Source organism: Ceratotherium simum, chromosome 3, assembly GCF_057802395.1.
Source record: "Ceratotherium simum simum isolate JZ-2026a chromosome 3, ASM5780239v1, whole genome shotgun sequence".
NCBI classification, from domain to species: domain Eukaryota; kingdom Metazoa; phylum Chordata; class Mammalia; order Perissodactyla; family Rhinocerotidae; genus Ceratotherium; species Ceratotherium simum.
In genome coordinates this window covers 1627022-1759745 of record NC_141902.1, presented here as the reverse complement: position 1 = coordinate 1759745, position 132724 = coordinate 1627022, and the positions used below count along the sequence as shown (strand labels likewise).

The window sequence follows — 132724 nt, the reverse complement described above, 5'->3', positions numbered from 1 at the left end:
TTCTTCTTGAGTGAGCTGTGGTAGTTTGTGTCTTTCAAGGAATTTGTCTATTTCATCTAGATATTTCAATTTATGGGCATAAAGTTGTTTATGTATAATAATATTACATTATTATCCTTTTAATGTCTATAGGATACATGGTGGTATTCCTTATGTCATTCTTGATTATTAGTAATTTGGGTTGTTTTTCCTTCTTTTTTCTGATCAGTTTGGCTAAGGCTTACAAATTTTATTAGTCTTTTAAAAGAAACAGCTTTAACTTAATTGATTTCCTCTCTGGTTTTTCTGTTTTTCAATTTCATTGATTTCACCTCTTTATTGTTTTCTTCCTTCTGCTTGCTTACTTTTAGCTGCTTTTTCTAGTTTTTTTAAGATGGAAGCTCAGACCATTAATTTTAGATCTTTCTTCTTTTCTAATATGTCTTTAATGCCATAGATTTTCCTCTAAGAACCACTTTAAATGCATCCCAGAAATCTTAATCTGTTGTATTTTCATCATCATTCAGCTCAGAATGTTTTCTAATTTCCCTTGTGACTTCCTATATGAGCCATGGGGTATTCTGAAGTGTGTTGTTTAATTTCCAACTATTTGGGGATTTTCCAGATATCTTTCTGTTATTGATTTCCAGTTTAAATCTGTTGTTTTCAGAGAAATCCCTTTGTTTGATTTAAATTCTTTGAAATGTGTTGAGATTTGTTTTATGGCCCAGAATATGGTCTACGTTGGTGAATGTTTCTTTTTGAAAATTAAAAAAAAATTATTTTAAAATGAAGTGGGAAAGTCAACATGAATTTGTCCAGAGCTTCCTTGTCTGAAGTTCATGCGAGGCTCAAGTTAGTCTGGAAAACTAACTTTATGGACTCCACAAGGGTCAGTACCCAAGGAGCCTGGCGCTGGGCCAGGCGCAGTGGTGGTTGAAGCAGGGGCCGGTGCCCCGTTGTGTGCATCTGAGGAGGCAGTGACCCAGAAAGCCAGCGTGACTTGCCGCTGCACCAGTTGTTTTGTTTGGAGGAAGTTGGAGCAAAATATTTGAGAACAACTTTGAAAGAGAGGCAAACAGTTGATGTCACCATTTAGCACCAAACAGAGAAGATGCTGTGGCCTCTGTCCTGTCAAATCACAGGCATTCCTTTCAGAGGCAGGACTGACATTGGTTTTGAATCAAAGAAGTGTAACTCCTGGAAAGTTCTTGGGAAGCTGAGCCATGGTCTGATATGTGGGCTCTTGTTCTCAAGCCAGTGCAAAGAGCAGGGAAACAACATGAGGATTCTCCAGGTGTGGTGCTCCTTTGTCTTCAGCTCTGCATCATGAGGGAGAACGCTTCAGTGTCCTTGGATAACACAAGCAGTACTGTGGTATGTTAATCGCTGAAGGAAGCAATAAGCATTCAGTAGAGGAACACGTGGTAGGAGAAAGAGCCTGGGATTTGGATCAGAAGACCAGGATTTCTACCTTCTTACTGGTGTTTGATCTTCTGCAAGAGAACTACTATTGCCTAAACAACAATAACTATGCCACTAGTGCCTACATTGTGGCAAGCAGTATGCTAAGGATATTTTATACGTGAGCCTCACAACAGCCTAGGAGATGGGTGTCAGTACTATCCCGAGGTTTCAGATGAGGACAGTGAGGTTCAGACTGGCTCGGTGACTTGTCCGGGGACACAAAGCTGGGGAGTCCTGAGGCGGCAAGCGGGGTGTGGGTGGTCTGCCTCCAGCACCTTTGCTGCTGACCGTTTTGCTAATACTCCCTAACGCACAGGCTGCTTGTCAGGATTTTGAGTTAACGTATAGGACATTGGGAGTTGACCCGAAGTACTTATAATGCACAACGTAGCATCCTTCTTCTTTTTTCAAGCTGCCAGGAAGATGAGCCTTGTCATTATGCGTCCTTCTCACGGTAGCTCAGCAACTTCTGCGTGAACAAACCTCCACGAGGTTGGGCAGGATACGAACACTTCACCTGAGTGCTGAGCCAGGGGGAATGCTTTAGGCTCCCCCCTTGATCCCCCCAATTATGTTTCCTGTAGGGAAAAGGGAGTTGAGTCACTGTGACCTTAAAATGACCCTATACAGCCGCTTGAGGAAATATTTGAATTGACTGTCCCTACTTTAAGTGCGTTTGGAAAGGAAATTGTTTCCAGGGCACACACAGAACATAGTCAATCACGGCCGTGTAGGGGCACTTATGTTTCAGGCTCAATAACCACATTATCTCTAGTCTTTGTAACAGTCCTGCATGGTGGGATGTGTTAGGTGGTTGGAATTATTCACTGCCCCATTTTGTAAAGCAGCTGAGGCTTTGAGAGCGTCCTCTGGTCAGCGTAGACAAGGCCATCCAGCTCTCCAGAGCTGAAGGCAGGTTTCAAACCCAATGCCACCTGTTTCCAAAGCCCGTGCTCTGGCAGTGGTGACGGAGTTACGACAACTAGGAGCACCTTGTGAACAACCCAGAGAAGCGGGTGTCAGCCAAGTGCATCCTGAGCAGTCACTGCCAAAGGCTACAAACCAGGCATGTAAATAGCTTCTCCCTTTATCTGGAGACTGGCGAATCAATGTAAATATTGGAAAATAAAGTGAAATAAAATAAGAGCTTATTGTCTTTGAGTTTATATGTGGGCCCAGCCAACAATAAAGTGTTTTCATCCCTAACTAACATAACCATAGTTATTATGTGTTTCCCTTTAAATTCCTGTTGCATTCTATATATGGCAAGCCATTTTTTTAAAGCACCTCTTCTTCTAAAGCTTTTTTTGTTTCTGAGTCTTCTTTTAATAACCTCAACACTTCTTTGCATTTTCAGATTTATAACAACCAACGAAGACTTTCACCAGGATCCCAAAAGCCACGAGAGCTCAGCAGTGTTAACACTAAGACCCTGGAGGGTTCTGTGGCTGGCCCCGGGGTTCCCGAGGGTGAGTCAGTGTGTACGCGATCCTTCTCCAGGAAGTGTCTCAGCTCCTTGAGGCACATCTCTTTGCCACTGTGGCAGCTGATTGGTCACCATACTTATCATAAGGCAGTCTGTGTACGTTGCTCTGCTTTGTGATCTTTGAATCATTATATTCCAGGAAAAAGGTAAATTTGAAAAGGTAAATTTATGAGACTGAATAAATTGGAAAAAACATTAATTACTTTCTGAACTTCAGCTTACAGCCGTGGCACAGAAACAGCTGTTTGGAAAGCAGACTTGCTGAGCGCTGACACGCGTGGGACACCAGGCTGGGCCTGGAGCCTCAGCGCTGACTTTCCCAGGGTCGGACGCATGGGATCCCCACGCAGGGCCAATTCTGCGTCTCTCACCCAGCGGCCCGGGTGCTGTTTCCACTGTACTTTTTGCTTTCCGAAAGGCTTCACAAGGGTTGTGAAGGGGAGAGGCCACATCTGGCATTTGAGGAAACACATACAGAAAATTTAAATGACTTGTTCAGAGTCAAAAACCAAATTTGTTCCAGGCAACAAACAGGCCTAGAACCTGGCTCTCAATTCTGACTTGTATTCTTCCCACTGGCTGTCCGTGCTGCGGCTTCAGATTAGCTCTAGTTATGGGGTTAAAGAAAGAGAAAGTGGGGCCAGCTCAGTGGCGTAGTGGTTAAGTGTGTGTGCTCCACTTCAGTAGCCTGGGGTTTGCAGGTTCGGATCCCGGGCGTGGACCTACACACCACTCATCAAGCCACGCTGTGGCAGCATCCCATATAAAGTAGAGGAAGATAGGCACGGATGTTAGCCCTGGGCCAATCTTCCTCAGCAAAAAGATACAAAATAGAGGAAGATGGGCACAGATGTTAGCTCAGGGGCAATCTTCCTCCAACCAAAAAAAAAGAGAAACCAACCTTAATAAAACTCGATATCAAAACAAATATTTATGTGTGTGTCAAGGTGGGGGAGGAGGAGAGGAGGGGACAGGGAGTATGAATTATTTGCATTTAAAAAATATTCTTCTCTTTACATAAAGTGGGATTTCTTTTCATACAGATTGTTTTAGAAATGCATCCATTTCTTGAGCAGAGTTAATACGGAGTCCTCTCAACTTCCCCTCCCTTACAGAAACTGTGATGCTTATTCTTGGTGTCTGAGTAACTCTTTGTACAAACAGAAACCACTGGCACCCTAGATACATTTCCCATGTCAACCATTGAAGTTTTAGGCGTCTGTTGATCCAAAAGATCTAAGTAGTTTCATAAGATCATCTTTAAGCTGCATGCTTGCCAAGCACTGAGTGAAGGGCCTGGTAACCACCACATGCGGAAATCCTGTTACTGTAACTAGCTTTTGAAGACGGGTCAGCATCAGATATTAGTGGTAAGATATTCCTGTGAGGCATCTAAATGAATCCACGTGTAGGTCCTTGTAAAAAATATGCATTTAAACAATATTCCCCCCAAGCAATAAGAAATCCTTCACCTTAGACAGCAACATATTTGTTTTCTACACTGTCATCACTGGACCTGATTTTCCAGAAGGGGCGTGAACTCTGGAGGCAGACTGCCTGGGATCAGATCCAGCTGTGCTACGAACCATCTGCAAGGAGGAAGACAAGTCACTTGCCTCCTTGTGCCTCCTTTGTGTCATCTGCAACCTCTTAGAGTTGTCGTGAGGATTAAATGATGAGGGCCATATCCACGTTAGCTTTTATTGTTACTATCGTCATGAGATTAGTAATCTCTGTATGCTATTTTCTGTTAGGTGGGAATTTCATTTACTACTAAAATGTATTCCATACTGTACTGGAAACATATGTCAATTTATAGATTCACTTAAGGCCTACCAATCAAGGAAAAAAATCTTTTTAGTCACTCAGAGTCCTAAGCGACCCTCCGAGGGTTCCCTCCAGGAAGGCAACGCTTCCAGCTGTCTGAGAGGCATTCTTTCCACCACATCATCTGCTCACAGGCAATCCCTGAGGGAGGACACAGCCCGGGACACCAGACCCAGGTTCACGTCTGCATTGCACCCTTTTCTGGCCGTGTGAATCCAGGAAAATCACTTCGTGTGCTGGCCTGGGATTTCGTAGATTCACGTGCACTTGTAGGAAGTAACACACAGAGGCCCCATAGAGTCTGCCGTTTTCCCCAATGATGACATCTGGTAAAACTATCGCGAAGTGTCACAACTGGACATTCACACTGATGCAGGCTGCAGAACGGTCCTGTCACCACAGGTTTTCCTCACGTTACCCTCCCCACCCCCTACCCCTGGTTGTGAATAAGTTTTTCCCTGGGCTTCTGTGTTTGTTTCTCTTGGGTAAATACCTGGAAGCAGAGTGGCTGGACTGTGTGGTAAATGTATGTTTAACTTTCTAAGGTACTGCTGTATGGTTTTTCACAGCGGCTGTACCATTTCGCATTCCCATCACCAATATAGGAGCCTTCCAGTTGCTCCAAAGCTTGCAAACACTTGGGACTGTCAATCTTTTCTTGGTTTTTAAATTGTGTAAAATACACATAACAGAAAATTTACTATCTGAACCATTTTTAAGTGGACAGTTCAGTGGTATTAAGTGCTTTCACATTGTTGTGCAACCATCACCACCATCTATCTCAGAATTCTTTTCATCTTGCAAAACAGAAACTGTGTCCCCATTAAAGACTAACTTCCACTTCCCACCTCCCCCAGCCTCTGGCAACCAGCATTCTAGTTTCTGTCTCTATGGCTTTGACTACTCTAGGGACCTTTCATATTTTAGCTATTGAGAGTAATGCTACTATGAATATAGGTGTGCAGATATGTCTTCAAGACCCTGCTTTCAATCTTTTGGGTATATACCCAGAAGTGGGTTTGCTGGATGATATGGTAATTCTATTTTTAAGTTTTTGAGGAACCACCATAATTTTTTCCACAGCAGCTGCACCATTTTACCTTCCCACCAACAGTGCACAAGGGTTCCAATTTTTCCACATCCTTGCAAACACTTGTATTTTCTTTCTCTCTCTCTCTTTTTTTTTTTTTTTTGGTGAGGAAGATTAGCCCTGAGCTTACATCTGTTACCAGTCCTCCTCTTTTTGCTGAGGAAGACTGGTCCTGGGCTAACACTGTGCCCATGTTCCTTTGCTTTATATGTGGGAGGCCTGCCACAGCATGGCTTGACCAGCGGTGTGTAGGTCTGTGCCCAGGATCTGAATCTGCGAACCCTGGGCCGCCAAAGTGGAGTGTGCGAACTTAACCACTATGCCACCAGGCTGGTCCCTTTTTTCTCTTATTGACAGTAGTCATCCTAACGGGTGTGAGGTGGTGTCTCATTGTGGTTTTGATTTGTGAACTGGGATCTTAGTTGCCAACCACAGAAGCCACTGCAGCTAGTTTAAGCGGAAAGGGATTTATTAAGGGATATTAAATAGTTTGTGGAATTCCCAGGAGAGTCAGAGAGTCAGATCTGGAGGCTACATAGCCAGAAGCAATACCAAAACCACTCTGCAGGACTGCCTCAGCCAGACCTCGGGGCTGCTGCTGCTGGCGCTGCAGATGGCTGGACGCTACACACGCCTCTCCATTGTTCCAGCTGCTGAAGAGCAGATTCCTCTCCACCGTCCAAGGCAGAAAAACGGATTCAGGACAGCACGTGCTTCCACCTGTGCTCTCTGTCCGACTGAGACTGGTGTGAGTAAGTCTGGGGGCCGGCAGCCTGCACCCTGGCTGCGAAGGTGCTGGCGGAGGCACTGTGGGCTTCTGCCCTGGAGAGTCCAGATTCATAATGTGGGAAATGACTGTAATGTAGGAAAAGTTTTCAAAGACAGCCACAAAGCATGAGAAATACCTACCGTACTCTTCCGCCCTGTTTACAAATAGAGATATTAATAGCTACCTCCCTCAGGGACTTGTCTGCAAGATGCAATGACATCCCTCACGTAGGATGTGTCACAGCGTCTGGCACATTGCAGGTGCCAGTTGCATATCCTTCTCCTTTCTCCCCATAAAATGTAAGCTGTGAGTTACTTCCTGTGTGACATAAGGCTGTTATGCAGGCAGCTATGTGAAACAATTTTAGGAACCTTAGAAGAGCTCTATGACCCTCCTAATATCCTATCTAACATAAAGTTCCATCTTATTTTACTTAAGTTCTGATCTTGAGAAAATGCAAATATCTGAAAAAGGAGTGCTCTTTTAGGCTATAAATGACATATTAATACAAGGCCACGTCATCTGTTAGAAAGAACACTCACTTGGACATTAAGGGATCTGAGATGCTCCATCTCCTTATATGAGCAATTAATTACCCTCTCTTGGCCTCTCACCTACTAAGAGGAGGTGAGGAGCTGACCCCCATCCAGCTCTGTAGTGTCGCTCTATCAACGGAGGCTCTGGAGAGCAGGTTTTGGTGTGGAGGAGAAAGGAGAAGGCAGGAATGCCCTGAGCCCTTGAGGGACTCTTGAATTCTTGGGGAAGAACAGGACACCACAGTGATGGTGGGGGGTGCTCTTTCCAGTACCACAGGGGCTGTGAGAAGATGGGACTCCGTAAAAACATTAGCACGATAAGTGGCAGAAAAGTTAAGATTTTGTGGATTACTTAAATATCTTGAAATTCTCTCCTCATATGGACAGGACAGACCTAGGTGCACTGCTCACTGAAGTGTAGCTTCCTGTCATGTTCCATTCCTCAGGTGTGTAATCCACATTACCCTCATCTTTGATCTACCCAGGGCCGTAGCTTCATATTGCCTAAGTGTGACAGAAATAGTCTAAAAATACACTGTCTGGTACAGAGCAGGTACCTAATTAAAATCTGTTGAATAAAGATGCCACTCTCTGGGCCGGCCCCGTGGCTTAGCAGTTAAGTGTGCACGCTCCGCTGCTGGCGGCCCGGGTTCGATCCCGGGCGCGCACCGACGCACCGCTTCTCCGGCCATGCTGAGGCCACGTCCCACATACAGCAACTAGAAGGATGTGCAGCTACGACATACAACTATCTACTGGGGCTTTGGGGGAAAAAATAAATAAATAAAATTAAAAAAAAAAAAAGATGCCACTCTCGTGCTAGAAGAGGGGTTTAGTGGGTGGTTTCCTCATTGCTATTTGTTTCCCTTAGTCCAAAGAAGAATGTTCAGAAACTATAAGAATAGGTGCTTTACATGATACCTATTGGGACTTTGGTCTCTCAAACAGAAATCCCACAAGTCAGGTATAAATTGATGGGGAAAAAGAGTCTTTGTCCCTGTTTGTGCTCAATGATAATGATAGTAATGGAAATTAATCATTTGTGGAGTAACCATTTCCTGTAACATTCTGTAGATATGAAGTTGAATAACATTCAGTCCTTGTTCCCAGGATTAATTCCTGAGGAGAAGAAAGGAATATAAATAATTTGAACACAATGTGGCAAGTCCTAATAGAAGCAAGGACAAAGTGTGGTATTATATTATTTTAAATTATTTGCAATTTGGAGAGTTATGTATGGAAAGCCCAACACCTAAAAAAAACTTTCTTTAGCTTTTCTGTATTCTGATGGTTCCCACCATTACTATCTCATGATCAAGTAGAGACGCTTTGAACAAGGAGAGTGCATGTCTGTCAGCCTAAGACACACATTGTTTCAAGTTGGGAAGACAAGATTTAGCTTTTAATATAATGTGAACTATAGTATGCATGATAAATATTAAGACAGTTCAGATGACATTGACAAAGCATTCTTCAACTTGTCTCACAAAGAAAAGCGGGACCATCCTCAAGACCCAGGTCAAATGCCACATTGTAGAAAAAGCCTCACCAGGTCCTCCAGCAGAATCCGTCTGCATCATGTGCCAGTCTGCCTGGTCGTAGAGGTGTTTTGCCTACGTCTGTCTCAGATTCGACTTTGTGCTCACTGAGAGCACTCACTGTGTCTTACTTAGTTTGTGTCTCTCCGAGTCTGTAGGACGTTGCCGCACCCCTCGTAGGTGACTGATAGGAATATGTTGAATAAGCTCAATGTCAGAAGGCTCCCTCGAAGAAGGATATGCTGTATGCTGGAAATTAGAATCCATGTGCGTTTCCAAATCTGAGAACAGTTGAAGCTTATCATTTGAATTTATGGAACCACGATGAACAAGTAGACTGAGTTACTGTATTTTGGCTAATCAATTGATTAGATGATATTTTGTTAATTTTAAGATATTTGTCAAGAACGTTAATTTATTGTTGCTTTACCAGATACTGAAAATTTCTGTTCTAAGTTGCTCTTACTGAAAGTTGGTGGTAAAGAAGTACAGAGAATCATGTGGAAATACACAGAAAAAGTAATCCACAGAGAATTTATTCAGACATTAGTTGCCAATAAATCTCACGAGTCTTCCCTTAGTAAATCTTCCTAAAAAGCACTGTTTAGATAAAGGGCCACAGTTAAATGGATGTAAAGCAATTATACCTCCATTTGGTGCCTTGAAAATTCCAACTTTACAGATATTAGAAAATAAGTTGTTCAGGGAGAGTGACACAGATATAATTTAATAGGTGACATTCTTGACATTTGCATTGTTTTAGATGGCACGTTAGCCCCTCTTTGGGGAATTGTATTTAAAGTGGTCCCTACATAGCAATCTAGGTCTTTCAGCTCCAAATTAACCTTTCTCTATCCTGTTCTGTTATGCTGGGGCTGCAACTCTGCACACTATATTTCCAGAGTCCACTCAAGTTAGGTTGGACCAACTGAAGATACTAGGAGGAGAATGGATAGTAGAAAAAGGAGAAAAAATTTCCTTGCCATTTTTTGTTATTCCTTAACTGTAGAAGTTCTCCCTAGCTCCAGCTGCTGTTCACCCTGCCAGAACCAGCCTTCTCACACACCTTCAGAGGCAGCGGGCAGCCAGGCAGCTCCTCTTCGTAAGGGGTGAGCCCCAACTTCACAGGACCCTCCTGCGGCAGCAGGCAGCAGCCCTGCCAACATTGCGGGTCTTCTCCTCTGAGCCCCCAGGTGCTACTCCCACACTTTTCCCTTTGGTGCCTCCAGCCCTAGTGGTGGTAACTGCTTCCTGCACCTGTTATCTTTGAGTTTTCTTAATGTCCTACTTTTGCCTTTTTCAGTTCTCCAGCATCTGTGTAACAATGCCTGTATTAAGTCTCCTCTACTAAAATACCTAGTGTGGTTCCTTGTTTTGTTACCCAGACTCTGACTGATATGCCTAGGCTCAATATTTTTAAATAATTTACTCACACTACTGTCCTCATTTTCAGAAAACTGGCAGGTATTTGTGATGTATCTGCATTTTACAGGAGCTAGACTTTTAAGAGTCAAAAAAATTTTTTCCCAGAGTTATACCCATGAATGAGTTACCCTGTTACTGACTCAAAACATTCATTCTATTGTAGTCAGATGCAATCAACATTTACTAACCACTGACTATGTGTCAGGAACTGTTAGGTGCTGGGGATGCAGACATGGTGTCATTGCTCCTTATCCTTAAGAGAGAAAAGAAATATTTACCTCTTGTGTAGTAAAAAGAGCTTTATTAAAGGATGCACAAGGGTTGTGGGATCCTGGAGAAGACTTTGGAACTGGGCTTGAAGGAATTTAAGTGGACGTTGGTATCCACTGTGGGTTTTCAGGATCCATAAACTGAGAAATAATTATACACTTGAAGGCTTGATACACAGTCAGTGCTTTAGTGGAGCATTTATGCATCAAATGGCCTGGTGCTCTGGCAGGTGCTTGGTGACCAACACAGACCACTGGATTCTCTGTGTCTTCTAGCCATCACAAGATAATCACAGTGAAGTAACTATTCCAGGAAGATTTAGATTTGAGAAACATGACCAGGATGAAGTCATATACCCAAAATTAAACGTCATATTCACAGTGCTAAATCTTACACTTACCAAAATTACTGAGGAAAGAACTTGAGGTTGAAGATCATAACGATTTAATGAACTATTTCACTCACATGTGGTGAGTGGTTGTTTTTGTAAGCTTCACCAAGTGATGATTTATAACTATACAGGACATCTGTTGCTTCTACCAGCCCAGCATCCATTTCTCCTTGTTAAAAGCCCTACCTCCATTCATTCTTCTGCTTGGGGTTTCTGTCTCGGTGGGACTATCGTTCAACGTACCTCACCCTCCATGGCCAAGAGACAACCAAACCTAGGCCACGCAGATTCTCTTCCCTAGGAACCTGAGTCTTGCATGAAAGGCACAGCGCAGAAGGCTTTGGAGTGGATTCCTCCCAAGGGTCCAAAGGGACCATCCGCTGGCTCTTGCTCCTAGGTCTTCTCTGAGCCCAGTTCTTCAGCTTTTTCTTTAATCCAAACAACCAAAGAACAGCCAAAGAGCCCTAATACAGAAGCTTAACTCTCAATGAGGTTTATTTCGGAGACATTTCCTCTGCCTGGAATGCCCTTTACTCCCATCTTTATGTTTCCAAATACTATGTATTTCCTTTAGAGATATGGACTAGTTTAATAGTTTTCTTAGATATTTGAGCTACACTTGATAGGTCTCCATTTAAGCAGTCATAAAAGGACTGTCTGGATTCAGAAAGACAGATGGACCTAGGATTCATCCCAACTTTCCAACTAACTTAATGTGTGTGTGGCAGCTATAGACGTGCGTGCATCAGAACTCCCTTCAGGAAGGACCTGCTACAGGAAATGCGTTACCTTTCAGCACTCACCTTAGCAATGGCCTGGCTCTTCCCAGCCTGCTCCCCGCTGATGACCGAGCTCTGGATGGTTTGAGAGCTGAGCCATTGCTTTCCAATGCGGGACTCCTCTCGTGGGCAGTCCCTGCTCTGGGGATCCCCACTGACCGGCCAGGAGGTTCTGAGAGCTGCAGCGCAGTGTGAGGCTCCATCAGGTCCTTCTCCTTCTCATTTCACAGGTGTCACAACTGCGTGTCCCTACTCACTCCCGCTCACTCCCTCTCTTCTTCTTCACACAGCTGTTTCCCCAAATGAATCTCCTGCACTTCCACTGCCATCTGATGTTTGCTTCGAGAACCCAGTCTGTGCCAGTGACTAACCTCTAGTCTTCTCATTTATAAAACAGGAGCCCCGCTGTCTACATCACAGGGTTAAGGTGAAAATTAGAGACTATTTCTCCCAGTGCAGGTCTTGGTCACAGAAACTCATGAGTGTCTTTTATTGACATATAAGTACACACAGAAAAAACGCATCAGGCCTGAGAGTACAGCTCGCTGAGAAGTGAAAAACGGAACGTTTCCAGCCCCTCACAAGCCTCATGCCCCATCTCAGTCATTATTTCCTCACTCCTCCTCAGAGGCCACCACTGTCCTGATATCTAACACTAAAGATCAGTTTGCCTGATTTTGAACTCCCTGTAAGTGAAATGATACAGTATACTTACAATGTCTGCATTATTCCATAGAACCTTATATTTGGGGGACTGAAATCCCTGTCGTCAATAGGAGTTCATTTTTCTTGATTGTTCTGCTATATTTTGAGTTGTGAATATACCACGACTTATTGATTCTTTCTACTGTAGATGGACATTTGGGTTGTTTCCAGTTTATGGCAACGATGAACAACGCTGCTATGAATAGCAGTGAACATGTCTTTTAGGTGTAGACCTAGGTTGGGAAATGCTGGGTTACAAGTATGTGTATGTATGTTCAGCTTTAGTTTTTCAAAGTGATTGTACCAATTTACGCTCCTGCCAACAAAGTATGCGAGCTCCCTGTGCTCTGTATCCTCATCAACACTGCATGTTGTCCCTTTTCATTTTAGTCATTCTGGTGGGTGTGTAATAGCATTGTACTGTGGTTTCATTTTGTAACGGCTTTATTGCTTAATTTGTATTTCCCTGGTAATTGATGAATACCTTTTCAAGTGTTTATTGACCCCTTGGCTGTTCTTTCTCTCTGTTCAGCTTTATTTAGGTATATTTTACATACCATAAAATGCAGTCATTTAAAGTGTGCAAATAAATGATTTTTAGTAAGTTTACAGAGTTGTGCAACTATCATCACAATCTAATTTTAGAACATTTCCATCATCTCAAAAGGAAACCTCATGCCCATTCACAATCACTCTCCATTCTCAAGCCCTCTCCCCTGCAACCACTTGTCTACCTTCTGTCTCTATAGATTTACTTTTTCTGGACAACTCATATAAAAGGAATCATTACAACATGTGATCGTTTTTGACTGGTTTCTTTCACTTAACATGTTTTTGATGTTGGTCCACATTGTAGCATGTATCAGTACTGTACTTTGTTCCTTTTCATTGCTGAATAGTATTTCATTGCATGGATATGACACATTTTGTTTACCCATTTACCTGTTGGTGGATATTTGGGTTGCTTCCACTTTTTAGCTATTATGAATAATGCTGCTATGGATATTTGCATACAAATCTTTGTGTAGACATATTTTGTCTAGGGCACATACCTAGGAGTGGAATTGCTGGCTCATATGGTAAACCTATGTTTAACGTTTTTAAATGCCGAACTGTTTTCCAAAGTGTTGCACTATTTTACATTCCTACCAGCAATGTGTATGTGCCTCAGTTTCTCTACAATCTCATCTATTTGTTTTTGTCTTTTTCATTTTAGCAGGTGTGTAAAAGTATTGCATTGTTTTTTTTTTAATTTGCATTTCTCTGATAGCCTGGGAAGTTGAATACATTTCCACATATTTATTGACTACTTGGATGTTACCTTTTTGTGGAGTGCCTGTTCAAAATCTTTTGCCCACTTTTCTATTGGGTTGTCTGCTTTTTCCTATTGATTTGTGGAAGTTCTTTATATCTTCTGGGTAGGTCTTTTGTGGATATATGTTATGCAAGCCTTTTTTCCATTTTGTGGCTTATCTCTTCATTTTTATAAAGATGTCCCTAGATGAACAGAGTATCTTAAATTTAATTCAGTCCATTTTATCAACTTTTTCTTTAAAGTCAAAGTCTTAATGTTCTGTTTAGGAAATCTTTGTTTACCCAAAGTTCATGAAGATATTATGTTTTATTTTAAAAGAATTATAGTTTTATATACGTTAGATTATTTACAGTCTATTTAGTATTTTTGTTTACTATGTGAAGATTAATTTGATTGTCCATTATTGTTTTCGATATAATTTATTGAAAAGGCCACCCTTTCCTTCACTCCACTGCACCGTATCTGTCACACACAAGGTAATTAAGTGTGGGTCTCTTTCTGGACTCCTGATTGTATTTCATTGTCTGTCTTCGTGCCAATGCACACTATCTTAACTGCTAGAGCAACTTTATCATAACTCTTGAAATGTGGTAGCCTAGACTCCCAAGTTTGTTCTTCTTCTTCAAGATTGCCTTGAGTATTCCTGGCCCTTTGCATTTTATATAATTTTAGAATCAACTTGTTCCCATAAAATATCTCCTGGGATCACACAGAATCTTTAAGTCAACTGACACGTTTACAATATCAAATCTAATTCATTAACATGGGATAATCTGCCAGTTAGGTCTTCTTTAATTTCTTTCATTAATGTTTTGTAGTTTTAATATAGAGATCTTGTATCTCATTTTATTTCTTCTTAGATACTTGATACTTTTCTATATTGTAAATGGTATCCTTTTAAAATTTCATTTTGTTTATTGCAGGTTTATGTATATACAACTTTTTTGTTGACAGTGCATCAAGCTGCTCTTCCAAATTCACTTATGATTTCTAAGTTTATTTGCAAATAATAGCATTTTCATTCCTTTCTAAGTCTTTTAATCTTTTATTTATCTTTTAATTTTATCTTTCTTAGTTTTCTTGGTTTATTGAACTGACTAGGACCTCCAGGACAATAAACAACGAGTGGTAAGAGTGAGAATACTGGACTTGTTCCTGATGTCAATGTGGTAGATATATATATATATTTTTTTTTGTGAGGAAGATCAGCCCTGAGCTAACATCCATGCTAATCCTCCTCTTTTTGCTGAGGAAGACTGGCTCTGAGCTAACATCTATTGCCAATCCTCCTCCTTTTTGTCCCCCAAAGCCCCAGTAGATAGTTGTATGTCATAGTTGCACATCCTTCTAGTTGCTGTATGTGGGACGCGGCCTCAGCATGGCTGGAGAAGCGGTGGGTCGGTGTGCACCCGGGATCTGAACCCGGGCCGCCAGTAGCGGAGCGCATGCACTTAACCGCTAAGCCACAGGGCTGGCCCACAATGTGGTAGATTTTAAAAAATTTTTAGATTTTTTTTGCTGGGAAAGATTTGCCCTAGCATCTGTTGCCAATCTTCCTCTTTTTTTTTTTTTTTCCTCCCCAAAGCCCCAGCACATAGCTGTATATTCCAGTTTCAGGTCCTTCTAGTTCTTCTAGGTGAGCTGCTGCCACAGCATGGCTACTGACAGACGAGTGGTGTAGGTCCATGCCTGGGAACTGAACCCGGGCTGCTGAAGCAGAGTGCACTCAACTTTAACTGCTAGGCCATCAGGGCTGGCTCTCAATGTAGTAGATTTTTAACAGATGTTTCTTGCTATTCTCCTAAGAAAGATCCATTAGGAACAGTCTGAAATTCCCCGTAAAACCTAAAATGCTAGGGTTGGTATGGGAGAGTTTCTTCAACCTTTGATACAAGATATTGGTTATTTCTCTAATGAAAAAGCATATAAGAAACTTGAAAAAAGCAGAATTAAAAAAGTCCCCTGACAAGTCTATCAACATGTGACACACACACTGACAGGAACAACTAAAGAATGAGAATGTACTTACTTCTTAGGCCCTCAATGAACTTCTTGGTGAAAATAAAGGAGCCAACTTTTTTCTTACCAAGAGCAAGAAACTTCAGTGCACATGACCTCACTTAATCCTCCTAAGAACCATGTGAAGTGGCCATTATTTCCAATCAGCAGGTAAGGAGATGGAAGCCTCAATGATCCCGTAAGTTGCCTAAGCTAAGTGCTAGGTGCTACATAGTTCGGTGGGAAGTGACAACTGAGTGTTGAGATGTGCAATCTATATGTGCCATACAAATTCTGAAAAACAGAGTCTGGCTTAAGCACTCAGAGCTGTCATATGAAAGTTTAGCTTGAACTGAGTGCCCTGAGTGAAGTAAAGGATTTACATTTTTGGTGAAAAATCAGAATTTCAGGGTGGGAGAGCCACTGTAAGTACAGCAATGAAGCTGGAATGATCACGGCCTCTGTGTGTCAGTGTTCCAGGGCGCGGGGAGAGCAATGGGAGGGAAGCCTGGACAGGAGGCTTAGCCAAAAAAAGAGCTTGATAAAAATGCTTTCTCTCACAAGATCTTCTCATTTACTCAACCCAGTTTTCTTCCCCTAGTTACTATGCCTCCTTCCACAATACGCATACATGAGCTGTAATACTTACCAAATGCCTGCTATGTGTAACATACAGTGTAAGGTGCTGGACTTGTTATATGTGTTTGCTCACTGTTCATCATGGAACAGTGGTTCATGCTTTTACTTAGTTAAAATTTTGACATTAAAAAAAAAAATCAAACGTAGGCATGCACATAAATAAAGTAGTCCTCTAAGGTTTGTCACCAAAAAAGCAGGCTTCTCTCCCATCTCTCTCACCTCAAAAACAACTTTTCCTTCTTTTACTTCGTTTAGCAGATTATTTTATTTCCATGTCACTAAATAAGCTATTTCTTGATTTTTAATTTTTAGATATTACCCATTGATTTCCCACTGTGGAAAATGAGGATTTAGGTAACTTCATCTTCCACACCACCTCACCTCCACACCACCAAGTTCTCTCCCCATATAATTATGTTGTGATTTTGATCAGTTTAATATTTACTGTTAACAATGTTATGCCATTCGATCACTGGTCATAGTTTACTTTTTCTTTTTTATACAACATTTTGCTTTCTTGGAGTTAATACCTCCAAAAATATTAACTGGAGTTAATAACTGCCAGTTTTTTGTTTGATTTTAATTTTAGATAAGTTTGTGCTTAGAAAAAATATCAGCACTGATTGTACCCTGGGGCCTTGAAAAACATCCCCTCCACTCACCTCTGATTTCAGCCACAGAGGTGTGGATAGTTCCATCCAAGCACAGATTTATCTCATACTCTTGGCTTTCTGGCTCAGGGCCTTCTCTGACACTTAAGGAGCCTGCCTGGCCAAAGTACAAGGTGCAGCTTGGTCCTTCAGATGATGGTCCTGGCAGCAACTCAACTAGGAGGAGTGAGAGTCTTGGATAAATGCCACAGCCACTTGTCTTTCAGGAGACAATTGTGGGAGCCATCATAGAGCTTCTTAGAAGATCTGGTGGAATTGAGCTGCCACTGTCTACACAGCAAAGGCTCAGTGACGTGCCCATACTGACCTTTCCACTTCTCCATCTCAGTCTCACAAGTCCCTCCTTCCTATTTTCTGGGGTCTCTAAAGTAAATGATCTCACCTGTGTTCTTGTCTTAGGCTGGTTTAGGGGGAACCTCTCATTCTTCGCTAGTTGTCTAACTTTTAAGATACTGAGATGCATTAGGAATTTTATTAGTTCAGTCTTTCTGAAAAAGTCTCTCTAGGAGCTTCTAATATGCTTCAACATGTTCTCTATGCCTGGTGTGGTATCATCCTTGGGTATCCCATCACCATCATCAGGGGATTTCCTTCATCTCTCTCCTGTGCTGAATCTCATTTTCTGCATTGTATGTCTTCATTTTGCTTGGTTTATGCCCTTATTTTTAGGAAGTACATCCTCTAGCTTCTTGAGAAAGGCAATATGGGAGGTAGTTTTTGAGACCATGTACCACTAAAAATGTCTTCATTTTATCCTTAGGTTTGACTAATAGTTTATTTGGAGCCAGAATTTTAGGTTGGAAATTTCTTTCAGAATTTTGAAGGCACTGCTTCTGTTGACATTCGAAGCTATTGTGATTCTTATTCGTTGGTATTTGACCTGCCCTTTTTCTTTGGAAACATGGCAGATCTTCTCTTTGACCCTGAAATTTCATCACGTGTTTTGGCAGAGGTTTTTTCATTCACTGTGTTCTTTCAGTCTTAAACATGAAGTTCTTCAGGACAGGAAAAATTTCATGGAATACTCTGATTTCTTCTCTCTTCTTTCGTTGTGGAACTCTGGGAGATTGGATAGTGGGCCTCCTGGGCTGTTAATTTTCTTAACTTTTTTCCTCTAATATTTCCATTTCTTTTTGTTTGATTTCCTGAGAAATTTCTTCAACTTTATATTCTAAACCTTCTATTGAATTATTCAGCTATGCTCTCACATTATTTTCTAAGAGCGCTTGTTGTTTTTTGACAGCACTTTTTATTATCCTACTTGATTCATAGTTGCAACATCTTTCTCAAGACATTTTTCTTTTGACACTTGCTTCATCCTGCACAGTCTGCTTCCTCTAAGTGCTTTCTCCCCAAGTGCTGTCTCTCTTTCATGTTAGAGGCTCTCCTCAAATGTTTTAGAACTCTTGGGTGTTTAATCATTTTTAATAGTATAGGACTGGAAGACTAACCACACGCTCTGCATGCGTGGGGTGGTGGGCATGTCAACTATGGTTTTCACTGTATGGGTATCCAGCTGAGCAGTTTAGCCGGGACAACTCTGATGTCAGGATCTCTTTAGGTCTTTCCACTTGCACTGGCCAGACGGCACAGAGAAGGAGGATATTGGTCTTTGTATCCAGTATTATAAGCATTTCCTGTTTTGAGTATGCTTCCCTGTCATCTATGGTATCCAGTGTCCTTCAGTCCAGAGGCCCCATTTAACATACCCAAAATAAATAGCCACACACTTATTGAAATCATATCATATGTGCATTTTAAAGTACAATACTTTATATTTTCATTTGCATAAAATTTTATTGTTTGTATATTGCATAGTGAAAAGAACAGAGTCACAAGACTCATGGTCTGGCTCAACCGCTAACTTGCTGTGTGAATTGGGTAAGTCTCTTAACCTTGCTTAAACCCTTATTTCCTCATCTGAAAAATGGAGATGATAATACCTATTGTACAGAACTGCAAGACTGAATGAGATAGGTATACTGTTTTCCTCGTAAGTAACTGCTCAAAATAAATCTGTAGTCTGCTACTGCTGATCCCGGTTCATCATCTCAATGCTAACTGTTCTCTTAATGCATTAAGACAACAGGTACAGGGTAACACATTAATTTGAATACTAACAAAAGCAAAAGAGAAGCAAACTCAAGAATGGCCCTAACCTTTCTTATTTTTGGAATACTGGTTTTTATAATACTTATTTAAACTATCCTATAAGGAATTCAATTTCATTTAAAGATTTTTTTTTTTAAACATACACAGAATGAAGACCTACATATGTGAAAAACCCAACACGATGCACACAGTTGCTTTACAGTTCCCTCTGATAGAGTATAAGTAAAATACACGTCACGGGCAGTTAAATACTTTCCCCTACATTAGGGATGATAATATATATGAAGAGTAAGTTCTTATGCATTATCCCCAATGTAAAACAAAATCACAGGTGTATTATACTGCTTGTCAAGAATACATACACACGGTGGCCACATCTAGACATAGACACCCCTTCTAACTATATTTCAATATCTTCTGTATGACTCTCTACAACTATTTGTAGTTGAAAACACAAAACTCCCTTTTAAGGCAATTCTGGATGATACTGAATTACAAAATACTTGTGTTAAACACAATTGCATGTATGCATTGAACCTCCAAAGTACTACTCTTAAAAGGTAAACAAAATTTTTATACAATATAAAAAAATTTAAGCTGCTCTGTAACCCTCCTTTGCTAAAAGTTAGATACATTACACCACTCCAGCAAGAGATTAATAAATAAGGATTAAATATTCTATTTTACAAAAACATACAGAATGGCCAATGTAAAAGTGAAAGGCTTATAATTTCTTTATCAAATTATGTTCATTAAGAAGGAATAAAACATGGTAAAAAAAATGAAAAAACTGTCACTAAATTTATCTCTCTGAAGATAATCACATGAGTTATCTAAAAATATCATGGCACCCTTGTTACAAACATTATTTTTTTTTAAAAAGACTGTGTTTCCTGGAACTAGAGGACTATTTGTCTGATAGCTTTTATTAAGCAAACTTGATATAACCACCACACAGTGGCAAGAGATAGAATAGCTGTTTCCAGCTACAGAAAATATTGAATTCTCCCTTAAAGTACAGATCATCTGACATATAACCCATAACAGTTAAAGCAAATCATAGTGTAGTTTGTACTGAATTTCCTTAAGATATTTTTGCTTTCCATGGAATATGTTCATTTTCCTGTCATCTGAGATCAGTTTCTGTTGCTTAGTAACTATTTTCATGTCCAGCCAAGATGTAAAGATTGCTGTGTGCAGTAGGATTTTCTGTTGGCCTACTTTCCAAAACGACAACCCTGCAATTAAACCAAAACAGAAGGCTTGTTTAAGAGTAAAAACAGAGACTGCATCCTTCAAATACTAACATCTTACCAGGAAAGAATATCATTGTTCACATTCTCTTAAGACTACATAAGATCACTGATGCACAAATTCAGCTTTATGTTTTATAGCTTAAAAACAAAACTGAATAAATTGATGAATTTATGAATACAAAATGTTGAAAACATTTCTGGATAGTCTCATTATCTTATTCCAACTAAAAACAAATTTGCTTCCTCATATAAGCCAAGAAAAGGTATAATAAAGCTTTAGGATACACACTAAAGGAAGAGGTGGAAGAAGGCTGAGGGAATAGAACAAGATTCTGAAAGACACCCATCCAAACTGTTCTTCAGTTCTTCAAGGTATTTGAAAATAAATAGTTAAAAAAAGTATGAAATGGGGCCTCTCTTGTCTTTGGAACAAGAGCAGGGAAAGAGTTCAATCAAAGGACCAATAAGAAGAAAAATCAAAAAAGTGCCATATCATAGCATTTATACTGTGGGGAAGACAGGTTTAGAAAAAAATTTAAAATAATATACCCATGCAGAGAAAAAGGTCCAGAAGGGGAAATTGCATAAATACTTTATATTTTTCTAGTGTATGAAGTTTATACAACTAACATATTACTTTTGTAATGAAAACAATAAAATAGTAATGTATACTTTATATTATGCATTATAGGGAAAATAAAATTACCTATAATCCAACTGTCCAGAGTTAACCATTATTAATATTTTGACATACTTAGGTTTTTTTCCCTAGACACAAATATCTATCTTTAAACAACAATTTTTTAAACTACCTTAAAAATTAAGACAAAACAAAAACTTTGGATAAGATATAGATCTTAAAATCAAGGAGGTGCCCAAGTAAGAAGATAACCAGAACGAAGCAATAAGCTAAAAAGAGCAGTTTTTTTTAGGGCAAACAGTGACAGAGAACGGAGAAACAATACAGACAAAGAAGGGACTAGTTGCAGGAGGAAATTCTGGGGGGAGGGGTGGAAGGAGAGAAGTCAGGAGAAGGGGCTTCGGGTACCCGCCTCTAGTAAGCAGAATTCTCCCACACCAACTCTCATTCAAAGGCTCTTTGCACCAGGATCATCGGACGATCCACAGTTCTTCTGTCAGCCCTTCCTGCGGAAGCAAAGTGCCTCCCATTCTGGAATCACTTACCGGCTGGTCCCCAATTCTTTCTCTCTCTTTCTTGCAAGACTAATTGCTAAGTTGCATGCTCTGTGGGTCTCCCTTTTCTACTCACTAAGGTAGTCACCATTAAAAAAAAATCCTTTATCTCCTTACAAAAGTCTCTCTAAAATTTTTATGGAGTCATAACTCCATTTCCCTCCTTTCCTTAAGTGTCTAAATATTTAAGCAATGATTCTGTGATTAGAGGTTCTCAATTCTTGCCCAGGATGAATGCATACTACTATAGCCAATTCTGCTGCAGTAACAACTTTTGTAAGTTTAGGAAGTAATGTGTATTTTATTAGTTGTAGAGGTAGACTTTATAGACTTTGGAGAACAAAAGCTACTGAATTTTTTTCATAAGATGGCACAGTTTTGGAACTTGTCTTTCATTTTAATCAGAGAGACCACATAATTCTTTCTAATTTAGATTGACCTCAGAAAGTGAGTGGAATATCTTCTGAGACAAAGCACATGTCAAGAGGTGCATATTCTGTCGGATTTATATAGTAATGGTTAATAGAAGGTAACATGCCAGGAAGAAATGATGAAAACAAAGAAGCCTGAAGTATGTCATGGTACTAGGGACATCAGCACCTATCTGTATTAACATTTTTTGTCTTGGCTGAGTGTAACCATCTCGAGAACCACAGTCCTCATACTGACAAAAGACTGCTTCATCGACTAATTAAAATATCATTCTCCCTCTCAATAAAGATACGGGGAAATTTCTCTAAGTTGCTGAGCCCTCTGAGTTTTGTTTGAAACACAGTCACAGGCTGATAGTATAATTAAGAACACAACCACTGAACTCCTTTGGTAATTAAAGTAAAACAACCAAACTATTACCTGTCTGATCCTAGTAAGCGGAAAACTCTTGTTTCATCTGAAATCTCCTGGGTAACCTATGAGAGAAAATACCTATCAGTAATACCTTAGTCCCCATATTATTTAAATAATAATTTAAAAATCATTTTGATAGAGCAATTATTAAACAATAATTTTTGATAGACTCAATTCCTCAAATGAAATTTTACTAAGTTTTTTTTGACTGCCTATTAGCAGAAATAAACCAACATTTATGGAACATCTGGTATGGGTCAGGTACTTTCCTTAGAAGAACTCTTTGTGATATTATTATAATTCCCATATTATTGCAGAAAAAACTAAGGCTCAGAGGTTAAGTAACTTGCTGAAGGTCACACAACTGGTAGACCCTAAGATGTGAATCTGGGTTTGCTGACTGCAGGGCCCCTGCTCTTTCCTTTATATCCCAGTGCAGATGCTCGAGGGGGCACCCCATGGCCCACCTGGTGTTGGCTGAGTTGTGGGGGATGCCCCCATGCCAGTGTCTTACATCAGTGCATCTCTGGTGTTCCTCTGCTCTGTTTTCTCCAAAGCTGTAGAAGGAGGTACTCAGCCATGCGCAGGTACTATTCCAAAGTGTGGGGAGTGTATACCCCTGGGGGCAACCCTTACCCAACAGGCATAGCAGTTCGTGTATAAATGCACCAGCCTCCCCACCTTCAAAGGAGTCAATGCTGAGGTGTGTTCTACATCGGTCCTTACCGGTCCCTATGGGATTAAGTCTTGGTTGCCCATAGTGGGAACAGTTTATTAATGTGCTCTTTATTGGCTTTTTACCCCTCTCCATCTTATATTCCTCACTCCATCACCTGTCTTCTGGGATCTACTCCCAAATAAACTACCTGCACCTGAGTCCTTGTCTTAAGGTCAGCTTTTGAAGGAACCCAAACTATGAAAGTGCGGATATAAAATAAGTGTAAAAATATCCTGTTATCAGTGAATTTGCAGTCTAGCTGGGAAGACAGAATTAATAAACTTGAATCAGAAAATATTTTAGGTGCTGTACCAGGTGGAGCTAATTTTCAGAGTATTAAGGTCAGAAATGTTCCAATCATTGTGGACTGGAGTGGCTGAATATTACTTTACGACATTAGAGCTTCGCCCAAATTGAAGGATGAGAACATAAGCGGAAAGAAAGAGGTAAGCAAGATGAGTTAAAAATAGGAAACAGAATTTGCACTTGAGACTGAACAACGGGTATCATCTATAGATTTCTAACCACAGGAGTGACACAAGGAAAACAGCATCTAAGGACAATTAATCTTATGGCAGTAAGTAGGACTGTAGGCTTTATAAAGTGCAGGGACCTGGTGACATTTAGTGACATGGCTCAGTAACTAGAAAACTGACATATTCAAAGACAGCTGATTTATGTCATTTTCTCTTGGAAGCATTCTAATTCTGCATTCATATAAGAGGTGGAAACAGTTACATACAAATAAGAGTGTGGATAAAACCAAAGGCAATTCAAATAGAAGATTTTAAGCTTTAAAAGAAATCCACAAATTTGTGAGGCGCTGGTGTACAAAAATTACTCAGGTACTCACACAAATGGGAAATGGCTGTTAGTATTGTCTTAACTATAGCCATGTGCACATAGCGATGTTTGGGTCAATGATGGACTGCATATACGATGATGGTCCCATAAAATTAGTACCATATAACCTAGGTGTGTAGTAGGGTGTATCATCTAGGTTTGTGTAAGTACACGCTACGATGTTCACACAACGATGAAATCGCCTAATGATGCATTTCTTAGAACGTATGCCTGTTGTTAAGCAATGCGTGACTGTATCAGGATTCATCTTTCAAGTCCCATCTCTAGCGTGTATCTCAGCTAGAAGTGATTTTTGGAAACCCTTCAAATCCAGCCTCTGGCGCATTGATAGCTATGTAACTCTGGGCAAGTTACTTAACCACTCTGAGCCTGTAAAAATGAGAATATGAATAGTCCCTAACCCTACTGGATTATTAGCCTTAAATAAGCTCATATTTGTGAGGTGCCAGGACACAGATGTTACAGGGTTGATATTATTTATAATCCTACTTCATTGTGTCTTACAGTGCTGTAATAATAGCATCTTGTATGCAGTTCGTACTCAATAAATATTTACTAAATGAGTTGATTTTCTTAGATATTCCTTAGTCCTGTGATCCAATATATATTAATTTAGAATTTTAAATATAATATTAAAAAAAGCTACACATTTATAGATTATGGAAAAGTCTTATTAAATTTAGAAAAGTTTAGCAAGCTTAGCAACCACATTTACAAATTACAGATCAGAGGACCGAAAGTGTGTAAACTCATGTTTGACAATTCCTGGTGGCCACCGAGAATTATAAAATAAATACAAAACTGAACGTTATTTGAAGGGAAAATATTAGCCATTTTGCTCTATCAGTTCATAGCATTAAAGGCACTAAACATAGGAATGTAGGTTAAGAGAGAAAATGCATAAAATGAACGTTTTAACATTTAAGATCTTTGTGGGACTCACTAGCGGTAATCTGAGAAACCTTACCTCATCTGATTTGAAGCTTTTACCCTGCATTCCATGTTTCCAGAAAGCCAGCACGCTGTCTTGAAGGCATACTAAAAAAGATGAGGGAGAACCGAAGCTCAGATGAAGCAGAGTAACTCATACGTTCTCCTTAACTGTTGTCAATAAATGAAAATGCAAGGCTATTTAAGTGCTTGTGCAAAATCTCACTGTCCAGATCACTAGTTCCCAACATTGCTGTGGCTGAGGCATGCCCAAGCTCACATCATTTATTGAGGCAGAGTCATGAAGTTTTCAAAGATATATACAACAGGCATTCATTTAAACAGGGTTAACTTCTGACAAGCTGGAGATCAGTATAGTAATTTCTCTATCATACACTATCTTTTGTCTTAGATGAATAAAATAGTAAAAACATATATAATTGGTTTTTTGGATAAAAAATGGTCATTTAAATATTGTCATATATTTAGAAGTAGCTATTAAGGACGCATCTTTTCTTTATGTTCACATTTTCCCTATTACAAAATTAATTTTTAAAAATAAACCTGTCTCACAATCCAAACTTTAACCCCACATTGAACATTTATCATCTGGGAGCCAACGCTTACTCGGAGGGGCTGTCAGTTACAGCATGCACTGCTGTGGCCCAAGCCCAGCCTCCTCAGGCCTCCCGAGCCCTCTGGGCCTTTGCCCTGGCTTCGCAGGACCCGCTGCCCACACGAGGAGTCACAGATTTGAGCCATGCTTGCGGCCTTCCAATGTTTTTGGATTCAGGAGTGACCATGACCCCAAAGTGTGGTCACCACATGGCATGACATAGCCTCTCCTGCCCTCCTCTCATCTCCCATGCTCCCAGGTGGCCTGAAGGTCCAGGAAGGAAATCTGTTCTTGCTGTGCCTTGTCCATCTCTGTGTCCTGCTTGGTGCCAAGCACAGGCCGGGGCCCTCTGAGGCACCCATGTGGGGCCACTTAACAGTTCAGAAGCAGAATGGGCAAGCCCCCTAGATGGGGGAGGAGCGAGGCCTGTGGGCCTTTCCTGGCAGGGGTCTGGGGCCATTAAAGCGCAGTGTGGGTAGGAGAAAGAAGGAGGGAGAGAACCATGTGATTGTTGGAGAGTAGCCATATGCCCTAGACCAGTAAAGATGATGGGAGAAACTTATTACATTTCTCACTAGAATACTGACTCTGTAAAAAGTTAATGTAAGAATGTTCTGGAACCATAATTTAGCTCAATAAAAATACAAGTATTTTACAATAACAAATCACACAAGTTTCACTAACTGTGACAAATAAAAACTCAGTTATTAGTTTTATTTTTAAAAGGTGATTTAAAGGGACTCTTTTTACCCTAGAAGATCCTTGTAATTATTCCAAGGTTCACCGGCAAGGAGAGATGGTAGCCTAGGAGGAACAAACTTTTACGTAACAATTAAAATTCCCTAAAAAGTCTGGGACATATGAAAAAGTTGAGGTACCAGTGTGTTTCAATTAAAATGAAAGAGGAACTAAAGGTCTATATGTTAGAATCTCTACTGAAAATATTAAATCTTAGAAACTCGCATGTAATATCCAGCATATAAAGGAGTAAAAAAAGAAACTAGTTCCAGAAAGTTTAGGTTTTCTGCTTCAATAAATTAAATTTTCCAATCATAAGCAAATTATTTTTATGTAAGATGTTTACACAGAGGGATGAAGATACTTTGCAATAGGGCAAAACTTCAGTTGAGAAACCATTAAAATATTAAAAAATAAAAAACTTTCTAAATAATACAAAACATGTTTTTAAAAGTATATACATTTCATTATAAAATACACATATTTTTTATGGCCCAAATAAAAAATTGCCAACTTGTTTTAACTACTTTTGACTTATGGAAGAATCACATCATAAATCATTCAGAATGTTTCCAGCCACGGTATTTTTTTCATAAGTTCTATCACCCCTAGGGAAAATACTTACTGACATGTAATGAACGAGGATGCAAACAATAATAAAATATAATAATTTTTATAAAACCAATGAGTATCACAGAGTAAAACACTCATTGACAAGGAAGCACATTAAAATGGCATATTAGTTTCCAAGTCCAGTGGGAAACTAGTTATTTATATATAAAATAGACCTAAAAGCAATAACCATCAACACACACCAACCAGAATCTTTTTTTTTTTTGTTTTTCGTTTTTTGTGAGGAAGATCGGCCCTGAGCTATCATCGCCAAATCCTCTTTTTGCTGAGGAAGACTGGCCGTGGGCTAACATCCATACCCATCTTCCTCCACTTTATATGGGACGCCGCCACAGCATGGCTTGACAAGCTGTGCGTCGGTGCGTGCCCAGGATCCGAACTGGCGAACCCCGGGCCGCCGCAGCAGAGCGCACGCACTTAACCACTTGTGCCACCAGGCTGGCCCCCAACCAGAATCTTATAGGACAGAATTATAGCATATCTAACACCACTGATCACGTCACACAAATACCTTCACGATTTGGAAAGAATTGGGAGAAGTATAATTCACTTGATGCAGCAAAGGGAATAATGAACAGAAATTTTAAAAATTATTTCAAGTTTCAAATATTCAGGAAACTACAATAAAAGATTTATTATGGTCTAGACCTGCACTGTCCAATATGATAGCAACTAGCCCCATGTGCCTATTTACATTAAAATTTAAATTAATTAAAATAATTAAAATGTAGCACTACTCATATTTCAAGTACTTAACAGGTGTGGTTAATGATTACTGTATTTAAGAACATAGAGAACATTCTGTATCAAAGAAACTTCTATGAGGCAGTGCTGGTCTCGACAACCTTAAGTACAGAATGAACAAAAAACCAAGTATTCTAAACGCATTATTAAAAAAGGAGACTTACCTACAGATTCAATGCGAAAATCAAAACTTAGCTCAGAGGCCAGTTTCTTACTTGATTTTAGTTTTCCTTGTAGATTTACAATTTTTACAAATTCTTAAAAAAAGAAAAAACAAGTCAAGACTGAAAATGCAAATTTGCTAAAATAAATGTAACTTGATATGTGAGTTTTATTTTACCTGAATATAGAACAATATTTTTAATAAAGTTCAACTATTTATCTTCATTCAAGCATGCCCATGAGAAACTGTCATTAACATGTTTTATAAGATATACTATAAGAGTGCCTCCTTTGGTAAATGGCAATTCCACTGCTATTTTTTTCTTTTTTATAGAGTATATATTGAACATTTACATTTTCATATTTTAAGAAGTACAGTGATTTTTTAAAAGTGGCTGCCCTGGTGCCCAAACACTGAGCAGTAAGAGTTGATTTTTACCTTACCGATTACACAGCACATGGTAAGTAATATTTGCAGTCCCTCACGACCTCAGTATATGAATACTCGACTACAGATGTAGGTCCACGGGGCAGCAAACAGTGCTCTCCAGGGTCACAACTTCTTTCTAAGTAAACTCTGGGGTGGTGAGTCTACATAAGTAATTCTGCTTACCTTCCATGGATTTGTTTTTTAATTTAACCCTCTAAGCTCTGACCTGGAAGATTCCTTCTCTCTGCCCTGCTTTCTCACCTGTCTACCTGATTTGTGATTACAGCTTATTTCCACTGCTGCTTACTAAAACCAATTTACTAAAAACTGCTTGCTGTCAACCGTATAGTTGACAACTCATTTTTGAAGTCTTACACTGCTCCCTTAAAAAAAAAAATGCAATAAAGTCAACTTTCCATTTACCTTGAATAACTGGGAAATGGAGGGCCTAGTTAATCAAAGGTTTTAAAATATTTTGATAAAATACATAAACCAACAAAACGAAAACTAAGCACAATTTATTTTCCTTGGATGACTCAGAAGGTATTTAGGGATTTAACGTTAAAGGTTCAACATCATTAAAATTAAATTCTGATTATCTGATTATTTGGTTAATCAGTACAGAACTTTCTACTTATTTGGGTAAAAAAGAATTGATCGAATTCACTTAAGGGTAACCAAATAACAGTTTAATCCTGTCAGTATTCAAAGAATCAAAAATCCTTCAAGAAGGGTGATGGGCAAATGAAACACTGGGTTTTGGTTTACTTATGTATAATATTAGATGATCTTTAAGATCCTATAAGGTAAATCCACTAGCGAACCCTTCAGAGAACAGAAATTAGGACAGAAATAAGGCAAATTCAGCAGTGGAACAATTTTGAAAATAACCCTGAACACCTGTGGGCAGGTCTAGTAATTTAAAAAATACTGGAATGGATGAAACATAGCAAACATTGCCAATTAAGTATAACTCCAAGTCTGGGTGAATTTCACCTTGCAGGATTCATTGCATAAAAATAAAGGGGGTTTTAAGAACAAGAGTACTTCGTTTGCAAAACTGAAATAAAACCTGTTGTTCAAGTTTTTTTTGCCTCTCTACTGCTTACAGTACAACCCACTTCTATCAATAACATCTCTCCTTGCATCAGAAGAATCACAACTGGCAGATGAAGGTGTCAAATCTATCTGTGCATCAGAATCTCACTCTGACATGATTCCAAAAGCTTACGTTATATGACTCTAAGTGACCACATTAGCATAGCCTTCTGTTTTTTCATTAATTATAATGAGGTATGAAAAAAACTCTCAGAACAGGTTTATACAGAATTTTACCCCAAGGTTATGGCGAACTGTTCTAATACAATGTTTCCAAGTAGGCCAAAGAAAATAAAGCAAAAAGTCACAGAGGATAGTATTGACAAACAGATCACTATATCTCTAGCCAATTTAGGTTATTCATCAATAAAACAAGGCCACTTAAGACGGAAAAATGAAAATCTTGAATTATAGTTCAATAGAATCAATTCCATGCAAAGATCTGTTATATCAAGTAGCATACTCAGAATAAACTTTAAAATAGTACTTACTATCTAAACACACTAAAACGGTATCTCTCTCCAACTGTGTTACGTGAATGGAATCTAACTGTTGGCTGCCTTAGGGGGAAAAAAACAAGGTTACAGTTACACAACATACTTTAAAAACTAGAGCTTAGAAAAGAAACACAAATTCTGACTTTCTCTGTGATTTAAAACTAGTCTTTGAAATTTAACACAGAAATTATATTTTGTAATGGTATGTTATCTTTTCAAAAAATGTATGTAGGTCAATTTAGGAGAACAAACGTTAAGTCCTAAGCATGGCTAACTGAGCTGAGAAAAGTTAATATTACATTTAAATAACACCATTGCTAGTTCTGGAAAGGTGAATTACAAAAATAAAATGAAGAAAGGGTGAATATGGGTAAGGAAGTAAGATGCATGCTACACAGCAACTAGATTCTGCTCTGCATTCTACAGGAGCCAATGGGAAGGTCAGTTAGGTGATTACAGCATCCCTGTAGTTCAGAAAAAGCAAAAGGATTCACGAAACTGATCAGAGAGAAATTTTCCTGGTGTTGGGGGTTTGTGTGTAGGACACTGAGTAACATAATGGACAATATTGTCAACCTCATCTTTGCAGGAAGCAACTTTCATTACTTTGCTGATATTCAGAGGGCTGCTTCTTTTAACATCTGCTAATAGATGTGAAGACATTTTTGCAAATCATTTTTGGTAAAAATTCATTTTAGGCACTCAGATTGCTTGAATGGTCTAGCTGAATCTAATAAAATATTTTAGATTATTTAGAGCAGTCATTCTTAACTACATCTCTTTGGGAAGCCTATGGATCCTCTCCCTTAAAAACTGCACATGTGAACATTAACACAAAATTTTATATATTATTTTGGGGTGTTTGTGGACCTTCCAAAGCCCATACATAGTGAAGAATCCAGATCTACAAAATTGATAAACTGTTGGTTCCTCAGGCAACACTCCAAAAAACAGTTTTTCTCAGTAAATCTACATTCAGGCATTTATTTAATAAATATTTATTGAGTGCTGGGGACTTGCTAAGCACCATCCTTGGAGATAACGATACTGTAATAATAAATGAGACTAAGACTAAAAGAATCTTGGAATAGCAGTTCATTTTAACTGTTAAAACTGCTGCCAATTCAAGGCCTGGCCTCAACAGTGAACACTGCTGGGAGGCGGGTTAACCACCATTTGTGAAGGTGGAGAAGCCTAGTCAGGACACCCTCTGCCTGAGGGTGATTTGAACGATTATCCTCAGGTGGAGTCCCGGTTCTCCTCAGGAAGCAATTTTGGGTCTGCCTTAATTTTAGCTTAGAAAATGTTAAAAGCAGGTAGAAGAGTATGCCTCAGGAATTAAAAAACAAACCAAACAACGACAAAAGCCTCACCAGCACCCCCCAAATTCACAAGAGGACTCACTGAATGGCTAGCCTTGAGCACCGTAACCTCCTAATATAAATGCAGAAGAAAGTGGCTACATACACACATTAGATAATTGTATGAAATGACTCGCTTTATATTACTATTGTATACTAACCAGTGAAAAAGTTGGGGCTGTCGGCCAAAAATGATCTTGGTTTTTAAATAAATTGACTTATAACCCTTCTTTTTAGCAGTAACTACATAACAGGAACATGTTTCTATTTGGGCTGCTTATATTTCATGATAATTAAACAATGTGATTTGCACCTTTCTGTTAGCTATACCAAGAGGGTATGCATCTAACTCAACCAAAAGCATTAAACAATAAATAAAAAGAAAGGTGGGGGCCGGCCCAGTGGTGCAAGCGGTTAAGTGCACGAGCTCCGCTGCAGCAGCCCGGGGTTCGCCGGTTCAGATCCCAGGCGCGCACCAACGCACTGCTTGTCAAGCCATGCTGTGGCGGCGTCCCACGTAGAGTGGAGGAGGATGGGCATGGATGTTAGCCCAGGGCCGGTCTTCCTCAGCAAAAAAAGAGGAGGATTGGCAGATGTTAGCACAGGGCTGATCTCCTCACACACACAAAAAAAGAAAGGTGGGGTGCAGGTAGAGGTGGGAGGGTACAGAGTACATTTCTATTTTATTCTACTGGAAATTACGAATAGATCCATAAAGAGAGTGATCATAGTCCAGTGCATGCTGGAACAGGCTCGTACTCGCTTCTTAAATTTTCAGGAATTTTGTGAGCTGGATGACACCAGATTGCTAGTTTGAAACTGGCCATGCTGGGAGTGTTTATACCACAGAAATAGGCAACTGCTACAAACCAGGCTTCTCCGCACCCCACAGGCCTGTTGTTAAACATTTCCCAGGACACCACTAGTTCATACTGATTCTTATTCTGAAAGTGACATTAGTGCGGTTTTATGTGAACTTCAACAGCTGGGGTGTATAAAGAGTTCTTGTAATTTAGCCTATAAAGGACCAAAAGCCAAAGATATTTAATAAGAAGAATCAAACTTACGATACTTGTCACAGACAAAGTGATAACGAATGATTTAACAGTTCAGTAATGAAATCACTATAACTAGAACTTGCTTGATTCATATGTAAAAATGGCTTGATAAACCTGGGGTTACAAATGATCAAATAATACATTAGCAAACAATAAACTGGCAAAACGAAGACCCTCATCATTTCATTTATTATGTAGATTTTTTTTTTTTTTTTGTGAGGAAGATCAGCCCTGAGCTAACATCCATGCCAATCCTCCTCTTTTTGCTGAGGAACACTGGCCCTGAGCTAACAACCGTGCCCATCTTCCTCCACTTTATGTGGGATGCCGCCACAGCATGGCCTGACAAGCAGTGCTTCGGTGTGTGCCTGGGATCCAAACCCAGGCCACCAGCAGCGGAGCTCGCGCACTTAACCGCTACGTCATGGGGCCGGCCCCTGTTATATAGATTTTAAAAATGAATTCTTGATTGATTTGTTCTGATTTTAAAGTTCGAGAATAAACTTTCCAGCCTTTTCAGAGGTTTCACTGAGACATATTTGATAAAACCCTAGGCTGAGGAACCATTCTCAGCAAGTGCAAGAGAGATTTCCCTGTATCTTTAAATGGCAAAGCTGGGAGGCCACACAGGAGAAGCTTCTATCAAGTCTGTAAAGCACTTGAACTCAATGATTCTAAGAAGTGTGGGGGGAAAAATACCCAAGAAAAAAAAAGTAAATCTCTTTGTTTAAGAAGCTGATAAAATTGGAAAACTTAATTATTTAGTAAGTCTAAAGATTAACTGATAACAACTAAGACCTTTAAATGTCAGGAATTATTAAAATTTTTCTTGGTAAAATAACTCGTATCAATTTGCCTCAGGCAAACAGTGATCATAAAGTACATGTACATGATCCCCTGGGCTTGTGTGGGAAACTACGTTCTGAATCTTTACTTGAATGAGCCCACGCTGGCTGAAATGATTCTGCTTCTTTTATAAGCAAAAGCATCAATATTTTAACATAAGGTAAAAAAAAAACTTACCTGCACCAATTTCTGTAAACCATGAAGATGCAGAGTTCAAGTTGATTGTCTCAAACTGAACAACCTGATTTGGTTCAGTGCCCTTGCTAATAGCTACACAGACCATAGGGTACTCCTGTTCTGGTATCACCAGCATTTCAAAAACATTCAAAGGACTTGGCAAAGGAAAATCGAAGTGCTGCAAAAATAAACAACAGCAGTATAACTTAGAAACAACTCCCCATTCATATGGTTGAATAAAGTCAACAGAAAGGCTTTCATTTTCTTGACTGATCTAATGCTAAAAAAGGACTATGGGGCCGGCCCCGTGGCGTAGCGGTTAAGTGCACATGCTCCGCTGAGGCGGCCCCGGGTTCACTGGTTTGGATCCTGGGCACACACCAATGCACCGATTGTCAGGCCATGCTGAAGTGGCATCCCATATAAAGTGGAGGAAGATGGGCACGGATGTTAGCCCAGGGCTGGTCTTCCTCAGCAAAAAAAAAAAAAAAAAAAAAAGAGGAAGATTGGCATTGATGTTAGCTCAGGGCTGATCTTCCTCACAAAAAAATAAAAAAAAGACTACCTCTAAAATGATCAAGATAAGGATGAGTTTTCTTTTTTTCTTTTGTGAGGAAGATCAGCCCTGAGCTAACATCCGTGCTCATCCTCCTCTTTTTGCTGAGGAAGACCGGCTCTGAGCTAACATCTATTGCCAATCCTCCTCCTTTTTTTTTCCCCAAAGCCCCAGTAGATAGTTGTATGTCATAGTTCCACATCCTTCTAGTTGCTGTATGCGGGATTCAGCCTCAGCATGGCCGGAGAAGCGGTGCGTTGGTGCGCGCCCAGCATCCGAACCCGGGCCGCCAGTAGCGGAGTGCGCGCGCTTAACCGCTAAGCCACCGGGCCGGCCCAAGGATGAGTTTTCTATAAAAATATGTTTTAGGGAATTGGCCATATTCATCTTTATGGCTGTGATGCTTCTGGAAGTTTATTAATATAAGTTAAAGAGGAAATCTTAACAAGAACAAAAACTTCCCTAAAGCAAATAAACACCTATAAATAACTACAAACGTACTGACCCTAGAGAGCGGCAATGGGAACTTACAAATGTTAGCTTCAGTTATACACCAGTGTTTTCTAAAGAAGAAAAATGTAAACAAAGTAATATATACCTTTATCAACATGAATTTCTGCATTGGCTCATACCACTGAAGTAAAACAATTCCAGACTGTAAAGCTCCACAGAGGTATTTATGTCCTGTGTAAGGGTTTTTGACTGGAAAGAGACAAAACAGACACCCCAAAACATTGAGAACCTTTACATGAAAACATAGTTTAGTAAAAGCATCACCTGAGCTATACTCACCTAAAAGTGAACTCAGCTTTCTTAATACAGGCAGTGCTGATACATGGGGAAAATAATGCGATATGGCCTGCCATCGATAGCAAAATATGGATGGAAAAAGAAACTATTTGGACGGATTATTGAGCTGATAAAGGCAATTACTGTTTCTGTTCACCAGGATGTAAGAGTGGGCAGAAGTAAAGGAAGATCACGTCTTTTCTTTTGGATTTTTATCCTATCCTTTTTACTTTCCTATCTCAATCTTCAATTATATACATCTACTTCTAAACATCTTTAACAGACTAGGTTCTTAAGAAAACACAGAAACTTTTTACAAGAACAATGTTTTTTTGTATGTGTGTGAGGAAGATCAGCCCTGAGCTAACATCCATGCCAATCCTCCTCTTTTTGCTGAGGAAGACTGGCCCTGGGCTAACATCTGTGCCCATCTTCCTCCACTTTATATGGGACGCCGCCACAGCATGGCCTGCCAAGCAGTGCATCAGTGCGCGCCCGGGATCCTAACCCGGGCCACCAACAGCGAAGCACACGTACTTAACTGCTGCGCCACGGGGCTGGCCCCCAAGAACAATGTTTTAAGCTCTAAAACACCTAAATTAGTAATGCAACTTGAAGAGCTGCTTCCTAAGTAAACTGACTGAAAGAATGAATTCGACAAGATAGTCTAGAAGGCAGCTGAAATCTATGATTTCCTTTTTGGTACAGTAGTTTAAAGCTGTCCACTTAAGACAGATGAAAATAACAAATTGTTTTACATCTTACTAAAGATGTGACTTCCTTGACTCAAATTTACAAAAACTCACATTGGTCTTTCCTTCTCCCCAATTTGACTCCCATCAACTATAATGTATCTTTATTATAACAGTAGTTATTTGCAATAAGCTCTATCCTAATATGTTTATGAGTTTCTATCTTAGATTGTGAGCTTCTACACCTTACTTGAGTCATAGATCTTAGGCATCTGATAATAGATATAGACCTGATTCTCCCTAGAAGAATGCTCACAAAGTTTGCTTATAACTAGAGAGCATGCTGTGGAACTATGTAGCCCGAAGATCAATGTGTAAGCTCACTGATTAAACAAAAAGAATAAACAGGAAGTTAAGAGCCCAGGATGTGAAGTCATGGACTGGATCTGATCCAGGTTCTGTCACTTATTAGTGACGTAACAAGTATCATGGGGTTGTTTTAGGGTTGAGTGACATAGGATAATTATATAGCCCAGAATTTAACCCTACCCAAAAAGAGGTCCAGCCTTTGTCCTTCCTCCTGGGAGGTGATCCTAAGCCTCAGGAATGTCATGCCTGATAGGAGTGCCTTTGTGTGCCTGGGGCTTTGGGTTACTAGATAGTCTAACAATATGGTTCGAAGTAGGGGCTGGCAACACTGGATAGTCTTAGGGTGGGGGATAGTCATGCCAGAAAGACCAACAATGTGATTTAGGTTGGGGGCTTTGGATCATACATCAGTTGACCTCCAGAGGGACTGGATACTGAGATCAACCATGTGGGCAATCAATCATGCCTACATGATGGAGCCCTAATAAAAACTGGACACTGAGGTTGGAGTAAGCTTCCCTGGCTGGCAATGCTCGATGTGTACTGCCACACATCACTGCCAGAAAAGTAACGCTGCCCATTACTCCATGGGGAGAGAACAGAGGCTCTATGTTTGGTACTTTGCCTGGACTCTGTCCTATGCCCTTCTTCCCTTAGCTAATTTTAATCTATATCCTTTCCCTGTAATAAACCATAACCATGAGTATAACCACTTTCAGTGAGTTCTTTGAGTCCTCCTAGCAAACTGTTGAACATGAGAGGGATTTTGGGAACCCCCAAACTTGCAATTGGTATCAGAAGTGAGGGTGGTGTTGTGTGGACTGTTCCCTCTAACTTTATAGTTGGCTAAACTCCTGCAATAATAATGTTCACAAAGCACTAAGAAGTAACTGTTAAATAAATGAAAGGTAGTATATTAGCAGAGATATAGCCTCAGGGACTATGTTAGAAAACTCTAGGAACGTTATGCTCTGAGAAAGCATTAGGCTATTACCTCCAAGCATTTTTATGCCATATCATGCCATATACATTCTTGTGCTTTAATGGCCCCTTAACTTCTTATTAAAAACAAATATGAAGCCTATTGATACTATAAGACTCTTCACATAATTTTAAAGTTGTTAAAAGTTCTAACCATCCCGTTTGAGAAACAGCATTTACTCACCTATGCAACATTTGTGGCAGCCTTTTGTATCAGGAATCTTTGTTGTTAAAGCGAACTTTCTGAAAACATAGGACAATATAAATGTACTCTACTGCAGTGGTTCCCAGTGATCTGTGAATCAGGTGCATCAGAACCAGTCAAGGAGCTTTAAAAAAAACTGTCTTGGACTCTGACCCCAAACTATCTGATTTCATGGGACTAAGGCAGGGCCTGGGAATCTGTAATAAAACTTCTACAGGTGACCCTCATGGACGGTCACACTAAGGAAACACTGTCCTTTTGAATTCTAGATGACATGCACTTTAGTGCAAACTACCTTAAGACAAAGGATGTTTTTTAGTGGGCAAGGAATACTAGCTGTTTTAAAAACAGACACTCCTCAACAGAATCAAAATATTTTGTACCTTGGTAGTATGCGGTCTGGAAACCTATGAGTTTGAATATGGGCAGCTAATCCTGGTTTTTTGGCTTGTTCAAACAAAGCTATAAGATTATGAGAGTAGAGTTGAAAGGTTTTTCCTATAAAAGAGAAACAAGTTACTTTTATTAGAATCATTCACAGCAGAGAAATACAATTTTCAAGTAAAAGAAAATGTAATTACCTTCTAAAATGAGAAGTCCAGAAATGTTCAAAGAGCCAAGCAAAATAGAAAAACACATACAAAAAAACAAACAAAAAACCCAGTTAATACTATTTTGAAAGATAATAGGTAAAATGAGCTTTAAGAAAGTAGATAATTGTGTTTCCTAATACATAAATTAGGTATATTCTGACTAACAGGTGATCTGGGCAGAATACATGCAAACCTTAATGAAGCCAGCATAGAAAGAGAAATTGTTAAACATCACTGTATAATGGATTGAGTTACAATGATGCCCATGTGATTATTTTAGTATAACATGGAAAATTCTATAAAACTGTATTACATTATCTTTCTGGGATAGATCTATTTATCAGTAGTTTATCAAATTACCTTGGATTAAAACTGATTGTGAATGAAGTCTTAAATACAACAGACTGAAATACTAAGAAAAGCAAAGCAAACTAATATTATATGCCATAATACAAGGATAATAGGGCTACAGTTTCCATATAATCGAAACCACAGCTGTGTTAAGCAGGGATAGAGATGGTAAACATTTTCTGATTCCTTATCATACGTGGTATGGTACTAGAACAACACAAAAGAGCACTTATTTTACTATTACAAAACATAAATATATATAGTCTTATCCTCAACAAAATTCTATTTTCTCAGAATGCAAACATTCTGCCTAACACTATCCGCCCCCTTCCTCTCTCCACTCCCTCTACATACACAGCCAGCTACCTCGCTAGCTACACGTACATGTACACGTGCACATCCACACACACGCAGACCACTAAACAGAATGACATCTTCTCCTACTGAGCTCTGCTACCTATCTTCATTCGGTTTTATGGGTCATTTTAACTAGAGTATGGAAAGAACTAATTATAGGCTAACTTTTCCCTGCTTTCCTGTAGTTATTTTATAATTATATAAGATGTACTCTGTGTGGTTTTTAAGTGTATTTCCAAAGACAGGTATAAGTAGGGATAAAAGCTGTGAGTCAGAAGAAAGTGATTTTATACAGTTCAGAGTTGTTAACACAAACAGAATTGGGTTTATTTTCATAATAGTAATATATTATATTACTATTTTGTTAAACAAAAGTAAAAAAATTGGGGGGAAGCATAACTAAAATCAAAGAGATTAAGTACTCTTTCAAGGACTCCAGCTTTTCAGAAGCTATTTATGTACAATCAAATAATATGCTTTTTGTAAACACTGTCATCAGCTAAAATATACAAATTTGTGAAGAATGTCTATCACGTGTTGGTTAGTGGAAGAGTTATACACACACACACACACACACACACTTAAATTATGAAAATGGCATTTCTTACATTAGGCCACAATTCATAAAGAACTATCTATCAGTGAGCAAGCTTCTATATCAGCACTGATGCTTTAAAGCATAAGTAGCTGAAAGGTATAGTTAATACTGAAAAGCCTGACAGTACAGTAAATAAGAGCCGGGATATAATCCTCACGTTATCTATTGAGATACCGAGCATGAGAGAGTATGAAAGAAAAGAACTGAAAAAAATGTAAGAAATTCTAAAATAATTTAATTATTCAAAGTGGAGAAAGGGGTGGGTTTTAACAGGGTTGCTATTTTAATAGCTGATAGCATTAGGATTAATCAGGGACAGAGAGAAATAATTAACTATCTTGTACTCTACTATCAGAATGAAAGCAAGCAGCAAACTCTGGGTAGCCGCTTAAATCTAAAATGTAAAAAAACAGGTTTTGGTAGGTGAGAATTGAAAAAACAATGCATAAAACACCACCCACTCGCCCACCCCAACAACCACCAAAAAAGAAAAACACAAAAATCAAAATTAGTATAGGTTGCTCTGGAACCCACTTGTTTATAAGATTTTAAAGTATCAGTCCAAGATAGTTAATATGTGGTCCAGAACAACATGAATTCTGCCAGGAAACATCTGTATAAGTCTTCATAGTACACTAAGCACTTGGGATATCATCTCATTTAATCCTCACAGCAACTTTGTGAGGCTGTTATTGTCACCATCATCCTCATCTTACCATTAATTAAACTAAGGCTAAGAGAAGGTGACTGGCTCAAGATCAAAGAGAAAGGAAGCAGCTAGAACCTCTGATTCTTTCCCTTCAACTATTAATTCTCAACGGAGGGCAGGAATGGTGACGGTGACAGTGGAGGAGTCTGACTGGGGGGAAGGCCTCAGGTGACAATCACTGTGATATTCCTCAGGTGTTTAGATCCTGGGCAGGTTTGGGAAGTGCTATCTTAACTGAAGACAGGGTCCCTTCTCAAAGTTTCTTCCCATTCTAAGTTGGCAGAAAACACCCGCAAGTCTCAAAGTTACTCTACTAGATTCTAATTACCCAGAATAACAAACAACATTAAAAAATAATGTATATTAAAATTACATTTCTCTGCTTGTCTATGGTTTATTTTTCATATGATTTTCATCATATACATACCTGATAATGACATTAAAGTATTATTGATAACATAGAGCCAAGTACATTTCCGTGGAAATAACTATAAAAAAAAAAAAAGAAGATACTTAAAACTCTCCAATTTTCATTCCCTTATCCTTAATCTCAAATTCCAACAGTTAGAAATAGTATAAAAATAACTATTTTCTATCTTTCAGTAAATTACCAAAACCTTATGGAAAAAAAAAACTTGCAACATGAACACGTAAAGAGTACAATTTCACCCCTTTAAATATTACACCATAAAAATTAAAACTGAGGCCCACATAAACTGTTTTAAAATTAAGATATTTCTTTTATTCACTTTACCCAAACTAATTCCTTGAGTTAAAACTCCTAAATTACCTGTTCCATCGTTGCCTCATGCAGCTCATTGAGATTCAATGTGTAAATACCATCTTCAGTTCCAAAAATAATGTACTGATCTAAAATAATTGAGATAAATCACCAGAATTTATTAGCATTTTCTGAAACCACTCACTAAAATAATGGCTCTATGTTTCAATAGTACTAAGAGTTAGACAGCCACCTACCCATCCAAAGAAAAATTACTTTCTAAAATTCATGCCACGTTCTTTACCTCTTTCTGCAATTCTTTTATTTTTAAAAGCAAATATATTCTCTGTTATCAATTTACTCTGGCTTTATCTTATTCTACAATCCCTCCTTTCAACATAATTTTCATAAGTTAAGATTTTCCATTATAGCTATAAATTTTTGCCAGATATCTCAAGTACTCTTTGAGAAAGGAAACTATAAACTAAGTAGAAATTATAAATCATGACACACCAGAAACAATGAGCACATCTAGTGTCTGGATCTTGGTTTCTAAATACTGTTTTCCACTAAAAAGAATCAGGGCTTCTCGGAGAAAAGACTGATTCCAATTCTGGGGTAAGGAAAGTGAAAGATGAGCCTACAATCTTGCTGTGCTAGAAAGTAAGGCAGTGCTCAAAAAATGATATGGACATATGAAACAAAAGAATACAACAGCTCCCAGTGCTCAAAAGTTCCGGGACAATTTCAGTGCTAAAATAAATAATAATAGTAATAGATCATATCTCCTTGAATAAAAAAGAATTCATAAGTTCAAGTTGATATAAATACATAAATAAATGGGAAAGAAGGCAAACTGTTAATAGATATCAATGGATTTAGATGTCAATGGATTGTCAATGCATAAGCTAAAACCAGTCAGTGAAAGACTGATGAGCAAGAGGATATTTATACAGTCTCAATGAATCTCCACACGAATTACTTATTAATTAGTTTGGGAAATTAAATAATTATTAATTAGAAAGGGAAAAATAGTAACTTGACAGTGGAGAAAGCTAGTGAACACCACCTTAACCAACTAGTCCATGCTAATATCCCTAGTATTTGGACAAGCAGATATCACATGCCTCCTGATATGATGCACTGAGAGGAGCACAATAACATTTCTTTGACATTCCTGCCAAAAATGTGTAACCTGATCTAAGCATGAGGACTCATCAGACAAACCCAAATTAAGAGACATTCTACAAAATAAGTAGCCTCAAAAATGTCAAGATCAAGAGGGACAAAGAAAGGTTGAGAAACCGTTCCAGACTAAAGGAGAGTAAAGAGACATGGTAGCCAAATGCAACATGTGCTCTTGAACTGGATGTTGGACTGTGGAAAAAAAGGAGGGGGGGAGACAATAAAAGATAGTATTGGGATAATTAATCAAATTTAAATATGGACTGTGGATTAAAAAATAGTATTATACCAGCGATAATTTCCTGATATTTATAATTGTACTGTGGTTATATAAGAGCTGATTCTTATTCCTAGGAAATACGAACTGAAGGATAAATAGAGGAGGAGCACGATGTCTCCAACTAACTCTCAAGTGATTCAGAAAAAAACGCACATATAGAGAATAGTAAAACAAATGGGGCAACATAGAAACAATTGGTGACTCAGAGTACATCGAGTTTCTTGCACTATTTTTCTAACTTTTCTGTAAGTCTGAAACTATAACAAAATAAAGTTACAAACAAAAAAACCCATTTCCTTACAGTTAAAAACATTTTTTTCCTGTTATAATTTTTAATAGTGGCATTTAAAGCAGATAATTATATGACTTGTCTTTATTACTGTGTTGAAGTGGAAACAAACATTTCCTCAACACCCTCTACCGCCTAACCACTATTTTTGTTCATTGCCAGACACACAGGTAGACTCCTTCCTTCCTTGCAACAAGGTGAGTATTAAGAGTATTTATGTTATAAATGATCATAATGAGAACCAGAGGTATTAAGTATCTTTCCCAAGTCCACAATAATGACAGAGCAGGAATTCAAACCGAGTTCTATTTGATTCCAAATTTTTGCCTCTATGTATTATGCTTACTCACTTTAAACATATACAGTCTAAATTTTTAAAAATAAATTTCGTTATTTTGCCATCGTTTCAGATTTACAGAAAATTTGTAATAGTACAAAGAATTCCTGAATATCCTTCACACAGATTCCACAAAAGTTAACATTTACTGCTTTTGCTTTATCCTTTCTCTCTCCATACACACATTTTGTTTGTTTTCTGAACTGTTTAAGATAAGTTACGAGCATGATGCCCCTTTACTCCTAAATATTTCAGTGTACCCTTCTTGGGAAAAAAAAAGAAAAAAAAACGTCTTATATAATCACAGTGCAATGATCAAAATCAGGAAATTAACACTGAATCAGTACTATTATCTATCGACTTTACTGATTGAGATGATCAATCATCCCAGTACTGTCCTTTTATGTAAAAGGAAATTCCAAATTATGGTTGCAACCAGCTTTGATGTCTCTTTAGTCTCCTTTCATCAGGAACAGTTCCTGTATACTCTTAAATTCTAATGTCTTAAAACAAAATTCTATTTACCTATTTAGGTTGTTGAGGTACACCTACACTATTTAGTCTCTAAAACCATATTTTTAAAGTAAACAACCTCAGTTCACTGATCTAAAGATCCTTTCCCATAATAAGTATTTTGCTGGAGTTGTATATAAAAGTTCAGAAATTTTACCTTTTGTATCAGGATGTATCCAGGATGTTGCACAATTAATTTTCAAGGGGCAGCCATCAAAAACTTTAGAAAAACATGCTCCCATCTTATTTATAAAGAAAGAAATGTTGACTTAATTGATTAGATAATTTTATATATTCTTATAAAATAGCTAAGATTATTATGAAATGCTAAACTGACTCTTATCTGCATATACTTATGGTTTCATTACAAAAAAAGTTCATATTTTGATATAATTTAACCCCTTCTACCAAGAGAGTCTCATATTCTTTTCTTGTATGATCCACTATTTTAGGGCAAAATTATCAAATTTATTAAAACATCTACATACATCAGTGATACATTCTAGGAATTTTAAGTCACTACTTATCTTTAGGACTAATATTTAATAATGTGAAACAATGGATGGTTTTACTGAGTAACAGTATAGTAATTATAACTGCAGTATAACTCGACAATAGTGATAACAGACAATTCATATTACATATTAGACTTTTACTGAATAAAAAAGTACAATTCATAAAGCATCCCATTCATATGCTTGGCTGAACTACCTACAGGTAAGGACTAGAGCACAAGCATTAACAGAAGCTACCCCATTCACTATATACTGTTCAAGGTGAAAATGGCTGCAGGTGTAGAAAGATATTTAACCCACATAATAAAGATGACACAGTACTATTAATATCATCGTATTAAAATTAAATTGGCATTTGTAGGCTAATCTGAGAATCCAACTGCCTGTATTTATAAAAAAAGTGAAACACTCCAAATTCTAACCATCTCACTCAAATTAGGGTATATGATTTGATTCATGGTATATTCAAATGCACTTGATGCCTTTGTATTTTATGAATCCTTCCTTTCAATGGCTCAAGATACTTGATAACAAATAAAGAATCTTCTGCTGCTTCTAAAGAGATAAAAACTGGCAAGTGGTTCACATAAAAATACTCCTTACCAGCACTTTTGGGGTGGGTGGAAGGCCATTGATGACGGGTTTCTGTGGGAAATAATTTTTAACACTGTAAGACCTCTTAAGCCTTAAAAAGAAAACCTTCATACATTCAGAAATTCAGTTATTCAAATTCTTGAATCAAACAGGCTATGCCCCTTATCTGGTAAATACAGTGTTAGTTACAACTATCACCAAATGCCTGTTATACCTACAGGGAAATCTCGCTTGTCTTTTTTTCGTGGTAACTGCGGTGCTTGTGCTGATCCTTCTGTATTTTCAATAATCAGTTTTGAAATACCATCCCCATTTCCTAAAGAGAACCATGATTAAAAGTTGAACGACCACACAAAAGAGTACTTCCCTTGAACATAAACTTGCCCTCCCCCATACTGTTTCCACTCGACTGGGAAATACTCCACTGTCAGATGAGGTCAAGTATCTCTGTGCCTTTTTCTAGGTTCTGCAGAGGTAGCATTGTGTCTTTAGCAGTGGACCTAATCCATGAAAACAACACATGTCTTTCCATATTGTGAGAAAAATGAAATCTGACTCCTGATGCTGATATTCAAGGCCTTTCGTAACTGAACTTCAATCTACCGTTTTGGTCCTATCTCCCAGGATACACCCTTCAAAAGCTCACACTCCTACCATACTAGACTGTACTTCCAACATGATTCAGATTTTCCTGCTTCAGTGCATTTGGTCACTCTTTCTCGTTCTCCAAGAATGTCGGTCAGCAGGGGCTCCGTGTACTGAAGGCTCACCAAGCCTTTTAATACTATGGAAGGGCCCACCTCCTCTGTTCCCTATCCTTACCTCCCTCAGAAGTGTCTCGTCTTCAATTACCTATAGTTAATTATTGTAGGAGATACTTATACAAGCTGAATTGTCTAATGTTATGTGTCCATGTGTATAACTTCTGCTATAGATCCTGAACTTTTGGAGGACAGAAAACATCCATTCACCTTTCTAGATCCTATAATTAGTAAGTGATCAAATCAGGGTTGAACTGGACTGAATCTATTTATAGTCCATCCAAGTGGAATTTTAAAGAAACTTCACAAAACTTTAAACAGTAATAAGACTGACTAAGGAAGAAAGACATTCTTTAAAATATCAACAAAATGGCTTTCTTTTCAGTTTTCACTTTGATTTATCTACCCAGATCACAGTATCTAGCTATATGCACTCCAGGGCTGCTGACACTGCTAGCCATACCAATAGAGGAAGTCTCGGCTACAGGACCACAGCTTGGGCTACTCTGTCTTCTGAGAATTTGGGGAACTCTGTTCTCTGAATCAGGGCAACGCTTTATAGTTGATGATTTTTCTTCATCTAGCAGGTTGTCTTCAGGGTAACTGTTTATCCTTGGCTAGTGATAAAAGACACAAAAGTACTTTAACAAATTTGGATATGAAACAATAGCACTCGGTTATCATTACGCATCAAAGACTCTAGGGGGAGGAGAATAAGCCTTTTTTTCTTTCTTCTACATATTTCAATTCACCGGGCTAAGTAAGCAAAGACAGCAAGAATTGAGTTACTGTCCCAACACAACTATGAACTTGCCAAGTGATTTTTAATCAGCCCTAATCAAAACTGATAAAATTTTTATAACCAATAAAATTATGGAAACAATCCACAAAATATTTAATAACTAGAAACAAGCAAGGAAAATGATTTAATGAAGTATGTCTATACTGAAATGTCAAATTGTAGTAATAAATGAGGACTGTAAATATGAACTCTTTATCTCCTCTCCCTGCAGTCAAGTATTTTCTCAAATGAGTAATAACCTATTTTTGATTTTTTCTAACAGCTATTTAAATACTGTATTTCTCATGAAATCTTCTTTAACATATATTTTGCATCTTTGTAATCCTTTCTTGAAGAAAACTGCATTTATTTAAAATATAGTTAAGAGAATTCTGAACAAATTATTTTACCATTTAAACAAGGATTTATTGTTCAAAATCTTTAAGTAAGCTCACCTTAGGAGGTAGGGGAGGTGGTATTGCGCGTTTTGAGGTTGATCTAATGCAAAGAGAAAAATGCAATTTAGATGCTGATAAATGATCATAACATAAAACAGAGACACAATTAAATGTGCATTAAAATCTGTTTATATTCAAGGAATATAAAAGACAATTAGATCATAGTGCAGAGTATTTTTAAAACCTATAGGAAGACCTAAGACCTCATTCTGTCAAACTGTATTAGTATGACTATAAAGTAAATACAAAGTCTTTTTTACTCTACGGTTGTGCTTTGCTACATTTAATATGTAATAAAACTAAATTAAACTCAGTAGTAAAAAAGAGATTCAGAATTTTAGAGTTGGAACCCACAGTGAATCACAGATTCAAATGGCTATATCATCAAACCCTTTGCTACTCCAAATGGGGCCCGAAGATCAGCAACATTGGCATCACCTGGAAACTTATAAAGGCACCCTCTAGAGCTGCTGAACCAGAATCTGCATTTTAACAGGGTCTTCAGGTGGCCCTCCAGGCACATCAAAGTCTGGGAATCACTGATGGAGCCCACTGGTGCCATATACTTATCCACAGTCACTGCAATCAATTGGGACGCTTTCAGGATTCTTAGGTTCCAGTCCCAAAGACTGTATTCTACAGCAGGGGTTGGCAAACTTCCTGTAAAGGGCCAGATAGTAAATATTGCAGGTTTTACAAACCATACAATGGTCACAACTACTTAACTCTTGTTGTAGCCTGAAAGCAGCCATAGAGAATACATAAACTAACGGGTATGGTTGTGTTCCAACAAACCTTCACTTACAGACACTGAAATTTAAACTTCACATAATTCTCACGTGTAACAACATATCACTCTTCTTTTGATTTTTTTTTCAAACATTAAAAAATGTAAATACCATTCTAGTTTGTGGACTGTACAAAAAATAGGCAGTGGGCCAGATCTGGCTTATAGGCCACAGAGTTTGCCAACCCCAGACTTATAGGCCTAATGTGGGGGCCCAGGAACTTGTATTTCCAAAGAGCTCTCTAGGCACTGCAATGCACAAATAGGTCTGGAACAACTCACCTAGGCCAGCCCCGTCACTTAACTGTTGAGGGAAGACAAGTCTAGATATGAAGGGACTATATTGCAGAGATGACTCCTACTACAGTATTTTTTCCCACGATATCATGTCGTTCATCTTTCAGTATATTAACGTTACACATACTATATTCTGACTTAAAAAACAAAAACCAAAAACCTTACTGATCAATAAATGTTACCTTTTGGTAATAAAAAAAAAAGTCAGAAGCTTTACATTGACAAGAGGCATAGTACCACAATTTTAAGAATGAAAATTAAAGCTTATTAGAATAAACCATTCCCCCCAATACTGTTCTTATATAATCAAGTAAAATATAGTTAAGTTAGAAAACAACTTACTTGCCAGTATTTGCACCATCAACAAAAGGATTCCACTGTAATACAAAGTTTGAGTCTGATAACACTCCCTGTGAAGGTAAAAAACAGAGTTTAAAATATTACCTTATAACAAATACTAATCATTTCATTTGATTCAAGAAAACATTCAGTGTCATGACTGTTAATCATCTTGGCTTCCAATCAATTTTTTAATCTCCAGCTAGATTTGCTGTCATTTGACATATTTAGGTCAATGACTCATTATCAGTTGACTTAAGAAATTCCATAAACATACTAAACATAGTTTCAAGTGTGACAAGTCCTCTTTACCAATATGCTAGTATATTTCCAAGCAAAACAGAAAAACATAAGTTTGAATTATTTGCATTACTACTCCATTAGCACGGAGAACTAAACATTGTATTATTGAATTATCATTAACTGATTGGTGCTCCTATTTTTTCCTGCTAGCATGGAAATTAAGAATTTATTATACAGCAATATACACAGGAAGAAGGGCACCACTTCCAAACGTTATGGATGAAGAGGTCCATTAACAGAAGATAATTACTCTAAAAACTATACTTTTACTAAAGCTTAAAAGTAAAGTAGATGTTCAGGTCTAGGCTGACTCTAACAATATCTTGCTCCATCTATTACTTCTTTCCTTTTAGATAAGGAAAGGGTTAACTAAAGAGTGTCTCAAAATAAGAGCAATGGTTAAAAAAAGAAGCTATATTAACAAATAAATATTAAAAACAGTAAGGAAATGCAAAAATGTACTGCAAACCTAACAGAATCAATAAGAAAAAAGTTTCTGAGAGCTTAAAGCTGAGCATCAAATTCCATATATTTAATAACTTTATGTAAACTCTTCCAAAGACTCTGAGGGTCTTAATGAATCGCTGAAATGGTATATTGCGCTCTGTACCCTAATCAAAACACACTGAACTATGAGCTTCTTCACACTTTCATGTGTGAAATACATGATCAAAATTAAAGCTTAAGAGAGCTTATTACTTTGTTCCTTGGTCAAAGTACCCTAAGAGTTTTCTCAAATTTTAATGTGTAAAATAAAAGTCATAATTCCTACCATTTCATCCCGTGCTTCTGTTTCTTTTCTCAGTGGAGGTTCAAACTGTAATTTGTCAACTGCAAAATATATAACAGACATTCACAAGCTCAATCTTAAAGGGTTAATCTTGGAAATGTAATGAGAAGCATGCGTATTGGGGAGGGGGGAAGAGAGAAAGGAGAAGGGAGGAAAGAAGAAAAGACAAAATCTCTTATTTTTTACCTCAAGAGTACCCCTTTCTTTATGCTTACCAGAGAAAGTAACAATTTGGTACCTTCCTAACAACTCTATGTAATTTTTGGTGGGAGTCAGGAAATTAAATAGCACTTTTTATGTATAAGAGATTTTTAAAAATTAATTAAAAGTAGATGACTGAGAAAACACTTTAAGGATTTTCTCTCTCTAGGCTGCAGATTCTGTTTTGAGACTAATTTAAGTTACAACTTTGTGGCAGGGATGAACCCAAAAAAATTACCTATAATTGTCTAAAAGGAACAAATGATATTTGACAAATTAAATGTGACAATGTATTCAGAAATTTAATATTATATGTTGCTAAATGTGTATTTTATTTGGCCTAGTCAGACTGATTTTAGAATTATTCCAAATATTCAAAGAATAACTTCTTTTATGTGAAATATTCTATATAGAGAAAAGGATGGATTATTATCTACTCATTAAGAGCACAGAACTTTAAAATTCTAAAATCTAATGTGACTGTAAGACCAAAAAAAAAATTAAAATACTCACACTTGCATCATAGAGATGCAAAATTCCTAAATACAATCTTGACAAATAAAATACATTAAAAAAGCACTTTCAAAAAGGATCCAGTTGTCCTTATTCCTAAAAACAAGATTTGTAAAGCAATACAAAGTACTTACATAATTCATTGCATTAAACAAAAACATTGTCATAAAATTTCCAATTCCATAAAATATAGTATCTACTTTTCAAAAATAACCTAAAATAAAAAGCCCTTATTCATTAATGACTTATTAACATAATTAAAAAAATCTTAATTCAAGAACCACTAATATCATTCACAGAGAACCAACTTCACTTGAGACAGAAATGAGATCAAGTTTTTTTTGGTCACAACTAGAAATACTTGCAAACAGGTCTAGAGATGAATTATAAAAGGCATAAACATGGAAAAGAAAGAAAGAAAATATCATTCTTTAATAATAAGAACTATAAATCAAGCAAATTTCAAGAATTAAAAAAATTCCTAGAGCAAATGAGGTTCGTAAAATTGGATTAAAGATATAGTAAAATATCAACTACATCCCAATACACCAGAATCAGTGATTGAAAATAAAATGAGAGATTTTATTTACAATAGCATAAACATTTAAGATGTTTTGTTTTAACACATAAGAAAAGTATTCCTTAAAAAAAGAAAAAAAATTCCTTATGACTAGCCTAAAATTATTGCAGCCATAACTTATGCACAGAATGCTAAGCCTCCATTATTATTCTGCTGTGTGGTAGACTAGCCCCTCCAAGTTGTTTTGTTTTAAAGAAAATCCTGGCACTTACTTTGGGTGCGTCTCTGGCCTATGAAAACACAAAGGTGGCAGGTCTTCTAGTACATATATATATATCCACATTTATCTCCAAAGGATGATGCAGGTTCTGGCCATAGTGAAGTAACAGGAATTGGATATATACCCTTCTGCTATAAACAACTACATACACCTGACACAAATAGGTGAGTGTGTACAACTCTATGAAACATCGATTTTGAGGCAATGGGTAACAGTCACCACAGGGTTGTAATCCTCGAGAGAAGAGAAATACATGGTGGTGAAATCCACATTCACCCTGGCTTTCTGTCTGGGGGCACTTCCCAAACTAGGGCACAAGAATGCAGACCCCAAGGAGAGAGTAACAGTCTCAATGGGTGCAGGAAACAAAGACTGGAGTCTGGGGCTGCTTAGGCAGGGGAAATTTGAAGGACAGAGTACCAGAAATAAGAAAGCTGCATGAAGAAGGTACTCTAGAAATACGCCAAGAGGTCTCCTTAAGTCTTTGGTGGAGTACTAAAAGGCCAATGAGCAAAGCAAGACTATGCAAGGTATGTCAGAAAACAGTTAACAGAGTGCTGTGAGCTAAATGCAGGTTCTGGTGATCACGTGACACCAGGAAAGATATCTGAGTTTCTATTCAGAGGAAAGACCTTGCTGAATACTCTACTAAAACCTGACACAAGCTTTGAAAAGATCAAGTTGACCTAATAGTTAATTAACTCTTTAAACACTCTTTAAAATAAAGAAGACAAAATCCAGACACTCAATGTTGTATCACAATGTTGATACAATACAACACAACAAGATATAATAAAAAGTGACTAGAGAAGAAGCAGGAAAATAGAAACAATAACCAGTTGAAAAAAATAAATAGAAACACACTCAGAGATGACACAGACGTTAAAATTAGCACACAAGGACTTGAAAACAGCTATTATAAATATGTCAAGGATTTAAGAGAAAAGATGGATATAATAAGTGAGCAGATGGTAATTCTCAGTAGAGAAATAGAAACCATATATATGTATGCATATTATACATATGCAGGTATCTGTATATATCAATGAAAATCTAGATCTGATAAATACAATATCTGAAATAAAATTCACTGATAGGCTTAAACAGCAGACTGAACACTACAGAAGAAAGATCAAAGAACCTGAAGTCAGGGCAATAGAAACTAGACTAGACTGAAGTATAGAGAACAAAAACACCTTATATGTGTATGGGGGGACAGGGAGAACAGAGCCTCAGTGACCCGTGAAACAACATCAAGTACCTGTAACTGGAGTCCCAGGAGCAGAAGAGAGAACCTGGAGCAGAGAAGTTGAAGCAAGAGTGGCCTCAAATTTTCCAAATTTGATGAAAAATATCAACTCATAGACCTAAGAAGCTCAACAAACTCTAAATAGAACAAACAAAAAGAAAAACGCACCTAAGCACAACACAAACTGCTAACAAAACAAACTAAAAAACCCACAAAAGTTTCCCCCAACCTTGCCTGCACCCGCCCTGAACCAGCGATTCTCCATGCAGTCAGCTTCCAGTGAGATGCACCGTGCACCGATGGAATGGACATGGGCAGAGCGATGGTGGCCAGGCTCGGACTGGGGCTGCTGCTTCTGGCACTGCTCCTACCCATACAGATTTATTCAAATCAAACAACTGTTGTAACACTTTCAAGTAACTCCTCCCAGAGTACCTCGGCTACCCCAAATCCAGCTAATGCCACCACCAAGGCAACTGGCGGTGCTCTGCAGTCAACAGCCAGTCTCTTCGTGATCTCATTCTCCCTTCTACATCTCTACTGTTAAGAGACTCAGGCCAAGAAATATCTGTACTCCCCCATCTTCTAAACCCAATCCAAATGGTGTCTAGATGTCCAGTGTGGCAAGGAAAAAAACTGTCTTCATCAAGTCTGCTATTCCACACCTTATTTTATTGACACAGAAAATGCTGAAGATCCCAAATTTGATTGGTTTGAGGAGCATGTGAAGAGTTTGACTAGAGGATGAATGTCAATATTAAATCTGCTGGCGTTTCATGTACAAGATGAAGAGAGACAACATCCAAAAATTTTAAGAGATGATTTCTTGAAATGTGGCTTAAGAAATATGGACACATAAAACTCTACCATGAAAATAAGAATAGATTTGATCTTATCTAGAGATAAGGGATGGGATGTGGAACAGAGATTCAGTTTTCATTTGGTTCTTTAAATCTATAAGGCTAGGGCCAGCCCCGTGGCTTGGTGGTTAAGTGTGTGCGCTCCGCTACTGGCGGCCCGGGTTCAGATCCCGAGCGCGCACCAACGCACCGCTTGTCCGGCCATGCTAAGGCCGCATCCCACATACAGCAACTAGAAGGATGTGCAACTATGACATACAACTATCTACTGGGGCTTTGGGGAAAAAATAAATAAATAAATCTATAAGGCTATAAAACAGGTAATATAAAAAACTTCCATGATTCTACTTATATGTACATCAGAAGGAACTTCCAGGGATTAGTGTAAATCCTCAATGTATCATTTCAACAGTACTAATCTAATGCTGATGTACTCTAGACAAAGTTTTATATTGTTAAGCTATCGCTGTTCTCTTGAGAACTGAACTCTTTCCTCTGAGGCTTTGGATTTGACATTGCATTTGACTTTATATAGTAATTGCCATGTGGACAGAGTAATGATGGATTGGAATCTACCCTAAATCCAAGCATAATGAGTAAATTTTGCTTATATACTAATCACCTATATTCAACAAGAGTGCCAGATTCATTTAGCTCAACTGATACCAAAGAGTAGAAGTGCACTGACCTAAACTAATTTCAAAATGCTTTTTATTTCAGCAAATGTTGAATACTTTTTAGAATTTAAAAAGTGATCTATTTTGAAGGTAAAATTGACAAATCTTGAAATTAAAAAGGCAAATATGTGAAGGAGCTGAAACTGTAAATCAAGTATTTGGGAAGTGAGACTGGAAGCTAACTTGCATTAAATTCAGAAAAACTTTTATACTCTTTCTGTAAATACTTTTTTAAAAAACTATGAATCAGAATAGCCACATCTGGAACACTTTCTGTTACCAGTCAATATTTTTAGAAAGTTAGAACCTGGTCCTATGCCTAAAGTGGGTTTGATTCTGGAAAGTAAATCTTTTCACAACTGCCTCGATGCACAAAAACGTTTTTAAAAATAGACACTCCCTAAAGTCTTTTGTTCACATAGTCACACACTGATGCTTAGATGTTCCTGTATCTAATATGACCACAGTACTCTTGATAACCAATCATTTTTTCCCCATCTTTAGAAACCTAAGCCAGAACTACAATATCCAACAGATCTCGAACTACTCTGTGTGTGAATGAACATTCCCTTGTGTTTCACAGCTGAATGCTATACATCTATTTTGGATTGCATAATGTGTTTGTGTATTTATGCTTTGATTCACAGTAACTTCTCATGTTATGGAACTGATTTGCGTTGAACACAAACTGTAAATAAAAAATGGCTGAAAGAGCAAAAAAAAACAACCCACAAAAGTTTCATAATGTAGTACCTATTAAGGTTCCAAGTGATGCGTGTAGATATTTTCTATTTTGTGTCTTTTTTAAAAATCTGAATTCATGTCACGGATTGGGTTGCAACCTGCAGCTTAAAAAAATACTGATCTAGAGGAACATATGGGTGTGTTTTACTTCAGATAATTTTTCACAGTTTTTCTGTCAACAAAGGCTTTTGTTTTCGTTATTATATATCTATTTCTAGGATTGATCAAAGTTTGTTAAAAAGCCTTAATTTTAACAACGGCAAAAAAAAGTCACTTGAGTTTCTATTTCCTACCTTGGAAAACTCTAGTGATGTAAACACTCACTTCTCTAGAGTTGTTACTAAGGAGACTGTAAGGTTATTCAAAATCTGCTTTACCTTTATCATCCTCAGTCTTCAGGGAAGATAAAAAGGAGAAATGGATTTTTACACTTAAGTTGGGTAAACTTTCAGACTTCCTCAGCCTAAGTGTTTTTTTGCTTGTTTGTTTTGGCCTGGATGACAGTGAGGTCAATTTTCTCAGGAGCCCGTTAATTCTCTCCCAATAAACCCAAACCTGAGCATCTTACACATCTGGGAATACTGCCCCCAACTCCAGTTTCTACATCTTCACAGGCTAACACAGCTGATACTCACACAGTACACACAGTTTTACATTCACACATGTCCAAAAGCGTTTCCTCTGAAACAACCTTTCCATGATTTAAAACTCAGAGACTGCCTTCTGGAAAACTGCCCTCTAACCTCAATCAACAGAATCTTGCCAGGTACTTAACAACTAACACAATGGTAAAACAGGGTGATGATTCTTGTATTCATGTATCTCAGTTATGGAGACACAGGCCAATCTTAAATCAATGCAAGACTGTCTCAGTAGGACACTTCGAACCGCAGACAACAAAGAATCTTCAGAAGCAAATGATGCAAAACGAAGACAGTTTCCCCACAAGGCTGTTGGATCAAGCTAATGACGACATGAAATGGACCATCTGCCCAAGACCCATGGAACATGATGACTGGAGACACTGATTGTCATATTTTAATGTGCAGACTAGTTCTTTATTTTCTTAGCTACCTTTTTTCACTCTTTGCCAGCTGAAGGTTTTGGATCGTTGATGGACACTTTACCTCTTAATTATGATACCTGTAGAGTCCCTATTCTTTTTCTTCTTCTTCTTCTTCTTTTTTTTTTTTTTTGCTGAGGAAGATTCGCCCTGAGCTAACATCTGTGCCAATCTTCCTCTATTTTGTAGGTGGGTCACCGCCACAGCATGGCCACCCACAAGTGGCGTAAGTCCGTGCCCGGGAACTGAACCTGGGCCACCAAAGCAGAGTGCACCGAACTCAACCACTAGGCCACAGAGCTGGCCCTAGAATCCCTATTCTTTTTTTTTTTTTTTGTGAGGAAGATCAGCCCTGAGCTAACATCCATGCTAATCCTCCTCTTTTTGCTGAGGAAGACCGGCTCTGAGCTAACATCTATTGCCAATCCTCCTCCTTTTTTTTTTACCCCCAAAGCCCCAGTAGATAGTTGTACGTCATAGTTGCATGTCCTCCTAGTTGCTGTATGTGGGACACGGCCTCAGCATGGCCGGAGAAGTGGTGCCTCGGTGCCTGCCCAGGATCCGAACCCGGGCCGCCAGTAGCGGAGCACGTGCACTTAACCGCTAAGTCACGGGGCCGGCCCCTAGAATCCCTATTCTTAATATTGCTCTTTGCAGCCTTAGTCAGTCCTTGGTATGAGTCCAATACCTGGCTAAAACTTACTTGTGAATCAGCTAAAATCATACAATTAAACTGACTGTTGGGCTTGTACTCATTTTCTTTGTGGAACCTCTCATCTTCCTTTAGTGCCAATTCTTTGTAATCAGTTGGTTTCCTAGGTAACTGAACTCAACTACTAAGTGACTTCAGATGACAAAAAATTAAAAAAAGAAAAAATTAATTTAGCTGATACACCCTTACCTGGAAAGTAATCACCCTTACCGAGAAAGTAATCTGCCTTGCCATTCATCAGGCTGGGAGGACAGACACAATCCAAATGCAGAGTCAACAAGAAACAACGCTTCTCCCAAGGATATGCTATATATGTAAAGTATCACATGTTGACCCCCTCTCTGAATTACTACAGCTTTCTTACTGAGAAACACCATTCTCTAAAATCACAGACTGTCAGAAACTTGGCTGTATGAAATCATACTCATTGGAATGAACCATTCTATTCTTGCCTGAAAGATCTAAGTCACTGACAGAGAAAAGCAGCTCTTCATTTCCAACCTAGATACAGAGCTTCAAATAAAGGGGTTTCTGAATATAACATTCCAAGATTCCAAGGAAACAGGCCTCTGGGTCTATCTGTACAGTATACACCTGATGTTCACCTTTTCATTCACATCCTACTCTGCTTTAAGTTGTCACTTAAATTTCACTTGAATTCCACTCTTTCCAAAACCCTCTTACTCTTCTCTTCTCTTCCCTTGTTTGATGAGCTGTTCCACAGTTCCTCAGTAGTGTGCTATCCCTCAAAGTTAATGCACGTGACTTTAATGGATTACACATTTGTCCCTGGTGGTCTTAGACTAGGCCAGGATCACCATAATTATTTATGTCCACTGAAATACGCAGCAAAGAATGCTTCTAGTAGTCATAATAGCCAAAAACTGGCAACAAATCAAATGCCCATCAACTGAAGAATGGATAAGTTGTGGTATAATCATACAATGAAATATTACATTACAACAAAAACAATGAACATTGCTACACATCACATGAATGACTCGCACAAACATAATGTTGAGCAAAAAACATGCAAAGAGGGTGCATATAGTATGATCCCATTTTCTGAAGGGCAAGATCAGGTAAAAACCAATCTATGTGACAGAGAACAGTGATTAGCCTGGGTAGTGAGAGGGCAGAGGGATACAGGAAGATGGAAGGGTACTGAGTGTGCAGGAGCAAGAAGAAGCCTTGACAGGTTCTGATAATGTTCTGTTATCTTGATCTGGGTGGTAGTTTCATGAGTGTATACATATTTAGAAATTCATCGTGCAGTACACTTAAGCATTTTATTATATGTAGGTTACCAGCTCAATTAAAAAAAACTGAAACAAAAAACTAAGAATAGAACTAACTAGGTGTATAACATGTATTAAACAAACAAAAACAAAGCTATAAAACATTCCCAATAGACGCAAAAGAAGATCTGAGAAAACTTAAAGATAAATCACCAATAAAATGACCTTCAACTCTACCATTTTCTGTCTGGTACTTGAAGCACACAGAGCTTACTCCATGAAGATGTTAGTGCTCTGGGGACTCATGGAAGAACTGAGTCTTGAACTTATCTCTGAAAAAGCCTATTTTGGTTAAGAAGACAGAGTATCATAAAGATGTCAACTCTCCTAAAGTTAATATATAAATTTATGAGATCTCAGTAAAAAACAGAATTTTTTTAACTAGATAAGCTGATTCTTAAGTTTATGTGGGGAAAAAACAGTAGCCAAATATCATAACAAAAAAGAACAGCAAGAAGGTATGTATGTTGGGGTGGGTAGGATGAGCATTAGTCCTAACAGATTTTAGCAGGTATTATAAAGATATAATAATCCCAAGTATGCTACTGGCACATGATTAGACAGATTAATACAACAGAATAGAATTTACAGATAAGAGTCCTAAAATATACGTGGTTATTTATTACATAATAAAGGTGGTATATCAAATCTATTAGTGAAAATATGATTTTTAATAAACAGTATTGAGACAAATGGGTAGTCATTTAGAAAGAAACTGAAGCCGAATCCATACTTCATACCTTTTACCAAATAAATTCTACCTTATATCAAAGATTTGAATATTTAAAAAAATGAAACTATAAAAATACAAGAAGAAATAATAGGAAAATTCTTTTATAACCTTAAAATCAAGAAGGCCTTGCTAAACATGACACAAACCTCAAAAGCTATAAAAGAAAAGATAGATAAATTAGACTACATTAATTAAATACCATATAGCTGCATAAAATAAAGGAGATAGCTTTATAATGGAATATCAATTTTGCTACTTTTCTGTCTGGTATTTGGAGCCCAGAGAGTTCTCTTGGGGCACAAAAGAAGATCGCATAAGAACAGATGAGCAATCTGGGACGGACAGATAAAATCTTGAATTTCTGGTTTAACTATGCAAAGGCCTGACTGGAACAACTGATAAGGGAAGGACATTCTACTCTTAACCTATATTTCCAAAGTTGCATCCAGAAAGCTAGAAATATTTGGGTTCAAGAAAACTCAGACTTAAAACGCTCATCTGCAATAACTCTAATTAGCCTAAATATTTAATAAACTATTTCCCTCCATTACAGTTTATAATTCTTACTTATATCTTATTTTACTGTAAACTACTTTAAATCTCTTTTGAAACGAGTATGCATCTAAGTCAATATACCCATACCTAAACCTCTTTGCAAATTGTTGCTTCTAAATTAAAGTGGTTAAATGACAAATACTGTTGATACACAATTTTTATCTGTCAATGATTAATTTATTGAATAACAATAAATTTCCCCTTTTAAATATGTATTTTAGAAAAGATTCATCTTAGTATTAACCCGACTAAAAAAATTAAAAACAACCCAAACATCCAACAATAGGGAACTGGTTCAACTACAATATATCAACTCAATGAAACCATTAAACAAAATAGCTATAAAGGCTAGGCTAGTACAGTCACGGCCGCATAACGACATGTCAGTCAATGACAGACCACATATAGGACGGTGGTCCCATAAGATTAGTACCATACAGCCTAGGTGTGTAGTAGGCTGTACCATGTAGGTTTGTATAAGTACACTCTGTGATGTTCATACAATGACGAAACTGCCAAACAATGCATTTCTAAGAACGTGTCCCTGTCGTTAAGCGACGCATGACTGTATATGGAAAATACTTGTGACTATTAAGTAAAATTTTATGTATACTAGAAATTCAGCCATGTAAAAATATACATGGAAAAACACGAAAGAAACTGAGCAAAATATTATCTGTGGGTTGGTGCTGAGAGATATGGTTATGGGCAAAGTTAATGTTCTATTTCCTCTTGCAAATTTTCTGCAATAGACATATATTACCTTTATAATTGGAAAATAAAACCCATTTAATTATAAACCAAGGGAATTTCACTATAAACCAGAAAACAACCTCTATTTTAGAGGTATTCCGAGATGTTAAAGTATGTAGCCTCAGTTAGTTTGAGATTTGATTAATCCAAAAAAAAAAGCCACAAGAACACCCAGTTCAATCCTCCAAAACCACCAACTGAAAATGAATACCAAACACATACAATTTATTTCTGAAGCTGTCCGCTCAGCTCTGGCATTCCTGTTCGTAGATCTAATGGTATGACGAATGATTGCATGGGGCTGTGAATATAAGCACAATACACACACTTTAAAAATTTCAGTGATAAAGTTAAAAGGTCAAATTTTCTCTTTTTAATTAAGTGATCATTTATTGACAAACATGACTATGTACTAATAAAGTAAGTTATAGGACAAACATAAAAAAATACATAAAAAAGATACTTTAAAAGTTTATTCACTTATTCCATGTTTATACTGTATAAAATACTGAAGAGAGTCAAAGAAAGACGAAATCTTATCTTCAAAGAGCTGATAGCCTAGGAAGATAAGACACACAAATACTTACAAGATTAGAAAATGGTAAGTGCTCTTCATTAAGAAGATTACTATTAACGCCCAAAGGAAGGAGAAATGGCTTCTACCTGAACGGGTATAGAAGTTCTTCAGGACAGAGTGCAATCTGATCTGGGCTGGGAGGACAGGGGGCACTGGATATGCAGCCAGGTGGGAAAAGCAGAAAGAACAGGAACAAGGTGATGCAAGAAGAAAGGGACGTACTGGAGCGTGCTGGGGAACCAGAGCTGGTTATTATCCGGCTCAGTGAAGATAAGTGAGGAGATAACAAAGCTGGAAACAGACTGGGGATGAGACAGATCATGAAAGGCTCGGAATGTCAAGTTAGGGTTCTCAATTTTATTTTCTTGGCAAAGGAATGTTTTGGAGATTTTACAGAAAGGGAGTGGCATCAATAAGTCACCTTTAAGAGTAATGGATAAGTGTGTAAGAGGGTATGGAGGGGAGAAATACTGGGCAGGGAGCCTCAGTAACAATACTGTAGTAAATCAAGTGAGAAGCTTACTACTTCCCCCATTTTGTATAAGCTCCTGATCCTTTGAAATTATGCCTTCAGCTCAACCCCCATCTGCCAAATGTCTGATGACTCACTCTCATTCCCTGATGACTCTGACCATGGCTCATATGCTTTTTTCTCTACTTCAAAACCCACCATCACAGGGACTGCAAAAGCCCACTGCTCTGGACTTAGGTTTTCCAACCTCATCCTGAAGACATTCTCCCACACCTCCATGCACTCTCTGCTCCTAAGACCACATCCTGGACCCTGTCATCAGCTCTGATAGAGAATTCACACTACTCCAAACTCCTCATCCTTGGAGCTTACTCTCTCACTCACTCCCATTACACTGCTTTAATGTTCACACTGAAAATCCCAAGTCCACCAATCCACTACTTTCTCACTCTCCATCAGCATTTCTCTTATCTTCACTTTTCTTCCTATCCAGTTTTTATCTGGTGGTCCACAATTTCAAGCTATCTCTTGCCAATATCCTAAATTCCCTTTGCCCCACTGTCCTTCAGTATACTGGCAAGCCAAAATGACAAGCCTGGATGAATTAAACTAGCTACCTTTGTGTTTACACCTGGGATACCAATCACTGCTGGAGGAAATTACACAGCAGAACACAAAGAAAATTCACCTCATCCGAGGCTTCAGCTTTGCCCACAAACACTTCTCTAGTCATTAACCCATCCATTCTCTTCAATTACTATTTCACACCTTCACACTCTTCAAACCCACCCATCTTCCTTCACACTTTCAGATGACCTTGCCACTTACTTCACAGAGAAAACAAACAAGATAACTTCTAGCTACATTCTCAACTATCCTCTCTGATGCAAGGGAAGAAGTGTTTCTTTATCTGAGATCAAGTCCCTCCTCAAAATCTAGATCCCAGCCTCTCCTTCCTTCTCAGGGCTGTGAGTATTCATCTTGCTTCTCTTGAATCTTCTATCTACTGAGTCGTTTTTTTTTTTTTTTAATTTTATTTACTTATTTTTTTTCCCCAAAGCCCCAGTAGATAGTTGTATGTCATAGCTGCACATCCTTCTAGTTGCTGTATGTGGGACGCGACCTCAGCATGGCCGGAGAAGCAGTGCGTCGGTACGCGCCTGGGATCCGAACCCGGGCCGCCAGCAGCGGAGCACGCGTGCTTAACTGCTAAGCCACGGGGCCGGCCCTCTACTGAGTCCTTTCCATAGGCATTTAATCCTGTTCAAATTTTTTTACTCCACATTAAAATCAAAATCAATCCTCTGCCAACTTATTTTCCTCTAGCTACTGCTCTATCTCACCCCTAGCTTTCACAACTAAATTTCATCAATGAATTACTATACTTATCTTTCAAACCACTCCAATCTAGCTTCACCTCTACTATTTGAAAATTATCCTTTTAAAGTAATCAAACACCACCAACTAAATCCGAAGACTTCTTTAATTTAACTCCTAAGCAGTATTCTCGCTGAAACTTTACTTCCTTCTCTTAATGTTCTTTATCAAACTTTTGCTATTTCTCTTAGCCTACTTGATTCTTAAATTTTGGGAGAAACCTCAAGATGCTGTCCTAGGCCCTCTTCTTTTCTCATCCTACATGCTAGCCTTTGGTGATCACATTTACTCCTTAAGGTGTAACTATATCTATATCTAATGACGCTCACATTTATACCTCCAGTCCAAGCTTTTCTCCCCAAGCTACAACCACCTAACTTTTCTCCATTTGGAAATCTTGTGCAACATCAAAATTACTATATATAAAACCGAACTCATCTTTCTTCCAAAATCTGATTTTACTCTATAGTGTTCCTATCTCAATAAATGGCACTTGTATATTTACCCAGCAGTTCAAGCCAAAATCTGGGAGTACTCTTTGCTCACCCCCACTCTCATGTCTTCTCTTATACATTACTATATGTATCATATAATTCTTGAATGAGTCCACTTTCCTCCATCCTTGTTCTACCACCTTAGCTGAAACACCACTGTCTCTGTCCTTGGATGACTTCAATAGCCTCGTAATTGGTTTTCAGGAATGGCATCACCACTCTGAGGTCGCAGAGAGCTTTAAAGAATGCACATCTGATCATGTCACCCCTTTACACTTTCCCAGCTTCTAATGCCCTCAAGCTAAAGCCCAAAACTGTGAACGTGGTTTGAAATGGCTAGTCTAGCTCTGTAATCTCATCTCCCACCACTTCCTTCCTTGTTTCCTGCTCTAACAAGGCTAACTTTTCTTTAGTTCCTCAACACCACCATCTCTTTTGTCACCAGGCCTTCAAACATGCTATTATTCCCTCTGCTCAGAACATTTCTGCCTGCTCTCTTCCTCTAATTCCGATTTATCCCTCAGGTTTTCAGCTTACATAACGCTCCTATAGTGAGTCCTTTCCTGTCCCTATAACATGCCTCTGTAGCACACTATATTTCCCTCCCATTCCCTAACAGTTATTACTCTTGTAAATTAATTGTTGGGATTTCCGAATTTCCTTTGAGGCTGTGCACACCATAAAGTTCTCTGAAGGCACAGATAGCGTCAATCTCGTACACTATTGTGTTCCCAACTGCCTGGCACAAGATTTTGCATTTCAAGGACTGAAAAGTGTGATGATATCATTAAACAGAAATAGAGAACTCAGAAGGTAGAGTGGATTTGGGAGGCCCAGCAAAACGGTGTGGGAATAAAAGAGGAGTTTGGTCATTTACATAACCAGTGAAAAATTAATTGGGCAATCAAGGAATATCCAATTTTACATTTAAGCTGTAACAATTTTAATAATTTTTTAACTTTTAAGGAATTAAAATCTTATTATTAGAATTCTGTAAATTATGGTTTAAGTAGGAAAAAACCTATGTATGGCTCGTTTTTTTAACATTTTCAATTGAAGTTCTTTTACCATTCAATGAAATATTCTTGGGTACCTACTACATGCAAGACTATTATGCTATCTATATACTAGGCGATGGTTCGTTTTCAAAGATTGTGTAACGACTATTTCTATTAAGTACACACACAGAAATGATGGTGTATTAACTAAGGGAGCAGGCTCTGGAGATAGTTTGTGTGGATCCAAATCCTGGTTTCACTACTTACTAACCATACGATTTTGGGCAAATTACTTCTCTTCTTTCTCTGTTTCCTCATTTGTAAAATGGGGATAGTAATAGTACCTATTGCACAGGATTGTTCTGAGTATTAGATGCGTTAACATGGAAATTATTTGGTCTAATACTTGGTACACAATGACTACTCAATGAGTGTTAGTAGTTATCACGATACTTATATGGTATAATTTAAAACTTCAGAACAGGAAGTAGAAAATTTCCTTCAATAAATAATGACACATAAAGTGTAGTGCTACAGTCTTACCAGAAGTGAAGATAGAGATATAAAGGGAAATAAAGTCATAAAGAGAAATGAAGAGACAGATTCAGAGAAACCCAGAAATAAAAAGGAATCATAAAAGGAGAGGAAGAGACACTGGTGGAAAAATACAGTTGTGTTATGGACAGGCATAAATATATACTTGCCAAAGGGCAGGAAGTCCTTCACTCCTTATTTACCAGTTGTTGTTAAATATAACATATTCAAAATAATTCTACAATATTTTCAGAAAAGGCAAGCATAATTAGAAATAGCTCTACATGTAATTATATAAGAAATAATAGTTCTGAACAAGTACTAGAAAGAATAAAATTTCTATGTGAACCTCAACTTAATTTTTAAAAACTGTTTGTATTTTGTTAATGATCTGTATAATAGAGAAACTACAAAAACGATCAACTGGATTTCTAGAGAGTCTCTTTTGTGAAAAATAATATGTACATGTGCTCTGGCTAAACTTCTGTTCTCTTAGTCCAAAGCAATGTTCCTAAAACCTTTATTTCTTTGGAAACAGATGTCCTTTCTCTTGAGAGAAAGACCAAACTCTCACTGCAGAAGTCAAGGTCTAGGGAGAAGGGACAGCACTCCTGGGAGGAGAAGGGGCAGATCTGATTCTAATCTTAGCTACCTCTTAGTAACTTTAGACAAACCGACTAAGAAAATAAAATGATATAGTGTTAAGAAGAATAGTAATCCCAGTTCTTTGCAGAGAACTACAAACAAGTCTGCAAAGAACTAGGATTAACAAAAGTGTCAACCAACTGTTATGTTCTGTACCTTTATACCACAATTTAAAAAAAGTATCAACTGGTAATTATATGCAGAGTAAGTTTAGTTTACCTTGCTACTTAATCTTTGTAGCTAGATCTGTTTTAACTAACTTAAAAGAGTGAATCAGAAAACTAACTCTAAGGCCTTACTAAGCATTTATTTTCAAATACTAGACTGTGAATGCCCCTTACCTCAAAGTCGTCATCGTCTCCTTCAGTGTAATGTGCATGGTGGTCTGGATTGTTCACTTTGTCCAACAGCTCAACTGCTAGGGCCCTAGAGAGACCTGGCTGCCCTACAAAAGTATGCTAAGTCAAAACAAAAAACAAGACAAAACTTCATGAGTGTGCTATTATCTCTATGGCCTACAGAAAATGTTATTTGTACTTTTCCATTCAGTAACTATCAGACACAAGCATATGGGAGCCCACTAATACAAATAAGTTAGAGACTGCATTAGTAAAAATGTTAGTCAAAGAATCCATAATTATACACTATAAAACTAAAGAACCTTTGTAATGTAAGTTTATAATGTGAATAATTTCTCTATGTGAAGTTACCTAATCTCTATTAGGTTTTAAAACTAAAACTTCGGCTCTAACAAGAACATTCATTACTCACGTCATTAGACTGATATGCAAATGAATACTGTGGTACAGTCCATATCACAGGAAGAAAAAAGCTTGTGTATTTCTCACTTGCATACATTTAATTCAGTAAAATTATGTTAATGTACAGACATTAAATTTTACATTTAAATAGAATTTTCTTAGACGGTTATAATCATTGACTTTTTCTAATATGAAAATATTTTACAAACACATATACACACAGAGCATTTTATAAATTTATATAAGAAGCCAAGACAAGCAATTAATTTTAGATGATAGCAACATTTTCAAGAGTTTTCTCTAGGGCAAGTGTTGGCAAACTACAGCCCATGGGCAAAATCTGGCACACTGCCTCTTTTTGTAAACCAGTTTTAGTGGGTATTAAAGCCATACTCATCTGTGTGTACCGTTATCGCTACTTTTGTACACCATACAACAGCAAAACTGAGTAGTTGCGACAGAGACTGCATGGCCCACAAAGCCTAAAATATTTACTGTCTGGCTCTTTACAGAAAGTCTGCTGACCCCCGCTATAAGAGATCATTAACATTTTTATACTAAAAAACCAAAATACTTTTGTTCTAGTGATATGCCTAATTACTGCATGACTACAGAAAATCCCCTATAATTTCAATGACTTACAGTCAGAAGTCTTTCAGCGGTTGGCCTTTTTTTGGGGTTTTTAGTTAGTGCTATTTTGACAAAATTATGGAATGTTGATGACCTTCAAATAAAAAGAGACACGTACAAAAATATTTCACTAATATTAGTTTTTTGGTGTTACTAAATAAAATTAACTTACAAGCAGTTAGAAAGTCTGAAACACATGATCTTTTTCTTAGGCCTCTTAGCACTACATAAGCCAAAAAACTAAACCCAAAGCACAGTATATTCCTTGAAAACATGTGTCAGTTTCATCTCTTAAGTAAAACACAATTAACAGAACAGTAATATACAACCTCTAAAAAATACACTAAAAACTAGAAATGGGTAGCTGTGTCATTTATAGGATTTATAACCTTGTGTTCTAGGTACCACTTACGAATCAAAATGACCTTTTCTCATTGCCTAACCCACATAGTATGTAAATGTTTTGCTATACCAACAGAGTTGGACGGCATGAGGTAGGGTGGGTAATGTAAGAGATTATTTAAACCCTTAAAAGGTCACTGAAGTTCTTAGGAACAAGGGCAACAAAGAGAGAGCAATTTTAGCAACCAGAAGAGTTTTCCTGCCACCTGCACTGATGAAGTGGGGAAAGGAAGACATAAATTAAAGGAATCATGTTTTGATTACTAATTAACGGCAAAGAGTGGTATTTGCCCATTGTCAAGATTCCACTGGAGAAGGGACTGAGCAAGAACCAAAGAGACAAAATAGCCTTAGTCATTACCAATGACAGCAACCACAGAGCAGTTCTCTGCAGAGAAATCAAATCGCTGCACGACATCCGGTGACTGTGGTGGGGATACATGCAGTCAGAGAGTACGTGAGACTGGCAAAGGTCTTCAATGGTAAAGACTGCGCTGGAATCTGACTGTGAATTCAGCCTTAGAGCTAAGAGTCATTCATTCCCAAATGAATATTCAGTCACTCCTGCCATAAAACCCTCCAGTCACAGCTGCTTAGGAACTTAAGGTAACAAGGAATAGGAGGAAATCTGTGTCAAGACAGACGGACACAGCTAGCAGTGGGGTATAAATTCCTTCACTTCCACAGTGACTTGCCTTTCACTCCTGGCATCATCCCCAGAAGGCCTGCCTCCTAAGTAATTCTACGCACAGAAAGGCTAACAAAACATGAAACAGTGGTTTAGAACCTGTTTTGGGGACAGGCCTCTTAGAATCTGAAGTAAGATACGAATTGTCTCCCCAGAAAAATGAATATACATATGGAATTTGGGGGTCCATGGACACCCCCAAGAGATCCATGTAATCTATATGAAGAATTCCTGAATTGAAGAACTTGGAAACTTTTATTTGCATAGTTTCTTTTATTAAATGTATAGAAAAACCATACCATAAAAATAATTTTCAATTTTTATCATCCAATTGAAGATGTCCTTATGGACTGTAAGAATAGGCAAACTGCTTTACTTTGTAAGAGAAAGAAGAGATTAGGATGAAAATAAGTAACAATCTTTTTGAATATTAGGGAAGGAAGGTAGAGAAAAGCCAGTAGGGAGTGATTTTAAGTGTCATGGTATCTGGGAAACCTCTTCATATCACCTTCCATGAAAGTCAACATGTAATTAATAGAAGTAAAGGAATACAGGGCAAAAATATGATATCCAAAATCTTAATGTATTCATATCAAATCCTTTGCTCACCACACCTCTCACCCAAGCTGCCAAAACACTAAGAAAATGATCAGAGTTTTACAAGAGCAGTAGATGATTAAAAATCTTTTGTATTGACACGAGTTTCCTCCTATTCCTTGTTACTATAAGTTCCTAAGCAACTAGAACTGACCAGAAAATAAACCTAATCCTTGCCATAGCTCTGCAAGTAAATTGGATGTACAACTTCGGGTAAACTGATTAATGGCTCCGGCGTTCAGTTTCAAAACCTATAAAATAAGGGAACTGAACCTGTGTCCCTCTCAATTGTAAAATTCTATAAATCTATATATTCTTTAACTCACCATTTTGTTTTGTCCTTTAGTTTTGGAGGCTGAAAATTACTTTTTGACATTAAGAAGAGGGCCCTGAAATAAAAATTTTAGTTAAAGAGAAATACCTAAATACTTTTGTAATGAATTTATACAAGATTACTACATATGCAGGCACTGATGAGAACTGGTATAGAATATGGAAACTAAATTTTTTATATTTTGGATAGCTTATGGAAAATTTTTCCTGGCTATAGAGAGGATATTTAAATTTCAAACAAACTCTTATTCACAAGGCAAAGCTACCAAATGTTAGAGAAGGGTTTTATTACCACATGGTTACATGTGTAACTAGCACCGTATCTTAGGCACAAGTCTACACAGTTGCATACCATTCTGTAACACAAAGACATGACATGTTACTCCAACACAGGGTTGTATGTTTAACCAAAGACTGGCTTCTACAATTATTTTGGGTGTATAGGCAAATTATACCCACTTCCTAGAAGTGTTTCCCTTTTTGGACAATAATTTTCCACATTCTCTCGTTATGAATCATACAGAAGTCAACCTGTAAGAGGACTTTCTTTCTCTATGAATTCACCTTTGACCAATTTTTTATGGACTATGGGGGTAGAAAGATGGAGGATTTAAGAAGAAAGTTCTAAAATGCTCTATTTCAGTATTTCCTACAAAATCCCCTCCAGGTTTCTAAGCAAACTCCTTAGTCTTTTTTAAAATACCAAAGATATTCTCTCCTTTTAAAATTAAATGATTTATATATAAAGGAAAATGGAAAAAGAAAAAAAGTCTATTCTCCTGGCACCCTAAGACATTATTTTAAATTTTCTGCTTTCCTTTTAGTCTTTATCTTAATGCTAATCAATTACTACATTATTATAATTATATTAGGTAATATCACTTTCTGCTTTTTTCACTAATAATCAATTATCCATGTTGCTTTGGTTTATACCTATGTAATAGCTGCCTTTAACTGCTAAGAAATTTGCTTAACAATTCACCAACTATTGGACTTTAGATTTTTTCCCTGTTATTCTGAAATGGACAATTCTTAGCTTTTTCTTATTTTAGATTATTTCCTAAGTATAACTTTCCAAGTAGCAGAATCACTGAAACATTTGTATTGCCCATAACAAACAACATCAAATTATTTTCCTAAAGGTCTGTACTTATCGGCATACCAGCTAAAAGTAGATATCTTTTAACTTGTATATCTTGACTTACTTGTGAGGTCAAAGAGTTTTCCATCTTTCTTTAGTATCTGGTACTGTGCATAAACAATCTACTTTTGCCTACAGAGTCTCTGAGTGAGTTCTTTATGTAATTAATATATACTAATCTGCTGTCTATCATATGTTAGGAGAACACTTCCCCCCACTGATTTGCTTTTTAACTTCACACTATTTACTTTAGAAGTTTAAATTTTAGCCCAATTTATCTTTTCCTTCAAAATATTAAAAACCCTTTCAAAGGCCCTCAAATATTTTTTTCTGAGAGGCAATATGCCCTAAAATGTAAATAATAATTATACTAAGCATGGCTACGTCTTCATTATCCCTATACAAACTAATAAGAAGCAAAATCAAAAGAGAATAGAAAAAAATCTCACCTGCACTGTGTCATTTCTTTATAATTCTACTTACGACAAAAAGGAAACAAGTTCAAATTGATGGAAGAATAAATGTAAAGACTTAAAAAAGATGTTTTAAAATGATAAGTGCTGTATCTTGGTATGACTGTTAAGGGAAACTTGTTTCATGGGAAGCTGCAGACAGTGCAGACAATTCACTCTGCCTTGTCTTAGGGACAGCAACACAAGACAGCGGGTTTAGGTGAGATTAGCCCTGAGTCCCTGATAATATTTTTACTACTTTTACATACTTGAAAATGAGCTTGGAATACACAAGTTATCAGTATCTCACTGTCCCTGAAGACTTCATTAGTAACTGCATGATTGTCAACAGTGAGAATACCTCATTGGATGGAGATCAAACATCGGTGGCTGAAGTTCTCCAAGTTCAATTGCTGTGATTCCTACTGCCCAGATGTCACAGAGTTGGTTGTAGCCACCATTCTTTTCTACTGCTGCAACTTCTGGGGCCATCCTAGAAGGAATCAGTGAACATAAAATTTTATTTTAAAAAAACTATAAGAAATCCGCAGCTTTTTGTTATATTCACTAGACTTCTTTGAGGGAAAGAGGCTGAGAGGTATTTACTAGGAAAAGAAACTTGATTAGGAAAGACTTAATAAAGACCACATACACACATAGACACGCAGTCTCTTAAAATTCATCATTTAAAAATCTTGAATGCTCTACTCTGAATACTGGTGCTCTGAGGAAAAATCGTGTTGTCTTCCTTTAGTTTCTGTTTTGTCAATCTTGCTATATGACATGGGAAAAAAAAGGGGCCGGCCCCGTGGCTTATGGGTTAAGTGCGCGCGCTCTGCTACTGGCGGCCCGGGTTTGGAAGCACCGACACACCGCTTCTCCGGCCGTGCTGAGGCAGCGTCCCACATACAGCAACTAGAAGGATGTGCAGCTATGACATACAACTATCTACTGGGGCTTTGGGGGGAAAAAAAAAGGAGGAGGATTGGCAATAGATGTTAGCTCAGAGCCGGTCTTCTTCAGCAAAAAGAGGAGGATTAGCACGGATGTTAGCTCAGGGCTGATCCTCCTCACAGAAAAAAAAAAACCACCAAAATCCTAAGGAAGGTCAGAGAAAAGTACCCAAAGGAAATGAGTCTTACAGGATGAATTAGCAGGGAACTAAGGGAGTGGGAGCCTAGACATTTTGTCAGAGGAGACAGTGCAAATGTAGGGAGACAGGTAGAAGCACAGAGCACCTACAGAGGGGACAGGACAGCACCACTCGCGTTTGATCTACAGACTGATCTGGGTCCACAGACTGCTTGTTATCAGTCTGTGATAAGCAGAGAAATTGAGAGCAAGCATTTACTCTAGTCCAAATACATGATCATTTTTTAGTAATTCATTTTTAATTTATTTTACAAAAGTATCAGTCAGTGATGGACAGAAAATTTTAAAAAATTGGATGTTGACCACAGATAGTTTGAGAGGGTCGAGACGGTACTTGGAGAATGAACCTCAGAGGTCGGGGCTGGATAATGAATGGCCGACTAACTCTATAAGGAAGTTTAGACTTTACTGTGAAAATGACAGATTTAATTATGGGGTAAAATAGATTTAAACTCATGGCAACATGAAAGATAGTTCGAGAGAAGGTGAAACTAGAGTTGGGTGGATGACTCAGAGGACTATGTCAAAAATACAAGGGAAAAAAGATAAAGGACTTTTCTGAAGGCAGTGGCAGAGGGATAGAATGAAACGGGTTGACTGAAGAGACTGATCTGAGTATAAAATGCTTGTGGATATTATCAAACAACTGTTGAGTATATATAAGACTGAAGGTCAATCAAGTAGCTCAGCTGGAGTTAGCTGTTTGGGAGTCAGTGGTATATAATGATGGCATCTGAAGGTATAAAGTATAGATGATATTGCTGAGGGGAAATACTTGTTTATTTTTTTAATGTCTACTATTTTAAAATTAATTTATATTTATATTGAACATCCACAAGGTAGAAGTTGCTTTTATACAGACTTAGGTTACAAGAAGTTACATATGTGTGCTGCTCCTCGCTCACAGCCTCCGCACCTCGCTCCGCTCTGACGTGGCAAAAATGTCCAGCCCTACAGAGACTGAGCTGTGCATCGAATCTCTGATTGCTGTTTTCCAGAAATACGCTGGAAAGGATGGGAACAGCAGCAAACTCAACAAGACCGAGTTCCTAACCTTCATGAATAGAGAACTGGCTGCCTTCACATAGAACCAGAAGGACCCCGGTGTCCTTGACCGCATGATGAAGAAACTGGACCTCAACTCTGATGGGCAGCTGGATTTCCAAGAATTTCTTAATCTTCTTGGGGGCCTGGCCATAGCTTGCCATAAATCGTTTCTCAAGTCTGCTCACTTGCAGAAGTAAATTTGAGGAGCCCTTGGGCCTGGCCTCCAGACCCACTCCCTTTCCTTCTAGCCTCCTGACCATCATCTATTCCTCACAGCCCACACACACCCTGAGCCCAGCACACCTACACCCCACACCGGCCACTCCTGCTGTTATTAATAAAACAATATCGTTTTTTAAAACAAAAAACAAACAAAAAAGAAGTTATGTAACACAATGTCTCTCAACTTAACAGTGGTTAAGGATACAAAATATGTATATTAAAAATGCCAACATGTAGATGTACATGCTAAATGCCAGTACTACAGACATAATAATAGAGTAAAGAGAAGAAGATGATCACCTTGGAGCAAGATGACCGAAGGCAAGTTTCCCAGAGGAAAGAAGTTGAGCTGGAACCCAGAGAAAACATATGGGTTCATCTCCTGTGCCCACCAGAATCAGCTGATGGTGGCTAACTGCAGCGCCAAGTTAACACAGAAGATGGATGTAGTAGGGAGGGAATAAATGATACTTGGTATAGTCAGGGTACAAAAAACTGATCATTTTGACTAGAGAAGTGTGTTCTCAGGGGAGGCCAGTCACAGAAAGAGACTGAGGGGGGAAACAGGCATGCAATGAAGGAAATTCTGTAGGTAATCTAACTCATCTGTTTTCTTTTAACTTTCATTTAAGCAACATTTATTGAGGCTTTTTTTCTGTTGTTCAAATTGACATGTGTTGACAGGAGAGAATTTGGAATACATGGAAGAAAACAAGTCAAATATTATCCCACCCAGAGAGAGCCAGTTTCACATAATTTCATCCATAAATTTTACTTAAATACACACACAAATCTTCTATAAAATGGTATTTATACTATGCTACTTTTAATCTTGCATGTTATTTTTAATCTTGCTTTTTTGAAAAAGAGCATATCATGAGCCTATCCACTGACTATTCATCATTTACAACATGATTTGTAATACCAGCAATGTATTCCATTGATCTGAATGAATGTACATAATTTCCTTAACTAATTCCTGTTGCATATGCATACTTTCCCTTAATTTTTCATGATTAAAGTATAGTGATAAAGCTCTTTATATATAAATCTGCATGCCTCTCTGATAAATTACTACAAGCAGAATAGAGACTAAAGAACAAAAACATTGTTAAGGTTCTCGAAAAACATTATTGCCAAATTATCTTTCAAAACTGTTCTACCCATTTCCACTTTCACTGTCAAATATTTAGTGATAGTGATAGGTATTACCCATGATTCCAAATATTTTTCAATTTGATAGAAAAGAATGTCACTGTTCATTTAATTTACATTTTCAGTCATCACTGAGGGAAACATTTTTCATATTTTATGACAACTTATATGTATTATTTTAATAATTCTGCTTCTAACGAAACATTCTTTTTACTGATTTATGAAGAATATATATTAAAGATATTAAAACCTAGTTTGTCTTATTTTAGCTGATATTTCCTAGTTACTTGCCTTTTACTTTTGTTTAAGCTGGTGGACATAGAGAAGTTTTAAATTTTCATGTTGTTAAATCTATCAGTTGTTCCCTTTAACGTTTTATGCTTTTATGTCAAGAAAGGCTTACTCAACTCTTAAAGCAGATAGTCACTGACAGTTCTTTTGGTTTCACTTTTATATTTAACTATGTCCATATACAGTTTATTTTGGCATTAGGTATCAGGTAGGGAGCTACTTTTAAATTTCTTTCCAAATAATAAATTATCCAAAGACTGCACACTAAAGAATCCAACCTTTCATACAGACTTTAAATGTCACCTTTTATAAGGTTCACTAAATTATTTTACATAATAAGGTTTATTACTAGGCTTTCTATTATATTTCAATTATCTGTCTGCACTAACAAAAGCACGGCTTTGGAAGGGTCAGTTGGTCAGTAGCTGGTAGGATGCCTTAGGAGTAGAGTGGCTGGTGAAGATTAACGGTAGGACAGGATGCATGAGTGTTAACAACCAGAAAGTGAAGCCCTAGATTAAAATAGAAGCAACGCCAAAAGAGAGAGTGACAAAATGACAGAAGATTATAATACTGGTCTTTCTTCTGAACATCTCACACCTGAGTCCTCTCACGACAGCATCCCAGGGACAGGCGGGATTATCAGCACTTTAACACAAGGAAAGCTGGACAGTGCAAGTGAGCATCAAAGTTCCCTAACCCAGTCAGCACCACGACAGCATCAAGGAACACGCAAGCCTCCAGACTCAGAGTCAACTATCAACTGCGTTACTAAGTGTCAACGCTGATCACTACCCTCGAAGCAACAAACATGCACAAGATTCCATCACAATGGAGTCTTACCAATAAGGGGTGCCGATGAAAGACTTTCTCTTTGCGATGGTGGCTGTTATTTTTGCAGCCACACCAAAGTCAGCTGGTGGGGAAAACATTAAACAGAAAACTTTAGTTCTTTTCAATAAAACCACCAACATGTCTAAGTTCCACTCACAGGCATGGCATTATTAATAATTCAGATAGTAATGACAGGGAAATGTCTATAAATTGAATATCTAAACCTCTTCTTGCTTGGTTCATAACATACCCATTAAAAGAAAACAATTTATTGGCACTTCATTAAGAGTAAAGTAAAAAAAGATTTTTATTACAAGCACACTGAAGTTAATTTGGAAAAAAAGGAGCACAAAATAAAACACCCACCTGGATTCCTTTTATTCTAACACAACTAGGTTAGTATTTTGGTGCTATTTTAAAAAGGTTCTTTTTTCTATGTATAAACTTTTTTATTTTTTATTGAGGTAATGTTGGTTTATAACATTGTATAAATTTCAGGTGTACATCATTATATTTCGATTTCTGTGTAGACTACATTGTGTTCACCACCAAAAGTCTAGCTGCCATCCGTCACTGTACACGTGTCCCTTTACCTCTTTTGCCCTCCCCATAGCCCTTTCTGCTCTGGTGACCACCAATCTGGTCTCCATATCTATGTGTTTGTTTGTTTGTTTACCTTCCACATATGAGTGAAATCATAGGGTATTTGTCTTTCTCCATCTGACTTATCTTGATTAGCATAATACTCTCAAGGTCCATTCATGTTGTCGCAAATGGCAAGATTTCATCTTTTTTATGGCTGAGTAGTATCCCATTGTGTATAAATTTTTTTATTGTTGTTACATATGGTTGTAAAAAACTAAATACACATATAGTTCATTTTTGTCATTTAATACACCAGGGGATTTTACTCTTATTCTTCTCAACTATTAATTTTCATGACTGAATAATGTTCCAATAAGTGGATTTATTACAGTTCAACAATTCTTCTATTGCTAGACCTATGTTTGCATTTTTTCTATTATAAATAATGTTATGATTAATACTTCTGTGAATATAGATTTTTTATCTCTAAGATTAATTTCTGGGCCGGCCCCATGGCTTAGCAGTTAAGTGCGCGCGCTCCGCTGCTGGTGGCCCGGATTCGGATCCCGGGCGCGCACCGACACACGGTTTCTCCAGCCATGCTGAGGCCACGTCCCACACACAGCAACTAGAAGGATGTGGAACTATGATGTACAACTATCTACTGGGGCTTTGGGGGAAAAAAAATAAATAAATAAAATTAAAAAAAAAAAAAGATTAATTTCCTTAAACAGAGTCTCAGAAGTGAAATTACTGGGTCAAAAGATGAAAATTATTGTGGCTCTTGATATGAATATTACACTTGTATAATGTTAATTCTCACTTAAAATTTTATTAAAATTTTTTTTGGAAAAAAGTTGAGGAACTTGAAATAACATACCTAATTTTACATCACCATGATCCGTCAATAAAATATTTGCACCCTGAAACAAAAAGACAAATACTATTAAATTAGCATCATAAAATTCCTTCCAATAAAATTATCAATTTAAACATATTAAACTAACTTACTTTGATATCTCTATGCATTTTGCCTTTAGTATGCAAATAGGCAAGACCCTAAAGTTAAAAAAAAAAAAAAGTATGCATTAGCAAAACTGCAAGCTTGATGCCTAAATTTTCTACTTAAATTCTTACTGAAAAAGAAAAACGAAAATTTCTCTTTTTTGGGGGAAAAACCTAGATGAGTTTCTTTTTACTAATCAACTTTACTATATTTTAAGATTTCAAATTCATTTTCTGGTAAAATTCAGAAATATTTTACTATAACATCATGACCAGAATAAAGATAATGAACGTATCCATCACTCCCAAAAGTCCCTCCTCCATACAAACACTTGTCTGCTTTCTCTCACTATAGATCAGTTTTAAATTTTCTAGAGTTTTACGTAAACGGAATCATAGAGCATATTCTTTTTGTCTGGCTTCATTCATTCACAATAATTTGAGATTTCTTGTTATGTGTATATCAATAATTCATTCTTCTTTATTACTGAGCAGTATTCCATCGTACAGATATACCAGCATTTGTTTATCCAGTCACCAGTTGATGGACATTTGGATTGTTGGGCTGTTTCCAGTTTTTGGCTATCTTAAATAAAGCTGCTATGAAGATTCATGTACAAGTCTTTGTATGATTATTTTCCTTTTGGGTAAATACCTAGGAGTGTAAAGGCTGGATCACATGGTAGTATAAGTTGAAACTTTTAGGACAACTGCCAGACCGAAAGAAGCCGTACCATTTTACATTGAAACCAGCAGTGTGAGAGTTCCAGTTAATCCACATCCTCGCCAACCTTCCTAAGGTCAGTATTTTAAATTTTAGCCATTCTAATTGGTGTGCAGTGGTATCTCATTGTGATTTTAATACACACTTTTCTAACTAATGATGTTGAGCATCTTTTCCACCTCCTTATTTGCCATCCATACATCTTCTTTGGTGAAATGTCTGCTCAAATCTCTTGTCTATTTATTTATTGGGTTGTTGTTTTCTTATTAGTAAGTTTGAGAGTTCTTTATGTACTCTGGATACAAGTCCTTGATCAGATACATACTTTGCAAATATCTCATTCTAGTCTGCAGCTTGTCTTTTGACTCTCTTAACAGTGTCTCTTGAAGAGCAGAAGTTTTTAATTTTCATGAAGTCTAATTTACCAAGGTTTTCTTTTACAGACCATGCTTTTTGTGTTATGTCTGAAAAGGCTTTGCTTAACTCAAGATTGCAAAACTTTCTCCTATGTTTCTTCTAGAAGTTCCAGTTTTAGGTTTTATATTTAGGCCTATGATTAATTTTGAGTTAATTTTTACCTATAGTATGAAGCATAGCTCAAGGTTCATTTGTTTGCATATGGATGTCCAATTATTCCAGTACAATTTATTGAAAAGTCTATCCTTTCTCCACTGAATTGTCTTTTCACCTTTGTCAAAAATCAGCAGTCCATATGCGAAGACATATGCTTGTGGATTTAGTTCTGGTCTTTCTATTTTGTCCCACTGAACTACTTATCTACCCTAATGTCAACATTACTATGTTTTGATTAGTGTAGTTTTTATAAGTCTTGAAATTGCCACTGTTGGCCCTCAAATTTTGTTCTTCTTTTTCAAAGTTGTTTGACTATTCCAGGTCCTTTGTGTTTCTGTAGGAATTTCAGAATCAGCTTGTCAATTTCTACAGAAAAAAAAAAGCTTCCTTGGATTTTGATTGGGATTGCACTGAATCTATAGGTCAATTTGGGGAGAACTGACATCTTAACTGTATTGAGTCTTCGGATCCATGAATGTAGTATAGTTCTCCATTTATTTAGGTCTTCTTTAGCTTCTCTCAGCTGTTTTGTAGTTTTCAGTGCGCAGGTGTTGATGCATCTTTTGTCATAAATATCCCTAAAATCGTCATATTTTTTTGTTACTGTAAATGGCATTATTTTAACTTTTGATTGTCTGTTGCTAGTGTATAGAAATCCAATTGATTTTGTATACTGATCTTGAATCCTGCAACCCTTCTAGCCTCACTCAGTTCTAGTAGCTACTTTGTAGATTCTATTCCATTTTCTACATACATGATTGTGTTGTCTGTAAATAAAGACAGTTTTATTTCTTAATTTCTAAACTGGATGCCTTTTATTTCATTTTTTCTTTTGCACTGGTCGAACCTCTAGTACAATGTTGAAAAGAAGAGAGCAGACATCCAGCCTTGTTTGATTGAACTTGGTGGGAAAGCACCTAGTTTTTTCCAATAAGTACAATTTAGTTGTAAGTTTTTCATAGGTGCTCTGTGTCAGGTTGAACAAGCTCCTTTCTAGTCCCAGTATGCTCAGAATTTTTATCAGGAATGAATGTTGCATTTTGCTAAATGCTTTTTCTGTATCTGTTTAGATGATCATGCGTTTTTTTCTCTTTTCGTTTGCTTATATCAGTTACTTGAAATGACTTTAGAATGTTAAATCAACGTTGCCTTCTAGCACAAACCCCACTTCCTCATGATGTATGATCTTTTTATATATTGTTAGATTACCTTTGCTAACCTTTTGTTTTCCTTTTTAATTTTTGCACCCATGTTTATGAACGCTGTTAGTCTATAGTTTGTTCTCTTGTAATATTGTCTGATTTTGGTTTCAGAGCAATGCTGGCCCATAGAATGATTTGGGAGGTACTCTCTACTCTTCAATTTTCTAGAAGAGTTTGTGTAGAATTTGCATTATTTTGTCATTAAATGTTTGGTAGAATCTATGCCATCATCTGGCTTGGACTTTTCTTTGTGGGAACAGATATAGGACTATTGAGATGATGTCTAATTGAGTAAGCTTTCGTAGTTTGTGTCTCTCAAGGAAATTGTCCATTTCATCTAAGTTGTAGGCTTTACTGGCATAAAGCTATTCATAATATTCTTGGATATTGAATAGCCTTGTTGTTCTTTTAATATTTGTAGATTCTGTCATAACGTCCCCTCATTCATTCCTACTATTGGTAATTTTTGTCTTTTTATCTTTTCTGATCAATCTGGCTAGAAGTTTATCAATTTTATTGATCTTCTCAAAGAATCAGATTTTGGTTTCGTTGATTTTCTCATATTTTTCTGCTTTCTATTTCATTGATTTCCACTTTGATCTTTATTATTTCCTTTCTCTGCTTACTTTGGGTTTAATTTGCTTATCTTTTTCTAGTTTCCTAAGGGGTGCAAGTTGAGGATATTGATTTCAGACCTTTCTTTCAAGTTATTTGGTTCTAATAAAGGTGTTTAGTTTTATAAACTTCCCCCTAAGTACTGCTTTAGCAGCATCCCAAATTTTGATGTGTTGTGTTTTCATTTCATTTGGTTCAAAATACTTTTTAGTTTCTCTCTTGATTTCTTCTTTGACCCATGGGTTACTTAACAGTGTTTTATTTAGTTTCCACATATTTGGAGATATTCCAGAAATATTTCTGTTAATTTATTTCTAATTTAATTGCACTGTGGTCAAAGAATATATGTTGTGCGACTTAAATCCTTAAATGTATTGAGACACATTTTATGTCCCAGAATATGGTCTATCTTGGTAAATGCTCACGGGCACTTGAAAAGCACATGTATCCCACTGTTGCTGGACTAAAATGTCAGTTAGGTCAGGAAGTGGGTTGTGTTGTTCAAGTCTCCTATATCCTCACTGATTTTGTCCTATTTGTTCTGCAGAATTATGGTGAGAGGGATATGTCGGACTATGTGCATTTGTCTATTTCTCCTCATAGTTCTGTCACTTTTTGCTCATATATTTTGAAACTGTGTTATTAGGGGTATAAACATTTAGGGTTATGTCTTTTGACAAGACCTTCTTTAGTAAGAATCTTTGCCCTGAAGTCTACTTTGTCTGATATTGATATTAAAATGGCCACTCTGGCTTTCTTCCCAATAGTTAGTATGCTATATCTTTTTCTTTTCTTTTCTTTTACCTATTTGTGTCTTTATAAAAGTATATTTCTTGTAGGTAGCATCTAGTCAGGTCTTGCTTTCTTCTATTCTGACAATCTCTGCCTTTTTAAAAAAATTTTATTTAATAAAAAATTATATATAAAGTGTACATGATGATTTGATATACATATACATAATGGAACGATTACTTAGTCAAGCTAGTTAACATATCATCTTCTCACATAGTTACTATGTTTTTTTTGTGATGAGAGCACCTGAAATCCACTCTCTTAGCATATTTCCAGTATTCAATACAGTATTATTAACTATAGTCGTCATGCTGGACATTAAAATCAGTCAATCTACATCACTGCAACTTATACTTGTTGACCAACATCTTCCCATTTCTCCCCCCATCCTCTGGCTCCTGGTAACCATTCTATTCTCTGTATCTATGAGTTCAACTTTTTTAGAATCTACATATAAGTGAGATCATGCAGTATTTGTCTTTCTGTGCCTGGCTTATTTCACTTAGCATAATGTCCTCCTGGTTCATCCATGTTGTCACAAATGACAGGATGTTCTTCTTTTTTATGGCTGACTAATATGCCATTGCATGTATGTATGTGTGTGTGTATATCACTTTCTTTACCCATTCATCAGTTGTCAGATGTGGAAGTTTGTCAGCATAACAAAATCTTTAAATTGGAACTAATCTGGGAGGTCATCCCTTCCAAAGCCTCATTTTATACTTGGGGAACTAGAACCATAAAAGAATATGGTCATGTACCAGGACCAGAAGGCAAACTCAAGTTTTTGTTTTGTTTTTTATTTCCATTCAGTACTCTGTCCACTACTTAAAGAAGCAATGAACTTTGGAAGTTAAAATATAAAGAAAATTAACCTGTCAACAATTCTCTGCTATGAGTGTATGATTAGGTTCATATCTTATGTCAATACAAAAAAGTAGATTTCTATATTATGTGAACATTAAAGAAATGTGTATATATATATATATATATACATATGAGAAATTTATTTTCATATATATAACAATAAGATTTGGCATGATATGTCTTCTAAAGCATGTGGAAACTAACTCTTTTCAAAATGACTAGAGCTTTCTCTTAAATCAGGTCAATCTCCCACTTTCTAAAATATGGAAGAAGAACATATAGAACATCAATTTCACTTCTAAACAAACTACACAATCTAGGAAATGCAGGGATAGAAACATCAATGTACAATTATCAGTTGTAAATTACCAAAATAAAAAATAATCATTATTACTTAATCCTTCTTTCTAATTTAAATGCCTTAAAGTATACAAACAAATGTTAATTGCTCATTTTCTCAATAAGTAGTCTTTCAAAGCACTGAAAAAATAAATTAGGAGAAATGCTACATACTCTATACCCCTAGTGAAGATTCACAACCTACTTAACATACTAAAAGCTCTTACAGGCTCTGAAATAAAGAAGTAAAGAAACCTCTGCTTAATACAATGTTTACCAAACTTATAACAAGGGATTCTGCTATCAATGACACATGAATATGACATGGAACTAGCATTACCAGATAACATTCTGGGTTATTGCTATGCTAATTTATTCTCATTTTGGGAGAAGTGGTAAATGATCTCATGTCTTGTGCAAAAGAGCTTCCTTTTACTGCCATAAAACTTGAAGGGAAAGCTTAGACAACTTGTTGCAATTGAAAGGTCTGGTGATTCATTCATGAAAACCAATTCACACCTATGGGCTTCCTTAGCTTTGTAGCAACTGAGGGCCAAGTGTGACAAAGCAGAACACCAGACATGACCACTGTGTACAACAGCATCGGCTTAAATGAATTCTTGTGACTCATTCATGAAAGAAATAATAGGCTTACAGAATTACACAATGAGAGGTTAACAGAAAAATCATTTGGTTTACTCTTCTTCTTTTAGGAAGATCACCATTTTAGTTTTCAACTGTGAAAGTGGAATTGCCCTTCTATCTATATAAGCAAATGTAGTACCTGTAAAGTTTCTCTGCATACATAGGCTATTTGCAATTCGGATAACGGTCCAGTAACTAGAAAGAAAAAGAAGAGACCACATTGTTACACATTTGAATACAACAGATTAAAAACAGTCTACTTTAATAATGACAAACTATTATTATTCTTACTATTATTCTTATTATTTGCTGAGCAAGATTCGCCCTGAGCTAAAATCCACTGCCAATCTTTCTCTTTTTGTATGTGAGCCACTGCCACAGCATGGCCATTGACAGAAGAGTGGTGTAAGTCTGCGCCTGGGAACAGAACCCAGGCTGCCAAAGTGGTGTGCGCCGAACTTAACCACTAGAACACCAAGGCTGGCCCAAAAATGACAAACCATTACAAAACTTCTTCTGTATATATCATGGGTGACTTCTCTTCAAGAGCATATATTATTCTTGTGATCAGTAAAAAAACAAAAGTAGAGAATTTAAAAATGTATGTTAAAAATGGAAGATTTACTCCATAACAACTTTGGTCAATGGAAATATTAAGCACCTAGTATGTGCAAAGCAAGTACTAAGCATCACAGGTATGTCCTAGGGAAAACAATGGACATGATCTCAAGCCTGAACAATTTTTCAAAAATAAAGCCAAGAAAGGAGATAAACACATATAATTAATTACAGTTATATAGAGAAGTAGAGAATCATAAAGAGATCAATTATTGAAATATACTGAGGGCCGGCCCCGTGGCTTAGCGGTTAAGTGTGCGCGCTCCGCTGCTGGCGGCCCGGGTTCGGATCCCGGGCGCGCACCGACGCACTGCTTCTCCGGCCATGCTGAGGCCACGTCCCACGTACAGCAACTGGAAAGATGTGCATCTATGACAAACAACTATCTACTGGGGCTTTGGGGGAAAAAAAAAATAAATAAATAAATAAATAAAAAAGAAATATACTGAAAGGCAACATATACCTTTTTAAAGGTCACGATATTATTTCTTCAGTCTAGTTCTTTATTATATCTAACAAAACAGGGAGACTTGATCCAGTACCTTATCTAGGAATTTAAAAAGTAACCAGGTCCATTCTGACAATCAGATCTCTATTATGAAATATAAAATCCTTCTGTAAGTACCCAACCAGAGGCTTTGGACATATGCCTTCCAATACCATGAGATGATACTTGAAATCTGGGCTGGTGTTTGCTGACAGTGACACCAAATCAGGTACTAATACGCATTCTTTACTTAAGAGAAATATTCTACTGCGTATTTTTATCACTGGCTCTCTAGATCTACTCAGGAATGTAAAATTTCAATTCTTAGTAACTTGATGGAATAGTAATCAAGGAAGGGAAGCCACTTTATTAACAGCTTATGGTAAGTGTAGACGCTTTTGATTACTATGCTATCTAGTATGCTATTTACAGGGATGGATTTATCCATGTTCTTGAGTTCTTATTCTGTAAAAGTGTGAATGAATAAGATTTATAATTATTCTATAAAAACTCTTCATATAAATTATAATTCTTCATAAAACCATAGAAAAGAATTTTAAATCAAGTGGGATAGAGCTGTTTTCCACCAATAGTTCTTTAAAATCAAGAACAGAGTAAAATAAAAGACAACAGTCATTCTAGTATGGTATAATATGTAAGAGGATGAAAGACTACTATATAAAGGAATAAAACATTTTTCTCTTTTAAAAAAATGGGATCCATTCTTGTTTTAAAAACTCTCTGTAATATCTTACATATTTGTAATATTTATGTAGTGTTAAATATGATTTTAAATAAAAAGAGACAGTGACCATGGTTTACACATCAGTCGCGACTTTTTTTTGTCATGAGTTATTTGTTGTGACAAAATTAATTATATTTACTAATTTATAATTAAATAATACATCGATACATTTTCATTATAATTCAGAATTTTAATTCTGAGTCCCACTTCTTCTCCCCTAGAAGTAATGACTTATCAATTTGGTATGTATCCTTTCATTTTGCTGTGCATTCATATTCATATGTATACTTTTAAAAATACAATTTTAAAAAGTCTAAGTGTGATCAATTATGCTATACATATTTTCTCATAATTCACTTTTCAATTTAAAAAAAGGCCTTGGGGAAATATATCCAGGTCAATATGAATGAAGCTACTCCATCTTTTTGAGTGCTGCACAGTGCAGTGTAGTTTATTGATTGATATTTTAAAAATTTGACCTCTACAACCTACAAATACTATTTAAATTGGAATAGCACTTGTTTTTACACCTACCATGGTTGCATTTGTAAACTGCATGACAAATATGATAAGGCTTTCAATATAAAGATTTCAGCATAGAAATGTTTAAAAATACTTCACATAATTCTTAATAAATTATACAATGCACAGTTGCAATGGGAGTTTTACTATCCCATATCCAGTTAAATAAAGAAAAGAAAAATTATTTTATAAGGATCTATGCTTAGTCTCATAAATTCTAGAAACTCAGGAAATTGTCAACAACAAAACAAATTTGAAGCTAAACTGTAGAGTCAAAATAAAGACTAGTCCTAAAGAGTATTATGAAGCAAAATCTAATTCAACTCAGAAAACTGCCTAAATTAAGAGAATGCTAAATAAAATACTCCAAATATTTTAAAATTAAACATTTTTAATACAAAAATATTACAGCAACAACTAAATTGCTTTCCTAGTTAGCAGGTTAAGTTATTATTAAGATAGATATATGATTTCCTTTATGTAAGGGTTACCCTTTGCATTTCAATTCTTATTTACAAGGAAGTTCAGGCAGTTTCATTGGTAGATAAAATACTTTCCTAGAGACTACATAAGATATCCTTGAGACTACATCTAAGAAGTAAAATTTGGATTGTGCAAAAACTCTTGGCTTTCTCAGTTCAGGCTCCAGCAAATTTAGCTGAATAACCACAAAAAAGAAAATTCAGATTTCTTTTATGCAATACTCCAGGAGCAGAACAGAAGAATGTTAAACAGTATATCTACCTGTTAATACCCCTGGTTAACTAGAAATGTCAAACAATAATCATTAAAGTCAAAGTCAGTTTTAAAACATAAAGTGAAATTAACAGTACCATGGTAAATATCTTGAAGTGATCCGCCACCACAGTATTCCATACAAATCCACAGTTTTTCCCGACTAACATGAAAGAGAAAGAGGATTATATTAGCCAATAATTTTCAGTACTGAAATACCCTGAAGGCCTTCCCTCTTCAGCACACCAAGGCTTAGGATGGGGTGCAGGCTGCAAAAGGAAACTGTCCCAGGAGTCCCTCTCCAAGATACAGGAAAAGCATGCGAGGGAAATGCAAAGCAAAACTACAATGAGATATCACCTCATGCCCGTCAGAATGGCTATTATTAACAAGACAGGAAACAACAAGTGTTGGAGAGGATGTGGAGAGAAGGGAACTCTCATACACTGCTGGTGGGAGTGCTAACTGGTGCAGCCACTATGGAAAACAGTATGGGGATTCCTCAAAAAATTAAGGATAGAACTACCATAGGATCCAGCTATTCCACTGCTGGGTATTTAACCAAAGAACGTGAAAACGCCAATGCGTAAAGATACATGCACCCCTGTGTTCACTGCAGCATTATTCACAATAGCCAAGACTTGGAAGTAACCTAACTGCCCATCAAGGGATGAATGGATAAAGAAGATGTGGTATATATACACAATGGAATACTACTCAGCCATAAGAAACGATGAAATTCAGCCATTTGTGACAACATGGATGGACACTGAGGGTATTATGCAAAGTGAAATAAGTCAGCGGGAGAAGGTCAAATACTGTATGATCTCACTCATTAAGTAGTAGATAATAACAACAAACAGCACCTAGAGACAGAGATTGGACTGGTGGTTACCAGAGGGGAGGGAGGAGGGCAAAAGGGATAACTAGGCACATGTGTGTGGTGATGGATTGCAATTAGTATTTGGGTGGTGAACATGAGAACATGATGTAATCCATGCAGAAATAGAAGTATAATGATGTACACCTGAAATTTATACAATGTTATAAACCAATGTTACCACAATAAACAACAAAAAAATAAAATAAAATAAAACTGGGGCTGGCAGGTGGCGCAAGCAGTTAAGTGCACACGCTCCACTGTGGCAGCCCGGTATTCGCCAGCTCCGATCCCAGGAGTGCACCGACGCACCACTTGCCAAGCCATGCTGTGGCGGCATCCCATATAAAATGGAGGAAGATGGGCACGGATGTTAGCCCAGGGCCAGTCTTCCTCAGCAAAAAAAAAGAGGAGGATTGGCAGAGGTTAGCATAGGGCTGATCTCCTCACAAAAAACAAATTAAAATTAAAATTAAATAAAATAATAAAATAAAATAAAATAGTGAATCAGGAAAACAAAACAAGAAAAGCATGTGAACTTTAGCTCTGTTCTCACCTTAAATGGTTTAGAATATGATCAATTTTATAAGCTTAAACACTTACATGTAATCATTCATAATATTTCATGAAGGTTGCCAGATAAGGTATAACTAAATGAGTGCAGGTGTCATTATTAATATAATAGAGGAGACAATAAGAAAACATGAGAAATTTTAGAACTTCAGACAATATAATTTTAAAAATTTATATACATAACAGCACTTACATGAAAGAGAGGGAGAGTATAGCAAAAAAATATAAAATACAAAGAGAGAGCAGATGCTTTTTCTTTCTTTTTACCTGAGATAGCTCCCAAAGTAGGCAACGATGTTGCAATGTTTACATTCTTTAACCATAAATATTTCTTGTTGAATCAAAGAAAAATCATCTCCTGAAAAACAAAATGATAATAATTTGGTCACCACGTTATGGTCTGAGTCTCTATATATGAGAATAAGGAAGGAAAACTTCACAATAAATATTAGATAAAGAAGAGGAATTAGACATTCTTAATACTTCAATGGGACTATAAACTGGTACATTCTTTCTAAAAAGCCAGAAGCCTTAAAACTGTACAAAATATTTGAACTCATAATTTCAGTTCAAAAATGTTTTTCTTAAGGAGATATGCACAGAGACAGATGTTCTCTACAGCGTGAATTAATGATGAAAGAATGGGTAAATAACTTATGGTACAGTTACACATACTACAATACCTTAAACATGTTTTGATATGAAAATATGTTCATGGTATACTAAGCAAAAGGGAATATTTTATATATATTATATAAGTACATGAGTATATAGAAAAAAAGTCTCAAAAAACATGCACAATATTTATGTCTGGGTGGAAAAATTAAAAGTAATTTTGCTTTCTTCTTTTTTAATGTGTATTTTCCAATTTGTCTATCACAAACCCATTTGAGTTGTTTAACCAGAAAAAGTCACATAAAATGAAATATTGGTTATTATGAGAATATTGCCTAGAATGGTAATGTCACCATCACACTTCATGTTGCATGGAAACAGTCTTCCTTTCAGTAAAGATGTTTATGAGTGGATGAAATGACGGCATGTGTCATACACTGTAGGAGCTAAGGGCTCAGGCTCCAGAGCAGACACACCTGGATTCACATCCTGAATCAGCCGTTCACTGGCAAGGTAACTTTGGACAACTTAACCTCTCTGAGCCACAGCTTCATCTGTTAAGTAGCATAGGGATTCATTCCACCTATTTAGCTTCCTTATTGACCACTTCCCTAAACATTCCCTGCATTTTAGTCATATCAAGTTGCTGGCCATTCTTGTAACAGACTCTCATGTTCCATGTTTCTGTTTATGCGAGTCCCTCAGTTGGGAATGTTGTGAGAAAGAGGAAATGTATTCACAGTGTATTCAGTACACTATTTGACGCAGAATAAATGCAATAGCATTACTGCTATATGTTGGAGATGACAAAGTTACAAACAAAAGTGTTCCTTGTAAGGACATCATGGTAAGACATTTTTTATTAGATACTGTTTTGTAATGGTCCTTTGTAAAGCAACTTCAGGAGTAAAACCAGTGGTGTCCAGATAGGCTCTGGCTCTAACTTAAAGTCATCTTAGAAAAACAAACAAAGCCAAGAAGGAAAAACTCAGAAATTAGGCCTTAGATAAATACACAAACAAAATCCTCATACAAATCAGACATATTTTCCCCTTTGTATTTCCAACTTTCAACTCAGACGTAAAACAAAGCTTTAAATATTTGTGCCATGCCATAAAATACCTTAAAGAATCAATCATTACTGATGTGGTTTATACATACATTTAGTTTAGCTTTTATACATCATTTTATTTATAATCATTAAGGCACTCTTTTCAACAGTCTTTTCATATAATCATTAACTGATGATTCACTTAAAGGATTCAGAGTTCATAATTTTAAAGAATTAGATAAACCAAATCAGGGAATAATCTTCTAACAATAAAAATTCGAATAAAAATCATTAAAGAAAATTTAGTTTTCATCTGTAAACTGGGAGAACATGAATTACATAAATGGTTACATATACCTTAAACATGAAGTGCACAATAGCAACATTTCACAATTAAAAATTTATTTGACCATGCACCAAATAGAGTTTCTACAGAGTGCCAAAAAAAGAAAAAATTTATGTCTTAATACTCTGCCAATGGAAGGGGATCAATGGAGATAATCCAAAATAGATGATGATCTCACGTTCTCAATATCAATTTAGGCAGAAGTAGGGAGTAATTCCTGAAGGTTACAGTAAAAAGCCTGCCCACCTAGGTGTAGAGGTTTCTTTGTCCACTCATGGACATCACCATACGATTTCTCCTTTGATCTCACTCCCCGACAGAGCCTTTACCATTACAGCATTAAAACTGATGGTTTACACAGCTAATTTCCAACAAGCTGGTGAGATTCTAGCCCACCTTCACTTTATCAAGAAGCCCTGAATTACAAAGGAAAGAAGAGTAAAGAATCACCTTTGTTAATATATGCTACCGGATTCAATACTCTCTTAGGGGTTTCTCACAATCAAATGAGCCCTAAAAAATAGTACTTGAGAACTGATTAAAAGCAACATGCACCTCAGATTTTAACAAAAAAAGAAAAAGCGTACTAAGTATTAAAAATCTGGTTGTGGTAAAATGAAAGGCAGCAGTAAGATTCATCACACCCCTCCTTCAAATAATATGGTAGCAGATCATGAATTTAATACTGAAGTAATTAATTAAACCAACATCTATAATTATGTGGACAGGCTTAAAGAATGAGCTGCAGTATGGAAGAGTCACAGAGGTGCCTCTAACAACAGTGGGCAGTTTGCAGCAGGAAAAGGACAATGCTCATTTCTAGAATGCCTGGCCCAAGGCATACAGGGAAACAGCATCGTTAAGAAGCCCTACATCAAAATCAAAAAGTGATCTCTGGAGTTGCTGAATCATAACTCCAGTTGACTTTATAACTGCAACAGGTAGAAAACAGGATCCTGACAACTGGAATGGGAAGATCTGGGAGGAGGTCAGATAACTCCCAGACCCTGGTAAAATACTTGGTACTGTGTTCCTATTTCCAGCAAGAGAGGAACAATCAGCTCTGTCATTCCACTCCTTATTAAGGTGTGGCCTATAATTAGAAAGCCAACAGAGCATGCGCTAAAAAATATACAAAATTAGAGCAAGGAAGAGATTAAATCCAGAAAGAACTGACGGTTTCGAGGCAATACAGTCAAAAGCTAGAGCAGACTTTCTGGACATCAATTTTATGGACGTCAGACCAAGAAGAACAAACATAATAGACAGCTGATACCAATGTCACACTCCTCACCTCTGAACTCTGCTATAATTCTTTGAAGGGAATCTTCTGGACTGCACCAACTAATTTCTAATACTACCACTCTAGATCTGACATTTCTAAGCACTCCAGAAAAATACTAAAACGTTATCTGGAGATAAAGAAGAATCCTGGAGTTTCAAAAGCAACTTTCAAAACATATAGCACAGATAATCCCTCTCTCATACACACCTTCAAAAGCAGGCTAAGAAAAGAGGAACAGTCACTTCACAGTAAAGGAAATATAAATGTCAATGAGCTTATAAAGGATGCTTGTCCTCAAATTAAAAAAATGCAAACCAAAGCTATTTTGTATCCAATCAGATTGACAAAAACCTCAAAGTTTGATAATACCCAGTTTGGAGACTACTGAGAAACACATTTTCAAATCCTGCTAGTGGAAACAGACAGCTGATCACCCTTTTTGGAAGCCACAGGGCACTAACAATCAAACTTTAGAACGCATATACCCAACAATACATACAAAGATGTTCACCGCAGTATTGATCCCAATAGCAAAAAATGTGGACATAATCTAAATGTATATTAATAAGGGATTAGTTAACTAAATTATGGTTCAGTGAAACAACAGAATACTCTGCAGCTGTTAACAAGAACAAATTATAGTAATATATGTCGACACAAAAAGACATTCAAACACTTGTTAAGTGAGGGGGCAAAAAAAGAAGTCTACAAAGCAGTATATAGAAAATGTCTGGAAAAGAACATAGGAAAAAAGTAGTGGTTACCACTGTGAGTGGAATAAGGACGTGTGGTCAGGAGAAATGATTTTCCACTTCAAATCATTCTGTGTTGGTTTTTTTTTTTGTCAGACACTATGAACATTACTTTAACAAAAAGTAGTAATCTAGTCTGATCATCTTTTTCTCTCCATTAGGTCATTTAAATGTTCTACTTTCTAGTAATTACAGGAACATCTGGATACCTGTCCACCTCGCATTTTGTGATTTCTGTTGGTTCCACGTTCTCTGTGCTGCTATTTTGTCCTTCCTTACCTTCTGTTGGATTGAGTTTGTTTTTTTGTTTGGCTGCTTTTTTTTTTTTTCTTTTTTTTCTCCATTACCAGTTTGGAAATGACGGTCTTCATTTCTATTCTTTAGAAGTTACCCTAGAAATTTCAATGTGTGTATTCCCCTTGGTAAAGCCTACACATAACTCCTATTTTTGTTCTCTCAAATACTACAACCTTAGAAGGCTTTAACTCTGTTATCTCTTCCCAAGTCACATGCTGCTGCTGGTCAGAATTTTAGCTCTTTTCTAGAACCTCACAAAACATCACCTTCATTATCATTATTACTTTTTATAAGTATGTTTTCTTTTTTAAAGATTTACTCATATTTATCACTCTTTGTTCTTCCTTCCTTTTTGTATCTCAGACTTACCATCTGAGATCATATTCCTTCCGCTTGATGTTTATGTTTTAGAATTTCCTTTAGTGAGGGTCTATTGGTGCCAAACACTATTAGTTTCTGTCTGAAATGCCTTTATTTTGCCTTCCATTATTAAAGGATATTTTCATTGGCTGTACTATTCTAGACTGACAGTCCATTTCTTTCAGCTCTTTGAAGATCTCCACTGTTTTTTTCCTTTATCGTTTTGACAAGTCACTGATAGTCTTAAAAGTCCTTCGTCTGTAGTTAATGCTTTCCTTCTGTAGTTGGTTTAAATATCTTTTTGTCTTTAATATTCTGCAGTTTCACTATGATATAGGTACATGTGCATTTCTTTTTATTTATTCTGGTTGGAATTCTTAACTATCTGGTGTTTTCTATCAGTTCTGGAAAAATTTTCAACACTAATGCTTCATATATCTCCTTTGCTCAAGTGTATCCCCAGTCTGCTTAGATCTAAGTTAGATCTTTTCACTCCATCTTCCATGTATTTTATATTCTTTCATATTTTTCATCTCTTTGCTTCCCTGTGCTGTATTTTGCATAGTTTCTTCATTCCCTCTTCAGCTCTAACTTGTTATAGCTACTGAATGTTAAATCTATAATTATTTTTCATTTCTAGAAGATCAATTTAGTCATTTTTCAAATCTGCTTGTCCTTCTTTTAACAGTTTACTACTTTTTCTCATATTTTCAAACCATTCTTTTATTTATCTAATCATATCAAATACAGAGCATATAATCCCAAAATCTGATGTCCTCATGTGTCTGTTCTGCTCTTGTTGCTGCTGGCTTTTGCTCATGGCACCTTAATTCCTTCTGTCTTCTGTGATTTTTGACTCTGGGCTCTTATTTCTTGGAACTTTCTCCGTGGGAATTCTTTGAAGCTTGAAATAAAGGTGAGAGACTACATTTGCTTCCACTAGGTGGCTGGGTGTGCTACCCTAGGAGACATCTGAAACTAAAAAAACAAGGTTTTAAAAGCCACACACACAGTGTGACTCCAATTCAAGACAAGCAACGTTTTTTGTAGTCCCTGGTTGGGGGCAAGTCTATTTCTAGTTCTCCCACACAGAAAGCCCTTGGGTCCCAGCTGGTGGCAGGGTGGTGGCTCCTCACCCAGCATGGGTCTTGGACTTTGTCTCCTACCCCTTATGTCCCACATGAACGACGTAAAGGCAAACCACAATTTTATTTGGCTCAAAAAAGTTTCCTCAAGATTTAAGCCAACTTCAATGTCCTCCCTATTTCTCTCAGTTTTAGCATTTGATTATTCCCTATTTTCTTACACGATACACAACCTCTTTGTGTCTCAGTTTCCTCATCTACAAATGAGGATATAATGAAATTGCAGAAGATTATTGTGAGAATTAAGTTAATATTTCCAAGATACATATTAAGTAACACATAAGTGTTTGTTATTATTTTCTTTTCTTTTTTTTTTGTGAGGAAGATTGGCCCTGAGCTAACATCCGTTGCCAATCCTCCTCTTTCTGCTGAGCAAGATTGGCTCTGAACTAACATCCGTGCCCATCTTCCTCCCTTTTGTACGTGGGATTCTGCCACAGCATGGCTTGATGAGCAGTGCTTTGGTCCACGCCCGGGGTTCGAACCTGTGAACCCTGGGCCACTGACACAGAGTGCTCGAACTTAACCACTACGACACCAGGCCGGCCCCTGTTATTACGATGATTTCTACTGCATTGCTGTATTGTAGGAGTTCAGAAAATTTTAATCCATCATTTTTCGTGTTTTTTTAGTAATAGTAAGGGTAGGTAACGTAACTGGCTATGAAGCAAATAAAAAGGGAAATCTAATCAATTATTTTAATTGATAGCTTTTAATGTGTCAATTCTAAAAACAGAAAATTAGGTGAAGCAGTATGTTGTTGCTTATTTTACAAACAATATGAAAACAAACTCCTTAGGACAGCTAAAAAATACTTTATTATTAGCATTATCAACTATTACATAAAACTAAAGACTATGTATTAGCTTGCTAGTTTTATCCCATTAAAATTCTAAACTGGATATTGTAAAGCACTGTTCCCCATTCTTAACCAACCATAAAATCACCTATTAACAAGAGACTCCTAGGCTCACTCTATACTTTCTTTATACTTTATAAGAATCTTCAAGGGATTCTTACGATCAGGCAAGTTTCAGAAACACTATTTTAAGTAATTTTGTTTAGATAAGTACTTCCTGAGTTATAAGTTAACTGATTTATAAACAGTTTGTAACAATAGCTATTTATATTGACACAACCCTTCCATTCCAAGATATGCATCCTCATTCTTTGTTTTTGGAGAACGACAAACCTGTCAGACAACTTTAACATTGAGCTACTAGCATACATAATTATTTGACTAAAAAAAATTTTATTTTGCAATACTTCCCTTCACCCTCTTGGGTGGTGGAGGAAAAGAGGGAGATGGACACGCCTGTATATAATTTCTGTCTCACCCTCTGACAGTTAATTCCATAACAGGCAATCTTTCTTTCTCACAAATATATCTATTTTCCTTAATCTTCTTCCTCATTTCTCTCTGTCATCTAATTCCTGGTCATTTACTCCATGAAAATCTCACTCTAGTCTCTTTGTTTTTGTTTTTAAATTAATTTTTTTTTTTTTTTGTGAGGAAGATCAGCCCTGAGCTAACATCTATGCTAATCCTCCTCTTTTTGCTGAGGAAGACCGGCTCTGAGCTAACATCTATTTATTGCCAATCCTCCTCCTTTTTTTCCCCAAAGCCCCGGTAGATAGCTGTATGTCATAGTTGCACATCCTTCTAGTTGCTGTATGTGGGACGTGGCCTCAGCATGGCCGGAGAAGCGGTGCATCGGTGCGCACCAGGGATCCGAACGTGGGCCGCCAGTAGCAGAGCGCGCGCACTTAACCACTAAGCCACAGGGCCAGCCCCTACTCTCTTTGTTTTATGCAAGAAACAAAGAACAACCCTAACCAAGACTAGTAAATTTAAGAACTACCATTGCTACATCTACACAGGAAAAGGAAGATCTAAGTCCTAAAGTTACATTGGACCAACAAACACACAGAATAGAACCTGCAACGACTAAAGCCTTTGGAAGTACCTAGAAATCCTCTCCAAAATGTCCTTAAGATTTGATTTGCTAATATTTTGTGGAGGATTTTTGCATCTAAGTTCATGAGAGATAATGGTCTGCAGTTTTCTTTTTTGGTTCTGTCTTTGGTTTTGGTATGAGGGTAATACTAGCATTATAATATGAGGCAGGCACGTAACTAATATTTATTGGGTGCTGACTCTGTGCTAGGCTTTGGGAACGTATCAGTGAAAATTTAAAAAAATAGACAAACGCTTGCTCTCTGGGTGGCTGTCAGAAAGTAAAACGAATAAATATATACGTCAAGTAGTGATAAGTGTTGAGAAGAAAAGTTAACAGGGCTCAGGAATAGAGCATGATGGATGGAGTGAAGCGCTGTCTTACACGGAATGAAGGATCAGAAAGGCCTTTCTGATGAGGTGACAGGTGAGGAAAGAGAGGGATGTAGTGAAGGAGCAGGTCAAATGGATATCTAAGAGAAGTCCAGGCACCAGGAACAGCAGGTGTAAAAGCTTTAAAGCAGGAGTGTGTCTGGCATATTAGAAAACGGAGAGGCCCCATGTTTCTAAAGTGAACCAGAGGGTGGCAGAAGATGAGACCAGAGAGGAAGGAGAAGGCCAGATCAGACATGGCCTTTTCAGCCACCATAAGAATCTTGGATTTTATTCCAAGCAAGATGGCAAGGCTTTGAGAGTTTGGAGCAACAGAGTGTAGGATCTTATCTTAGTTTCAGAAGGATTGCTCCAGTTGCTGTGTTGAGAACAGATTCAACATAGTGTATGGCGGGAGGAGAGTTGGAGGGCTGATATCAAGGCCTATATAGCAGGGAGATCACTGAGATAATTCACGTTAGAGTTGAAGTGGCTTAGACTAGGGTGGCAGCAAAGAAGGTATTGAGAAAGGTAAGAGTCTGGATATATTCTGAAGGTGGAGCTTTTTGAAGGTGGGAAAGTTTATTTTGTCAACATTCCACAGGTGATTTTCATCCACCCTCCTTCCCCTAATAGAACCAGTAGAATAATTCCTAGTAACGTTCCTGAAGTCATGCAGAGAGTTAGTGGTAGACCCTGATTAGAACCCCAGCAATCTGTCCAGAGCCCCAAACCTATTCTGTCTCTTAAACCCCTAAAATTCTGCTCCTTTCACGTGACAATGTTTTGGCAAAGGCTATAAGCTTGACTAATAACAGCAAAATATTCTTTAATATTATATATTGAACTTTCAAAAAGTTAGCATATATCAATATTTCCAGAAAAAGTGAAGCAAGGTTTTCCAGTTGTTATTTCACCAAATACCAACTGGTTTATGCTTTTTATATCTACCATAAGTATTTCTAATTCACTGTTCATAGATTAAAATTATTAATCATGATGCTTCTGAGTTGTATTTCCTATTTTAATCCTTTAATTATTAATAAATATTCATGGAAAACTATCAGAAACATGTCTAGTTTCATATGGGTATCAATGATGGAACTTACCTTTTTTAAGCTAACCAAAACTTCCATATTTTATTCCTTATTATTGTACCAGATTAATGTTCCTATCTTAGAAAAGTCAGACAATGTAGAAAAATGTAAAGAATAAAGCAAAAATTACCCATGAATTCACTATGCAGAGACGCCCATCACAGTATTTTGTCTCCTTCCAGTCCTGTAAGTACACATTATGAGGTCTCTCCCACCACATACACAAACTGGACTCATACTCTCACTTTCACAATCTATTTTCACTTAACAATATTTTCTAAACACTGCCCGTGTCATCAAAAATCATTTAAAAGGCATCCAAATTGGAAAGGAAGAAGCAAAACTACCTCTGTTCACAGATGATATGATCTTATACATAGAAACTCTAAAGATTCCATAAAAAACTTTCAGAAGTAATATACAAATTCAGGGGCCAGCCCCGTGGCTTAGCAGTTAAGTGCGCGCGCTCCGTTACTGGCGGCCCAGGTTCAGATCCCGGGCGCGGCACCGACGCACTGCTTGCCTGGCCATGCTGAGGCGACGTCCCACATACAGCAACTAGAAGGATGTGCAACTATGACATACAACTATCTACTGGGGCTTTGGGGAGAAAAAGGGGAAAAAAGGAGGAGGACTGGCAACAGATGTTAGCTCAGGGCCGGTCTTCCTCAGCTAAAAGAGGAGGATTGGCATGGATGTTAGCTCAAGGCTGATCTTCCTCGCAAAAAAAATACAAATTCAGCAAAGTTGTAGGATACAAAATCAACACAAAAAATCAGTTGTGTTTTTATACACTAATAATGAATAATTAGAAAAGGGAATTAAGAAAACAATTCCATTTATAATAGCATCAGAAAGAATAATATACTTAGGAATGAGCCTAAGCAAGGAGGTAAAAGATTCATACACTGAAAACTATAAAACATTGCCAAAAGAAATTAGACATAGCGGCTGGCCTGGTGGCGCAAGCGGTTAAGTGTGCACGCTCCACTGCGGCGGCCCGGGGTTCGCTGGTTCGGATCCCAGGTGTGCACCAACACACCGCTTGGCAAGCCATGCTGTGGCGGCGTTCCATATAAAGTAGAGGAAGATGGGCATGGATGTTAGACCAGGGCCAGTCTTCCTCAGCACAAAAAGAGGAGGATTGGCAGATGTTAGCTCAGGGTTGATCTTCCTCACAAAAAAAAAAAAAAAAGAAAAGAAATTAGACATAAATAAATAGAAAGATACCCCATGTTTATGGATTAGAAGACTTAATATTGTAAAGATGTCAATACTACCCAAAGCAATCTACAGATTCAACATAATCTCTATCAAAATCCCAATGGCATTTTTTTTGAGAAACAGAAAAAATCATCCTAAAATTCATATGGAATTTCAAGGGACCCCAAATAGCCAAAACAATTTTGAAAAAAAAAGAACAGAGTTGAAGGACTCACAATTCCTGATTTCATTACAAAGCCAGAGTAATCAAAACTGTGTGCTACTGGCATAAAGATAGACATACAGACCAATGTTACAGAATAGAGAGCCCAGAAATAAACCCACACAAACATGGTCAAATCATCTTTGACAAGGGTGCCAAAACCACACAATGAGGAAAAGAAAGTCATTTCAACAAATGGTGCTGGGAAAACTGAATATGCTCATACAAAAGAATGAAGTTATACCTTATCTTACACTATACACAAAAATCAACTCAAAATGGATTAAAGATCCAAACATAAGACCAAAAATTATAAAACTCCTAGAAGAAAACATAGACGAGAAGCTTCATGACATTGGATTTGGCTATGGTTTCTCAGCTATGATACCAAAAGCACAAGCAACAAAAGCAAAAATAGACAAATAGGACTACATCAAACTTAATTTTTGTTCACCAAAGGACACAATCAACAGAGTGAAAAGGCAACCTATGGAATGGGAGAAAATATCTGCAAATCATGTATCTGATAAGGGGTTAATATCCAGAATATATAAAGAATTCCTACAACTCAACAACAAAAAATAAATAACCCAATTAAAAAATGGGCAAAGGACTTGGAATAGACATTTCCCCAAAGAGGACATACAAATGGTCAACAAGCATACAAGATGCTCAACATCACTAATCATCAGAGAAATGCAAATCAAAGCCACAGAGAGATATCATCTCACACCTATTAGGAAAGCTATTACCAAAAAACAGAGAATAACAAGTGTTAGTAGGGATGTGGAAAAGTTGAAACCCTTGTGCACTGTTGGTAGTATTGTAAAATAGTACAACCACTATGGAAAACATTATGGCAGTTCCTCAAAAAATTAAAAATACAACCACCATATGATCCAGTAATCCCACTTCTATATCCAAAAGAATTGAAAGCAGGTCTCAAAGAGACATTTGCATGCCCATGTTCATAGCAGCACTATTCACAACAGCTGAGAGGTGGAAGCAACCCAAATATCCAGCAATGGATAAATGAATAAAACAAATGTGGTATATACATACAACGAAATACTATGCAGTGTTAAAAAAGGAAGGATATTCTATCATATGTTATAATATGAATGAACCTTGGGGACATTATGCTAAGTGAAATAAGCTACTCACAAAAGGACAAATACTATATAATTCTACTTATATGAGGTATCTAAAGCAGTCAAATGTATAAATATAGAAAGTAAATGGTGGTTACCAGGGGCTGGGGGGAGGGGAATTGCTGTTCAATGGATGTGGAGTTTCAGTTCTACAAGATGAAAAAGTTCTGGAGATCTGCTTCACAACAATGTAAATATACTTAACACTATTGAACTATAAGCTTAAAAATGGTTAAGACAGTAAAGCTCATAATATGTATTTTTTACCACAATAAAAAATAACTTAAAATTATGTGAATACACCCTAATTTATTTAACCATTTCGCTAGGGTTGGATATTCAAGTTAAAAAAAGACACTTTTTAAAATATATGTTTTAAAAATAAAAATCCAGCAATCTAAGAATTTTGATATTATTTACAGCAAAATTATAATGCAAAAACAGCTCTTTCAATTAATATTTGCAATATCAAGCAATGGCAAAAGTTTTCTGCACTAGCAAGTACTAAATACATTTCTGAAGTTTATGAAATGAAATCAATGTTAAAGATAGACACCAAAGGGAAAACTTATTTTACTGTACAGCTCATAAATGAGTAGTATTATCTTCAGAAAATTAGTTAATCCAATGCTAAATATTCTGTCACATAATTTTCAAATGTCCATAAAAAATATAGCGACACGATGCTGGCAATCTTGTCAATTTGATTGTTTTGGTTGGTAATAAGGAAATATGAATTTTTTCCATTGAGCAAAATGAATTTAGAATGTAAATAGATAGAACAGCCATTTCTTTTTTTTTTTTTTTAAGATTTTATTTATTTATTTTTTCCCCCCAAAACCCCAGTAGATAGTTGTATGTCATAGCTGCACATTCTTCTAGTTGCTGTATGTGGGACGCGGCCTCAGCGTGGCCGGAGAAGCGGTGTGTCGGTGCACGCCCGGGATCCGAACCCGGGCCGCCAGCAGCAGAGCGCACGCACTTAACCACTAAGCCACGGGGCCGGCCCAAGAACAGCCATTTCTAACAAAACATTTTCTTTGGGATGCCTATCTTAGATTCTGAAAATTCACCTAGACAGAAAATTCCTATCAATTTTAAATTCACGAATTTAGAATCTGACACAGAAGTTCACCTTTTTTACTACATAGTAACAAAAAGTATCTTCATTTCAATTTTATCTTTTATTCAAAAGCAAACTGGGATCTAGCTGAGAGTACCCTAGCATTACAAGTGATTTTTACCTATTAAATAGCAGAAAATGTCTATTTAGCCTTTATTAGTTTTCTGTATCTATTATTTAAAGCCAGTAAAAGAATACTGGTGGGCATTTGTAAACTCAAATTAACATTTTCCACCAATTCAGACTTGAACTTTCCAAATAGTGAAGATAGGGTACCAATATTTTACTTTACAGATTATTTTTAAACATCAAAATTCTTAATTTTTAAATAGAAGTAAATTCCGAAAAGCAAGAACATATCACTTAACCAGAATAGCTGACATTTGTCCTAACTGGCGAAAGCTCCTACTTGGGGATTTCTTTCAAGAACATTAACAAAGCAAATTAATGGCAGTTTAAATCTTTATATACTTCTTGACTTTTTAAAAATTTACTCTACTTTCTCTGCTTATACTTCCAGGAAACAAGATAAGGTATTATAAAACAAAACTGAGAAAAGTTTTAAACATCTATTCAAAGATATTTAAAGATTCCTACTTATTTTGAAAACCATTTAAATTAATGAAATACATTTAACTTGTTATTTTATTAAAAAAATACCAGACTATTTCATGAAAGTTCCAATTTAGTATTTTAAAAAACGAGCAAGCAAACAAAAAGTGTATTGCATTAATCACTCTGGGCAATGATTTAATATTTATTAAATTCCATACCTATAAGCAAGAGTCACAGTTTTTTTTCTTTTGAGGTATAATTGACATACACTATATTAGTTTCAGGTATACAACATAATGATTAGCTATCTGTATATAGTACTGTGAAATGATCACCACTATAAGTCTAGTTAACATCCATCACCATAGATTTTTCTTTTTCTTGTGATGAGAACTTTTAACATATACTCTCTTAGCAACTTTCAAATATGTAATGCAGTATTATTAACTATAGCCACCATGCTGTACATCACATTCCCATGACTTATTTATTTTGTAACTGGAAGTGTGTACCTTCTGACTCCCTTCACCCATTTTGCCTCACCTCCCACAACCCCTGACTCTGGCAACCACCAATCTATTTTCTGTATCTATGAGCTTGGTTTTTCTGTTTGTTTGTTTTAAATTCCACATATAAGTGAGATCATATGGTATCTGTCTTTTCCATCTGACGTATTTCACTTAGCATAATGCCCTCAAAGGTCCATCCATGTTGTCACAAATGGCACCATTTCATTCTTTTTTATGGGTGAATAATATTCCATTGTATATATATACACCACATTTTCTTCATCCATTCATCCGCTGATGGACACTTAGGTTGTTTCCATGTCTTGGCTAGTGTAAATAATGCTGCAATGAACATGGGAGTGTAGATATCTTTCAGAGTTAGTGTTTTCGTTTTCTTCACAAAAATACCCAGAAGTGGACTTGCTGGATCATACGGTAGTTCTGTTTTTAACTTTTTGGGGAACCTCCATACTGTTTTCCATAGCGGCTGCACCAATTTACATTCCCTCCAGCAGTGCATGAGAGTTCCCTTTTCTCCACACCCTTGCCAGCACTTATTTCTCATCTTTTTGATAAAAGTCATTCTAACAGGCGTGAGGTGATATCTCATTGTGGTTTTGATTTACATTTCCTTGATGATTAGTGATGCTGAACACCTTTTCATGTACCTGTTGGCCATCTGTATATCTTCTTTGGAAAAATGTCTATTCAGATCCTCTGCTCATTTTTTAATCAGATTGTTTGTTTTTTGCTATGGAGTTGTTCACAGTTTTTAAAAAACCGTCATTTGTATAAAGTTAAAATACTATCATGTAGTTTTACTATAAAAGAGAAAGAATGGGAGGAGAGAAAAGAGGGGAGGGGAAAGTAGGATTCTGATGATCAGCTTTCCCAGGAATCTTGCTCCTGTTCTGGCTGTCGGCTGCCACTAGCTACAGCCTTGTTGAGCAAAATGAGCATCTGTAAAATGAGTTCAAGGGAGCCTGAAATTCAGGGACAGACAGGAAAACATGGTGACGTGCATCATAATATCTGCCAGCTTTTAGGGTAGTCCTGATATCTGACCAAAGAGATGAAAAATGCAACTAAAACTCAAAATGCTATTATCAGTATTGATTGTTTTCAATACTAATCACTGGTAAGTCCAACTTTATTTGAATGTCACCATTTGTAAGATGGTATCTATATTTAATAAGTATCTACTATAAAAATGAGATACAGAAACGGTTAAATCATTCTTGAAAATCATTTGCCTGTATATACCAAAGAGCAATAAAAGTATAGGGACACAGGCAGGAATGCTGACTCTTTTCTTTTTCAATTATTTTTGTGGTTAATTAAAAAAACCAATTCTCTGTGCTAATCTATTTTTATTCTTAACTTTAAGCTTTACTTTAGAATTTTCATGAATATTAGGAGAGCCTTAAAAGCAATCTGTTTCAGTAAAATTTTAAATATAATATTATAAAATTAAATTGCCATGGGCAAGTCAGTAAATCTATAAAAAAGTTCAGGACTCTAGAAGTACTATAAACTTCAATAATCTATTTTTAACTGTGGTGAAAAGTATTAAGTCACAGCTGGGATATCACTTACTTAAAAAAGTCTTGTTTATGTTTTACCAGACATAAGGCTTTTTCTAAGTCATACTGGCAGATAATTATCTTTTCACATCTAAACATAATCCTAAACCAGCTCATCTGTTAAATCAATACAAGAAAGCACTTTTGTATTAAACTGGCTTTGGTGCAATTTTTTATAAAGCTGTCAAGTACAGTTAAGAATTCATTTCAGAAATACAGCTGTCTCCAGAATTATTTGAAGTATCTGAACTTAATGTTGGGAAAATTCATTAGCATACCATCCTATTTTTTGATCTAAACATTCCCTTAAGCCTGTTCCAAAAATGTGAAAAACACCATCTACTTTGGCTTTACTGAAAATGCTAAAAAAACATGATATAAAAATCTATGAACATAGAAAACATTTTTTTAAAAAAGGCAAAACCCCGGGCCGGCCCCGTGGCTTAGCGGTTAAGTGTGCGCACTCCGCTACTGGCGGCCCGGGTTCGGATCCCGGGCGCGCACTGATGCACCACTTCTCCGGCCATGCTGAGGCCGCGTCCCACATACAGCAACTAGAAGGATGTGCAACTATGACATACAGCTATCTACCGGGGCTTTGGGGAAAAAAAGGAGGAGGATTGGCAATAGATGTTAGCTCAGAGCCGGTCTTTCTCAGCAAAAAGAGGAGGATTAGCATGGATGTTAGCTCAGGGCTGATCTTCCTCAAAAAAAAAAAAAAAAAAAAAGGCAAAACCCCAAACAAATCCACAAATAAAATGTAATGAAACAACCCAAATGAATAAAATTACTGTCACAAACAGATCAATTCCTCAAATTCTAAAGCACAGATGATAAAAATAAATGAAACATAAGAAAAGTACATATTTTTAAAGTATAAGAAAAACTTATTTTATTTTTGGGTGACTAATTTCATAGTTGTTATTTACTAGATTTACTAACATTATAATTACTATTAACCATGAATAGAATTCTGAAGACACAATAAATATTAAGGCCTTACTTTCTGAACATCACAGCTTGGAGAAGATATGCAGAATTAGAGCCACAATCAGGCAGAGGCAGCAAGTGAACTACAAGGGGAGACTATCAAGCTGGCCTTACAGCTTTCTCCGACACTATTCAAGGGAGAAAATGTCTATAGATTTTTTGAGGAAGCCAGAAGGTGTGGTGCAATAATTCTGTACCTAGTTAACTGGTCTTCTTATTCAAAGGCAACAGAAAGACATTTGCAAGATTCACTTGTACAAAGAATATTTACAGAGTGCCCACTGCGTGCCTATACTCCTTCAGGGGGTGAAATATAACAGCGAGGAAAGATCACTATCCTCACGGAGCTTACATTCTAGGAGACAGACAAATACATATAAATATAAATACATATAAATAAACAAGAAAATTATCAGGCCCTCATATGTCCTATGCAGAGAACTACAATGACAAGGCCTAGGTGGTACTTTAAATTAGGGAGTCAGAAATGAGTCTCCTGAGGACATGACATTTAAGATCTGAATGACCAGGAGCCTTCTGAACAAAAGGTCATGAAAAACAGTAGTTCAGGCAGAGGAGAAGGGCTAGTTTAATCTTGGACTGTTTAAATACAAAGAAAATGGAAGCAGAGCAGGGAAGGGAAAAAACACACATGATGAGCTCAGAGAAGTAGACAGGGAGGATCATGTAGGGTTTTACAGGCAAGGTTCAAAGTTTGAATATTATTTTAAGAGGGATGTGGAAGCCTCAGGAAGACTTTAAGCAGGAGAGTGTGATGATCTGATCTGTGTTTAAAAAGATCACCCCGGTAGCTTTGTGGAAGGAAAGCATATGGTGGCAGACGGGAGGTATGGGAGGAGATCAAGGGGTGGAGAGGGCAATGAAGAGAAGTAGATGGTTTTAGGACATGCTTTGGAGGTGGAGCTGAAGGAACTCGCCGACAGACTGACGCTGGAGTGCAAATAAAAGAGAGAAATCAAGGACAATACCTAGAATTTCGGCTGGGCTAACTTCTTATCAAAATGTGGAAGACTGAGGGAAGAGCAGGTTTGGAAAGAACAATCAATGTGTGGATTCAAATTCCTAATATGTATAGGAAAATCTATGTGATGATGTGACCCATCCTATCAACAGCTGATACAAAATAAGTGAGTCAGAATGACCAGGACATGGCATGAAAAGACCAATAGTGGACACTGAATCTACTTAAATATAAAACTAAGTCTAAATAAAAGGAGCATTATAATTCTTAAAAGAAAAGATACTAATGCACACTCATGCCCCAGAATAACCAAAAGTTCTGAGGTTAAACCCCCAAATAAACTAACAAACGTCTGAAAATTGGGAGAAGAGGCAGGAGGGTATAAATATGCAAAATTCAACATCTTTAAACCTAGAAAGCCAATGACTGCTTCATTTCTTAAGTTGATAAATCAAAAATACTAAGCATATTATTCAAAGTCTTACAAGCCATCCTCTGATAAAACTAGACTGTGTACCTTTCAAATTATCAGCAGTAAAAATAAAAGAACCCTTTAGCCATAATTTTTTAAAAGATTCAAGAAACATTAAAAACGAAAAACCACAACAGAAGATCAAACATCTCACTGAACAATAATATAGTGATAGACTCATCTGTTAAAAGGAGAAAGACTCAGACTGGGTTATGAAGTAAAAGTCAAATATGATTTTTTATGAGAAACACCTAAAAACCAATGACCCAGAAAGGATTAAAGTAAAATGACAGGCCCGAGCACAGCAGCTCTGTCCATCTGCTATACACCACACGAACATGAACAGAAGGAAGGAGGACAGGCAATACCAACGCGACAAAGTTACATTCAAGACAAAACAGGTGGGGCCGGCCCGGTGGCTTAGCGGTTAAGTGCACGCGCTCCGCTGCTGGCGGCCCGGGTTCGGATCCCGGGCACACACTGACGCACCATGTCCGGCCATGCTGAGGCGGCGTCCCACATACAGCAACTAGTAGGATGTGCAGCTATGACATACAACTATCTGCTGGGGCTTTGGGGCAAAAATAAATAAATAAAATCTTTAAAAAAAAAAAAAAAAAAAGACAAAACAGGCATCAAAGAGCACTAAAAATAACAATTCTACCAGGAAAACTCTGAGAAAATATCAGAAGACTGCCTGAGAGAAAATAAATCCAATAAAATCAATGACTTACATAAATATCAACAGTAACCAAATAGAAAGTGTAAGAGGGGAAAAAAATGCCATTCACAATAGCAACAAATACCATAAATATGACGATTTATGTGGCAAAAGCTGTAATACTTTCCTGGAGACCTGAACAAGAAAAAAATTCTTATTACTGTCAAAATGCCAAATCTTCTAAATTAATCTCACAAGCTTTTTTTTCTCTTTGATAAAAATGATTTTAAAGTTCTTTTGGGAAAAGAATTATCAAGACACAAAGGAAATAACTGAAAAATAACATCAACAAAGATTATAAAATGCAATGAAAAGTCAGAGGCATCAGAAACAGGATAGTACTAAACTACGAACAGGAGGGAAAACAAAGCACTGGAACAGAAAACAAAACCCATGGTCCCATAGATATTGAGTTTATGACACTCGATACATTTCAAACCTGTGAATGAAGAATGAGGCTGGCAAACGGCTTTGGGAACTTATGCAGCTATCTGAAAAAGAAGAGCCCAGGAGCTCTCCTTCACCCCTTAGAGTCAAAGCATTCCTGATGGAGCAAATGTGTAAATGTTGGAAGAAAAAAAAAGGAAAAAACTACAAGAAATTACAGTTAAATAGTTTTAGAACTGTCTAGTAGAAAAGGCGTTACATATGAGGAAGAGGGGAGCAGAGAAAGGAGGACTGACAAATTTATCCAACAGGAAAAAGCACACTTGTGCACAGAAAAGAACAGGATCACAGGCAGAGGAAGAAGACAGAGCCAAACAGGGGAAAACTTTTAAAACATATAAAGGGTCACTACTCTCAAAGTGCAAACAGCATCTAAATATCAATAATAAAAGACAACCTAACAGCAGTGGGCTAAGTATTAAGTATAGGCAATTAACAGAATATAAAAATGGTCAAACACTAAAATCACATCATCAAGCATTTATTGAACTTCTATGTTATTCTTTTTGGGGGAAAGAATTTAAACACTGGTCAATCCTTATATATGAATGAATTCTAACATAAAGTCAGCAGCTTTGACAAAGCAAGGCAGTGAGAAATTCCAACCTTTCAGCAAGTCTTAATTTATGGTCCCAGCAATTAATCCTTATGTGTTAAATAATAACATCATATAGTAATATTTTTTATGGTTTATTGAGAAGTCAGAATTGTAGGATTTTAAAAACATACTCATTAATTCATTACATGAACTATAATCAAAAGTAAGCCATACCCTCAAGTCAAATAAGTGAAACGTGCTATTAACCAGCCCAGTGTACTCACTGAAGGCAGAGCAGGGATAAACGTCCGTGCTTCCTCTGCGAGCCCAGCCCACTCATCATCTGGACTACAACTGTCCCTTGAACACCAGGTGACTGCTCTGGAAGAGGCCAGTGCTTGCATAGTTCTGTTATATTCTCTTCTATTTGGATCAGTGACATTTTGGAGATCATTCTATACTTATTAGGTAGAACTTAAGAGGACTCTAAAAGAGAATTGTTACAACAATTTCTATTATCCAGGAAAAAAAAGGATACCGTACATATCTCAAAGCTTATTTTTAAAGTGTTGCAGCATATGCTGCCTCACTAATAGCTCTCTAATGAATCATACACACAATGATCAAAATATTATATTTGAAATACAAAACCATTTTAACTGCTCAAATTAAGAAATTGCTTGGCATAATTATGGTCACACAACTACTTTACATGTCTAAGTTTATGAAGCAGCAAAGGAACAGATCACCAAATATTCATCTACCTGGTCAAAAATTACTAATCCTCATCCCAATGACATTTTTTGCAGAAACAAAAAAATCCATCCTAAAATTTATTATGGAATTTTTTTTTTTTTTAATTTTTATTTATTTATTTTTTTCCCCCAAAGCCCCAGTAGATAGTTGTATGTCATAGCTGCACATCCTTCTAGTTGCTGTATGTGGGATGCGGCCTCAGCATGGCTGGAGAAGCGGTGCGTCGGTGCGTGCCCAGGATCCGAACCCGGGCTGCCAGCGGCAGAGCACTTGGACTCAACTGCTAAGCCACAGGGCCGGCCTATATGGAATCTTAAGGGACTCTAAACAGCCAAAACGATCTTGAAAAAGAAGATCAAAGCTGGATGACTCATACTTCCTGATTTCAAAACTTACTACAAAGCTATAGTAATCAAAATAGTGTGATACTGGCATAAAGACAGACATATAGACCAACGGAATAGAACAGAGAGCCCAGAAATAAACCCTTGCATATATGGGCAAATGATTTTTGACAAGGGTGTCAAGACCATTCAATATGGAAAGGACAGTCTTTTCAACAAATTTTCAACAAAGTGCTGGGAAAACTGGATATCTATAAGCAAAAGAATGAAGTTGGACCCTTACCTAACACCAAATACAATAATTAACTCAAAATGGATCAAAGACTTAAAACTATAAAACTCTTAGAAGGAAACACAGGGCAAAAGCTTCATGACATTGGATTTGGCAATGATTTCTTAGATATGACATCAAAGGCACAGGCAACAAAAGAAAAAATAAACAGGACTTCATGAAAATTTAAAAATTTTGCGCATCAAAAGACACTATCAACACAGTCAAAAGGCAGCCCACAGAATGGGAGAACATATTTCCAAATCATATATCTGATAAGGGATTAATATCTAGAATATATAGAGAACTCCTAAAATTCAACAAAAAAACCCCAAACACACAGATTCAAAAATGGACAAAGGACTTGAATAGACATTTCTCCAAAGCAGAAATACAAATAGCCAACAAGCACATGAAAATATGCTCAACATCACTAATCATTAGGGAAATGCAAATGAGAGAGAGAGGAAATAATGAGATACTCTTTACACTCCAACAGGAGGGCTGCTATAACAAACAAAACAGAAAAGTAACAAGTGTTGGCAAGGATGTGAAGAAACTAGAATCCTGTTTCAATTGCTGGTAGGAATGTAAAATGGTACAGCCACTGTGGAAAATAGCATGGTGGCCCTTCAAAAAATTAAAAATAGAAGTACCATATGATCTAGCAATTCCATGTTTGGCTATATATCCAAAAGACTGAAAGCAGGGTCTTGAAGAAATATTTGTATGCTCATGTTCATAGCGGCATTGTTCACAATAACTAAAATGTAGAAGCAACCCAAGTGTCTCCATCAAGAGATGAATGGATAAGTAAAATGTGGTATATCCATACAATGGAATGTTATTCAGCCTTGAAAAAGAAGAAAATTCTGACATATGTAACAACATGGATGAACCTTGAGGACATTATGCTAAGTGAAATAAGCCAGTCCACAGAAAGACAAATACTGCATGATTATACTTATATGAGGTCCCTAGAGTAGTCAAAATCACAGAGACAGAAAGTAGAATGGTGGTTGCCAGGGGCTGAGGAAGGGGGGGAAAGGGAAGTTATTGTTTAATGGGGACAGAGTTTCAGTTTTACAAGATGAAAAAAATTCTAGAGATGGATGGTGGTGATGGTAGCACAACATCATGAATGTATTTTATACCACTGAACCGAACACTTAAAAATGGTTTAGAAGGTAAATTTTACGTCATGTGTATTTTGCCACAGTAAAAAAAAAAAAAGAGAGAGAGAAAGCTAACTACTGCTCTTATTAGAAACTTTTAGTTGCGCCAACATGGATGGACCTTGAGGGCATTACACTAAGTGAAATAAGTCAGAAAGAGACAGACACTGCCTGATCTCACTTATATGTGGAATCTTTAAAAAAACTAAAAAACAACCAAGCTCATAGACACAGAGAACAGATTAGTGGTTGTCAGAGCCGGGAGCAGGGTGGGTGAAATGGGTGAAGGGAGACAAAATGTACAAACTTCCAGTTATAAAATAAGTAAGTCCTGGGGATATAATGTACATCATGGAGACTATAGTTAATAATATCGTATTGCGTATTTGAAAGTTGCTAAGAGAGTAGATCTTAAAGGTTCTCACAAGAAAAAAAAAATCCTGCAACTATGTATGATGGTGGATGTTAACTAGACTTATTATGGTGATCATTTCACAATACTATATACAAATAGCTGATCGTTATATTGTACACCTGAAACTATACAATGTTGTATGACAATTATACCTCAACAAAAAAAAGAAAAGAATATTTACTGACCTAGAAAATGTCCTTTATGTAATGCTGGTGAGGAACAGCATGCAGTACATGTAGTATATGCTAACTCTGTAAAATGTTTACATGTATGCACAGGAGGAAAATGGGAGGAAATATACTAAAAGGCAATAACAGTTCTCTCTGGGTGATAGAATAATGGATTATTTTTATTTTCTTCTTTATACATTCCTGAATTTTCTATTCTTTTTTTTTTTTTGTGAGGGAGATCAGCCCTGACCTAACATCCATGCCAATCCTCCTCTTTTTGCTGAGCAAGACTGGCCCTGGGCTAACATCCGTGCCCGTCTTCCTCCACTCCACGTGGGACGCTGCCACAGCATGGCCTAACAAGTGGCGCATCGGTATGCGCCCAGGACCCAAACCCCAGCCGTCAGCAGCAGAGCGTGCGCACCTAACCGCTACGACACGGGTCCAGCCCCCTGAATTTTCTATTCTTTGCGGTTAACCTGAGTGCAATACCAATGCTAATACTTTTTTTTAAAGATCCCATCAAGAAAAAAAAAAAAGAAACTTTTAGGATATCAAAATAATAGAATTGTTTCAGGTTTTATATAGTAGTTTTGTTTTCAAAGCAAGTTACTCAGCATATTTTAAAACAGCCTTCAGACAGAGGTGTTAAAAAAATAAGCATTAGGCTAAGGCCAGAATCATTAAACCTAAATCAACCAGCCAGAGAACGGCTGACATACAAAATATCATTATCCCAGATATTACTGAATAGCCCCCAAAAACCAATAAATACTTTCCTAATCAAATTCTCATAAAAGCTAAAATTGAAGTTCAAATATTTTACTGTAATCTTAAAAGAAAATTACTTTAACACTGTCAGTGTGTCTTCCAACTTTTGAATGTGTACATTTCAAATTTTATTTAGCAACAAAACTATTACATCAAACTCATCTTTAAATAACCTCCACTGGAATTTAATATAACCATATCAGAGATGGCCTACTGCCCCAACAACATATAAAGAAGATTTCTTTTGGAAGAAGGGAAACCAGGAAGAAAATATGGAAAATGCTTTTAAGTCCTGTCTTTATGACCTGCACAATGAAAGTGTTCAAAAATTGTTTTGAGGGTTTTAATACATACCAGGCTCCAATTTGATAATTTTTACTGCAGCCAACTCTCCCGTATGTATATTTCTGGCCTAAAATGAAAATGAAAATAAAATTTTTAACAAGTGTGTTAACTACATGAGAGTTACATGGTACTATGTTAACTAGTTGCTTATCCATCATGCTTTTAACAAAAGCAAAAAACAAAATTTTTATTTCCAATGAGTATACTCATTTTCCCATTAAAGAAAAATATAGAAAAGATACACACATACACAAAAATTTACCTTTAGTCTCACCACACAAAAACAGCCACTGTTTAAAATTTTGGCGTACTTCCTCCAAGACTTTTCTTTATACTTGAGTTAATACTTTTCTTATTTAAAAAAAATACTCATGGTTTTTATATATTTTATAAAGACAGTCATAGGTCATTAAAGGAAAATAAATCATCTGTATCTTACCACCCAGAGAAAAAAGAGTTAACATTTAGTGTATGTGTTTTCTTTTTTGCCCTGTGTGTGCGTGCATGTGTGTGCATGTGTGCGTGTGTGCATGTGAGTGTGTATGTGCTGTAGCAAAAAATGATGCCACAGCAGTCTTCTACAACATGATTTGCAATGCTGCCTAATTTTCCATTGATGGGATATATAATTTATTTAATTAATCTGCTATTGTTGGATACTCAGAATTTTAATATTATTTTGCAATTAGAAGGATAATTATATCTTAGCTTTATATCTATCCACAGCCTTGATTATTTCCTTCAGATAAATTCCTAGAAGAAAAACTATTTACTACTTAACAAAATATCTTGGACAGACTTACTATAATTAGTGCTGCAATGATTATCACTGCAAATATTTTAGCACATATCAGACTTTATCAGTAAGGCAATCTACAAGTATAATTGTTAGGTCAATAGATATGTGGATTTAAAATGGATATATTGCCATATTGCTCTAAAAAAAAAATGTGAATTTATACTCCCACCACCTTGGATGTTAAATCTGTATCCGCCAAGTTCTACCGTAGGTACAAATTTTTATTCCGTTTTTGAAATTATGTACTTTCTCTGTGCTATACATATTTTAAATGGCAAATTAATAGTCTCTATAATCATTCTTCCTTACTGCTAGACACTAAGGGTGTTAACACAGTCGTTTCATTATTTAAGATTATTTCTTTCAAATGGATTCTCAAGTATGAAATTACTAGGTCAAAGGGTATGAATAAGAACATTTAAGGCCATCAACACATACTGTCTAAAAGCCCTGGGCCATTATACTGTCATCACTAATATGAACGCTCATTTTCACTGCACCCAGTGGCATACCACATGTGGAAATGCAATTCAGTAATTTACAACATCTTTCACTTACTATATTAGATTCGAAAGTGAACTTTCAAACTTGGCATAAAAAATAAGGAGTGTATGATAAAACAGGAAAGTATGATTATACTAATTTTCTGGATAGGATAAGTCACGTTACCAGAGGAAACAGGAAAAGCAAAAGGGAAAGGAACAGAAGGATGACAAAGAATGTACGAAGAGAGCCTTAGAGACGACATCCAGAGGGTAAGAAAAAGAAAAGAATGGGGAGAGGGATACAGAGGGAAAGTCACAAACAGAAGGAAGACAAAAAAAAAAGGATTTTCTACAGCACAAGTCTCGAATATTCTGGATGAGAAGTTCATGTTTTCCTCATCTACTCTGGTCAGTAGGTAAGGAGGGGTCTCAGGGAGAGAGAACAGACTTTTAGCTTCCCCCATCATCAACGAACACACTTAGAGGAATGGGAACAGGTAGCCAGCAGCCACACACCATTCCTATCCTCTCCTCTTTCTTGCCCTTGGACAAAAGACTTGTCTGTTAGCCTCAGGTCTTGTCCCAGTTCCTAAGAGCTTTCAGCACTGTAATCTCTCTTGAGTTACAGAAAGTTACGTCTATATAGATTTAGGCTGCCCACTGCTCAACATTTCACATGCCAGTGAGATTCAGGTACAGAAAGCATGGCCAGAAGTTACAGAATAAGTAATGATAACTGACCTCCTGGGAATCTTATTCAGTGGGTTATAGATGTGTGTTAGAAGACAAATTCCATAATAATGATGGCAATTACATTTGGAATGCTTTATAGTTTGGAGGAACTTTCATATTCTTTACTTAATTCTATTTATTTAAAAACAAAAAAGACTTAGTTCAGTAGAGTTAAGTGACTTGCCAAGGCCATCCTGCTGACAGGGGCAAGAGTCAGAGTTAGAACCCAAGAACTGTATTCTGATGTCATGGTTTCATTGCTCCTTTCAATATATGAGAATTCATTTTCTAAATGCGACTGGCTCACATGAATATTAGCTAGTTAAGGACTTATTCAAGTCACCATATGCAATTGCTCTGCAAATTCTGTTATTCCATTTCCTAAACCTCTCTTGAATACATCTCCTCTACTCCTCCATTGCTTGTTTTGTAAATAAAGTTTTAAAAAAATAAATGCAACAGGTACTAGAGAAAAGTATTAATTGCATAATAGATCTCAGGGGTACTTTTGTTGAAAATAAATTTACAAAGTAATATACTAATCATCTTTTACATTAAATTAACAGTTATTTCCTATGATGATTTTCAATGTAAAGGAATGTGAACTCCTATATATCTAAAGTCTTAAAGAAATAATTTGAGAGATGAATTTGATCCCAAGAAAAATATTATTAAATACTCTAAAAAAAGTTAACAAATGAAAGTCAATAGCCTTCCAACACGTTTAACTTTTAAGGCTCCTGTATTATAATCCAGCAACATCTCCACTTCTATCCCTAATGTCGGTACATTTTCTGGTTTTCCCTCCTTCTCCATCCCCCTAACTGATAATTTAAAAAAATTCACTGGAATCCTAGAAAACAGAAAAACATCTACGGACATAAAGTGGAAGTCTACATATTGAGAAGAAAGATTTAAGTATGAGAGAGATGGCACAAGAAAGTAACATATATGTATACTCACAAATAGGGATAGTTGAACCATTCAAGGTTCTAAAATTCAGGTAAGGAATGCCATGTTTAACTCATGCGACAGTGATAGATGCTGACACATCTCCACAACAAAATACCTTCAGCCTATTCATTACACCAGTTTTCCAAGCACAACAGGCATTAGTGCAATGCACTCTGCCAGTCACTGGAAACCAAAAGAAAAAATATGAATCTAAATGTCCCAATTACAGATTATCAAACAAGTGCCAACAACCTGAAAAGATCTAATATGCTACCCTGAGAGTCCGGAACAATTAATTCTGGTTTCAGTCAGATTAATCCTCTTCCCCTCCCCCTTAGTCAATTCAGACTTGTCCTTCAGAATGTAATTTAGGAATCACCTCCTCTAGGAAGTCTTGCCTGATATCCCAAGGCTGGATTAAATGTGTTCTCTTCTTAGCCCTGGGCATGATTCTTTGAAGGACGGTGCCTTAGGTAGATGGCTCTATAAATTTGTTGAATGGACAATTATGATTGTAGGAAGGTTATTACTGTCTTTACTTAAAAAACAAGAATAAAATATTAAAATCCTCTGCAACTAGGAAGTGCTATGACATTGACAATATACTGTTTTAAATGGTCTTTTTATTTATGTTGATTCATTTTCAATTTTTATTACTATGAATTAAATAAAGCATTTTGGAGAAAAAAATTTATTTGTAAAAAATTGCTACAAAATAATATTTTGTTTTTAAAAATTCAAATAATATAAAATAAGTAAAAGATGACAGTACCCCTCCTTCCTAATCCCATCCCCCTGAGGTAACTACTATTAAGTTTAGAGTATAGCCTTTTAATTAGGTTGATGCTTAAAAACACATATACTGACAGTTTGACAGTTTCTTACAAAGCTAAACATAGTATTACCATATGATCCAGCAATCCCCATTTCTAAACATTTACCCAATTAAGTTAAAAACTTATGTCCACACAAAAACCTGCACAAAAATATTTACAGCAGGCTTTATTCATAATTGCCAAAACTGGAGCAATCAAGATCTCTTTCAGTAGGTAAATGGATAAACAAACTGGGGTACATCCTTACACTGGAACATTATTCAGTGATAAAAAGAAATGAGCCATCAAGCCATGAAAAGACATAGAAGAACCTTAAATGCATATTGCCTAGTGAAAGAAGCCAGTCTGACAAGGCTACATCCTATGATTCCAATTCTATGACATTCTGGAAAAGGCCAAGCTACAGAGAGAGTAAAAAGAACAACAGCTGCCAGGGGTTTGGGCGGAGAGGGATGGACACATGAAGCACTTCGTAGGGTGGTGAAACTATTCTGTGTGATACTGTAATGGTGAATACACATCAGCATGCATCTGTCAAAACCCACAGAACGTACAACACAAAGAGTGAATCTTAATGTAAACTATGGACTACAAAAATAATTTATCAATATTGGTTCAATAATTGTAATAAATATTCCACACTAACGCAAGACGTTAATAAAAGGGGAAACTCTGTGGGTGGTTGGGTGGGAGTGTGGATGAATGTAACTCTACGTACTATCTGCTCAATTATTCTATAAATCTAAAACTGTACTAAAAATTAAGTCTATTAATTATTTTAAAAATACAGATAAAATTATTTAAGTATATAGACACTTTCAGACACGTTTATGAGTCAATTTTTATGATAAGAATCAACACAAATATGTTGTGTTTCAATTTAATAGAACCAAAATGAAGACGAAAGGACCAAGCACACCTTCATTTTTTTTTTTTTTTTTTTAGAGATTCTGAGGGGCTCAGAAAGGAACAGATCATTGGAAGATTTGAACAACAACTACAGAAAAAAATAAAGACAGTATTTTACAATTCAGCCAAAACATATTATATATACTTACAGAAGTAAAAAGTAAAGAAAAGAAAATGAGCTATAACTCCCACTGATAGGATAAATACTTAAATGTCAGTCTCCATTTTGAAGACATGTTTCTGTTTTCTCCAAATGAAGAACCGATGGGCAAATGTTCGTACTCTGTAATTTTCCAGCTGGATTTTTAAAACAGAAAGCAGTACCAGGCTCTTTTATAATGAAAGGCAAAGAGGCTTTCAGAAAAAAAGATCTTCTAAACAGAGACTTTACAGATCCAATTTACTAAAGAGATCTTTCAGAAATCTAACTATGCAATTTCACACTATAATCCAGAAGAGTTATAGACACTACTGGTTTTTGAAACCCAACATTTCCCTCCAACAAGTTAAATGTGATATTCTCAAGTATTTTTGGTTTTAACTTGAACACACAAGAATATGAAGATCCTGCATTATGTTGAACAAAAGGAACTAATAGAAGAACCACAGCACCTCTCCAAAAAGGATCTAAATATATTTCTGATTCCTAATCATTTTAGTAGGTTACTGGTATACACTAATATTCAGACTTAAGAGTGTACTAAACACCCAGAAATCGCATAAAGTATTTTACTATAGTATATCTCTTATTTAATCAGTAGTTTAAATTACTGAGTGGAAAAAGATAAACTAATAATAAATGAGGTCAATGTCATTACAGAATCCATAAAAGAGCCTTTCCAAAAGTTAAATTAAGTTTCTATTCTTATTGTCAATGCATTTCCCTTTAATCTCTTAATTAATGTGTCCAAGTCAATTTACTACTGGAGAAGTACTTTAACTCAAACTCTTTTCCTGTCTTGGATTTTTTTTTTTTGTGAGGAAGATCGGCCCTGAGCTAACATCTGCCAATCCTCCTCTTTTGTTTTTTTTGGCTGAGGAAGACTGGCCCTGGGCTAACATCCATGCCCATCTTCCTCCACTTTATACGGGATGCTGCCACAGCATGGCTTGACAAGCGGTGCGTCAGTGCACACCCGGGATCTGAACCTGCGAACCACGGGCCGCCACAGCAGAGTGCGTGCACTTAATCGATTGCGCCACCAGGCCGGCCCCGAGAATTTTTTTAAACTAGGGTAAAAAATGAAACTGGCAAGTGATGACAGTCATCTAAAAGCTATGGCAACCAAGAGGGTCACCACGAAGATAAGTGAGGGCAGCTCTTGTGCTCCACTTCACTATTCTTCACCTTAGGCCCCTCATGCTATCCCCAGTTAACTTCCTTCCAGCACATTTTTAGGATCACAAAATTCTTCCATGAAGCCAACTGAGGGCATCAGTTTTAAATATGTCCCCTTCCTCCAAAAATATTCCTTAACATAACAACAGAAAATCCAGATGTCTCAATATTTAACAAGCTATCTCTAGCGGCCAGTGACTACTCCTCAGAGTCAGAACTACATATCCCAGATTTAAGAACATGAACTACAATACAAAACTAGCAGCCCAGCATCTATAAGGTTTGAAGAACGCAAAGCAGCCAGTATGTCCACAAAAGAAGTAAACGGTCAATCATGTCACAGCCTATAAAACCTCTATACCTGATTCTTTATGGAACATTGTTTTCGACTGGTTCATTCATCAACAAATGTTACTGAATACTTACTTATGCTAGGCACTGTTGCTGATACTGGGGATGTGATAAAACAAAACAGTTCCTGTCTTCAGAGAGCTTTTATCAGCTGGAGACAGGGAAGTGAAGAGTAAACACAATATAGTGTGAGAAATGCTCTCAAAGGTGATACAAGACAACACACGAGGGTTCTGAGCCTGTCAAAGCCGGCTAGAGAAAGCTTCCAAGAAAAATTAAATCTAAGCTGAGACCTGATGAGAGACTTTCCTGGGAGGGGGAGTGGGTAAGGGAAAACGGCAGAATTCCACGCAAAAGTATAAAAATAGGAGAAAACATGGGTGTTTCAAAGAAGTAAAATTATCTTGCATTAAGGGAACATTAAGCATGTAAAGAGGGGATGGTGAGAGAGAAGAGTCCTTTGAGGCTCAGGACAGATTGTATCACTTACTATCCTCCTGTAGCTACCACCTACTAACATCTTGGTCACCCCTCTTGGTTCATTTAAGACTCTATGGCCCCTGGCTTGCAGTCTTTCTCTCCACCCTTCTCCTGCTACCATTCTTAGAGACTTCTACATCCAGATCTCCTCTCTAACTCTTCATTCCTTGATTTCCTATCTGAATCTTGACTTCAAACATTGTACTTCCTGATCGTGACCTCCTATCCTTTCAGCTCACTTTCTCTAGTCCAACCATTCCAGCCATTCTTCCACCTTATCAACCAATGCATTCCCTTACAACTACCAATTACCTCTCTCAATTCCTCTCATCCTCCCTTAACTGTCAGGGTTCCATGGTCCATCACTCCATTTATAATCATTCTCTTGCAGACATCCTTAACTTCCTTTCCCCTCTTTCCCTCCGTCACACTAGCCTGGCAAAATCCTAATCTGATTAAACCCAATTATCCAGTAATTCCATACTGGTACTGAATAGCTAAATGTTACTAGAAAAAAATTACAAAATTGTGCTAACTGGTCTTAATTTCAAAGCATAACACAAATCTAAAACTATAACTTCTCCACTAGGTTTGATTTTCTACTCTTCATAAGGACTATTTTACTCCTTTCTCTTTAAACCTTCGATAATGCCTCAGCCTCTTTGTTACTCCCTCTTCTCCTACCTATTCTGACTAATGATGGAATTTCACCTTTTCTTTATCTAACATTCTCCGATGTAGTCCTATGGCTTTAACAATCATGTCCAGGACAAATCTCTCCTCACTTAGCTCTCGACTCCTAAATCCATGGAAACCTGACAGGCATCTCAACCTTAACACATCTAACACAGAACACCCGGTTATCCCTGCGCCACAATCCCATTCATCCCCACACCTTCCCAATCTAAATAAAATTTACTGCAACCACCCAGTTGCTTAAATCCAAAACCCAAGGCCATTCATTCCTTTCCTTCATATTCTTCACATATGAAATATCAGCAAACCCTGATGGCTTAAAAATATAAACCAAATCCATTCACTCCCCTCTACCTCCTCTGCTATACTCTAGTCCAACCTTGTCTCCATCAGGAAATGGCAAACTATTTAACGTGAAATACAAAGAAATAGCAAGTCAAGGATAACTCCTAGTTTCTGGATTGCACAACTGAGTAGACAGTGTGGTCCCATTCGCTAAGATGACAAACATAAGAAGATGGACACATTTCATGAGGGGAGGGGGAGGGCAGTGAAGGGGCATAGATGAGGGGCTCAGATTTGGACACATGTATTTAAATTTTAAGTTCCTATGTAAAACTAACTGGTCATATCCTGTAAGCCATTTAATAGACAGCTCTTGAAGCTCAAGAGCTAAGCTGACTGGAGACAGATTTGGGTGTTATCAACATTACTGAATACAGTAGGCAAATGAGATATCTTAGGAAGAGTATGTAGAGTTAGAAGAAAAGAGAGTCAATAACAGAATCCTAAAAAATCACCCACATTTAAGGGATCATGAAAATAGAGAAAACTAAAGCTAAAACTACTCCAGAGATACTGTTCTATTAGAATCCCAATTTGGAGGAACTTTTGGAAATCATCTAATTCAATCTCCTTTCTAAAAAGCAATTCTTTTCCACTTAGTCTACGGAGGTCATTTGGTCAACCTGATACATTCATTTTTAGGATAACTTTAGTTGTATAAAGGCTTTTTTATGATAGGAAAAATCTACTTTCCTATAATTTCTCCTCAGGGGTTCTAGTTTTGGTTTGTGAGATAATACTGATTTAGTCTATTCCTCCTACTATGACAAAGCGCAGATATCTAAATTCATTAATTTATTCAGTAAGTATTTATTGAGTCCCTACAGTCAAGGGGCCTAGGTTCTAATTTTAACCTTGTTCAGATAAAAATATAAAAGCTCCCTTCTACCTATGGATGAAAAATGCTAATTTCTTCAACATGCCACATACAGATTCCAGACCCTTCCCACCATCCTGGTTACTATTTACTTTGACTATGTGCTCAAAGTCTGATGTCCAACAAAATGACAGTAGTTAAAATATTAGATTCATGACGTTAAAGGTGACTTTTCTTTTTTCACCTTTCTATAAAGTTATGATACTTTTAAAATTGAAAAACAAATGTTGAAAGTGTTATAGTCAAAACAGAATGTAATACTTTATCCTCTGAGAAGAGCAAAGTAAAGTGCTTCATTTTACTCCTATTATAAATCCTTTAGGAAAAAGAGAGGTTATAAACACTACTAATATAATATAAAGTTATGTAAATTTCAAGGAAACCACTTTCAATAAGATTATCAAATTTATGTGAACAGTACATAATAAGAAGAGGAGCCACTTACAGCATTTCCTCCACATGAAATTTAAAATAAAGACTAGCCACTCCTTATTGTAACATTCACTGAGCACCTCTTATGCATCAGGTACTTTAGGTATGAGAGCAGTACTGTTTAGGTGACAGCAAAGAATTACAAAGATGTACTTGCCCTGTTTTGAGTTTCAATGGGACAGATTTTAGATCAATACAGGAAAGTTTTCTATAGAACTTAAAAAGGAACCAACGGCTTCTAAACACAGTATGTCCTTATTATTTAAATAAGTTAAGTGACCATTTGTCAAAGATAGAGAAGGGGATATATGCACTGTGTGAGCAGTCCCTGCCAGCTCCCAACTCCTTAATTTTTGTGGAGCAGTTATTTCCAAGCTGTCTTCCACACACATTGACACAGGTCTGGACACGGCTACCTCAGCCATGGAAGGAGGCTGTATTGCAGGGTCTTCCCACTACGAGGCAGACATTCAGAGCCTGAGGCCTTCCCGTTAGGGTGACCCCAAATCTGTCCACATGACTTACATCTCAGGACACACTGAAGCCTTAGTCTGTTAGGACACTTACTTATCTCTGAAAAGAGTTTTCCTAATACAGATCGATTTCACCAAAAGGAGAGTTCCTGAGGATTACTTACATTAAACTAATTATCTGGAGGTCTTGATGGCAAAGGAAAGGGAGAAAAGGGCTTGAGTTAACATTAAAATAGGTAGGGAAGATATGAACTCTCAATCACTGTTTGTGGGTGCAATTTTTGGGGGGAATAATTGGTCAAAATTCACTAAAACCTTAACTTAGAAAATTTAATTCTAGAAATTTACATAAAGAAATAATTAAGGATGTGTGAAAAGAATTTGTTCAAGGATACTGATCATAGCACTGCTTATAGTAGGGAAATACTGGAGAAAATCCACTTGTTCAACAGTAATGGATTAAAAATTCTACAGTGATACAAGGAAATAATACACAAATATTAAATGTGTATATTTACTGACATAAAAAGTTGTTTTTGATATATTGTTAAATGAAAAAAAGTACTATATCAAATACATATACTATATACACATTCATTTATTCCTATATCATAGTTTTCTAAAATGAACACATATTACTTAAAATGTATTTTAAAAATAAAAGGTAGGAAAGAAGGCTATCTATCTGAGGCAAGGAAGAGAGAGGCAAAATAGGAAGGTGAGTCCTACCCAAGGATCTATGCTACCACAGAGAGAGCGACAGGAAATTAGTCCTCGGAAAAAACGGTAAGGGACTCAAGCATCTCCACTGTCTACTACAATTAGGAGCGAAAAAGCTTAAAATGCAAAAGTTATTAGTAAGTTATTCAAAGTTCTATCTATTCAAATACATTAATTCACGCTCACATCAGATTGGCCCGATATTGGTAAGAAGCATGGTTAAGACAGAGGGGCAAGAAGGGCCAGGGCACCTAAAAAGGGCTGCATGTGTGTAAGAAGTAGCACATTGGTCCCCAGGGCAAAGCTGAAGGTCACACCCTTCTCAGGCAGCCCTGTTTACCACAAAGTAGACAGAAGCACACAGAGGAACTAGCTAATGCTGCAGGAGGCAGGCTGTTCCATCTGCCTGAAATAATTAACATTTTGTTTATTTTAATTTATAATAGCATTACAAAATCTAGCTTATGGGACTCCATTAATCCAGGGAACAATAACCATAAGTTCTAAAGTTCCAACAAAATGAGGGCAAGAGAAGGCACAGCAGGAAGGATGTCCAACAACCAAGAGAAGGGCAGTCTCCTGTTTTAGTTATTTACATTGTAGGGCCATAGGAGCGGCAAAGCGAGCCTGGACTCTGACCTGGACAACTGAGGGTAACAGTAACGACCAGAGGTCAAGAAAAGTGCCTCTGAAAACTGGTGCTGAGACCTGAGGCTTACATGCACATTCAAATCAGTCCAAAAATCCCCACCTCTCAGCAGAGGCTCGAGGCTGCCAAGTCTCATCTCACCATTTGACCATAATTTGTATAGAGCTTATTATGTGCTAGGCAATGTGGTAAAGGCCCTGTGCACAGCAATGGATTGAACGATGCAGTTCTGAGGCAGCATGGTACAGCAGAGAGAACAGAGATTACAGAGTCAGAAGATCTGCATTCAAGTCCTCATAGTGCCATCTACTAACCGTAAGATCTAGGGCAAATGTTAAGTTTCTTCTTGGGTAAACTAGAGATGATAATACATCTGTCCCCTGACCACATAGGATTATTATGAGAAACAAATAATAAACTGGTTATGAAAGAGCTAAACAAATATTAGTCACTCTTAGTCATTTTAATCCGATTTCATTTTTATAAAAATGTTGGAAGGTGGGTATGACTCACGGGCCCAAACACCTCCAAGGACAGACCAGGCTACCAGCCTGGCTTCCCACATCTTCTCAAAATCTCAGTGGGAGATTATGACATTTAACAGAAACAGAGCTACATTAGACCTAAATTCATCTTGCCCTTTTCAGAGAGCTATCTACTTTCTCTAACTTAAAGAGTACTTCACACAACTGGAAAGCAATAGCCTTCTGATAACACTCAAACATGTACGAATACTCCAACTCGTCCAACAGAGCCAAGTCAAAGAGCCCGCTCCAATTTATCTGATCTTGGACTAAATTCTCAAATTGACAACAAAGGCTTGAAAACACAAGTACCATTTGTTAATAAGCTTCATGTTTCTCTTCCTGTGTATTTGGTCTGAAACCACAATTTAGAGTTTAGAAGTGAAACTTTTCATAAATCTTGAAAGCAACACTAGAATAAGAAATCTAAGTAATCTGCATTCTATCCCATTTGTCTTCACCAAAAACACTGGAAATGATGGTTAAAGTGAAAATGCTGAACCTATGTAAATAAAAATAAACTAGATGTATTACAAGCCTAAGGCAGAGGCTGTATCTACAAGTCAACTTTGAACTAGAATTTATGTACCTGGGCTAGTGATGGATGGCCGCACTCTATGCCTATCTTCACCAAGATGAAAATATTTTAAAGACTTCTTTTATATTTTTCAAAACATTTCTATGAAAGTAGAAAAAAGTTTTTAAATAATTTGCCTCCAGCCATGGTCCAGAGCTTCACACCTACCACCAGAACCATGTTCTCTTTTCAGGCAGTCACAAAATAAGCCTACTTCTGCACAGTAAGGAAAATAAATACTAAATAACAGTTTAACCATACAATTTATAAAATACTAAACATCCATAATAGTAACACTTCATCCTAATAAAACGCTTTATTTTTTACAGTAACCTTATGCCATATTTAACGTAACATCTAATTAAATAACTTTTAATAAGATATCCACTAGCTTAATAAAAAATGTAATTTCAAATAAGATTTTTGAAACACAGTCCTTCTTATTTTCTGCTGTTAACCAAATATTTTTCTAAGTTATTCACTCTCTCTCATTGGAACATGAAAACCCAATAGTCTTTCATGTCAGACTCCCAGGACATAGAAAGGATAGTATGTTCACATAGTTAAACTGTATTAGTATCAAAGAAAAAGAGAAAGCGGGTGATGTTTAGATATCAAATGTCAGAGAAATAACAAGCAGCATATATACATCCATTCTCTATCACCTTCAGATTTGGGGCCATTAGGCATGTCAACAGACTTTATTTTATTAGCATTTAAAGATTAGAGAACACTGGTAGAGACAGAGTAGAAGCAACTACATATCCTTTGTTTACAAAATTACGCTTTTAAAAAATAACATACGAATGGGTCACCTACACCCAAGTGCTGAACTTAACTAAAATCACGATGACCTGTGCTCCTGCAGTAGCCAATGAAATGCAATGAATGTAATGACTGTGTCTTAGTTCTAATTCCTGACCCTAAGCTTACAATCTAGCTGTTCTGGTGATTCAGTGAGAGAGAGAGAGATTGAAGACTTCCTCTGATTACCCAGGTAGCCACGTGTCGAACTCCCTCACTTGGCTCAAGTCTTTGCTCAAATCTAACGTTCTTCATGGGGCCTTCCCTGACCATCCACGTGTAATTCCCCAACCTGCCTCCCCCACCCCACCCTGGCAATCCTAATCCCCTTTAACCTGTTCAACTTTTTTCTTCTTTCTATATCTTTACTCACCTTCTAACATAGCATACAACTTATTAATTATGTTTATTGTTTACTGCCTCCCTCCCTCCCCACTAGAATGTAAATTCCTTGAGGCAAGAATCTTTCTGAACTACTTTGTTCACTGACATATCCCAAGGCCCGAGAACAGTGTCTGGCACATAAAAGGCCCTCTATAAATATTGGTTGAATATTACCTTTCCACCCTGTCATCCCACTGCTTCATCCCAGCTCCCCATTCATCAATGTGCCTCATCCTAACCATACTTAGACGGACACAACTGGGGCTGGAAATCGATGGAGGCTCTACTTCCAAGAGGGAGAGAGGGAGGGAGACAGAGTAGGAGGGAGGGAGGGAAGAAAGGAAGGAAGAAGGAAGCTTTAAATTTATCCCTTCTCTTGGTCCCTAAAAATCTCATCCTAAATTTTGCCTTTAATCTCCTTTCTAAATTCTCAGTTCCTCCCAAATTCTTTGTCTTCATTTTCTTCTCTATGGAATTCCTTCTCTAAACTCAGCAACACTTCTGGTCACTTGGGTGATAAGACACACTTAAAGAAGAATAACTGACAGCTGTAATCAATCAGTCTCAATGGAAGGAGAAAAACAGAAACAGTGGAAGAAACATTTGTGCATCTCCTTTTTCCCTTCACAGCTAAGCTGCTTTAAGGTGTGCTCTACATTTCCTCCACTTCCTCACCTACCATTCACACTCAACTCGCTTGCTCTTAATGAACCCTTCCAACTCCTTACTTACAAGACCACTAGGTTGCTCACACCTTCAAAACATAGTTATTGAGCACATACTATGTGCTAGGCACCATGCTAGGCTAGCTGATTCAGCAGCAAACACAAGGTCCCTGTTCTCAAGCAGTTTGAGTAGAGCGGGAAGACTGACAGCAACAATGATGAGTGACAAATGAGTATTATGGTAAGAAATCATACAGCAGACAGATATGACCTTATCTAAGGGACAGAAAAGGCCTCCTTGAAAATGTGATGTTTAAAAAGAAACCCAAAGAGTAGGAGATAGACAGACAAAAGAGAAGAAGAGTGTTCTAGGAAAAGGAAGTAATACCTGCAAAAACCTGAAGGACAGAGAGTAGAGTGCATATAAAGAACTGAAAGAAGTTCAGCAGGACTAGTGTGTCAGGATAGGCAGGGCCTTAAAAGGCATATTATTCCAAGACTTTATTCTATGGGCAAGTGGAATAAAGGGAGAATGACACAAAACCTCAGATTTATATTTTTTTGGAAGATCAATACATTTTCCTTATTGCAGTCAGAGCGGAAGGGAACAAGAATGGTGCAGGAGGTGAGAAAGATGAACTCTTGAAACTCTTGATTTCTATGAAAAGAATTTCTTCATAACTCTTTTGTTTCTTCTCAGACATCTTCAATATACTATTTTCTTCTGCCCCTACTGGAAGACTACCACCTTTCCCCAACTCTCCTACAAACTTTCCTGGGTGACCTCACCTATACTTCACAGGTACCACTCCATAAACTGATGATGACTCCCAAACCTGTGTCCCAGTCCAGCTCTCTCAAGGCCAGAGCCCCACTTCCTACTATCTATTAGATATATCCACCTATGCAATGCCATATGTCCAAAATCAAACACAAGATCCAGACTCCACAAATTTGCTATTTCCTAATTCTGTTGATGGCACCAATGTAGTCATCCAAGCCAGAAATTCTAAATGCCATTGATTACCTATTTTTTCCCACATCGATCACCAGGCAATTTTGGTCATCTTCTAAATATGACTCAAATCCATCCCTTCCTTTCATCTCCAGGACCAGTGTCTAAATTTAGGCTTGCATAAACTCTCATCTGGATTATTGAGGAACTGGGCTCTATAATTCCCACAATGTGTCTAATCCATCCTCTACATCATGAGAGATTCCCTCCTAAAGTGCTTCTTCAGTTTACAGGAAGAAGACCAAATTCTTTGACATGACATACAAGGTCCATTATCTGGTCCTTTTCTGCCAGAAAATAGCCTGTGTTCTCCACTCATGACATCTCTGCCAGGTTTGGTCACACCAAACTTGGAATGCAGATGCAGATCCCTCAAAACTCATGGTGGTTTCTCAAGATGCCAGGTGTCTACACACACTATTCCCACAGACTGGAATATCTTTCCCATTTTGTCCACCTGGAAATCACCCTGAATTCTTTTAAAATCCAGTTAATGCCCCTCCTCTGTTAATCTTCCTTGGTTCACATCACAGTTCTCTCCTTTCCTCCCCCCATCCCCAATGGAGACAGAGTTGGGCATTTCTTTCACTTCACTTCTACTATGCACTTACCAAATTATGACTATTTACATGTCTATTTTCCTCATTAAATTATATGTTCCTTGTTGACAGTGTACTTTCTCGTGTTTGCATCCCCATACCCTAACACACAGTTGGCACTCAATAAATATTTCTTGAATTAATGAATGTTTACATAACTGTGGTGATGTATTAAGCTTTGTCTCTACACAATGGGACCCTGGGATATGCTTCAAAGTGCCTAAAGCTATTTCAGAATTGTGACTTGTGGCTTGGAGAGAAAGGGAGGGTATACAGAACAGAGGGATTCACTACAGTGGACCCAGTTCATCCAGCACCCAGAGGAACTCACAGAAGTGATAAGACTACATGACAAAGATTTCTACACAAATTATAACATTATTTATAATTGCAAAAAAATCTAAAAATTAGAAACAACAAATATGAGAGTTAGAATGACTAAGTAAATGAGGGTTTGTTCAACAGGTCCTTTAAAAATGGTATTTTTGAAGAATATTTAATGACCAGGGAAAATGGTGGTCATTCAAATCAAGTTGAAAAAAGAGATACATCATGATTCAAATTTTATAAAAAGCTATTTTTAGAAACATACTGGTTTAAAAACATTTAGGAAAAAAGCCTGAAGTACACTATAATTAACTATTAACAGTATTTATCACTGGGTAATTTTCTGCAACTAATGTCATTCAACATATATTTACTCAGCAACTATCTGCCTGCTACTGTTCCTGTCCTCCTGGAGCTAAACACGTTATACTTTTATAATCAATCAGAAAAAGCAATACAGTTTAGAAAAAAATGCATGGGACTGCCCACTCTAAATGTGTATTCCACAAAAGGTAAAAAAGATTCCTAGAACTTCTCTGGAATCTAGGTTGGGAACAATTTTGATACAAATATCTGGATAAAGACCACCCAAATGTCTTGCACTGTGCTTGTGGACTGTATTATGATACTACAATTGCCTAGATCTCTGTGGACAAAAGGTAGGAGAGCCCCTAAATCTCCAAACTTCCTTTTCCTATTAGCAGATTTAAAAATCAACAGTAATTACAAATAAAATTTGCTCAGTTGAAATTTAATCCTTCATCCACCTTCCATCACATTCTTTTCTCTTCTGTGTTTCTTTCCCCTCCACCGTTTCTTGCTCTCACCCTCATTTATTTAAAAGAATCTTTATATTCCTCTTCCCTCAACCACAGAACAGCCAGATTGAGCTATCTCTTCTTGGGGATTCTCAGCAAGACAGGAGCTTCAGAGGGGAATCTGTGGTTTTGAAGAACACAAAAATAATTCACAAAGAATCTCAAAGCTGTAGTCCTTTGAAAGCTCCTGCTTCATAAGATACCTCAGGTGTAAAAAAAAAGTAGGGATAATATCTGATAATCTCAGCAACTAATTTACCTTCATTATTCTTCACTGTCATTATTTTACTAGTTTATATCACTGATTGAAAATACTTCTAAAACTTCCTCGGATTTTCAGCTCATCAAAAACACAATGATAAATAGCAAAATTACTCTAACTGCTCTGAGCTTTAAAAACTTTAGCACTACAGTTTGAATGTTACATGTTTTTAGTCATAGGAGAGGAGAAAGGAGAAAATATACACTGACAAAATTCTGTAGGACTTAGAGCGCTGAAAATGGATATGCAATGAAACAGTCTTCCGGAAATATTTTTCCTAGAGAACTCAAATAATTAAAATTTGTAATAAAAATATATATGCAGGATATCATAATAGGCATTACAGGAATACATAGAGTATTAAATGCTAACTTAAAGTTGTGATGTCAAAAGCATATGCCCAAAGAACTAGGTGACAGAATTAGTGATATGCATTCATTCATTCATCAAGTTTTTGGAAAGCACTTACTCCGTGCCAGGCATAATTCTAGGTGCTATTAGAGACAGACCAGTGACAAAAACAGATAAAACTTCTGCCCTCATGGAGTATGTTAGTGGACTAAGACAGATAATAAACAAGAAAAAATAAGTAAAACATTCTGTTAGATGGTGATAAGCGCAAAGGAAAAAACAAGGTAGGAAAAAAGATGGAGACGGTGTAAAAGGAAGGAGGGAAGGGAGCAAGGCCTGTGGCTGGCAGAGGAAAGCCACTCTGAGCAGAGGGAATAGCAGGAACCCAGGCCCAGAGTTGGGAAGATACTTGTTACGCCGAAGGAAGAGCAAGCAGGCCAGTGCGGCTAGACCAGAAGAAGGAGGAGAGAGCAGTAGATGAGGGAGATGAGCGGAGGGGTTGGAGGAGCATCTGCGTAAGGCTTTCGTGGACAGGCAGGATAGCCACAGGTGGAAACGGTGGTGGGAGGTGATCCCAGGTAATCAGAACAAAGGAAAACAAAAGACAAGGAACCAGGGTTTTGAGAATGTTTAGGAATCAGAGGCTAGCCTACTGCGGAATGAGTATACATGTAAGTGTGAGGATAGGGGATCGTGAGGGGGTGTATGATAAATATTCAGTCTTGGATTGTCTGTTTAGCAGCTGTGGAAGAAAGACACAGGGCAGAGAGGCACCAGGGTGAAAGGCAAGCACTAGCTGCCCCTTTAAATATAACCCTTTGCTTTCCCTGGCAAGAATAAAATACTGCTCGAGAGAGTTGCTTTAGCTGTTATATTTACAAAGAAAAAAGGTGGAGGTCTTGGGATTTTTGTGGGGAAAACAGTTTAAGCACTTTGTTGTAGAAGGGAGGAGAGAAAATATACAAGAACTGGAGTTTAGACTATTGTAGTATTAACATGAACTGAACTGAACTGGTCTAACACATAGTGAATCATAAGCCGAAGACGACTAAAAAGTGGGACTGAAAAGGCAAACAGGCATTTCAATTTTTGAAAGAGCATTCCACAAGATGGCTAACCTACGGATAAACAATTAAGCGTTAACTACCTCTAATTCTACTTAAAGAAGAGGATTCTGTTATAGTTGTCCACTTTGAATTCAAAGGTATTCACAAGGCAAGAGCTGGGACCTTCCTCACAATTCAACGCCCCACACCTAGAACAGTGGTGTTCTACTTAGCAAATTCAAATGCCTGCTGAAGGAATAAAAAGCCTGCCCATTACAGTCCATCTCGGCAGAATCAAACAGTGCCAGAGCTGTCATAACACCACCTTGAATTGTTACTGTTAAAAGGAAGGATATTAAACAAAAGCGGAAAAGCAGGAAGAAGGGATGTTTTCCTTCCATATTACCTACCACCTGTGCAGAACAACCTACCCCAGAGAGTCTACTGGTTCATCACCCACATGACACAAGGCCATTTCAGCTACATGCAGGGTGTTGTTTGGAATAATGGGGTACACATCATGATTAAATTCAATAAACAAAGCTGTTGCAAAATCAAAGGAAATTTCCCTTACTATACACATGAGTTGCACTAACACTCCCTTTTTGGAACAGAGAACAAAAAGCATAAGGCAATCTGAAACAATCTCTTTCCTTGATCCTTCAAGAACTCAGTGGATTTAGGGAATTGGGTTGCTTCTCTATGATTTTTTTTTTAATTCCCAATTAAGAGTAACTCACTCTCATCATTTGTCTCAAACAATGCAAAAGAGCACAATTTAAAAGACAGCAGCTCTTCTCCGCTCTTGGTCATGGATGTTACTAATCCCAGAGAAAGGAACTCCTCAAGTCGAAGAAAGAAATCATCCGTCAGAGACGAACGATGAAACTCCTGCCAGAAACGCCTCTCTCCACACACAATGTTTTGACCCGGTATTAGACTGCGTACAGTTAATGAGACAGGGTTCCACACGACTTTTTAAATCAAGCTCATCCATTTAAGCAAGCGCTGTTTTCAATGCACATATCGGAGAGTCCGGTCATCCGCGAGCGCTCCTCCGCGCTGGCTCCGCAGGCCGGCCGACCCCCGGGAACCGGCGCGCAGGCCTCCACCGCGGAGCGCGGCCGGCCCCGCGGGGCTAGCGGCCAGGGCGCCGCGCAGCGAGGCCGCCCCCGCCGGAGGCCACGGTGGCCGCCCGCCCCCCTCGGGGCCGCCGGGCCGCGCCTACCTTGTATACGTCCCCGTAGGTGCCGCTGCCCACCCGCTGCACCAGCTCGTAGTCTTGCTGCGGGTTCCGCCGCAGGATGTCGGCGCCAGGCCGCGCCGGGGCCTCCATCTTCGCGCGGCCCGGCCGGCGGCTAGCCCGACGCCCGATCCGGCCCGATCCGATCCGCGGCCGCTAACGAGACGAGGCGGTGCCGCTTCCCAACATGGAGCCTCCGCCGGCACGAGGACGAGCAAAGGCTGCGACGGAGGCGGGCCCGAGGGTGCCCGCCCGCCCGCGCGGCCTCCCCGCCCGCCGGTACCTGAGGGGCCGCCGCTCCGTCGGCGCCGCCCGCCCCCCTCCTCGCCGGCGCCGCCCGCCCCGCCCCCCCGCGCCGCCGCACGTCCCCGCCTGCGTCACCCGGACACGCGCTCCCAGCCCGCCTGGGTCTGCGCCGCGGCCGTCCGAGCCAGAGCCTCCCTCCGCGGGCCCAGACTGCCGCCCCGAGGCCGGGCCGGGACACGACACCCGCCCACGCCGCGCCCGCGCCCGCGCCCGCGCCGCTCGCTCGGACGGGGCCGCCTCCGGCGCCGTCGGGTCACTGGGGATGGGGGGAGGTGGGGGTGAGGGAGACATGGGGCGAGGGGACGGGACGCCGCCCCGGGTTCCGTCGGGTCACTCGGGGTGAGGGGGACACGGGGGCGAGGGGACGGGACGCCGCCCCGGGTTCCGTCGGGTCACTCGGGTGAGGGGGACACGGGGGCGAGGGGACGGGACGCCGCCCCGGGTTCCGTTGGGTCACTCGGGTGAGGGGGACAAGGGAGCGAGAGGACAGGACGTCGCCGGGGTTCCGCGGGCAGGTAGCCGGTGGCCGGCGCCCGGGAGGAGGCGCCCGAGTGCGCCCCCCGGCGGGGCCGGCCGTTCCCACAGCCCCGGCACAGCCTGTCCTCCAGCCAGTGTCCCCACACATGTCCGAGGCCCGAATCCGGGGACGTCTCCGAGCCCGGTGGGCACGCGAGTGTCGGCGCCTGCTGCTCCGCTAACTGCGTCAGGAGCTCCGCAGGGGCCGGAACAGGGTCAGGACGCAGCCTGGTCCGGCCCGGCCGCTCCCTCAGCGTGAGGTCTGGGGCACGACGTCGTGTTGGGCAGTGTCTCGACATCCTTATCTGCAGCTGGAAGAAGATAAGGGTTTGCATCTGATGCCCGAGAAAGTGTTTATAAAGCATTTTACAGGATTAGAAGGAGGGTTATCAAACAGAAGAGGTTTTAAAATACCTCACAGTGCACAGAATATGGAACAGGAGTTCAGGCAAGTCATTGGGCTGGTGTTTCACAAACTGTTCTGCAGTTTCGGTTCCAGTCTTGTTCTGAAGGTAGAAATAAAGTTGCCAGATTTATGTACACTGGCACAGTTATTTCTAGAGCCCAGTAGAGGTTTTGAACAGAAAAGCCAGATAACACTCAGCCAATGCGTTAGTGGCTGAGAAGTCACACAGAGCAAGTGGCAGATGTTGGCTTGTGGCTTGGAACGTCCAGTTCAATTCTGTTCTTGGGCAATATACTCCTTGTTGTTGATCATTGTAATCAATGGTATAATGTAGAAATTAGATTCATACCTTAACAGGACAGGGAATATATGTATTTTCTTGTGCTCCATGCACAAAAGGCACTTATTTAGGGAACATAAGTAATCTTAGACTTACGTGCTGTATGGACAAAGCCTATGTGTTTGCTGCATTGAAAAAATTGTTGAAGAACAGTTCCTTCTTTCAAAGCTTCTTGGCACTTGTTTTGGTGGGCACATACTTTTGGCTTCAATGACTCAAAATCATTTCAAATGTTCTATTGGTATCCTAGTACTTGTTTAATATCATAGATTCCCTTTTTTTCCCCTTTGGCTCTGTAAGCATTGATCCTTTCTCTAGTCTGAAATTTGTTTTTCTTACTTATTTATACCTGCATTATTCCACAGAGAATTTGAGGCAGCATACGGAAAAACATACTATAACACATGATAAAAATAAGTGAATGAGGAAATGGGTGTGATGTTAAAGAGAGGGAAAATAGGATACCAGAGCAATGCAGCAAATTGGCCAAAGCAGAGGGTTTTATGGTGTTTTTGAGCTCATAATGAACCAATTGATCAAGAGAAAGGCACATCTTTTCCTGATACTAAGACTTTAGAAAAATTCATGAGCCTTCAAAAAATGGAAACTCTGAATTCCCAGTTTGAAACAGGGTAAATGTCTTTCTGATAATCATTCAAGCATGTATTCTTGAAATACAATGTTTGATGTGAATTAGGCAATAAAATGTTTGAAGTTATAAGCTTCAGCAAGACCCTGAAGTGCAGATATTTTATGTTGCTAGTAATGGCAGCTCCGTATGCTTTGACCGTCAACCCAGAGGTGGATAGCATGGAAAAAGTCGAGATTCTACGTGGTGGTTAAGAAATGTGTCTGCTATAATCGTTATTTTACTTGTAACACAATTGATGTAAAGAGGAAAACATTTGCTGTGTGCTAACTCTGAAAGAATCTTAAGGATTTAAAAATACTGATTGAGTTAATTTTAACAAGATCAGCGAAGTCAGAGCTGGTAGGTTAAGTATTACATGGTTGGTAAAGAAATTCAAATTCAGTTTCCATAAAATTAACATACAGTGTGTAAATTTAATTTTACATCCTAAACAATTAAGCACATAGTTTCAAAGTTGAAGGTTACATAACAAAAAATTGTAGCTCAAAGGAGAGTTTCTTGCAAACTACCCAGTTTTATACTGACAAGGTATGGTTTTATACTAACAAGGTATGGAATAAGAATAAATATGGCTTGATAGGCCCTTCATTCCAACCTAATTATCATATATTTTTTGTGTCTTCATAATATCTGACATGAAAATATCTTCCAGGGTTTACATAAATATCTTCCAGGGTTTACATCTACATAGCAACCCAGAATGGTTTGCTCCTTGCTTTGTAATGTGTTTCCCTTCTTTCAAAGTTCTTTAGTAAAATGCTAATTGTAATCTGTGGCCTCTGGTTTCAGCTTTAGCCAAGGCTGAATGAAAAAAAAAAATGGGGACATAAGATTTTTAAACTTCTACATCCATAAGTTTCACAATTTACTATCCAAAACAGAATGGCTAATAAAGACCATCATGTGTGACAGAACAGAGCATGAGGACAATAATTTTAATCTATGGAACATATAGGCTTAAGCAATATAATCTCCTGATGAATCTTCCAATATAAACTGTTGCAAAATGTAACCCAATGTGATTGAGTTTACTGCTCTATAGGTTTGTTAACTATAAATCAATTAAATGTTGGAAGAGGGCTGGCCCTGTGGCACAGCAGTTAAGTGCGCGAGCTTCACTGCTGGCGGCCGGGGTTCGGGTCCTGGGCGTGCACTGATGCACTGCTTGTCAGGCCACGCTGTGGCGGCGTCCCATGTAAAATAGAGGAAGATGGGCACGGATGTTAGCCCAGGGCCAGTCTTCCTCAGCAAAAAGAGGAGGATTGGCATGGATGTTAGCTCAGGGCTGATCTTTCTCACAAAAAAAAAAAAAGGAAAAAAATGTTGGAAGATATCTGGCACAATTATGATTTGAATTTTCAAATAGTTCATCTTAAACTTCTTTCTGTTACTAATTAAGGTAAGTTGTCTGTTGAGGCAAAAGCGATATTTTCAAAGTATAGGAGAATTCTATTTTGTTCTGGATGGCAGTGAAACTTATGTACATCATTCAGAATCAGTATCAGGTCATTATGATGGGCGTTTTAAAAAGAAGAGCTGAGGAAGGCAGTGCACATCCCTTTTTTATCCAGCTTGAATTGAATCTGATATGTTAAAATGCTATTTCTAG

General features: G+C 37.5%; 1 protein-coding gene and 1 pseudogene across 2 annotated transcripts; one reads left to right on the top strand and one right to left on the bottom strand.

Annotated features, from left to right (window-relative positions):
- Positions 1-18624: 18624 nt before the first annotated feature.
- Positions 18625-129164, bottom strand: MAP4K5 (mitogen-activated protein kinase kinase kinase kinase 5). Of its 2 annotated transcripts, XM_087421820.1 has the most exons (31): positions 128881-129164; positions 109213-109270; positions 85450-85540; positions 83828-83892; positions 80762-80817; positions 74872-74919; positions 74741-74783; positions 73285-73357; positions 68936-69067; positions 66975-67037; positions 64974-65055; positions 63912-64028; positions 58696-58774; positions 48298-48356; positions 47226-47293; positions 45797-45839; positions 45024-45177; positions 44018-44115; positions 43809-43850; positions 42848-42932; positions 40156-40235; positions 39793-39853; positions 37141-37255; positions 36737-36795; positions 34320-34423; positions 33166-33343; positions 29718-29786; positions 27701-27793; positions 24843-24913; positions 22300-22355; positions 18625-20235 (listed from the first exon to the last, which is right to left on the bottom strand). In XM_087421820.1, the coding sequence occupies exons 1-31, from the start codon at positions 128986-128988 to the stop codon at positions 20148-20150; spliced, it is 2538 nt and encodes an 845-aa protein (XP_087277946.1). In that variant the 5' UTR covers positions 128989-129164; the 3' UTR covers positions 18625-20147. The 2 variants fall into 2 exon arrangements, with proteins under 2 accessions (XP_087277946.1, XP_087277950.1); XM_087421824.1 differs by lacking the exons at positions 109213-109270; positions 128881-129164 and adding an exon at positions 105241-105426.
- Positions 70625-71074, top strand: LOC106802817 (protein S100-A11 pseudogene; annotated as a pseudogene).
- Positions 129165-132724: the final 3560 nt, after the last annotated feature.

Coding starts and splice junctions, on each gene's coding strand:
- MAP4K5 (XM_087421820.1), bottom strand. CDS start 128,988: ATGGAGGCCCCGGCGCGGCCTGGCGCCGACATCCTGCGGCGGAACCCG. Junction 74,784..74,871: donor AAATGCATAGAGATATCAAA/GTAAGTTAGTTT, acceptor TTTTTGTTTCAG/GGTGCAAATATTTTATTGAC. Junction 64,029..64,973: donor CCGCTGAAAGACTTCTGACT/GTAAGTCATTGA, acceptor GTTTTGACTTAG/CATACTTTTGTAGGGCAGCC.